The sequence below is a fragment of the Callorhinus ursinus genome, unplaced genomic scaffold, assembly GCF_003265705.2.
Source record: "Callorhinus ursinus isolate GAN/ISIS: 27379988/994484 unplaced genomic scaffold, GSC_fseal_2.0 scaffold56, whole genome shotgun sequence".
Classification (NCBI taxonomy): Eukaryota; Metazoa; Chordata; class Mammalia; order Carnivora; family Otariidae; genus Callorhinus; species Callorhinus ursinus.
In genome coordinates, this window is record NW_027397118.1 from 5,361,250 (window position 1) to 5,502,995 (window position 141,746).

The 141,746-nt window shown below is 49.0% G+C and overlaps 3 protein-coding genes across 14 annotated transcripts in view; 1 reads left to right on the forward strand and 2 right to left on the reverse strand.

Moving 5' to 3' along the window:
- The first annotated feature begins 16,365 nt into the window (after positions 1 to 16,365).
- Positions 16,366 to 58,700, forward strand: BRD7 (bromodomain containing 7). 4 transcript variants are annotated; one of them, XM_025852375.2, is made up of 17 exons: positions 16,366 to 16,622; positions 17,095 to 17,303; positions 29,028 to 29,157; positions 29,490 to 29,547; positions 32,564 to 32,708; positions 42,879 to 42,989; positions 47,367 to 47,551; positions 48,742 to 48,865; positions 49,495 to 49,570; positions 51,660 to 51,767; positions 52,142 to 52,277; positions 52,734 to 52,869; positions 54,627 to 54,683; positions 56,769 to 56,883; positions 57,145 to 57,288; positions 57,803 to 57,946; positions 58,277 to 58,700. In XM_025852375.2, the coding sequence occupies exons 1-17, from the start codon at positions 16,574 to 16,576 to the stop codon at positions 58,330 to 58,332; spliced, it is 1,983 nt and encodes a 660-aa protein (XP_025708160.1). In that variant the 5' UTR covers positions 16,366 to 16,573; the 3' UTR covers positions 58,333 to 58,700. The 4 variants fall into 4 exon arrangements, with proteins under 4 accessions (XP_025708160.1, XP_025708161.1, XP_025708162.1 ...); XM_025852376.2 differs by having other exon boundaries at positions 16,367 to 16,622; positions 56,772 to 56,883; XM_025852377.2 differs by having other exon boundaries at positions 16,368 to 16,622; positions 52,734 to 52,845.
- Positions 58,701 to 59,678: 978 nt separating this feature from the next.
- Positions 59,679 to 113,853, reverse strand: ADCY7 (adenylate cyclase 7). Of its 7 annotated transcripts, XM_025852406.2 has the most exons (27): positions 102,277 to 102,420; positions 101,761 to 101,907; positions 84,572 to 85,006; positions 83,195 to 83,398; positions 81,957 to 82,118; positions 81,052 to 81,201; positions 80,567 to 80,715; positions 79,659 to 79,770; positions 76,867 to 76,994; positions 76,517 to 76,675; positions 76,149 to 76,281; positions 72,821 to 73,012; positions 72,650 to 72,684; positions 72,072 to 72,155; positions 71,712 to 71,784; positions 70,371 to 70,468; positions 69,525 to 69,609; positions 69,082 to 69,207; positions 68,079 to 68,171; positions 66,822 to 67,015; positions 65,954 to 66,044; positions 65,422 to 65,577; positions 64,787 to 64,933; positions 63,437 to 63,541; positions 63,132 to 63,246; positions 62,409 to 62,533; positions 59,679 to 62,205 (listed from the first exon to the last, which is right to left on the reverse strand). In XM_025852406.2, the coding sequence occupies exons 3-27, from the start codon at positions 84,740 to 84,742 to the stop codon at positions 62,059 to 62,061; spliced, it is 3,234 nt and encodes a 1,077-aa protein (XP_025708191.1). In that variant the 5' UTR covers positions 84,743 to 85,006; positions 101,761 to 101,907; positions 102,277 to 102,420; the 3' UTR covers positions 59,679 to 62,058. The 7 variants fall into 7 exon arrangements, with proteins under 7 accessions (XP_025708191.1, XP_073740465.1, XP_025708189.1 ...); XM_073884364.1 differs by lacking the exons at positions 101,761 to 101,907; positions 102,277 to 102,420 and adding an exon at positions 113,766 to 113,853; XM_025852404.2 differs by lacking the exon at positions 101,761 to 101,907 and having other exon boundaries at positions 102,277 to 102,426.
- Positions 113,854 to 123,400: 9,547 nt separating this feature from the next.
- TENT4B (terminal nucleotidyltransferase 4B) overlaps positions 123,401 to 141,746 on the reverse strand; it is a 74,212-nt gene continuing 55,866 nt past the window's right edge. The window contains exons 3-13 of one of the 3 annotated variants that reach the window (XM_025852373.2): positions 141,649 to 141,695; positions 140,038 to 140,158; positions 137,983 to 138,090; positions 135,578 to 135,706; positions 134,634 to 134,847; positions 133,144 to 133,270; positions 132,939 to 133,042; positions 132,648 to 132,835; positions 130,689 to 130,853; positions 129,469 to 129,514; positions 123,401 to 123,792 (exon numbers count right to left, since the gene is read on the reverse strand). In XM_025852373.2, coding sequence (XP_025708158.1) covers positions 123,740 to 123,792; positions 129,469 to 129,514; positions 130,689 to 130,853; positions 132,648 to 132,835; positions 132,939 to 133,042; positions 133,144 to 133,270; positions 134,634 to 134,847; positions 135,578 to 135,706; positions 137,983 to 138,090; positions 140,038 to 140,158; positions 141,649 to 141,695 — 1,302 coding nt within the window. In that variant the 3' untranslated portion in view covers positions 123,401 to 123,739. Of the gene's footprint in view, positions 123,793 to 126,800; positions 129,515 to 130,688; positions 130,854 to 132,647; positions 132,836 to 132,938; positions 133,043 to 133,143; positions 133,271 to 134,633; positions 134,848 to 135,577; positions 135,707 to 137,982; positions 138,091 to 140,037; positions 140,159 to 141,648; positions 141,696 to 141,746 lie in introns of those variants that run through there. The other 2 variants (XM_025852374.2, XM_025852372.2) reach the window with 2 other exon arrangements.

Here is a 141,746-nt window from a genome sequence, read left to right on the forward strand (position 1 = left end):
GATGAGTGGCTATTTCCTCCTAATGAGGGCATCCAGAAAGGCTTTGAGGAGGGAACTTTACCCCAAGTGAAAGCTGAACAGGCAGGGATGAAGGAGAAGGCTGCATCCACCACTCTAAGCTTTTCCCTCCTGAAAAAAGGGGAAACTTTTGTTTTTCCTTCTTCTGCCTCAGGAACCAGAAAGAGATGGCCATTCATCAATCAGCGCCTTCCAAATCACCTACATGTCGCGTTAAACAATTACAACATAATATCAGCAGTTCCAAGTGTGAATAACCCAATGACATTGTAAAATTTGACATAAATAGATCTGGCTGAGCCTCACAAATTTTCCCCTGGGGCTAACAATGTCAGCATTTCCAAGTCTGATCCCTACTGGCCTCTGAAAGACAAGATCACAGCAGAGAAAGAAGCAGAAAGAGCTTCTCTGGTCGTATTTCCCCAAGCAAATGGGCACATTTGCCTCTTGGATGAGCAGGGCAAGAGTCAACCAGGCCAACCAGAATGTGATTAGTCAGAAAGAGTCTCTCTGCCAGCTCTTTATTGGTGACCAGTCTCATAAGGGGCAAGAGTTCACGTTTTGTGAAGCCTGTTCTGTTTGTTAAATACCATGTGTTTTTATTCAACCAGGTATTGCCTGCCGGCCAAGTTTACACAGCAGTGGGCCTCTGGGCTCCATCCATCTCACAACATTTACTAGTCCCCCCTTGTTGTACACATCCTTCTCTCATCAGCCCTCATAACTGAAGTCCCCTTAAGGCAGGTAGAGAGCTGAGTTTAAGAAACTGTTTTTTGTTTCTACTAAATTGCTTTGCCTACCCAGCATGCATTCTCCAATCCTGTGGTAACAGCATCTTACCATTTCTTGGGGAGCTTAACTTAGGCCACATGGTTTAGGTGGCACCAGCCCTCTACTCAAGCTCCAGGGCTAGATAAGAATTGGCCTGTCATTGAATTCTACCACTATCATAGCCAACCCCACCCCCACCCCACCCTTTCATGGTGATTGGTTCAGAGCGGGCATGAGATCTAAATTGGCTAGATCAAATAACCCCATGACTTTTTGCTAGAACACTGGGGAAAGAAACATTCTCTTTTCTCTGAAATAGATCTATGAGGATGTCAGCCTGGAGCTATCGGAGGCCATTAGAGCATGTCTCAAAATAGGACAAGTGCAGAGGAAGCAGAGCCTGAATCTTGTGACATCACTTGAGCTCCTGGATGTAGCATTTCCTGAAGCTCAGCCTCATCAGAGGTGGGTTTCAGATACTACCAAACAAAAGTATTCTGACTATCACATGGAGGCTGAACAATACAAGAGTGAGAACCAGGCATCCTGAATTCTAGTGCTGTGCTCTTACCCTGTATTGTATTCCAGATGACTTTATCCAACCGCACACCCAAACTTGACTAGTCTGTATAACTTTATATGGTTTACTAAGAGATAGATATTTTAAAAAAACATCCGATCACAACAGTATTTTATCTAACTGAATCACAGAGCCATGGAAGGGCCCCTGGAGATCATATCATTGAGTGGTTTTCAAAGATCTTTAGCAACTTCTCATTTCAAAAGAAGTCATAAGCAGAACTCCTGTATAAAAGAAACAAAAGCAGTACCTTGTTAGTGCAAATGTGTTTTATCTTTTCAGTTAAAAGTTTAACATTTACTTTTTTAAAATCAATGAAGACCCAAATTTTGATGTATTTGTTTCCAGGTATAAAAATTGGTTATATAGGAAATCAATAAAGAAAATCAATGAAAACAAAACTTCATTTGTTGAAAAGATCAATAAGATCAACAAACCTCTAGCTAGGCTAAGGAAAAAAGAGCAAGGACAGAAATTACTAATATCAGAAATGAAAGAGGACATCACTACAGATCCTCTGAACATAGATAAAAAATCCTCAACAAAATATTAGCAAATCAAATACAATTATGTATAAAAGAATTATACTCTATAATTTGGTGGAATTTATCCAAGGTTACAAGGCTAGTCTAACAATCAAAAATCACGAGGTGCCTGGGTGGCTCAGTTGTTAAGCAGGTGCCTTCAGCTCAGGTCATGATCTCAGGGTCCTGGGACTGAGCCCCGCATCGGGGGTCCCTGCTCTGAGAGGAGCCTGCTTCTCCCTCTCCCTCTGCCTGCCACTCCCCCTGCTTGTACTCTCCCTCTCTCACTCTCTCCCTCTCTCAGTCAAATAAATACATAAATAACCTTAATAAAAAAATTAAAAATAACTTAATGTAGTTCATTGCATCAGTGGGCTAAAGAACAAAAATAACATGACCATATCAGTAGAAGCAGAAAAGCACTTGACAAAATTCAACATCCATTCATGATAAAAAAAAAAAAAAAAGCTCTCAGGAAAGTAGGAATAGAGGAAAACTTCTTCATCTTGATAAAGAATACCTACCAAAACACCTACAGCTAGCTAACAGCATTCTTAGTGGTGAGAAACTCAAAGCATTCCCTCTAAGACCAGGTACAAGGCAAGGATGTCCCTTCACATCACTCCTTTTCAGCATCATGCTGGAAGTTCTACCAATGCAGTAAGACAAGAAAAGAAAATACAGATTGGGGGCGCCTGGTGGCTCAGTCGTTAAGTGTTTGCCTTCAGCTCAGGTCATGATTCGAGGGTCCTGGGATTGAGTCCCACATGGGGCTTCCCACTCAGTGGGGAGTCTGCTTCTCCCTCTCCCTCTGCCTGCCACTCCCCCTGCTTGTGCTCTCTCTCTCTCTCTCTCTCTCTCTGTCAAATAAATAAATAAAATCTTTTAAAAAATACAGATTTGGAAGAAAGAAATTGTCTTTGTTTGCAAATTACATGATCATCTATGTAGAAAATCTGAAAGAATCAACAACAACCCCCCCAAAAAAAGCCTGGAATAATAAGTGATTATAGCAAGGTTACAGTATACAAGGTTAATATACAAAAGCCAATTATTTTCCTATAAACCATCAATGAACAAGTGGAATTTGAAATTAAAAGCACAATACCATTTATATTAGCATCCCAAAAAATGAAATGCTTAGGTATAAATCTAACAAAATATGTACAAGATCTACATGAGGAGAACTACAAAACTCTGATGAAAGAACTCAAAGAACTAAATAAGCAGAGATGTTCCATGGTCACTGATAGGAATCAATATTGTCATGGTGTCAGTTCTTCCCAGTTTGATCTACAGATTCAATGCAATCCAAATCAAAATCGCAGAAAGTTATTTTGTGGATCTAGACAAACTGATTCTAAAGCTTATATGGAGAAGCAAAAGACCCAGAATAGCCAAAACAATACTGGAGGAGAAAAAATTTGGAGGACTGACACTAAACTTCAAAACTTACTATAAAGCTAGAGTAATTAAGACAGTGCGGTACTGGCCAAAAAAAATAGACAAATAGGTCAATGGAACAGAATAGACAGCCCAGAAATAGATTGACATAAATATAGTTAACAGATCTTTGACAAAGGAATAAAATAAATATAATGGAAAAAATATAATCTTTTCAACAAGTGGTATTGGAACAACTGAACATCTACATGTAAAAAAAATGAAGCAGAATACAGACCTTACACCCTTCTCAAAAATTAACTCACAGACATAAATGTAAAATGCAAAAGTATAAAACTCTTGGAAGATAACATGGGAAAAAAAAAAATCTAGACGACCTTGGGTATGGCAATGACTTTTTAGATACAATACAAAAGGCATACAAATTCATGAGAGAAATAATTGAAAAGCTGGACCTCATTAAAATTAAAAACTTCTGATCTGTGAATCACAGTAAAGAGAATGAGAAGATGAGCTACCAACTGGGAGAATATTTGCTAAAGACATATCTGATAAAGGACTGTTATTCAAAATATACCAAAAAACTCTTAAAATTCAACAATAAGAAAACAAACAAGCTGATTTTGAAATGGGCCAAAGACCTTAGCAGACACCTCATCAAAGAAGACACACGGATGGCAAATAAACATATGAAAAGAGGCTCCATATCATATGTCGTCAGGGAAATGCAAACTAAAACAATAGTCAAGTACCACTACACACCTATTTGAATGGTCAAAAAGCAGGACATGACACCACCAAATGCTGGTGAGGATGTGGAGCAACAGGAATTCTCATTCGTCACTGGTAAGAATGCAAAATAGTATGGCTACTTTGAAGATAGTTTGGCAGCTTCTTACAAAATTAAACATACTCTTGGGGCACCTAGGTGGCTCAGATGGTAAGCGTCTGCCTTCGGCTCAGGTCATGGTCCCAGGGTCCTGGGATCAAGCCCCACATCGGGCTCCTGACTCAGCAGGGAGCCTGCTTCTCCCTCTCCCTCTGCCTCTCCCCCCGCTCATGCTCTCTCTCTCTGTGTGTGTCTCAAATGAATAAATAAAATATTTTAATTAATTAATTAATTAATTAATAATAAATAAACATACTCTTGCCATCCAATCTAGCAATCGGGCTAGATATTGGTATTTATCTTGGTATTTATCCAAAGGAGTTGAAAACTTATGTCCACACAAAAACTTGCACACGGATGTTTATAGTAACTTTATACATGTTTATGCAAGCTTGGAAGCAACCAAGTTGTTCTTCAGGAGGGAAATGGATAAATATACTGTGGTGATCCTGACAACGGAGTATTATTCAGTGCTAAAAAGAAATTAGTTAGCAGGCCGTGAAAAAATGTGAAGGCATCTTAAATGCATGTTACTAAGTGAAAGGAGCCAATCTGAAAAAGCTATATCCTATATGACTCCAACCCTGACATCTTGGAAAAGGCAAAACTATGGAGACAGTAAAAAGACCAGTGGTTGCCAGGGGTCAGGGGGCTGGTTAGGGAGAGCAGAACAGATGGAGCACAGAAGTCGTTAGGGCAGTAAAAATACTCCATATGATAATGTAATAATTGGCACATGTTATTATACTTGTCTAAACCCACAGAATATAGAGTACCCAGAGTGAACCCTAATGTCAACTACAAACTTTGGGTAATTATGATGTATCAATGTAAGTTCATCAGTTGTAACAGATGTACACTTGGGTGGGGGATATTACTAATGGAGAAGACTATGTACGTGTCAGGGCATAGTGTATACGGGAAATCTCTGTACCTTACCCTCATCTTCTGTGATCTTACTAAAACTTCCCTTAAAAATTATCTTTTAAAAACTGGTTATATAAAATATATATAATTGCATATGGGGGGGTTTCATCACAGTTTTTTTTATAGTTAAAAAATTTTAATAATTGGGATAAGTTAAAAAGTCCCTTGAATCTGCAGATCTTTTCACACTATTGAACCGCCTTTATTTTTTAGATTTTATTTATTTATTTATTTAGAGAGAATGTGAGCAGGGGGCGGGGCAGAGGGAGAGGGAGAGAGATCCCAAGCAGACTTCCTACTGAGTGCCGAGCCTGATGTGGGGCTCCATCTCATGACCCTGAGATCATGACCTGAGAACAAAAGTCAGAGGCTCAACTGCCTGAGCCACCCAGGTGCCCCCCCTCATTGAGCTTTTGAGTCAAAACATTGACAGAGGTGTATATCTGACTTTATCAAAGCTCTCCTTTGGTGTCTAATTGTTCTAACCTAGAGGCTTCCTGTTTCTTGTCCAAGAAAATAAAGCCTAGGTATAAACCAATGTTCTCCAACAGTGTTTTTCAAAGTTTAATACATATATATGAATCACCACGGATCATGTTAAAAATGTAGGTTCTGGATGGACTCTGAAAAACAAACTGAGGGTTCTAGGGGGAGGGGGGTGGGGGGATGGGTTAGCCTGGTGATGGGTATTGAGGAGGGCACGTTCTGCATGGAGCACTGGGTGTTATGCACAAACAATGAATCATGGAAAAAAAAAAATGAATCATGGAACACTGCATCAAAAACTAATGTAATATATGGTGATTAACATAACAATAAAAAAAATTAAAACTAAAAATGTAGGTTCTGATTCCACAGTTCTGAGATGGAGCGAGAGATTCTGCATTTCTCCCAAGCTCTGGGGTACTGCCAATGCAGCCAGTCCGTGGACCACACTTTGAGGAGCGAGGCTCTAGAATATGCAGTAATGGAGCAGTGAATATGTCTCCCGAGGCAAGGAGATGAGAATCACTACCAAACTCCGGTTTGAAAAACGAGTTGGAAAATATCTGGGATGACATATTCCAAAACGTTACAGAAAATGGTGGGATTATAAGCAATTTAAAATTTCTTCCTTATGCCTATCTGTATTTTCAACTTTATCTATAACATATGAATACAAATTAAGAAATAAATAAGCATAAAATTAAATAGCTGAATCAAGAAAAGCCTAAAATATACACACACATTTAAAATAAAACTTGATCAGACACTGACAGAACATCAGAAGTGGTTCCCCAGAACCAACCAAGTTTAAAAGGAAGCAGCCTAGTCTTTCTGCGGCCGCGAATAGCAAGCAGAATGGATGTCCCAGGTCCCACGGCTGGTTTTTGCAGCGCCAGGAACTTAGAGATCTGGGTGGCACAGAGCCAACCCACAGCCACAGCACACAGCGACTCTCTGTTCTCAGAGCAGGGTTTCCAGGAGTGATAGTGGACCGTGTCCCAAGCCTACACGACCATTTCTGAGCTGCTGTCTCCCCCGGCATCCCCCCCTCAGCATTCTTGCCTGCATGATTCTTCTTGTTTGAGCCACGCTTTCCAGCCCTGAACAGACCCCTGCAGAGCTTGCAGACTCACTGCAGCCTGGCACCCCTCCCTCCTGCACACGCCCTGGGCCGGCTCTGATGCTGGCATCCTCCCGGCGCGTCCCACTCTCCGAGCCTTTCTCCTGCCCCGGGCTGCTGCTCTTCTATCTCCTTTCCTGCTTCCTCATCGTCCACTGACCTTGATATTCAAAGTCCTCAAGGCTCTATCTTCTCTGGTCATTCTGTTCTCTCTTTCTGGGTGGTCTGATTCACTCCTGGGGTTCCAAAGACATCTCTAGACCAAAAATCTCTTCTCAGACAGACCTAGCCTCTCCTCTGAGCCCCAGACACAGGCACCAGCTTCCTGCTCATTCACAGGCATCTTTCGATTCTTCCTCCTAAGTGACTCTCAAATTATCCCACTGCACCAGCCCCTTGCCTGCATATAATCCAAGCCACCACCACCCTCACCCCCACTGTGAAGTCCAACGTCAACTCCTAGCTGCTCTCCCTGCCCTGTCTCTTAAACCCACAATTCCTTCTCTATTCAGAAGCCCAAGCACTCTTGACAAAATGCAAACCCGGTCATGTGCCCACATCCACTGCCTTCCGTGGCACCCCGGAATAAAATCAAACACCTCTGCCATGCCTCCTGAGGTTCTGCCCAGCCCAGCCTTATCTCTGGGCACTGCCCCCAGTGTCCCCTCATTTTTCTTGCTCTAGAACTGGCCTTCTCCCTTCCTTGCCCTTGAATATGCTGATTCCCTCCGCCCCGCTAGTGGATGTTGCTGATGCCCCGCCCAGCTCACCTGTCCCCAGGACATGCCACCTCCTGCAGGTGTCAGTGTTGGCTGCTGAGGGCCCGCTGCCACCAACTTCTTCAGAGGATTGCCCTGCATAGACTAGAGTGGTTCTGTGGGGGTCAGGAAAACCACTAGGCTGACCTCTCCGCCTGACCCCGGCTACAAAAGGCTGGCCCCTCTCCTCCAGTGAACTATTCTGCAGAGCCCTTCCCGCCCCACACCCACCTCCCTGCACCTCCGTGTGACTGAGCTAGGCAGAGGCCCCCAACCTCCCTTGGCTTCTGCCCTGCCCTACCCTGCGACTCGCACTCCCTTCCTGCTGTTTCCTTTTGCCACAAACAGACTCCCATCAACAGATTGCCCCACCAGCTTCTAGGGCACCCAACCCTGGGTGGCTTCCTCAGCAGGGAGCCCTGAACCCCTAGGCTGTGTCAGAGTCTTACCATAACAGCATAACGTATCACCACTCTGTTGTGTTCCTTCCTAACACTTAGTACAACTGCAGTTAAATACATCTGACTCTTGAACCACTCTGGAATTAGGGGTGCTGACCCCCCATGCAGTCAAAAACCTGTGTACAACTTTTGGGTCCCCCCAAAACGTAACTACTAATGGCCTGCCGTTGACGAGAAGCATTAGCAATAACATAAACAACTGATTAGCACATATTTATAGGTGTATTTATATGTGTGCGTCAGACCAAAATAAGTTAGAAAAAAGAATGTTATTGAGAAAATCATAGTGAAAATACTTTTACAGTACTACACTGTATGGAAAAAAAATTGCGCGTGGTGGATCTGTGGACAAACCCAAGTTGCTCAAGGGTCAACTACATGTGTGTGTGCAATCACCCGTTAAGTGTGTGACTGTGATTTTCACGCGGACAGGACCAGGTCTATTTTGCCTTCACTGTGATCCAGCACTTGGCACAATAGTAGGCAGTCAAGAAAATAGGATGAAGAGAGGCAGGGGGGCAGGGAGGGAGGAAGGTGCTCGTGCTGTCTCTTTCCTATTTGATCAGGGGTTCCAAGTTTCTCCCCGTCCAAGGGGCGCCTGGGTGGCTCAGTCCTTAAGCGTCTGCCTTCGGCTCAGGTCATGATCTCAGGGTCCTGGGATCGAGCCCAGCATTGGACTCCCTGCTCGGTGAGAAGCCTGCTTCTCCCTCTCCCACTCCCCCTGCTTGTGTTCCTTCTCTCGCTGTGTCTCTCTCTGTCAAATAAATAAAATCTTAAAAAAAAAAAAAAAAAACTCTCTCCCTGTCCTGGCAAAATCTGAGTCCAAATAACTTTCGCAGTTGTCAGCAATGGGCACCATTGCTTGGACTCGCTGCCCTCCCGCAACCAGCTCCGAGGCCACGAGGGGAGGGGAGCACAAGCTCCCCACATGGACGGCTGCCATCCGCCGCCTGCCTTTTGTTCACTCAGAGGCAGACAGCTGGGGAAGCAGCACCTGTGATCATGAGCAGCCCTGCGAGCTGCCCTGTTGACAGCCTGTCACAGGGAATCACCTCAGGCCACTGCAGCCCCAAAGAGCTGCCCAGTGAGCCAGCCTCGCCCCCTCGGGGCCCTCCGCACCCACTAACCGGCTGCAGCTGTGGGGGCCTGGGCTCTGGGAAATGCCTCCTCGCTCCCCTTCCCCCCAGGACAAAGGGCAGGGCGCCCCCCAGAGTATCCAAGAGAAACAGCTCTTCCTGCCCCCCCCCCCCGACCCCCTCTCTGGTCTTCCACACTCAGGAAGGCCTTCATTGTGCCAGAAGCCTTTTCACCCCTCACTGCCCCTGATCCTCATGCCAACCACACAAGCGCCCAGGGCTGGTTCTGCCCATTCCCCAGAGGAGGCTGAGGTCCACACAAACGAAGCCGAGAGAAGTAAGGAGCATGTGGACAACTGGCCTCGGGAGTTCCTCGCCTGGCCTACAGCTGCACGAGGGGGATTTGAGGAACACAGCAGGGCCGTGGGCGGGGGAGGAGGGGTCTCGGAGGCCCCTGATACTCAGGGCTTTCAGCCTGACAGGATCATGGGGTCAGTGCCCAGTAAGCCGCTTTCTTCTGTCAGGCCTGTGAAGAGTCTCCTCGGGATCTCCCAGAGCTGCCCAACCAAGGGAGGCCACACTCTACTCCAGGGTCAGGCATCCAGGACATCAGCTGTGTCCCAGAGCTCCCTCTCCACAGGGGCACCAAGTTCCAAAGGTCTGGTTGGGCGGGGAGCTTGGCACACCTCAGAGCAAGGGGGCTGCTAAGGGCCTGGCTTGCCATGGCCTCACACCCGCTGGGCAACAAGTCCTCTGCAGACAGGCCTGGCCCCGAGAGAGCTGAGCAGAGGCCATTTCCTGGGAATGCCACCCCCCCCAGTGGCCAGCCTTCCTCACTGCCTCTCTCCTCCTCCTCAGACTCCCTGGGAGGCCACCAGTCACCTCCTGTCCTCAGCCAAAAGACCCTCAGGGGAGAACGTGGGAGGGAATCATCATCATAAAACAGCATAATTATTCATTCATTCGTCAGACAAATAGTTCGTGAGGGCCTGCGCTGAGCCCGGGCTCTATGGTAGGTACACGGGACACAACCGTGAGTGATGTGGGCCCCATTCCTGTCCTCAGGGAGCTGGGCGTCCTGAGGGGGAGACAGTTGACTAACATGCACACAGACATGTAGCAGATATGTAACATGATGTTGGTGGCCACGTGTGCCATGAAGAGAAGCTGAGCCACGTGGGGTGAGGAGTCAGGAGGTGCTGCTGTGGATCACTGGTCCAGAAGCTTCTCTGAGGCAGTCCACCTGCGTGACCAGGATGCCACGAGGGCAGGATTCAGGCCAAGAGCCGAGAGGAGGGTGCTCCAGGCACAGGGAAGAGCAGACGCTGAGGTCCTGAGGCAGAAGCGGGCTTGTGAGGCAGAAGCAGGTGAGGAGGACAGCGTGGCCAGCCTCAGGGACGGGGGAAGGACGCGGGGCTGGAGAGATAATGGGGGCCGGATCGGGCCTGCCAGCCAAGGTAAGGATTCGGCTTTGACTCTGAGTGAGATGAGGAGCCATGAAACACTTTTGATCAGGGAAATGACCTTACCTCGAGTATGTTTTTAAAGGATCGCAAAATATTTAAAAATTAATATTAGCAGCTAGCATTTATTAATACTTGGCATTTTGACCACATTATCTTTTCATCCTTACAACCACCTTATGAAGTGGTAGACCTGATTCTCTTGCCCTTGTTCCAAGACTGACAACTGAGCTTCAGAGGGGTGAAGCGATGTGCCCAACGTCACATAGCTGCCAACTGTGAGCTCAAGATGAGCCAGTCTGTCCCTCTCCAGAGCTATAGGGTTACTCTGGTCCAGGGGTTGGGAGGCCTGGCTTCCAATTCTGACTCCCACCCTCTGGCCGTTGTGGTTCCTGTCTGGTCCTGGCATTGCCACAGCTCCAGCCTCTGTGACAGGGACATAACCTATCCTCCTGTGGGGGCTGCAGGGAGGACACTGAGCCAGGGTCCGGGCTGGCAGTGTGTGCACGGCAGATGGTCAACAGGTGTTAGTGCTCTAACACTCATCCCCAGAGCTTTGTGTTCTAGGGACCTGGTGAAACACATAAGGTCAGTCCACCTTGGAAAGAGGAGGCACCCATTCTGCGTCCACAAAAGCTGCAGCAAAGTGGACGACGAGGGAAGTGGCAGAGGCCCCCAGATGTAGGCAGGGGCTGGGTGGGACTGAGCAAGGTACAGAGTCAACCTCAGCCTCTCCCGAGAGACTGTCCTGTTCCTCTTCAGCCAATAAGGATGCACGAGAGAGAGAAGACCTCATCGCCTTATGGGAAACAACCAGCTCCTGCCAAGAGGCGTCCCCTCACAGCCCAGGTCAGAAGCACCCTCCTGCTCAGGAGTCACGAAACCCGCAGCTCCACCAGGACAGTGGTCTTCCCTCATGTGCAGCAGTCGTCTGTCATTGCCCAGATTCTCTTTGTTCATTTAGCCTCCCGGGACCCCAGAAATCCATAAACAGCAAATGACGACTATTTCCATGCTTTGACTTATCTTCCGATCCTCTGCGTGCGCAAACATCCACTCCTACCTGTTTGTAGGAGCGTACGAGTCCTCTTGTGCAATTTGTTTCCATCTGACGCTATTCCAAACATGTAGGAAGAAACTTCGGAGGTTCCTGGCCCTCTTTTTGAAGAGCCGGGTGGCCTACTGGTGAGAATGTAGGGTTGAGGGGCGCCTGGGTGGCTCAGTCGTTAAGCGTCTGCCTTCAGCTCAGGTCATGATCCCGGGGTCCTGGGATCAAGTTCCGCATCGGGCTCCCTGCTCAGGAGGGGAGTCTGCTTCTCCCTCTCCCTCTCCCCCTGCTTGTGTTCCCTCTTTCGCTGTGTCTCTCTCTGTCAAATAAGTAAATAAAATCTTAAAAAAAAAAAAAGAATGTAGGGTTGGGAGGTAGGCAGACATGGATTCAGATCCCAGACAGGCAAGCTGTGTGAACCTGGAAAAGCCACTTGACTTCTTCAGGCTCCAGTTTCCTCCACCTGTGGGGCAGAGACAAGAGTGTTCCTCTCACCAGGCCAGGAAAAGGGTAAAAGAGGATAGGTAGTGTGTGCAACACTCCACCCAAGTACCCTGCACAGGCAATGGTTCATTTGCTGTCACCTTTGTCCTTATTGAGATATGCAGCAGGCTCAGAAACTTCCCTGTTTGAGATAATACTTGTATATGCTCTATCTATGGCTGTGTAACAAATTCCCCTAAAACGTAATGGTTTAAGTGAACACACATTTTATTATCTCACAGTCTCTGTGGATTAGGAGTGTGACCACAGCTTACCTAGGCCTTCTGCTTCAGGGTCCCTTGAACGCTGCCGTCAAGGTGTGAGGCAAGGTTGAGGTCTCATCTGAACACTCCACTGAGGAAGAATTCACTTTGAAGCTCAGGTGGCTGTTGGCAGGGTCAATGGCTCAGGGGCTGCTGGACTGACGGCCTCAGTTCTTGCCGGTTGCTGGCAGGAGGCTGCCCTCAGTTTCTTGCATGTGAACCTCTCCAATATAGCACCCTGCTTCCTCGAAGCATGTGAGCCAAGAAGGCAATGCAATTGGCTAGCAAGACAGAAGTCACCGTCTTTTTTTTTAATTCTTTTTTTTATTTTTTATTGTTATGTTAATCACCATACATTACATCATTAGTTTTTGATGTAGTGTTCCATGATTCATTGTTTGTGCATAACACCCAGTGCAGAAGTCACCGTCTTAAGTAACTGAATCACAGAAGTGACATCTCGTCACCCTCGCCATATCCTATTGGCTAGAAACAAGTCTCCAGGTCCTTCCACACTCAGTTGGAGAGCATAAATACCAGGAGGCAGGAGTCTCCAGGGGTCACTTTAGAGTCTGCACTAAGTTCCGTTCAGCTAGCATTTTCTGGTGCGTTTTATGTACCAGGCTCTGTCCTGGAGCCGGGAATTTAAAAAGTGGATAAGTCAGGGTTTCTATCTCCCAGGAACTTCTGTGAGGTGTTTTCTGCTTCAGGCTCTTACTCATTTTTCACTGTTGTGAACGCTTTGGGACCTGTGTAGTATCTCTGTTGAGGGGAGGAGGGCGGCTACTCACTCCATAATGTGAATGAGTTAACTAGACCCTTTTCCTCCATCCCAGGCTGGTCAGAGAAAAGACACACCACACACACACACACGCACACACACACACACACAGAGTGAGCTAGCTGTGCAGGGCATTTGCAGAGAGTAGTGGTCACTGTGCTGCTATGGGAATGAAGGGAATGAGACCAGCCCCTTCTCTGGGGAAGCACACCAGATGATGGGAAGCAAAGCGGTAAACTCAGATCACAGCAGAGGCCGGACCCACAGGGGAGAGTTGACATCGCAGTCCCCCTTAAAGAAAAAGATTATAGCCAATGATTGAGAAGCTGAACCAAGCTTTGCCCTATACTTAGGGGGCAATGGTGGCTTGATCTCAAAGCAACTGGAGTTTTCTTCCCCAACACAACACCTCTTCCCCCACTCTGACTCCACCTCGTGGATGCCAGAGAAGCTTGTTACAGGGAGGCAACAACTTCTAGCCTTCATGAAAAAGCAGCTCCTTTTGTTCGAGAAACTTTATCTTCCCTGGCTAGCCACGAGGGTCTGATGGGGCCTGGCCGTCACAGACTCTGACTCCTCTTGGCCATGGGGGTGGACTTGGTACCCAAGCTGGATCAATCTCCCATTCACCAGTCCATAAAATATGTGACCCAACCCAAGCCAATCAGCCCTTCTCTGGCATTTCTTCCTGGGTGAAGCTGACAGAGAAGAGACTGTTGTTCCAGTTAATCAGGAAGCAGCTATGGTAACCATGTTTTCAGCCATATAGAGGGGAAAAAGAAAAAGATGGAGCCCAATGTACACAGAGACAAAACAAAGAAAGAGAGAGAGAGATACCAGCCAGCATCAGATCTCTGGTTCCCGTCTTCAAGCTTGACTTGAAAATCTTCTTATTTTGGGATGCCTGGGTGGCTCAATCTGTTAAGCAGTTGCTTTCGGCTCAGGTCATGATCTCAGGGTCCTGGGATCGAGTCCTGCATCGGGCTCCCTGCCCAGTGGGGAGCCTGCTTCTCCCTCTCCCTCTGCTTGCGCTCCGTCAAATAAATACAATCTTTAAAAAAAAAAAAAAAAAGAAAATCTTCTCATTTAGAATCTTTTTATTTTTCTTGAAATAATTCCAATTGGGTTTCTGTCACACTCCAACCATAGGGTCCTGAACTACAAGTCTACAATTTATGGTTGGAATTCAAGCTAAAGCTACAAATCTTCCTGGGAGATGTGATCCAGAGGTCCAAATTTTTACTAAAGTATAAATGACTAAGATCCTTTCTTGAGAGAAGGCTGTGATTATGGGCTTATTTGAAAATACACAGGGCTTTATAAGGTTAAAAGTAGAGATGGTCAAGACATCTTCACCATATTCACATGTAAAAAGGGCTTGTGATTTAAATTCAGAAAACCTGCATTTGAGTCCAGCCTCTACCACTAACTGGAAACTTACTTCACTTCTCTGGGCATCAATTTCTCCATCTGCAAAATGGGAGTAAGAATGTTTCTGTGCCTGGGTGTTATACGAAAACAATGAATCGTGGATCACTATATCAAAAACTAATGATGTATTGTATGGTGACTAATATAACATAATTAAATTAAAAAAAAAAGAATGTTTCTGTTCTTCCTAGCTTAGGAAGTTGTCGTGGAAAATTATCAACATTATATTGTTTCCCTGTAGCCAACATCCCCGGATGTGTTATATTAAATACATCTTAATATTATATTTGGGTAAATGCCGATGAACAGGAATGTGAATAACATCTCTCCAGGGGCGCCTGGGTGGCTCAGTTGGTTAAGCGACTGCCTTCGGCTCAGGTCATGATCCTGGAGTCCCGGGATCGGGATCGAGTCCTGCATCGGGCTCCCTGCTCAGCGGGGAGTCTGCTTCTCCCTCTGACCCTCTCCCCTCTCATGCTCTCTCTCTATCTCATTCTCTCTCTCAAATAAATAAATAAAATCTTAAAAAAAAATAACATCTCCCCAGTAGGGCTCAGCACCTGAGGATAAGAGTGAATGAGAAAAGCTTAAAATAGCATCAAGGAGTAGATGTCCATCTAAGAGCAATGGTGTTAGTCCGGACTCTCAGTTGGTACAGCTCTAATAGATACATTTTCATCATTTCTTTTCAAGTTAATTTCTAAATTGTATCTCTCTTTTCATTTTTTTAAAAAATTAACATTGGGGCGCCTGGGTGTCTCAGTCAGTCAAGCATCTGGCTCTTGATTTCAGCTCAGATCATGATCTCAGGGTGGAGATGGAGCCCCAATTTGGGCTCTGCACTGAGCATGGAGCATGGAGCCTGCTTAAGATTCTCCCTCTCCCTCTCCCCCTGTTCCTACTCTCTAAATATAAGTAAATAAACAGAAGCTTTTGAAAAAACTTAACATGCACATGAAAAAAAATTTCAAACAATAGAGAGAAGCATAACACTAAAACAATCCGCTTCAGCTCTACTGCAGCCTTTTCATCCAGATGTCAACGTTTATTTCCATATATGGATCTTACCAAATAACACTCGGTTTCATATTTTTTGATGTTGTTTTAGTTACAGTTTAGTTACAGTTTTACATGTCAGCACATAAGGGTTTTTTGTTTTATTTTGTTTTTAAGATTAGAATCCTTCTAGTTACCAATGTGCTGGATTTGCTGGATCTGGCATCCAGTACAGGGTTCAATAAATAATGTCAAAGGGAAGACAGAAACAAGGGGGAGGGGGAGAGAAACAAGGAGTCAGGGAAGGGGGAGGATGATAGAAAGAAAAAGGAGAGTGGTAGGAAGAGAGAGGGAAGGGAGAAAGAGAGGAGGGAGGAAGGCAGGGAGGGAGGGAGGGAGGGAGGAAAGAGAAAGGAACAGAGAGGAAGGGAGGGAGGGACAGACGGAAAGACTGGCAGACAGAAACAGAGGAAGAGAGAGGGAGGGACAGACAGACAGAAACAGAGAGACAGACAATGAGGCAGAGACAGAGAGAGGAAGGGAAGGAGAGACAGAGACAGAGCGGGAGGGAAGGAGAGCCAGACAGACAATTAGACCAACAGAGAGAGAGAAAAGGAAAGAAAGGAAGGAGGGAAGAAAGAGAGGGAAGGGAGGAAGAGAGTGGAGAAGAGGGAAAGAAAGAGAAAAAGGAGAGCAAGGAAGAGAGAGAGGAGAGAGAGAGGCAAGAGAGATTCTGAGCAGTGGACCCCGCCCCCGGCTCGGACTCCGCCCCCGGCCCGCGGCCTGCAGCGCCACCTCCAGCCGCCAGGGGCCGCCACGGGCAGCCGGCCGCACCCTGCGCGCGCGGCGGGCCCTCTCTCCCGCCTCCGCGCCGGCCGCTCGCAGCCCCGCCGCTGCTCTCCGGCTACGGCCGGGTCTCGCGCGCCGTCTTCTCGTGAGGGGCCTCGCGCCGCCCGGCGCACGCCGCCCCCCTGCCTCGCGGCGCGGGGTCTCGCGGGCCCCGTTCCCGCCCTCCGCTTGCCTGGCCCGGACCGGAAGCGGCGCCGCACGGCCTGGGCCTGGCGCGGGGGGCGGGCACTGGGGCCCGGTCGGATATGGGCAAGAAGCACAAGAAGCATAAGTCGGACAAACACCTCTACGAGGGTGAGGAGTGGGCTGCGGTGGGGGGCGGCGAGGCCGCGGCGGCCCTGGGCTGGGGTGGGGGTGGGGTGGGGAGGGAGGAGGGTCCTCGCTCCTTCGAGACCACCCTCGAGCTCTCGAGGCGGGCCGGGGGCCGCGGCTCCCACGGGCAGGCCGGGACCCGCGAAGGGGGCGCGGCCCGCCGGAGGCCGCGCAGACCCCCCCCCAGGCGGGGGCCGCATTCGAACCCCAGACCCCTCGCTCCCGGCGGGGCTCTTGCCGGGAGGTTTGACACGGCCCTCAGAGGCCCGCCGCGTTCGGGGCACCCTCGGGGCGAGTGTCCGTCGGTCAACAGGTGCTTCGCGGGGCGCCCACTGCGTGCCCAAAGCCGCCGCGGCCGTGGCGCCGCCTTCTCCCTCTGGCCTCGCTACCTCTGCATGGTGGCCGCTGCCCGGCGCGTCCCGCCCGTAATCGAGGCTCTCTCCTTTTGTTTAAGAGTATGTAGAGAAGCCCTTGAAGCTGGTCCTCAAAGTGGGAGGGAACGAAGTCACCGAGCTCTCCACGGGCAGCTCGGGGCACGACTCAAGCCTCTTCGAAGACAAAAACGATCATGACAAACACAAGGACAGAAAGCGGAAAAAGCGAAAGAAAGGAGAGAAGCAGGTTCCAGGGGAAGAAAAGGGGAGAAAACGGAGACGAGTAAAGGTAAATGTCGTTGCGTGGCTTCAGCGTTGCTGGTGGCACCACTTTCAAGAGTTCCCGCCGCCCGCTGCCAGCCTAACTTTATTCTCTTTGTGTCTAGCGAGACGCTAAAACGCCTGTAAAATCTGCTTTGTTTTGAGGAGGAGCAGGGAAACATGAATCATCTGTGAGTTTCAGCAGCTCTCGATTGTAAATACTCTTAGTTAAACTCAACAGCAAGTGAGTGAGCAGCTAAGTCCTGAATTTCAGGAACTGTCAGAGTACTTTCTCCACCCGGGAAAGGTAAAAGTCGTGCTCAGAAAAGCCTCAGTGTTGGAGCTTTGTCAAAAATCGTCAGTTCAGAAGTGATAGGGATCTGTTGGGGTTCAAATTTTGTTCTGACGTAAATAAATACGGTAATGCCAGATATATAATGAGCAGCTTTGATCTTAAAGCTTGAGTCTGTTGAAGAGAAAATTCGATCAGAGACCTTTGAGGGATATGACACCAGTGACAAAAATAAGCAGTGTCTTAACCATTTGCAGTTAATAGGAAAAAGGGGGGAAAGTAGCTGCTGTCTTGGTTCACAGGCTGGTCAAAATAATAATAGTTAACTTTCATGGATGATCATAGACATATCTGGAATTGTCCTAGACTTCTGCACTTCTCAGATTTAACCTGTCACTGAGTGACTTACTAAATCAGTTACTGGGTCTTGAAAATAGAGTTCCATAAGTTAGCTTTGTAATTTTTCTTACATTTATATATAACAGCAATGTTCTGTTCCATGGGATTAAACACGTCGTAAGTCACTAAATCTTAAGAGACTCTTTAGAATTTCTTAAATCTGTTATTTTTTGCCTGTTTTTAATTGCCTTTGGCTAGACTGTGACAATACATAGAACTACTTAATGTTTTCTTTTCCTAAGTTATAAAAGCCTCTGTATAGGCTAAACCACAAAACCGAGATCTGCAAACACTGGTAACTGTGAATTTAGGGCTGGCATTTTGTAGACCCTGCAGAGGCAATATAAGTCTTTATATTTGTGAAACAATGAATAGTTTATTAAATTTTTGAATTAAGCGATATAAATTAAAAAAAAAAGCCTCTGTATGCGTACGATTTAAGAAATTCAAGCAATACAGAAGTGAACAAAAGGAGGGCAATAAATTTTCCTCACCCTAGTCCCTCACACAGTCTCTCTGTCTAGAAGTAACCAGTTGTTGTTGTTTTTTTTAATTATTTTTTGTTATTTGTAAAGTAGTTTAATGAACATAGTTTTTAAAAGTCAAGAGTACTTCAAGGCTTTTAACACAAAAGCAGTCTCCTGCCCCAGCCTAGAGTTTTACTTCCCAAACTTTTTAGTTTTTTCTTTGGATATTTGTCTCCTTTTTTAAATGTAGGTTTATGTTGGTATTTCCTGATTTATCAGTTTACATCTTTTACTGGTCTGTTAAAGAAGATGAGAATTTAAATTAGTGTTCTACTACTGCTTCCTGCCCCCCATTTCCCTTCATCCATTCTCCCAGTATAGATATATCATAGTTGTTGGTTAAATCAGTATTCACTATTCAATTACTGTTCACTGGTGATAATGTATAATAAATACAGATTTGGTCTTGATCCCTTGTTATTTGCTTTCATTGGTTTGATTATCATGTACCAGTTCTTCCCAAACTCTGACAGATATATAAAACCCATCTGATTCCTGTTTTTCACATGGCCAAACAGTTCCCCTTGTCTTGAGACATCCATCTTGTAGCCTTCCGTGTCCTCCTGCTCTAGTCTGTATTAGTTGTTCTCTAGGCCTTCTGGGACTTTCCTTTGCCTCTTTCCTGGATCCTGTGTCTTATTGATTTACTCTCTTTTTCTGGTGGAATCTTAACTCTAGGAACTTTCTAAGAAAGCATTCATAGAAGATAGTTTTCGTAAGTCCTTATGTGATTGAACATCTTTATTCTACCCTCATACCCACTCCTGTAGATTGATGGTTTCACTCAGTGTGGAATTCCGGATTGAAAATTACTGTCTCCTAGAATTTTGAAAGCATCTTCTCTCATTGTCCTTGTTTTAATAGCACCCTGTTCTTGTTTTTCTCTGAGGATATTAATTGGTGGGCTTTTTGCTTTTTTTTTCCCCCCCCCGTTTTCTTTTGCTCCCTGCTTTGTCTCTCTGTCCCCTCGAGTTCTTCCGTTTATTTTCTTGGTCTCCTCTTTTTACGTTAACAGCATCCCTTAGTTATCTGTTGAGCCTTTCTCGTCTGAATTTCAATGTGCAGCACAAAAGCCCGATGAAATACTGTGTCTAGACAGTTTGTCAGCTGTAGAGTCACTAAACAGAGACCTGATCATTTTGGTGGAACCCCCAGGTGTCTGTTCTCCAGGGAAAAATCCCTCCTGGAACAAGGATTTTACCTGACTGCTGGTATTTCAGGGGCCAATAGGGGTAGGAGACTGAAGGTCCTCCCACCCACTGCTCTGCTTTCAGTCCAGCATCTCTCTCCACTCCTGACTGGTATCCAGTCTGGAGACTCTCTGGTTCCTGGTGGCTCCAGGTTTGAGCTTTTCCAGGTTTCTGGGGTTGTGAACTCTTCTCGTAGGTGTCCGCTTCTGGATGGAGGCGGTAGCTTGCTGTCTGTGATCTGCACGCTCCTCCACTTGCCTCTCATCTCCCAGGTGTGTGGGCGGCTTTCATCCCTGTCGTCTCTTCTGTACTTTGTTCATCTCATTTAACTGGGAGTTGAGGTCACCCCTTTTAACCACTTCTGATTTTAGTCCTGGCACCATAATGCCAGCTGATATGCTTGTGCTATTCATTTCTTTTATCACTTACCTCATTCTTTCTATTAACTACATAGTATTTGGTTATATTGATGTACCATATTTTATTTTATACAATATTACGTCTAAATGTTACAAATAAAGCTGCAGCGAGTCTCATGGAGACAAATCTCTGTATACTTTTATAAGGATATCTTCAAGATAAGTTCCTGGAATTCTCCCCCTCCCATTCCAGCCACTCTGCTCTTTCTTGACTGTGGCTCTAAGTGTCATTAGACTTCATTATATTTTGATTCCATTGTAAATTAAGATGCTTTTGCATTCATAGTCTTACTTGGACAGAACACCCTGCAAATAGGACAGGTAGGTTAGTTTCCATTTTACCTTTCATAAAATGGAAACTCAGAGAAGTGAAGGGAATTTGTGCAAGGTCCCGTTTCCCCAGGACTCAGGACCAGGGACCAGGGGACATTCTCTGGGGTGTCATTGGTTCTGTAGAGGCTGTTTGGGTTATCCCTTTTTTGCAGGCCAGACTGGGGATGGGGAGAGGGCGTTCTTTTGCTAGTGTTGTCTAGGTAGGGAGGCTTCAGAAGGACACCCCACTGTGAGCTATGTTCTGGATCTCCAGGGAGTTTTAGGAACAGCAGTTGCCTCTGGTCTCTTGGGGAGAATCAGCTGTGTGACATCCTTGGGCCTGGGAGTGGCTGGGGGATGTGTGGTTCTAAGGGATGGGTGATGCTCTGTCAGTTCCATGTGGCGGGAAGGAAGAAGGATGCAGGGAAAAGATAAAGCATGCCCTTTCCCTTTTAAAGCGTTTTTCTGAAAGGCGTTTGTAACTTCTGCTTATATTTCATTACCCAGAACTTACTTAACCACATGGCCACCCTAGCTGCTAGGGAGGCTGGGAAATGTCTTTTAGTTGGGGAAGGGGGTGGAGGCCTCATACCCTAATAAAAATCAAGGATCTGTTACTTGCGGAAGATAAAGTTTTAGGGAAGCACACACACATGTAACATAAGACCCTATAAGTTTTCAAAAGTGTTTAAGTGATATTCTTCTCTTGAGTACGGAAGGCCTGGTTATATTAGTTTAAAATGCCCAAATAGATACATTAGTATCTGTTTGTATTTCTCTATGCAGAGTGGTGGCATTTAATACCAACCAGGGCATTACGAGTCCTATATATATCCCTTTGTTTTAATCAGGCCATAATTTAGACACCATCCCTATGAAAGTGTGTTGGCTTTTTTTTTTTCCCTCTGAGCATTCGAATGCTGAGTGGTTGGCAAAGAATTTGTGTGCTGGCATAATTCTTATTATGTATCACACTATCCTTTCCTAAAGATCCAGCTCTACATTTTCAAGTTATTTCCACATCACATAACAAAATAGCAGCTGATGAAAAATGCTCACATCATTTGGTCTAATAATATAGGCACAAGAGGACAGTGAAATAAAACTGAGGGGCAATAAGTAAAATTCTGTGTTGGCCATTACATTGATAACGTGGTGATTTATAAAAACTACAGAAGTGTTTACAAAATCATTTTAAGTGAAATAACCACGCACACACACACACACACGATTACTAAAAAAACTATAAACACTGCACAGAGAACACGTACATATTATATGCTGGGTTCTGCACTTACTGCTTTATGTATGTTATCTCCCCTTACTCTTTTTTTTTTATTAAGATTTTATTTATGTATTTGACAGAGAGAGACACAGCAAGGGAGGGAACACAAGCAGGGGGAGTGGGAGAGGGAGAAGCAGGCTTCCCGCAGAGCAGGGAGCCCGATGCGGGACTCGATCCCAGGACCCCGGGATCATGACCTGAGCGGAAGGCAGACGCTTAATGACTGAGCCACCCAGGCGCCCCTCTCCCCTTACTTTTTACCATAATCCTATGAAGCCGGTATTACTATCTCTCTTTTTTTTAATTGCGGTAAGATACATGTAGCATACACTTTACCATCTTAACTATTTTTAAGCGTCCAGTTCTGTAGTGTTGAGTATACTTACATTGTTGTACAATTTCCAGAACTTTTTCATGCCCATTAAACAACTCCCCATATCCCCCACCCTCCAGCTTCTGGTAACCACCATTCTGCTTTCTATCTCTATGAGTTTGACTATTCTAGGTGTCTCATAGAAGTGGAATCACACAGTATTTCTCTTTTTGTGACTGGCTTGTTTTACTTAGTATGCTCTCCTGGAGGTTCATCCATGTTGTGGCAGGTGTTAGAATTTCCCTCCTTTTTAAGGGGAGTATGTCAGAGGGGGAGACGAACCATGAGAGATGATGGACTCTGAAAAACAAACTGGGGGTTCTAGAGGGTAGGGGGGTGGGGAGGTGGGTTAGCCTGGTGATGGGTATTGAGGAGGGCACGTTCTGCATGGAGCACTGGGTGTTATGAACAAACAATGAATCATGGAACACTGCATCAGAAACTAATGATGTAATATATGGTGATTAACATAACAATAAAAAAATTTAAAAAAAAAGAATTTCCCTCCTTTTTAAAGCTGAATAATATTGTGTTGTATGAATATACCACGTATTGTTTATCCATTCATCATCAGTAGACATTTGGTTTGCTTCTACCTCTGGGCTATTATAAATAATGCTGCTGTTAGCATGAGTATAGAAGTATCTCTTCAGGAACCTGCTTTCGGTTCTTTTGGGTATATATCCAAAAGTAGAAGTGCCAGATCATACTATCTTCTCTTTTACAGATGAGAAAACTAAGGCTCAGAGAGGTTAGTAACTTGCTCAAAGTCACACAGTCAGTGCCAGGACAAAAACTCCAATCCTACCCTCAAGAGGTCATTAACATAAAAGAGTTGTTAGAGTGGACATTGCCCTCCACCCCCTTCGCAGTACGTGGGAGGTTAAAATCAGTGCCCTAACAGGCAAAGAGTTCTAGCTCGGAGGCTCTGGAGAGGCCCTGGGGCTGGGTGAGGGGGATCACAGAAGACTTTGCTCAGGAGGCTGCATTTGAGCCGGTCTTTAGAAGTCAGAACATAGTGATGTTATACTGCATGGTTCAAGCAACATGGGATCAACTGTATACGCTGAGCTATATTTGTAACATAGGTTCTTTTCATCTTGTATGATTAAATGTAAAGGATCCTGTGTCTACAACCATGCGTATTGTACTTTATTGGCTACTGCAGGGATTTTCAAAGGTAATCTGACGACCCAGTTTTCACCTGCGTACTGATTTAGACGCTGATGCCTGAAGAGAACACCACAGTGCCGCAGAGAGATTCGGAGGTTAGGCCGCTGCACAGCAGCAGAGGACTGAGAACGGGAGCGTGAAGCTGGGCAAGTTGAGGGTGTGTATAGGGGACAGAAAGGAGTTTTCTTTTTAAGCACAGAATAAAGGAAGGGGGGTGGTAAAGGATGAGACCTGAACGGCAGGTGAGATGTCAGAGGAAGAAGTTTGAACTTAAATATGTTGACCCTAAGCAGTCAGAGACTTTCTGAGTGGAAGAATGATAAAAGTTGAGCCTTAGTAATGTTAATCTGTTAGCAGCATCTAGCAGCTCTTGAAGAGCAGAGGCTGGGTGTAAGGAGAACTACCTAGAAGGTTTTCTAACGAAAGAGCTCAGATGAGAGCTCTAAATTCCTTTATTGAAACTCAGACCTGTACTCCTGAGAAACATAATCCTAACCCAAATTCTGTCTTACCAGCCTTGCAAGTCAGCTTCAGGTTTAGATGCTCAAAGAAGTTAGACTAGTTCCTTTGCTAGAGATCTTATCAGAAAAAATGAGAGACTTTTTAAAAATTTTAAATCATAAGCATTAATAACATAGGATGTTATTTATAAAGCTGAGGTTAAAACTTTTAATGAAAATTTTAAGCTATTATTCACATAGAATAAATTCCAATAAGCACCTATTTTATTAAAGCACTAAACTAGATTCCAAGGGGGATACATACTCAAAACTAACATTTGAGTGTTTATTGTATGCCAGTACGTTTACTGTCTTCTTACAAATAGCTCTATGGGATAGGTACTGTTAGTATCTCATTGTATTGCTGAGCTAACTGAGGCATAGAGGATGAGTTCCTCATAACTAGAGAGAAGAAATGAATGACTGTAATTAAGCAGAATGAAAATTCTGTCAAAACAGTTCATTGATTTGTTTGGTGTGACATCTGCCACACCCAGGATCTCATGGCAGAAAATCCTCCCACCCTGGTTTCCTCCTGAGGCCATCCTGGGACCCTGCCCATGAGGAACTCCAGTGAAAGAGGCAGATGTGCTTATAATACAGTGCAATGAGTGTTATAATCATATATGAACAGAGATTTGCTTCGAAAGTGTCATTCACAAATTAATAACTTGCCATTGAGCTGTGAAAAAATTAGAGTCTGAAATTAAGTCCAGTGTGTTTGTAGTTAACAGAAATAGCCATGGTTTGTCTCTGCTGCCTGGACCTTCATGCACAGAGGATACTTCCTCTGTCTGGAATGCTCTTTCCACCCCACCCCCCCACCCCCACCAAGCCTGGCTAAATTCTGTCCTTCAGATCTCAGCTCAGATGTTATTTCCTTAAAGAAGCCTTCCCACACTTGTCCAGTCTAAATTAGATTCACCCAACAGTTATTCTCCCTGTGAAATCTGTTTGGGTTTTTTTTAGTGAGTTGTTTAATGTGTGTCTCCCTTGTTACACTCTCAGCTGCCTAAGGGCAGGGCTGTGTGTGTTTTATCCACCAGTGTGTATCCACACAGTAGAACCTCATTTATTTGTTGAATACGTGAATGAATAAGTGGACACCGTGAGTAAGTACTTCACTGAAATTTCACATACACGATCTTATTTCGTCCTCAAAACAATCTTCTGAGGTACTATTGTGTATTTTTTTTTTTTTAAGATTTTATTTACTTGAGAGAGAGAGAGCACAAGCCAGGGAGAGGCAGAGGGAGAAGCAGACTTCCCGCCGAGCAGAGCCTGAAGCGAGGCTTGGCTCGATCCCAGGACCCTGAGATCATAACCTGAGCCAGAGGCAGACCACTTAACTGAGCCACCCATGCACCTCTGTTGTGTATTCTAAAGATAAGAAAATTAGTCCCCCCAAAATTATATAGTTTATCTATAATCTGATAGCTAATAAGTGGCAAAGCCAGAATCTGAGCCCATTTATAAACTGTAACTATAAACCCTTCTTCCTTGACTACCTGAGGTTAAATGGCTCTAGTATTTTTGTTTCCTTCTCTGTATGTAATTGGCAAAATACACTAACTATTGAGCATAACTGTGTTAACTTTTGGTTTTACGTATCTGTGTGACCTTTAGTAAGGGACATTCACAGTAAGATTCTATACTATATTCTGAATCATGAAGAAAATAAGGTTGAAATCAGAATTTTAAGTGGAAAGGGAACTGTAGAGATCAAAACCTCTTGTTTTGTAGGTGAAACTGAGTGAATTAAGTGGGGTAACTTGTTCAAGGTGACATTCTGGTAAACTAGACTCCAGGTCTCCTAATTCCTAATCTAGCAGTAACACATTATAGTATCTCCAGTTTAGGGTAGTTTCCAAGTATAGGTTTTTTATATTCTCTTTCTCTTTTGGACCCTAGCCCAGAAGGCTACATTATACTCTTGTCATACTGAAAATAAGGTGTTTACCGTAGACCAGGCTGACAAGATAAAAGTTTATCAGGGTAGTACCTTCCTTTGGTAATTTTGCAGCTTTTTTATTACTTGACCTCATTTCACCATCTCATTGACTTTCTAAGATAAATAAAATCAGCAGTTAAATCTCTATCTTGTGGATGACGAAGAGGCCTGATGATAAATGAGTTGCCTAAGAAGGTCACAGAGTGTGTTAAGGATGAAGCTGGGGCTAGAACTTGAGCCCATAGACCATCAGTAAACCATGGCCAGTGCCACCTGGTTTTATAAATAAACTTTTATTGGAACACAGCCACACCTTTCATTTATGTATTGTCTATGGCTGCTTTCATGCCACAACAGCAAAGGTTAGTAGTTGTGACAGACCTTGTGGACCACAAAACTAAATTATATACTATCTGACCATTTACCAGAAAAGTTTGCCAACCCCTGCTCTAGATGCCTGGCACTATGGCCCTAGTTCTTTCCACCTAGAAGAGTGCTTATTGCCTTCCAAGCTGTCCTCACTCCACAATTTACATTTAATAGGAAGGAATCTGTGTCTCTAGGGGGTCTTTTTCCATTGAACAGATGGAAACCTGCCAGCCTACAAAAAATTCATGCCAGGTTTTCTGGGCAAAAGATACAAAACTTTTCCAAAGTCAAAATTTGCTGCTCCAGAATCTGTCACGAAGCCATAAAAAACAGACACCAATCAGCTTGATGGTAACTGAGATCAAGTGCACGATGAGTACGGTTTATAGCATTTTTCTCTGGAGCTTTTAAGCCGGTCACATGTTCTGTATTAGATGCTTTGGACCCTTAGAAGGGAAGCTCTGTATCGGTGATACTCAAAGTGTGATTCCTGTAACAGCAACACCCTTATGGCCTGGAAACTTGTTGGTAATACTCATAGGCTCGACCTTAGGCGTAAGATGGGTAATTCTGGAGACAGGGCCAAGATATTAATGTTTCAGCAAACTCTTCAGGTAATTCTGATGCGCATTGAAGCTTGAAAACTATAATGGGAACTCGGAATTTACACTTCTAGCAATTTCCCAGCTGATGGTGCTAGTCCAGGAGCACACTTTGAGAACCACTGCTCTAGATACTAGGATAATAAATGAGGATGTAAGCCAAGAAAATAGTTTTGGAGTTGATAAGATCCTGTTGAGAATCTTGATTCTCAAAGGCATAAAATAGACATTTTTGGACAATTTTATTACAAATTTAATTTAAAAGAAAAGAAAACAGTGATAAAACTACCACCTGGATACCAACCACCCAGTTTTAGCAGATCTCAACATTGTACCTTTCGCTTGATTTTTTGGTTTTGGGTTTTTTTAATTTTTGTTGTTGTTTAAGAAATTAGAGTATAGATCAAGATGAAGCCTTTTGCGTGTTCTTCCAGAATCCCATTCCTCTCTCTCTTGCCCTAGAGTGAACCATTATCATGAGTTTCATGTGCGTCACTTGCATACTTGTTTTTGTAATTTTACTACTTCTACATAGATCTGTGAAGAATATACACTTATAGATTTTCAAACTACAAAACTGGTAACACTCATTCTCAACTTTTGTCTCTAGAAATTATGTTTCTTTTTTTTTTTTTTAAGATTTTATTTATTTATTTGAGAGGGAGAGAATGAGAGAGAGAGAGCACGAGAGGGAAGAGGGTCAGAGGGAGAAGCAGACTCCCTGCTGAGCAGGGAGCCCGATGCGGGACTCGATCCCGGGACTCCAGGATCATGACCTGAGCCGAAGGCAGTCGCTTAACCAACTGAGCCACCCAGGCGCCCAGAAATTATGTTTCTAAACATACATTTTGATATAGTGTAACTTTAGCTTATTAATTCTACCTGCTGTGTAAATATGCATAATTTATTAATCCATTTTCTTTTTGGTAGACATTAGATTGTTCATAATAATTTACTATTTCAGAGTATGGCAATAAATATTCTTACACCTGTCTTTCATGTATACTGTGTGAAAGAAAGTTTCTGTAGGGTGTATGCCCAGGAGTAGAAGAGCTGAGAAGTAGGGTAAAGGCATCGTCAGCCTTACTAGATATTGTTAATTGTTCTCCTAGTGGATATACCTATTTATTCACCCATCCATAAGGTATGAGAGCCCAATTTCTCTACATTTTCATCAGAATTTGACATTTTCAGGCATTTTAATTTCTGCCAATCAGAGAGATATGAAATGCCTTCTAGTTTTTAAATTTATAATACCCAGAGTTCTCAGGAGCTTGAGCTAATTTTCATGTTTTTTTGACATTTCAGGTTTCTTCTAGGAACTACCTGTGATATCCTTTACCCACTTCCCTTTTTACCAGAATTTTACCTGAATAAATGCTCTTTACGTAACTTTTGCTAATACTTTGTATGAGTTTTTTGTGTTTCAAGTACTTTATCTCAGTCCGTAGCTAGTCTTTTGGCTTTGCTTATGGGTAAGAAAGTCTTTCTCTACTCTTGGTTCATAAAGATTCTTTATATTTATCTGAAGTTTTAAAGCTTTGCTTTGTACATTTAAGTCTTTAATCTATCTGGAATTTCCTTTTGTGTATGATACGATGTAGAGATCTAATTTTATTTTCTTTTTCATGTAGATAACCAGTTATCCCAGCACTGCCCTTTTGTCATTGATTTATAATGCCACCCCTGATATAACAAGACTTTTCTATGTGCACAAGTCTGTTTCTGGACTCTATATGTTGGTCTGTTTGTCCCTGTGTCAGATCCACATTTTCTTAATTATTATCACTTTATACAAATACTATCTGACAAGACACATCTTACTGTGATTTTTTTCAAAACTGTGGATTATTCTTGATGATTCATTCTTCAAGATAAATTATGATTGGCTTGTCAGATTTCATGAAAGATTCTGTCTTATAATTTTCACTGAAATTACATTTTACTTATGGATTACTTGGGAGAGAATTGACTGTTTTTCAGTTCATGAACATGGTATATCTCCTTTATTCAGGTCTTCCACAATGACCTTTCAGTAATGTTTCAAGTTTTTCCCAAAGGGTATTGGGATCTTTTATTAGATTTATTCCTAGGTATGCTATTTTGCTTTTGTGAATAGTATTATTTTTCTATTTGGTTATTTCTGGGATACAGAAGCAATATTCCCTCACCCCTTTATGAACTGTTGTTCACTCCTTTTCCAGTAGATGGCAGTAAAATACATTAAGATTTCATTATTTAGAAACTTCAGAGTGATGTCTGGGTTTTTTGTTTTGGGGGTTTTTTCCAGTGAAATGAGTATTATTTGTTTTAAAGGTATTCTGAAGTATTTCTAAATTATTTCCCTTTGTTCCATTTAGGAGGATAAAAAGAAGCGAGATCGGGACCGTGTGGAGAATGAGGCAGAAAAAGACCTCCAGTGCCCGACCCCTGTAAGATTAGACTTGCCTCCTGAGAAGCCTCTCACAAGCTCTTTAGCCAAACAAGAAGGTTGGAATAACTCTGAATTAACGTCCCTGAATGAGGAGGCTGAAATTATTTTAAGGATTATAGCCAGGGAAAGTGGGTTTTTAGTTTTTAAGTTAAATTTTAAAAGCTGTTTAATTTTTTTTAAGTTTTCTTTTTTCTGTTACTGCATAAGACCTTGAAAGTAGCTTCAGTTTTGAATTGATATTTTCATACTTCAGTATATTTATAAGAGAAATGGAATTTTTGTATGATATTTAATGATGGGTATGAAGTAACTCAGAAAGAAAATAAGCTAAACAGTACTCTCTAGAATCTTCCTTTTGAGAACACTTTCCCTTTCTCCTTTGCTTTAGAAGTAGAACAGACACCTCTTCAAGAAGCTTTGAATCAACTGATGAGACAATTGCAGAGGTAAATGTTTTTTCCAACATTTTTATAACTTGGAAATTAAAACGGGAAATCTAGGATCCAAACCACTTCTCTATTTTTGATTATTTAAAGCCACATTTTGTGGCCTAAATCCAAATGTACTTGATTTTAAAGTGGATTATAAATATTTTGCCTGGCAGTAGAAAGTACTTTAAGAAGCTGACTTTTAAATGTTCTCCTTTGGTTTGTTTTAACTGGCAACTTGAAGAGTGTTACATAATACTCTTAATGGCAAATTTCTCTTTAACTTCTGATGTTAAAGCTTTAAACCAGAAATAAACAATACAGATATTTTCACTTTGCTAATAGATGAAAATACTTCTATATATTTGTTCAGTGCTTATTGTGCTGTGAATATTCAGTAATTGTTAAGTCTGGGAGAAGAAGTAAAGTGGATTTGTGACCCTTTCTTACATGCAAAAATTTGTTCTAGAATTACAGTATCTAGATTAAACCAATGTTAAGTTCATAAAGGGGAAAAGAGTAACTCCATCTTTATTAAAATACGTATTTTTGATACCTGTCTCTACTCAGAATTTGAATTTTCAGCTCAGAGACATTATTTGCAGAGGATTCATGGGTGGAGGGCATGCATTCTCATGGTGAACTTTCTTCTCACTGTGTTGTCCTTCTGTGTCAACCCCAGAACACATTACAAATCATTTTGTAAGTTAAAGCCTCTTGTGCTCTCTGTATTCAGCACCTGTCCAGCTTTGCAGTTAAGATGAGAAGTTAGTGGCCTCCCACCCTTTTTGGTGTTACAGGATAATTGGGAAAATTACATCTCAAGTCTTTGCCCTTGAATAAGTCATTCATTACATGTCCCCAAATATGAACAGGTAAGTAGTAGGTATTCTGACTCTATTAGAATGTATGATTATAAAGTGTTTTGGCTGCCTTTGAAGTTTTATTTTTTGTAACATAAGATCAGGATATAGCTTAATGATGTCAACTTAAAAGAAATCCACTTAACAAGGTCTCTCTTAGGGGAGCCTGGGTGGTTCATTCGGTTAAGCATCTGCCTTCAGCTCAGGTCATGATCTCAGAGTCCTGGGATCGAGCCCTACATCGGGCTCTCCGCTCAGCAGGGAGTGCTCCTTCTCCCTCTGCCTCTCCCTCTGCTCGTGCCATCTCTCTCTCTGTCTCTCTCTCTCAAATAAATAAAATCTTAAAAAAAAAAAGATCCTTTAGGCCAAGGATATTGACATTTCTCAGAATGTTTTGGGAATTGGAACCCAGAGCCACATTTTTTGAATGGTCTTTAGTGATTCATCATCCTTGAGGCTCACCCCAAATGCTGATGAGTGGTATAGTTGATTAGGGTTCTGTTAAAATGACTGATTCTGGGGGGGGGGGGGGTGTAGATAATTTGCTCTGAGGAGGTCCTCCAGAGATGATCAGTGCTGTTATTCATAGTAACTACTATGGACACACTGGGTATTTTTGCTTATTTGTTTTCTAGTCTCACCACCTAGGCATCCTGTAAGGAAGAACAAATAGCTGAGTTTAGATTCCAGCTCTTCTATCAGATTTATGACCTAGAACAAAAGATTTGACCTCTGAGCCCCAGTTCCCTCATCTCTCTAAGTGAGGCTGCCACCACCTTGATGGCTTTTATAAGAATTAGGTTTAAATTCATCAGGCACCTACCATAGGGCCTGCATGTGGTAAATACATTTTAAAAGTTGCTTCTACTAATACGTTTTAAACCATTTTTATTATTACGATTATTTGGAGTAAGAAAACTTTGGTTTGCCAAATTTCCACAGGAAAAAATCAGTCTAATGACTTAATCATATGCGATATTTTTCAACCCTTTCAGTACTAGAATTACCAATGCCAAATCCTGCAGTACCAGTACTCAACCCTACAAGTACCGGTGCCTGGACAAACCCTCCTTCCCAGGAGATTCTGATGTAGTGAATCTAGGGTGAGCCGCCTCCTCCCCACCGCCCACAACTGGAATTTTTTTTTAAAGCTCCTCTCTTGATTCTCATGCACAGCCAGAATTGAGGGCCTACAATAGAAAGCACTGGTTCTTAAGTTTGGCAGTAGTATGAGGACCTTTTTAATGTCAGTTTTTTTTAGTACTCCCCTATACACACTAAAGTCAGGTCCACTGATTAAGAAAATATAGATATGTGAATTCTGTGGCCCACCAAGAATCCAAGCTTACAGTTATAAATCAGTATGGAAGATTGCAGATGTGCATTTATAGTTATTCTTTCTGTCTTTTCCCCTATGGTTGATAAAAATACTTAGTGTTTATCTCCCAAAGGCCAAGACATTGGTCAGTTAGTCTTAGATCTTTTATTTTGTTTCATTTTTCCCTGTGTAGGAGGTGCTACCGATTAATTAGGTTGCATATTTTAAAAGATTCTCTGTCTTAAGGGTACGACTAGTATTAAAACATCTTAACCTTGTTATTATGAGTCTTTAAAATCATTCCTTCAGGGCGCCTGGGTGGCTCAGTCATTAAGTATCTGCCTTCAGCTCAGGTCATGATCCCAGGGTCCTGGGATCGAGGCCCGCATTGGGCTCCCTGCTCAGCAGGAAGCCTGCTTCTCCCTCTCCCCCTGCTTGTGTTCTCTCTCTCACTGTGTCTCTCTCTGTCAAATAAATCTTTAAAAATAACTAAATAAATAAAATCATTCCTTCAGGGCCACCTGGGTGGCTCAGTCAGTTAAGCGTCTCCCTTTGGCTCAGGTCGTGATCCCAGGGTCCTGGGATCGAGCCCCACATTGGGCTCCCTGCTCAGTGGGGAGCCTGCTTCTCCCTCTCCCACTCTTCTGGCATGTGCTCATGCTCTCTCTCTCTCTCTCTCTCTCTCTGTCAAATAAATAAAATCCTTAAAAAAAAATCATTCTTTCAATTTGCAGTGAGGAGCATGTTCGTATACTACAAATTCTTTCTACACTGAAATGTTTCCTCTGACTTCTCCTAGACCAGTAGATTTGTTTGTAGTAGAAATAAAATTGCCTTTTTCATATCTTCACAGAAAAGATCCAAGTGCTTTCTTTTCATTTCCTGTGACTGATTTTATTGCTCCCGGCTACTCCATGATCATTAAGCACCCAATGGATTTTAGTACCATGAAAGAAAAGATTAAGAACAATGATTACCAGTCCATAGAAGAACTAAAGGTAACTAGTTATTTATGTTGTGATTGGAAAATTGACCTATAATACAAAGTAACAAAATTACTCAGTTGAGAGTTGAACTCTTGGATTCTCTATATACACAATCTTGGTAGAAATCTGCATATCTGATAATAGGAAATTTTCTCATTGATATATTATTTTGTAGAGAAGTTTATTTTAATATCCAAAATTTTTGTATTTTTCTGTCTCAGAAAACATTTTTGAGCACCAATGGTGATAGAAAACTGGACAAACGAATCCATCTGCTGTCTTCTGTTATTTGGGGGTGTTTTAGAAGAAGTTGAATTTCATATGTTCTACACTATGTCTCATTTTTCATTTCAGATCAGTACAGATAAAATTGATACTTAAATGAAAGTTGCTACAGAGTAGTTTCCTTTTCTGTTTCTAGACCGCTAAGGTGTAGCATGTCTCTCCAATAGAGGATAAGTTGTCCAGAAATAGTAAACAAAAGTTTAATTACACTTCTATTTGATGAAAGTCAGTTGCTTCCTGAACTGAGTTCGGCTATATTTGTTGAGCATATTTTCTTCAAAAGAGAGGAATGAAATTAAAAACTTAAAAGTGAAGAACCCATAAGGCATGAGAGGGTGATGTGTGTGCCTGATGTTACAGTGGCAGTTTTTCCGTCTTTTAAGTAGTTGTGGTATATGTTGATTTCGGCAGTATACTTTTCATTTTGACCTTCAAGGAAAGGAACAACATGTTTTGTTTTTTTTTTGTTTTAATATTTCTCTGTATCAAACCACCCAAACTTAACTGGTTTAGATAATACCTATTTTGCCTTTATTTTTTCTACATGAACACTATAGTATTCACCTGACCTATCTAAGTACTAGACCCTAATCAGTTACAGATTATCTTTTTACCTTTTTTTTTAATCCATGTATCTATCAGTTGAGATTTATGAATAAAACCAGCATTTAATTCTATCTTTACTATCCATTTGAATGCATAGACAACATTATACTTACTCTGGAAACCTGAATTACATTCTCTTCTTTCAGAGAAATGGAAACTTTCCCAATTTCTCATCTGGTGAAAATTAGGCTAGAACGGTTTATTTCAGCATATTTCTGACCTTCTTATTGCTTAACGGAAAAAAATTTCACAGGGTATTTTTTTTTTCTTTTTGTGAACAGTTTTCCTCTGACCTTTCTCTTATGATGACAGGAGAAAGTAGAAATGTGCCCCCCTAAGTGTTTTGCCACAAATGATTATTAAGATCTGTTGATTGAGATAAACTAATACTTCCACTTTTTGGAGTTTTCTACATTACTATGTTTCCTTTGGGGAAAAATCAATAGCCTGATGTAATATTAATTAGCTTATTCAGCTCATTAGGCTGTTGAGGGTTTTTTTGTTTTTTTGTTGTTTTTTAATTTTTTATTGTTATGTTAATCACCATACATTACCATCTTTAGTTCTTCATGCAGTGTTCCATGATTCATTGTTTGTGCATAACACCCAGTGCTCCACGCAGAATGTGCCCTCTTTAATACCTATCACCGGGCTAACCCATCTTCCCACCCTCCTCCCCTTTAGAACCCTCAGTTTGTTTTTCAGAGTCCATCATCTCTCAGGGTTCGTCTCCCCCTCCGACTTACTCCCCTTCATTCTTCCCCTCCTAATATCTTCTTTTTCTTTCTTCTTAACATATGTTGCATTATTTGTTTCAGAAATACAGATCTGTGATTCAACAGTCTTGCACAATTCACAGCACTCACCATAGCACATACCCTACCCAATGTCTATCACCCAGCCACTCCATCCCTCCCACCCCCCACCACTCCAGCAACACTCAGTTTGTTTCCTGAGATTAAGAATTCCTCATATCAGTGAGGTCATATGGTAAGTCTCTGATTGACTTATTTCACTCAGCATAACACCCTCCAGTTCCATCCATGTCGTTGCAAATGGCAAGATCTCATTCCTTTTGATGGCTGCATAATATTCCATTGTGTATATATACCACATCTTCTTTATCCGTTTATCTTTTGATGGACATCTTGGCTCTTTCCACAGTTTGGCTATTGTGGATATTGCTGCTATAAACATTGGGGTGCACATACCCCTTCAGATCCCTACATTTGTATCTTTGGGGTAAATACCCAGTAGTGCAATTGCTGGATCGTATGGTAGCTCTATTTTCAACTGTTTGAGGAACCTCCATACTGTTTTCCAGAGGGGTTGCACCAGCTTGCATTCCCACCAACAGCATAGGAGGGTTCCCCTTTCTCCACATCCCCGCCAACATCTGTCGTCTCCTGACTTGTTAATTTTAGCCATTCTGACGGGTGTGAGGTGGTATCTCATGGAGGTTTTGATTTAGATTTCCCTGATGCCAAGTGATGTTGAGCACTTTTTCATGTGTCTGTTGGCCATTTGGATGTCTTCTTTGGAAAAATGTCTGTTCATGTCTTCTGCCCATTTCTTGATTGGATTATTTGTTCTTTGGGTGTTGAGTTTGATAAGTTCTTTATAGATTTTGGATACTAGCCCTTTATCTGATATGTCATTTGCAAATATTTTCTCCCATTCTGTCGGTTGTCTTTTGGTTTTGTGGACTGTTTCTTTTGCTGTGCAAAAGCTTTTTATCTTGATGAAATCCCAATAGTTTATTTTTGCCCTGGCTTCCCTTGCCTTTGGCGATGTTTCTAGGAAGAAGTTGCTGTGGCTGAGGTCGAAGAGGTTGCTGCCTGTGTTCTCCTTTAGGATTTTGATGGACCCCTGTCTCACGTTTAGGTCTTTCAACCATTTGGAGTCTATTTTTGTGTGTGGTGTAAGGAAATGGTCCAGTTTCATTCTTCTGCATGTGGCTGCCCAATTTTCCCAACACCATTTGTTTTGAAGAGACTGTCTTTTTGCCATTGGACATTCTTTCCTGCTTTGTCAAAGATGAGTTGACCATAGAGTTGAGGGTCCATTTCTGGGCTCTCGATTCTGTTCCATTGATCTATGTGTCTGTTTTTCTGCCAGTACCATACTGTCTTGATGACAGCTTTGTAATAGAGCTGGAAGTCCAGAATTGTGATGCCGCCAGCTTTGCTTTTCTTTTTCAATATTCCTCTGGCTATTCAGGGTCTCTTCTGGTTCCATACAAATTTTAGGATTATTTGTTCCATTTCTTTGAAAAAAGTGGATGGTATTTTGATGGGGATTCCATTGAATGTGTAGATTGCTCTAGGTAGCACTGACATCTTCATAATGTTTGTTCTTCCAATCCATGAGCATGGGACATTTTTCCATTTCTTTGTGTCTTCTTCAGTTTCTTTCCTGAGTATTTTATAGTTTTCTGAGTACAGATCCTTTGCCTCTTTGGTTAAATTTATTCCTAGGTATCTTACGGTTTTGGGTGCAATTGTAAATGGGATCGACTCCTTGATTTGTCTCTCTTCTGTCTTGTTGTTGGTGTATAGGAATGCCACTGATTTCTGTGCATTGATTTTATATCCTGCTACTTTACTGAATTCCTACATGAGTTCTAGCAGTTTTGGGGTGGAGTCTTTTGGGTTTTCCACAAACAGTATCATATCATCTGCAGAGTGAGAGTTTGACTTCCTCTTTGCCAATTTGAATGCCTTTGGTTTCTTTTTGTTGTCTGATTGCTGTGGCTAGGACTTCTAATACTATGTTGAATGGCAGTGGTGATAGTGGACATCCCTGCCGCGTTCCTGACCTTAGGGGAAAAGCTCTCAGCTTTTCCCCATTGAGAATGATATTCGCTGTAGGTTTTTCATAGATGGCTTATGATACTGAGGTATGTACCCTCTATCCCTATCCTCTGAAATTTTGATCAAGAAAGGATGCTGTACTTTGTCAAAGGCTTTTTCCGCATCTATTGAGAGGATCGTATGATTCTTGTTCTTTCTTTTGTTAATGTATTGTATCACGTTGATTGATTTGTGGATGTTGAACCAGCCTTGCAGCCCAGGGATAAATCCCACTTGGTCATGGTGAATAATCGGATGTACTGTTGGAGCCTATTGGCTAGTATTTTGGTGAGAATTTTTGCATCCATGTTCATCAGGGATATTGGTCTGTAATTCTCCTTTTTGATGGGGTCTTTGTCTGGTTTGGGGATCAAGGTAATGGTGGACTCATAAAATGAGTTTGGAAGTTTTCCTTCCATTTCTATTTTTTGGAACAGTTTCAGGAGAATAGGTATTAATTCTTCTTTAAATGTCTGCTAGAATTCCCCTGGGAAGCCATCTGGCCCTGGGCTTTTGTTTGTTGGGAGATTTTTGATGACTCCTTCAATTTCCTTAGTGGTTATAGGTCTGTTCAGGTTTTCTATTTCTTCCTGGTTCAATTTTGGTAGTTGATCCATCTCTAGGAATGCACCCATTTCTTCCAGGTTATCTAATTTGCTGGCATAGAGTTGCTCATAATATGTTCTTATAATTGTTTGTATTCCTTTGGTGTTGGTTGTGATCTCTCCTCTTTCATTCATGATTTTGTTGATTTGGGTCCTTTCTCTTTTCTTTTGGATAAGTCTGGCCATGGGTTTATCAATCTTGTTAATTCTTTCAAAGAACCAGCTCCTAGTTTCGTTGATCTGTTCTACTGTTCTTTTGGTTTCTAGTTCATTGATTTCTGCTCTGATCTTTATTATTTCTCTTCTCCTGCTGGGTTTAGGCTTTATTTGCTGTTCTTTCTCCAGTTCCTTTAGGTGTAGGGTTAGGTTGTGTATTTGAGACCTTTCTTGTTTCTTGAGAAAGGCTTGTATTGCTATATACTTTCCTCTCAGGACTGCCTTTGCTGTATCCCAAAGATTTTGAACAGTTGTGTTTTCATTTTCATTGGTTTCCATGAATTTTTTTAATTCTTCTTTAATTTCCTGGTTGACCCATTCATTCTTTAATAGGATGCTCTTTAGCCTCCATGTATTTGAGTTCTTTCCGACTTTCCTCTTGTAATTGAGTTCTAGTTTCAAAGCATTGTGGTCTGAAAACATGCAGGGAATAATCCCAGTCTTTTGGTACCGGTTGAGACCTGATTTGTGACCTAGGATGTGATCAATTCTGGAGAATGTTCTGTGGGCACTAGAGAAGAATGTGTATTCCGTTGCTTTGGGATGGAATGTTCTGAATATGTCTGTGAAGTCCATTTGGTCCAGTGTGTCATTTAAAGTCTTTATTTCCTTGTTGATCTTTTGCTTAGATGATCTGTCCATTTCAGTCAGGGGGGTGTTAAGGTTCCCCACTATTATTGTATTGTTGTCAATGTGTTTCTTCGCTTTTGTTATTAATTGCCTTATATAATTGGCTGGTCCCACGTTAGGGGCATAGATATTTACAATTGTTAGATCTTCTTGTTGGATAGACCCTTTTAAGTAGGATATAGTGTCCTTCCTCATCTCTTATTACAGTCTTTGTTTTAAAATCTAATTTGTCTGATATAAGGATAGCCACCCCAGCTTTCTTTTGGTGTCCATTAGCATGGTAAATGGTTTTCCACCCGCTTACTTTCAATATGGGGGTGTCTTTGGGTCTAAAATGAGTCTCTTGCAGACAGCATATGGATGGGTCTTGTTTTTTAATCCAGTCTGATAGCCTGTGTCTTTTGATTGGGGCATTTAGCCCATTTACATTCAGGGTAACTATTGAAAGGTATGAATTTAGTGCCATTGTATTGCCTGTAAGGTGACTGTTACTGTATATTGTCTGTGTTCCTCTCTGATCTATGCTGCTTTTAGGCTCTCTCTTTGCTTAGAGGACCCCTTTCAATATTTCTTGGAGGGCTGGTTTCGTGTTTGCAAATTCCCTTAGTTTTTGTTTGTCCTGGAAGCTTTTTATCTCTCCTTCAATTTTCAATGAGAGCCTAGCTGGATATAATATTCTTAGCTGCATATTTTTCTCGTTTAGTGCTCTGAAGATATCATGCCAGTCCTTTCTGGCCTGCCAGGTCTCTGTGGATAGGTCTGTTGCCAGTCTAGTATTTTTACCATTGTAGGTTACATATCTCTTCTCCCGAGCTGCTTTCAGGATTTTCTCTTTGTCTCTGAGACTCGTTAAGTTTTACTATTAGATGTCGGGGTGTTGACCTATTTTTATTGATTTTGAGAGGGGTTCTCTGTGCCTCCTGGATTTTGATGCCTGTTTCCTTCCTCACATTAGGGACGTTCTCTGCTATTATTTGCTTCAATATACTTTCTGCCCCTCTCTCTCTTTCTTCTTCTTCTGGGATCCCAATTATTCTAATGTTGTTTCGTCTTATCGTATCACTTCTCTCTCGAATTCTGCCCTCGTGATCCTGTAGTTGTTTCTCCCTCTTTTTCTCAGCCTCTTTATTTTCCATCATTTGGTCTTCTATATTGCTCATTCTCTCTTCTGCCTCATTTATCCTAGCAGTTAGTGCCCCCATTTTTGATTGCAGCTCATTAATAGCCTTTTTGATTTTGACTTGGTTAGATTTTAGTTCTTTTATTTCTACAGAAAGGGTTTCTCTAATAACTTCCACACTTTTTTCAAGCCCAGCTGGTATCTTTAAAGTCATGATTCTGAACTCTAGATCCAACATCGTACTAATGTCTGTATTGAGTAGGTCCCTGGCTGACGGTACTATCTCTTGTTCTTTTTGCTGAGGTGATTTTTTTCGCCTTGTCATTTTGTCCAGAGGAGAGTAGATGATTGAGAGAACCAAATGCTAACAGGTTAACAACGGCCTCAACAAATATACTCTGTACAAATCAGAAAAGACCTGAAACCAGGGGAAAAGAAAGGGAAAGAAAGAAAGAAGAAAAAAAAGATAAAAACAACAGAACAATACAAAAAAAACAATATGATCAAATATGATCAGGCTAGTGTATAGATCAGTGCCACACACTAGATTTTGGGCGTATTTTGGTCTGTTAGAAAAAAGTGCCTCCTAAAATTTTAAAGGAAGAAAGACTTATATATGTACAAAATAAGGGTTGATACAATGAAGGGAGGGAAGATGACTGTAAAGATGAAAATTATAAAAGATTTTATAAAAGGAGTTGATAAGTTGTTTGAAAAAAGAAAAGATTAAAAAAAAAAGGGAGAGAATGTGATCAGGCAGGAGACTAGAACAAAGCCATACACTAGTGATTTAGAGTATATTTTGATCTGTTAGAAGAAACTGTATCTCAAACTTTTAAAGAGAGAACAACTTATATATATATATATATATGCCAAAAATAAGGGTAACTCCTATGAAGGGATAAAATATGACTCTAAAAATGAAAAATAAAAAATTTTTTTTAAAAAAAGGGATTGATAAGATGGTTGAAAAGGGAAAAAGAAAAATTAAAAAAACAGTTGAAAAAAATTAACTTTGAAAAACTAATGAATCATGGTAAAAGAAAAGCCATGAATTCTATGTGCAGTATTCCCCTAGCGTTGGAGTTCTCCCGTTCTCCTTGATCAGGAAACTTGGTCTTGGCTTCCTGGCTATTCGTGGTGATCTTCTGGGGGAGGGGCCTGTTGCCGTGGTTCCCAAATGTCTTTGCTGGAGGCGGAATTGCCCCGCCCTTGTCCATCCGGGCTAAGCAAGCTGCTTGGGTTTGCTCTCAGGAGCTTTTGTTCCATGCAAGCTCTGGTACAGCTTTGGAGGACCAGGGTGAAAATGGTGGCCTGCCAATCTCCACTCGGAGGAGCTGAGAACTCGGGGCCCCGCTCCTCAGTGCGCCCCCAGAGAAAAGCAGTCACTCCCGTCTCCCTGGTCTCCCGCCGCACTGCGTGCACACCCGGCCTGTGACCTAGCATTTCTATCTCTGGCACTCGACCCCTTGTGGAGTCTTCAAACCCAGCAGATCCCTGCCGTGCACTCCCGCGCTGCTCCTCCCGGGGGAGGGAGGGGAGTCTCCCCGGATCTGCGGCTTGTTGGGTCCCTGCTGGAGGAGCAGTGGCCTGACTGGGCAGCGGATCACGGTTTATGGCAATCCCGAGCTGAGAGCCCGCGCCTCGGCTCCGTCTCTGCAGCCGGCTTCCCCGCTCCGATACCTGGGAGCTCTGCCGCACTCAGGCACCCCCGGTCTTTCTGTGACCCCGAGGGTCCTGAGACCACCCTGTCCCACGAGGGTTCCACCCCCTGCTTAGCCACTGGAGCGACGTCCCTCAGCGGAACCGACTTCTAAAAGTTCCGATTTTGTGCTCCGCGGCTCTAGCACTTGCCAGAAGCGGCCGATGGAGGCCCCCTGCCCCGCCGTCTATCCTCCCGAATATCGCCTGGGATTCATTTCTCCGCATGTCCTACCTCCCAGTAAGTGGTCGCTTCTCTGTTCAGAGAGTTGTTGCTATTCTCTTCTTCGGTCTCCTGTTGAGTTCGTAGGTGTTCAGAATGGTTTGATCCCTATTCAGCTGAATTCCTGAGACCATACAAAACCCAGGTCTCCTACTCCTCCACCATCTTGCTCCGCCGAGCTTCGAGGTTTTTTTTTTTTAATTACTTGAAAAGTATACAGAAAGTTCATTTAGCTTTTTGAGTCACCAAGTGCCATTACCCCCAAAGTCCAATAAAGCCTAGCACCTGACAGTTAAGATTCATGGAATCCAAAAATTGTCTTATCAGATCAGTGGAATAATCCAGTACTCTCTTGCCAACTAGAGGCCAGTGGTCCCTTGGTCCCTTGGTATAAGTAATAGTCATCTGATGTCCTTCCTCTCTTGCCTCTATTTCCCAAAATATATATTTAATAATTCCTAATGGAATGAAAGCTCTTCAGAAAATCTATAGCAAAGGCCCTTAACCTGGGGTCCTCTGGGTGGAAGCCACACATGAGCCTTAAAGGGGAACCTGCTAAAATGACATTTAAAAGTTTGTGTTCAACTTGGTGTGTGTATTTATGCTTGAGGAGTAGATGCATGGCTTTCATCATGTTTTGAAAGATCCAGGACCTAGCAAATTCTTACCGATTAGAGACTAGACCAGGGATAAGGATCCACATGTACTTCATCCACTTTAAGTTTAATACCAGACTTCTTGTGACCCCCGAGTCCGTCTTCTCGTATGCTTTCAGGTAATACTAAGTCTGCCTATTCCATTTAAGTGTCCTAAGCTGTCATCACTTTTTATTAAATAGTGGGGTTTGAATATTTGTTTTGGATATGGAGGAGGAATTTGTTTAGGGGGAATTTTTTTTTGTTGGATTTTTACCATTTTAACTCAGGCCTTGGCATAATCACTGCCACGTTTATACAGTGTAAAAAATTACTTAACCGTGGAACTATGCAGTGGAATTGAGCTCTCCAGCATACATAGGTACTTTGAAATTTAACCCAAAAGTACAGTTTTGATAATTTGGCTACTTTGGTTACATGTTCCAACTCTTTGAGGTTGTATAGTTTATTTCACATTGGCATGATTTTGTAGCATTCTGCAAATTACATTTAGCTTATGACAGTATCCAAACACTTAAAATTAATGTAAATATTTTAACTTTTTTGCTCAATTTGAATTTCCAAAAAATATTGTGATAATTTAGCCATGTCACAGTTTTCATCAAGATTTGAAATTATTTAATTCATAAATGGAAACTTAAAATGTTTGTTTTAAAACTAGGAGTAATATTTTTTAATTACATGAACTCAGTTAAGATTATTCTAGGGCCGCCTGGGTGGCTCAGTCAGTTAAAGGTCCAACTCTTGATTTTGACTCAGGTCATGATCTTGGGGTCATGAGATCAAGCCAGGCTCTGCGCTGGGTGAGGAGCCTGCTTCAGATTTTCTCTCCCTCTCCTCTGTCCATTCTCTTAATCTATCCCCTCACCCACTCTCGCTCGCTTTCTCGCTCTCTAAAAAAAAAAAAAAAAAAAAGTTTAAATATTATTCTGTTAAATAGAAGTATTTTCTTCCAGTTCTTTTTGTGTGCAGTAAGATTATGTGAAGAAACTCATTTAAAAATTTCATCCTGGGAGCTAAGGGTTTATGTTGTTCATTATAAAAAATGTAAGAATTTGGAAAGGAATGTAGTACAAAATTTAAATTAACTTAGTACTGCTTTTGTTAGTGAGTCTTAAAACATACTAAATTGCTTTAATGTTTAGTAAACAGTGAAATAAAAGGATAGGGTTTTTTGTTGGTTTTATCTTTTTTAATTTTTCAAGGACCTGTATGATTTCATCAAACAGGGACAAGAAGGTGCTTTGTTGTTTTAAATGCATTTTTCTCCTTAATATTCTCTCTGCAGGATAACTTCAAACTAATGTGTACTAATGCTATGATTTACAACAAACCCGAGACCATTTATTATAAAGCTGCAAAGAAGCTATTGCACTCAGGGATGAAAATTCTTAGCCAGGTAAAGGAAATTCTTTGTCATAAATAGTAACTATTATAAAATCTGTATACCTTTGTTTTTTGGTTAGAGTGATAGAGATCCAGTACAGTACTAGTTTTATAGGCAGATTATATTAAAGTAGGAAATATTAAATGAAAAAAGTTCTCATATAAAGAAAATTAAAACACGAAATTCTCATTTGGAATTGATACAATTAAGTATTGGCATTCGCTACTAATTATTTATTTAGAGGCTGTTGAATTGGTTAGTCACCAGATGGATTTATATTTGTTGTGAAAGAAACATCACCCTGATTTCCAGGATAAGATTGATGAGATGAATTATGAGGCCTGTTGGGGGGAAAGCTCTCTACTTCCCTTTGAAGGATGGACTCTGATGGTGAAGCACAGGAGCTCCTTCCAGGACAAAGAAAGAAAATGTCAGTGAGCAGTACCCTGCTCTTTGCCACCTCCCCACAGGAGCACTCCTCCTGGAAGGACCAGAACTGGTACCATAGTAATGTGGCTGAGGTGGGAGGGACACTTCATCATCAAGCTTCATGAGACAGCATAAACATGACAGTTTATTCAGAAGAGAGGTTAGTGGCAGAAAAGAACATGTGCCGTCTCAGAACAACCGCTGATGGCGCGGGGGGCGGAGCGGGAATTGAGGGGCTCACTGTGCACCTGCTGGGAGAAAAGGAGAGCTCACAAGATAAGTCGTGTCTTTTGAGGTTTTACTTATGGCTCTGAGTAGGATGGGAAATTAACTGAGGTGATCCTGGCAGGAAGTCGGAGTTCTGGTTTTAGCTCTTTGCTCTAACTTGTGGACCTCGGGCAGGACATGAACCATGCTGGGCCTCGGTGTTCTCATGTCTGGAGAAGACATGGTTTAAAGGGGTTTAAAGAAGGTTTAAAGTGCAGTCTCCCAAGATAATTGCCAGCATTAGGGTGCTGGCTCTCAGTAAGAGCTAAGCAGGCAGGAGACTACGAGAAAGGAGAGCAAGGCAGGAGAGGGATTTTGCGAAGAAGAGACAAGGGGGGTATAAGACAGGAAGAATGAGAAAGAAATCAGAATGAAGAGCTTGAGCCCAGACTCAGAGGAGTTATAGGAGAGTAGGAATGAGTCATGGGTAGATGCACATAGTTTCCCACTTGTTACAGTGACCATCTGTATCACAGTTTCACATTTAAAGAATTGTCTTGGTGTGCAGATGTCTTGAGTGTGTGCTTGGCTCTAAGAGATTCTCAGATCCATTTAACTGGGGAAAGAAAAACATTTGGATTGATGAGTATTCTTGCACTCCTAATATTCAGACAGCATCAGTTCCTACCCTTTCCTATAGACGTAAGAAACTGTAACATAAACCAGTTACCCATCTTTGGCAAAATCTACAAAGGAAAGGGGACTATAAAATGTTTTATTCCACTCTTTGCAGGAAGACTCAGAATCTAGACCCAAGCCATATTCCAGGTTTAAAAATCTGCAAATGCTTGTTATTACATTTGAAATAAAAGTAGTAAATGTAGTCCTTAGTCCTTAGTCCCCCTCAAATGTAGTCCTTAGTCACTCCAAAATATGTACATTAAGTTTTTGGGAGAAAGTTGAATTTTCAGTATCCCAAGTAAATTTATCAAGTTTGATTTACCATTATTTTCTTTTTTTCAAATAACATAGTTAATATAACATGCAAAAGATTCCAGTATCTCTTGAATTTTAATGGGGGTGGGTTGGCTGGAAGCACAGAAAATAAACTTTCTTCTCCACTTTCCCTTTTCTCTCTCTGTTGTCTTCCTTTTTTTCAGATCTCTTCCTGTTGAGGAGCCCTACCCATCCTGTGTTATAGCTTCCTGTTGACTGTTCTCTCCACCCTAAATGGGAGGGATCCTTAAAACAGTGATTTTTTAAATGTTTAAATTTAGATCATCTTGAGTTCACTCTTCTGATAGCGGTACTCCCAAGGGAGCCCAGCACACCCTTCCATGAATGGTGTCTTTTTAAAAGATCACTGGTTTTGAATGTTCAGTATAAAGATTGTAGAGCAGTCATTTATCATGTTTTTCATTTACACACAAATAGTGGCTATTAGTAGACATTTTTATAAAGAACGGACATAGTCGAATAACTTTTTTGATCTCCTAGATAAATACTAGAATGCTGCATTATACTACAAACAAAATAGTGCAAACTACTGTTTGTAGCATAGGGGCTTTAGAACCAAGGTCCGGGTCCTGGCTGCACCCTCGAGACGCCGAGTGACCTTGGCAGGCTGCGCAGCCTTGCTCAGCCGCGGTAGTCCTTACCTTGTGGAGTCCAGCAGCCGTGCCTGATGCGTGTGTAAGCACCTGAGTGTTAGCTGTGGCAGAGTCAAGCCCTTTAAGTCATTTAATGTTGTAAAATTGAGGACTGATAAATAGTATGCTGATTTGGAGACATCTTAATTATTTAAAAAAAAAAAAAACTTTCAAAGTAAAATGAAACTCAGCTTTTTCCAGTGATTTGTGTTGAAATTTAGAAGATTTCTCTAATTCTTTTAATTTTGTGTGTGTTTTTAAAAACTTCAAAATGTTTTTAATGTAGGTTCTACTTTATAAAATTCTAGAGTGGAAATAAAAAGATAACTGAGAACCTCATGATCTAAGCCCATTCATTTAACACCATTTATACTTGCAGTGTACAGCGAGCTTCTGATTTAGGTACTGGAGATAGAGCTGGCTAAGGAATTACCTAAGTGACGTACACAAGGGAAAACATAAATGGCCAATAAAAAGTTCCAGAGATAATCATACTCGTTAATATTTTTTAAGTATGTATTAAAATAAGACTTTTTTAAAAATCGGCAAATTTTTTTAAATACTGTTCAGTTTGATAAGGATTCAGAGAAACTTTCGAACACTGATATATACATTGATAAAACTTTTCTGGAGAGCAGTTTGGCAGTAAATATCAAAAGCCTGATGACCTAGTGTTTCCACTTCTAGGAATTTTTTTTTCTTTTTCAATATAGTTAACATACAGTATCGCTTTTGGGAATTTATCCTAAAGAGAGATTCTTAGATTTAGTTATAGTGATGTTCATGAGACTTTTATTTGTAATAGTGGAAACTTGGAAATAATGTAAATGTCCAATAGTGGAATGTTAATTAGACCATGGTACACAGGATAAAATACTATACACTTATTAAAAACATTTTAAAGAGTATTTAATGATATGGAGGGGAAATGATTGTAATTTATTAATGAAAAAAATTCATGTTACCAAATATTCAGTATAATTCTAATTAGCTAATATGTGCAGTGCTTAGATAAATACTGACATAATGATAAATTAACAAGGTTTGTATTTTCTCCTCTACCCAAATCTTTGTCTACAATGAAATATGTTACTTGGATAGTTTTAAGACTACCTTAAAATAAAAGATCAGTAAAAATAGCAGGTCCGCGTTCTGGAGGCTCTCATAGTCTGCATTGCTAATTCAGCAGTGTGATGAGACAGGGTGCCTCATGGGACCCCAGAGCCCTGGCCTTCATCACTGGTTCTATGACCTTAGGTGAGGCATTTAGCATTTCTGGGCTATGTTGTTCTTATTTGAATAACTTCTGGTCCTTTCCAGTTCTCAGTTTCTTTTATTCTGCAAAAGTCTTCCCTAGTGTTGCCATGCAGCCCTAAGGAGACTGCACTCCATATTTTATCCAGTGACAGTGCTCAGAGTTAAAAAGCAGAAGTCACTAGAAACAAATGTGCCTCCAGAAACCTCAAGCCCTTAACCACAAAGAAAATTTCACAGCATATCAATGCAGTGGAAAATTAAGTACATGTTTCACGAAATAGAAACAAGACTTCTTTGGTAAGAACATTATGCTTTCTGGGAAAGAAACTGTGCTAGCAACCTTTTATTCTCCTGGAAGCATGTTGTTTTCACACAGAGAAAAATGCCAGCGTCCTCAGTGGTTATCCTGGCATACCAGAGTATAAGGGTACTTCACATGTTCACATCCTCTAGCTTTTGAAACACCTGATAATTCTTAAATTTCAAAAGATAAGCCATTCTGTTAAATATAAAATTTAAACATGCTATTAAACTAAATTCTCCTTTTTAAAGTTAGTACTGCAAAGAATACTTAGTATTTATTCATTTTTTTCTCCTCTATGAATGTTTTGATGATGTAGTCAAGTTAAAAAGCATTCTCTTATGTTGGAAATTAAATGATCTGAATTGAAGGAATAGACTGTATTGCCCTGGTTCCCAAACATACTCTCTTGGTATAATTACATTTAATTGCTTTTCTTCCCTAGTTAATGACAGGGTAAGTGCAAACTCACATTGTGAGAAAGAAATGCATCACTTTAAAAAGTAATGACAAATATGCAATGAGACTATTCTTGAATATTTTTAGGAGAGGATTCAGAGCCTGAAGCAGAGCATAGAATTCATGGCAGACTTGCAAAAAAGTCGAAAGCAGAAAGATAGAACAGACACCTCGCAGAGTGGGGAGGACAGCGGCTGCTGGCCAAGAGAAAGGGAAGACTCTGGAGATACTGAAGCACAAGCCTTCAAGAGTCCCAATAAAGAAAACAAAAAGTAAAAAACTTTGGAATATTTAAGTTAAACTATCTTTTTCAGACCAGTAAAGGGGAAAAATCCTGGTTCAGTGCCTGCCTTGAGAAGAACAAGTCGAGGTCTACCCGTGGTTGGTTGGTTTTCCGCAGGAAAGTCCATTTCAGTGATATGATCCCCGTCTTCTCCTACAAAGCATTGTATGGAATTGTTTAAACATAGTTCAGAAAACAGTTCTGAATGTGTATTCTTATGAAAGTAGTTAAACCAATAAGTTATCTTTAGGGACTTATTAGTGAAATTTATTGAAATAGAACTCTGTAGTTGTTACCTCATTCCATAAAGGAGTTGAAACCGTAAATTCATAGGTGAAGCTACTTCCTAAACAGATGGGCTGTTGCTGAGGTGTTGCGTGTTTTCCACCAGACATCATGTGGTAGGAGCGATAACTCAGTACTGGTTTCCCCCTACCCGCCCCGGCAGCCCCGGGCATGGCCGGACACAGCTGTGGCCACCTGGTCACACCACTGACTCACTAAGCAGCCCTGAGCCCCCCCCGCATCTCACTGTCAACTCTGGAAGAGGGTTCTAGTGAATAGGCTGGGTTTCTGCTGGTGTAAGGCAAGGAGAGTAAATTTGTGATATTTTTATTGTATTTCTAATATTTGTATGATTCAAATGTATTTTTTTAAGATTTTATTTATTTGACAGGGAGACAGCAAGAGAGGGAACACACGCGGGGGGAGTGGGAGAGAGGGAAGCAGGCTTCTCGCGGAGCAGGGATCCCGATGTGGGGCTCGATCCCAGGACCCTGGGATCATGACCTGAGCCAAAGGCAGACATGTAACGACTGAGCCACCCAGGCGCCCCCATATATATTTCATTTTAAATTTAGAAACTGGACTTTAAAAAGAAAATGATCTGTCCCTCCCCCTTCAAAATATGTTTGAGGTAGAGTCCATTTGTGTGACTGTATCGAGAAAAATGCTCAAGACAAATAGCTCTGGACACACAAAGGCGAGAGCTAAGCAGGGTGTTGGGTTGGCCTGGCTATGAATGTGCTCCGGGCTCTGCTGGGCCCCCGAGGAACAAAGCTCTGCTTGGCGACCGTAGTGCAAATGCCTCCAAATTGAGTTGTGCTCCTGTTTGGAATTCATTTTAATGTTTTTATCTTATCTTTTTTTTTTTTACTTAGTATTAATGTATGTTTTCAGGAAAGACAAAGATATGCTTGAAGATAAATGTAAGAGCAATAATTTAGAAAGAGAGCAGGAACAGATTGACCGCATCGTTAAGGAATCTGGAGGAAAGCTGACCAGGCGGCTTGTTAATAGCCAGGTGACAGGGCTTTTTCTTTCTTTTCACTACCTATTGTCTGGTTGTCTGGGGCTTGCAGTTTTCAGATTGCTTGTGCACTTTTAACCCATACCATACCTGCCAAAGAGCGGTTCAGTACAACACCCGGAGAAGAAAATTGTAATAATAAATTTGTAAAGTACATAATGAATCTTTTCCTCTGTTACTAGATTTTAGTGACGTTAATGTGTTCTAAACTTGGAAAATGAACATTTATACTCTGGTCTCTTGAAATCATTGTTTAGCACATTGGTTTTAAAACCAAATGGATTAATACGTGACTTTCGACAGGTCACTCCCCTCCCCTGATCTCCAGTATCTTCCTTTTTTAATAGAGTGGGCAGAACGGAGGGGCCCGAAGGCCCCGCACAGCTCTTTACCAGCCTGAGGTTTCCCTAACCTTCATTTCTGCAGCCTGTTAGCCCTTGTGTGTATGGAGCGAGGTGGGAAAGTCAGTATCCAAGTGTAACAGTAGCAACTCATAATATTGGTTTGGCTAAATTTAAGGCTTTCTAGTATGAGAGAGATATATATATATGTACGTGTACTTGCATGTGAATGTGGTAAATATAAAACGGTTTACCACATTTGAATACTTTGGGTCATTGCAGTGTGAATTTGAAAGGAGAAAACCAGATGGAACAACAACGTTGGGGCTTCTCCATCCTGTGGATCCCATTGTAGGAGGTAAGTTCACAGATCAGAATGTGCATGAACTTGCTGTTTGGCAACGAGCAGTAGCCCGGGTGAACATTTTAAAACAGCAGGCTTGATACTGAGCAATCCAGCTGTATCGTCATCCCCAAAGAACTTGGCTAGACATTGTGTATTTTGTGCTAATAGCTAGCCCGGCTTTACCTCGTCTTAAAGCAGGTACTGTAGAGATCCACTGTTCTTTAAAATACAAAGTCCTTGGAATACCAGACCCACCATCAAAGCCAAAAAATGATGTAATTTCTAGCCCTGGCTCTAAGAGACTATGTATGGATGCTCCGTTATTTCAGGAGGTATCGCAAAACCCTCTTATTACAACATAATAAATTTGACTGGCTTTCTAAATTTCAGTGAATAGAGCAAATATATATGCCCTGTAGTACCTTAGTAGTCATGGAATAACATGCCTGATGACACCACGTCTTCCACTGTGGTTGGTAGAAAGTTGGTAAAGGTTCGGAGGCATGGCTTTAGAACCCCGATCGTATTTTTATTTTCTCAGATGGTACTTTAATGGCGATAGTATAGGGAATAGTTTGAAATTTGATGTAAGAAAAAGAACTTTTTGTCATTCATCTGAGGGGGAGGGAATCATGTGTCAGGATAAGCAAAGGTGAGAATGTTATTTTGTAAATACCCATTTTCCTGCCGCCGTTACGAGAGCAAGCATTGGGCATACGGAGACGAATGATGACGCTTCGGGGAACAGTCTCCAGGACTTAGCATTTTGCTGCGGGCAAGGCCTGGGAGCTGGAAGTGGAGCGCGGTGTGTCATAGGGGACAGACCAGGAGGCATGCGTCCCTTCCCCTTCTGTCTGTGGGTGGGCAGTGGAGGCACGAACACCAGTCACTGCGTGAAGAGCTGCCACTCGTCTGCCTTGAAGAGGGCAGCTGTGACAGGACACAACAGAAGGGACCCGTCTAGTGTCTGGGGGCCAGAGAAGGCTTCCTTATTCCTTAGCAAGGTGATGCTTAGGTTGGTCCCAAAAAAGTGAGTGAGGGTGAGGGCCTGGGGGTACGAGACATCGAAGCAGCCGGGAAGAGCCAGATGCATTTGAGGGCTAACCGGGGAGCCTCTTAGTGTCTTCGCACGTTGTACTCCGCTCTCAAAACGCCGGTGGAGTTCCTTCACTTAGAAGTGGAACTGGTGCTGTCTGGGGGGAGAAAAAAAAAAAAACTCACTTTTTGCTTTTATGTGAACTTTTCATAGTAGAAGTTTATATGGTCTTGGATCAAAGGAAGTGCTGCCAGACTGAGAACATGTGCTTTCTAGTATAGCTATGGTGGAAATTTGGTGGGAAGGAGATGCAACTAACAATTTAGGGGACACCTTAAGATCTGCCCCTTTCTTTGTGTCCAGCGGTCTGTCTGCCCTTGCTCTGCTGCCTTGCATTTCTGGCTCCTGGAGGCAGGGTCAATGTGGCCCAGGCCCAGCTGGCTCCGCACGTGGCAGCAGCCTCCGAAGAGCCAGCATCCTGGTGTAAGGTGCAGGCTTTGCCCCTGTTGTTTCTCAGCTTCTTCTTCCTGCCAAATTCCAGACTGCTTGCTGAGAGGGAGAGAAGACTCATTTTAGGTGTGCCACCTTCCTTACTAGTGCTTTCAGTTTATCACCATGGGCACCTGTGGCCGCAGCCTCTGTTCTGTTCCAGGGTGGAATAGCATGCCTCGTAGATACCAGTTTTTCCTGAATAGATTATGAGTTCTTGTCTTTAATCAGGTGTTTTTCCTTAGTCTTTTGCTAAACTTTTCTGCTGGTTTACTTCCATCAAAATAAAGTTTTCAACTTTTAAATCCTTAATTTTTTTTAAGCAAAATGCGACGTGATTATAAAGAATTATAAGAAACAGTAGAGCATAATGAAAAGGACCAGATTCAGGTCCTGGCTACATTCCTCCCTTGCTGAGATTTTCGTAGGTGAAAGATGGGTGTACGAAGGGCCACCCAGGCTCCTGGACAGAGTCACATAGACGCCATGAAGCAGTGTGCGTGCAGACAGCCCGCAGAGCGCCCCCAGGGCTCCTTATCACGTGCACCTCCCACACCAGGCCCACTCTTGTTTCAGAACCAGGTTACTGCCCTGTGAGACTGGGAATGACAACTGGAAGGCTTCAGTCTGGAGTGAATACTTTGCAGGGGTTCAAAGAAGACAAAAGGAACAAAGTCACTCCAGGTAAGGCTTCATGTTTCTCTCCTCACTCCAGCAGTTAGGGGGGTAGAAAAGCATAATTACCATTTCTTTAACTCTCTTGGTGGTAGTTTGGCAACATGAATCAGCTGTTTTATTAACTTCGGAAGAAACTGAAAAATCAGCTATTAATATTCAAAATGAGTTTTGTGCTTTCTTTCCTCTGTCTCCCCTTTGTGGGGAAAAAGTCACTTGAGTAGTGACTTCCCAAGGATCCGGGAGGGGAAGTAGCTACCTTGGATTTGTTACACCAGTCAGTGAGGTAATAAAATTAGAAGGGAATGATCTTTAATAAAACAGAAATTAGATTGACATGCAAGTGAAAGAACAGTACTGTAGTATTTGATTTCTGTCCACAGTGTTATACTTGAACTACGGACCCTACAGTTCTTATGCTCCACATTATGACTCCACATTTGCAAATATCAGCAAGGACGATTCGGATCTGATCTATTCAGCCTATGGGGAAGACTCTGATCTTCCCAGTGATTTCAGGTAAATGACCAGTTCTTCATATCCGGAATGCCACGTTCTTCTGAAACACTGATAGACCCGTGTATATCCAAGGGGTGTGGTCCGAACCGGAGGTGTAACCTTGAGACTCTTAGTCCACATGTAAGTCCTGAGGTGAATAAGGTCACCTTAGGGAAGAAGCAAAGAGCAGGAGTAAGTCCAGGACTGAGCCCTGGAGCCTCCGTCATTGAGAGAGTTTTATTTCTCTTGGAAGGTTTCCCCAGGAGCATTTCATGTCACTGTGTTCTTGATATTGTTTAGTTCGCTCAAGATGATAAAGGTAAATCTATAAATAGGGTGTTGTACCTAGACGGGAATTTTTACACCATGGCGTGTAAATTAAGGCGCGTCTGACAGAAACAGTTGGCTGGGATAGGAAGATTCAGCCGACGGAAGTGATTTATATGGAAGTGACATTCCCAACACTCTCTCTTTCAGCATCCATGAGTTTTTGGCCACGTGCCAGGATTATCCCTATGTGATGGCAGACAGTTTACTGGATGTTTTAACAAAAGGAGGCCATTCTAGAACCCTGCAAGAGTTGGAGATGGTAAGAAGGCTGCTAAAGAAACGGGTAATTCATTATTGGCTCTTAGTATTAGTCACTCAGTGTTATGAAACCATGGGAGTCACCAGGGTGACAGCTGAGCTGCATTCCCCTGAAAAGCCAGGCCGGCTTGGGTGGGGACCGTGGGTGGAGGACAATGAACGGAAACGGGTAAGTCAGCTACCAGGGTCTGTGAGGGCCAGGAGACTGTCATTATCTCCCAATCTTGGGAATGTAGGAATCAGAATGGGGTTGACGACTCAGAAGTCAGCTGGTGCTGTGTACCCTAACAAAAAAGGAAGTTCCACTGGCTTGGAACTGAATTGACTAAAATGATAGAGAATGTTCTTTTCTTTATTACTCAGTAAGAACACAGTGATGGGGCCACAAGGAAAAAAGCTTCCGCTTTGCTCTGTTATTAACACTTGTAACCTGTCTCCAGTCCAATCGGACATAGTTCATCTGGAATAATTCACACCCTCGGTTCCAAGATTAGAACCAGAAAATGTTCCTCCTGATAAGTAGAAGAGAGTCCAGCTCCAGAATGTCCTTGTCACCATAGTTAGAAGAACCCTGTGTCTCTGGGGGTCCTAGCTCTTCCCGAGGGCTGTGGCCGCCGCCACCTTGTCCTCTGCCGCATGTGGCTGCCAGTCCCTGGGTGACTCTCAGCAGTGCTGAGTCAGCACCTCACATTCAGTGAGAATTGCTGTACATGCAGGCTTTGCGCAGGAACGGCTTTCCTCATGTGACCTAAAAAACATGCCACTGCTCATCTGTTCAGAAATATTTTTCCTTTGACCGTCCCAACAATCTGAATTAATTGTCTTGAGCTAAAATTGAATAGCTTTCATTTGGTTGGTAGGGCAGTAGATTTCAGATCTAAAGTTTCTCTGTCCATTGATCCAGCAGTTCTCAGACTATATCTTAGAAAATTTAAAAAAGTTGTATATAAGGATACCTTGTTTATAATTTAAAAGAATTGGGAATTGGTTAAAAAATCATAATACAACCTTTCAAAAAAAAGATCACATCATCATTGATTTTGGAGCATGATACATTTGCCTGTTGTTTAGGTATACGTGATCTCTGACGGCTAGGATTATGGGAAGCTTTCACATTCTCCATAGCGTTTGAATATTTTACAGTAATCCTCTGCTATCCGAGAATATTGCTCTATTAATGCAAATTAGTCCCTAGAGTGCCTCCTATTTTCTCCTTGCCACAGATTTTCCTGTTGTTGAAAACCGACTCCATTTAGTAGGTATTTCTCTGCTATTTACCAGATACCTTCATATATATATATATATATATATATATATATACACACATATATAGCTTTTTGCTCAGGAACGGAAAGATCATTCTTGGAGTTACCAGTAATAGGTACTCTTGACTCTCAAACACTCTCAAAATGCCACTTATTGGGGCGCCTGGGTGGCTCAGTCATTAAGCGTCTGTCTTCGGCTCAGGTCATGATCCCAGGGTCCTGGGATGAAGCCCTGCATCGGGCTCCCCGCTCTGTGGGAAGCTTGCTTCTCTCTCTCCCACTCCCCCGCTTGTGTTCCTGCTCTCACCATCTCTCTCTTGCTGTCAAATGAATAAATAAAATCTTTTTTAAAAAAAAATGCCACTTATTATATCTAATTTGTTTTAGGTTTAAAAAAATTCCAGTAATCCATATTCTTATTCTTTGCCTTGAAGCTCCTAATATTTTTTTATTTTCCTTGATATTTACCTCTTTAATATATTTTTTAATAAAAAGCTGTCTGTCTTTATACTTCTAGCCGTCACCTGAAGATGAAGGCCAGACAAGGATCCTTGACCCAGCAAAAGAAATGGAGGTGATTATATTTTATTCTTCATAAAAAGTATTTAAATGGAGGATAAGCTAAAAGGCCTAAGTGATAAAGCTTTGTTTTAAAAGAGCATTATTTATTGCGTATCTCCGTAAATAAAGCAGTCTCTGCGTGTGGGGGGCGGGGCAGCAGCTAGGGCAGCACGCAAGCATGGGAGCCTGGAGGCCAGCCTTGGGACCGCACAGCGTAAATGCACACATTGTAGGAACACGGGTTGCAGAGGCCAGCTGCTCTGCATGGCCAAGGCGGCCCTCACAGAGTGCGTGCTGGGCCAGCTGGGCCGGGAAAGATAAAGAGACATTCTCCCAGCAGGCGGTGGGAAGTGGGCCGAAACTGTATGTATAGTCACAGAAGCAGACATGCATGGACGGGGCCCGTGTGCGGAGAGCACAGTCGACGTGTGAGCGTGGGGTGCCTGGGCGGAGGAGGGGAGGTGGGGAGGCCTGCATGGGTGAGGCCCTGATGACACAGAGGCTGCAGGATGTGCCAAGAAGCTGAGATTTTACCCCAGAAGACAGGAAGCTCTGAGGAAACGAGGGGAGAGGGGCTGGAGGAGGGGACCCAAAGAGCTCCGGGGCTTGTCTGAGCAAAACACTGACGAGCGTGGCAACACAGAGGAAGGGGCTAAAGATAGACAGTAAAGACGAGTACAGTAGAAGTCAGGTCCACAGGACCTGGTGCATGAGGTAGCTCGTGGCATCATGAGCTCCCATCACAGTGTGGGGAAAGGGGCTCCCCTCCAGCAGGAAGAGAAGCTGTACTTGGCGTCCCACACGGGGGTGACTGGGGACATTGTTGGGGCGGCGGGGGATTCCCAGATCTGGGTTGCAGGTGTGCAGGTCTGGAAGTTGTTGGTGTAAAGGGAGAGTTTCACTATAGTCATTCAAGTGAACGAGATTGTCCAGAGAGAACACTGGGTAAAGGCTGAAGGACAGAACCTTGGAGAAGCCCAGTAGGTGAGGTAGAAAAACCACGAAAAGAAGGACATGCAGGAAGGACCCCAGCGAGAGGAGAGTGGAGGCTGTCATTTGTAACCTTCATCAGAGCGGGGTCAGCAAAATGATGGCGACAGAGGTAGGCGGCAGAGAGCTAAATGAGTGGAGGAAGCAGGGACGTGAGGGCAGACAGATGTGAGCCCAGTAACTGAGGGGAAGGAGAACTTGAAGATGAGCTCAAGGAAGGATAGATGTAGGTGTGAATGGTACCCACAGAACCATGTTTGCAAGGAATGAGGCCCCAGCAAGGTCATGTGCTTAGTGAGGGGGCAGGAATGCAAGAAATCTTGAGAATGGGAAAGGAGGCTGGGTAAAAAGTAGGGTGGTGGGGGCTCCGCAGATGGCAAGCCATAAGTATATACTGAGAGTTTCTCCCCACACGCTCTTAGCCATAAGTAGGTAGAGAGATCGGGGGTTCACATAAACATCTATAATGTCATGCCCCAGCATCTAAATGAAACCATTGATTTCTGGTGGTTTGTTATCTGGGCTCATTTCTTCCTCAAAAGCAGTGTTGAGGTTATGGAAACTCTGAGTCTTGTCATTCCAAAAATACAACTCCACCCATTTTAGGATTTTGTTTCTCCCATGTAATACTGACAGCCTGGCTTTGGGGCCAGGAGGTGACCCAGGAAGTATCTCATGCTCGAACTCTACTGTGGGAGTGCAAGCATCCACACTGGGGGCCAAAGCATGGCCTGTGAGTCCCAGAGGAAACTTGATGAGACCACCAGATTGCTCTTGGAAACAGGAGGCATTGTCCCAACCAGAAGCTCTTCGTGGCATAGGCAGTACCAAGGCTCTCGTTCCTTTCATCTTTGGAGTAGCTGCCAGATGGAACAAAGGATGGGTGTTTCGTAAGACACATCATTTCAGGAACGGAAAGTATGCATTTGTGGATAGTGTTTGGCCCAGATTGGGGAATGGCACTTTGCAAGTATTCTGGGAAGACGGTTTTGTAGGTATCAAAATTGTAACTCCAAAGTAAATAGGTGGAATAACTTGGCCTGTAAACACAGACCATCTTAATAATTTCTCATTCTAGCAAGCCCAAATAATTGCTTTTTTTTTAAAGCAGATTACCGAAATAGAGCCAGCAGGCCGTTTAGATTCCAGTAATCAGGACCGGCTCACAGCACTGAAAGCAGTAACAAATTTTGGTGCTCCTGTTGAAGTTTTTGACTCTGAAGGTGAGTGTCACTTCATATCCCGGGCAGTCAACGATTTAATGTCACATTAGTCCAGTTTGACATAGCCATTCACCACAGGAAGATCTTGGCTGGCCGTGCTTCCGTGAAGAGTAAAGCATGTCTCTGGTATTAATTTCATTGAGGAGAGAAGACTAGCCAATAAATAGCAAAACCCCAGAGCATAGGACTCACTTTACTGCACAAGATCAAACATAAGTGTGTTCATGTTTTCTTTAGTGTGTTTTTGTTCGTACCACACAGAAGCTGAAATGTTCCAGAGGAAACTTGATGAGACCACCAGATTGCTCCGAGAGCTCCAGGAAGCCCAGAACGAGCGCCTGAGCACCAGACCCCCTCCCAACATGATCTGTCTCTTGGGTCCCTCTTACAGGGAAATGCATCTCGGTATGTTACGCCTCCGGTAAGAGGAGAATCAGGGGATACTTAAAGGGAGAACCTTCTGAGAAGTGGTACTACTGTCAGCAGAGCTGAAGTGAACCATGGATGGTTTCTTTTTTGAACAATGTGGGGGTTGGGGGTGCCGACTGACCTCCCTCCTCCCCCACCCCACGCAGTTGAAAATCCACGTGTAATTTTTGACTCCCCCCAAACTTTACTGTAATAGCCTTCTGTTGACTGGAAGCCTTACCTACAAACAACTAACATGTATTTTGTACATCACATGTATTACATACTGTTTCTTACAGTAAAGCTAAAGAAAATATTAAAAATGAAGAGAATAGGTTTACAGTCCTGTATTTATCCACAAAAAAAAAAAAAATCTGTGTATCTTCTGTGGACCAGTACAGCTCCAACCCCTGGTGTTCCAGGGTCAACTTCCTATTGCTCTTTTGGGTTTTGTTTATTATTATGTAAAGGAACCACGTTTTAACACCTAGAACTGTTTTCTTTTCCCTAGCTGAACAGGTAACCAACAATCTGAAAGAACTTGCGCAGCAAGTCACTCCAGGCGACATTGTCAGCACATACGGAGTTCGAAAAGCAATGGGGATTTCCATCCCCTCCCCCATCGTGGAAAACAACTTTGTAGATTTAACGGAAGGTACATGCCCTGTGTGTCTGGGAGGATGGAGGACTGTTGTGAGTTAAAGGAACATCAGTCCTCTCCCCTCAAGTAATATTGGAAAGATTTTTGTCTCTGCATGTTGATATTGTATAAACTTTTTATTAATTCTTTAGACAAGACGTAAAGGAAATAAAGATTTGACACATTTGCAAAAAAAACCCTACAATGATACCCTAGTAGTATATCTAGTCTTTAACCTTGAACATGGTAAAGAAGGGCTGTCAGCACTTATTCTTTTGGATGGTACCTTTACCTTTTAATTAAAAGGGAAAAAGTGCTGAATGAGGCCGTAACTTTTCCTTTCAGATTTTGAAGAACCGAGAAAGACTGATGTTGCCGAGTGTGGACCCAATGGGATTTGAAGCTCACTGGTATTTCATTATATATTCTGTACATATTTTTTTCATTCTTAACTTGGAAATGCTTTTCAGAAGATACTGAATATTTGTAAATTGTGTTTTTAATTAAACTTTGGAACAATTAATTTTAATGTTCCAGAGATTGGACTTGTATTAGGTAATAAAGCTGAGCCTGGGACTATGAGCTGTGTTGTGCTGTCAGCTGAGTTGCTCCCTGACCTTTCCCCAGCGCTGAAGTGATAGAGAAACACTTAGGAAATAAAACAGCCTTTTCAGGACCCTTCGTTAAAAGCAGCAAGTCCCCCAAATAATTGAACTCCCTCGTTTTACCACATTTGTCAGAACTCCTCATTAAAGAAATTATAACCAAAGAGTTCCGACTTAGATGATTTATTCAAAGAAGGGCCTCGTGAGGAAGGACTAGGAGGGACTCTGACCTGTTGCCATCCGGAGTGGGCCTGGGCACGGTGAAGTCGGAATGACAGGGCCACTTCCTTAGGGCACACACGGGACCGGAGCTCAGACTCTTCTCTAAAATCCCCATCCAGTGAGATTTTCCATCATTATACCATGAAAACAAATACTAGTAGATTCTAAAATTCTTAAGTGTATGTCCCCTGCATACCTGATGGGAATGATGTCCTATAGAAGGATGAGGACGAGGTACCTCCCCTATGCCACCCTCTCTCTCCCCCAACCCCCCAAAATCACACCAGGAGTTTCACAGTACTAACCTATCTGTGGTCCTGTTTGGTTTATTTTTTCCATTTTTGAGAGGGTCACTTAGAACTACAGTAAAAGGAGAAGCCAGATAAGAAAAGGAATCACAGAGCTTAAAGGAAAGTTTACGTTTCTGTTTACTGTTTCTCCCGAGCCACTTGTGCCTCAGCATGTCCCCTGAACTGAGAGTCCTCTAATTTTATCTGAACTACAAAGGTCGGCTGCTTGAGCAGGTAATGGAGTAGGAGACCAGGAGACATGAGGTCCTCTTCCATAACCAGGCACCACGCAGCAGCCTGCTTCAGGAAACCTTGCTTGGGTTATGCAGAGCCCTTGTAAGAGAGACCCCCTTTCCTCTCCCCCGCCCCACCCCCCCACCCCCCACCCCCGGCTGGGAGCCTTTTTATTTCCCTGACTTTGAAAACGAACATTTAGCAAGAACAAGTGGGGTGAAGGAAAACTGATTCTCCACGACGACCCATTCTTAAAAACCTACTAAAAATCACATGCCAAAAGAACTTCAAAATTGTTCAGTTATGTATTTCAAGTCTTTTTAGAGTTTAATCTTCCGATTATAATTCAGGCAGTGATTTTCTTAAATAGACCAAGAAAACTGAAATTCAAAACACTTTAGGACATTTTTTTCCAAATTGCTGATTTAATATATGAAAGGCTGAACAAAGTAGAAACACTGGTACTTTATAAAAATGAAGTATAACATTTTGAAACAAATGTTACAGATCTATAAATATTCAGCATACAGAGTAATTCCTAGTTATTCGGATGTACCCTCTCAAAACCTGTTTTTGGACATGACCTATTATATACACCATGTACACAGTGGTTAATGATCTTCTTTTCTTAATTTTAATGAGTAAACCAGAAAATGTCAGGTGTGACTTTCACTAGAGCCGGGGAGGCCCCCTTCACGCCAGCCCGTGACCCCTAGGAAAGGTCAGTGTTAGAAAAGATACTTGTCCTCTCATAAAACAGAATGACACCTGTGAGGAAGGGGCCTGGCCCCTGGAAAACACACTAAGCAAATGTGACTGCAGGTGCCTTTTAGGGTCCGTTCCACACAATAGTTGGCACATCAGAAACTCAAAACTTCCAAAAATGTGCTTATCGGAGCACCGTGCTTGAGTTGGAAATAAAAAGGACTGGATTTCTGTTGCGGGAGGAAAAAAGTAATTTAATATTGCGAGAGTAGAAGTAGGCCCACCTCAGAGAGACCCAGCATGCCAAGGTGTGTCCGGTATTGTATCCGTGACAGAACCTTCCTGACCTCCGAGGAGAGCCCTGCCAAGAGGCCCTGGTCGCTGCCGATTTACCTGTCCGGGTCGCAGTGTAGTACTCACCCGAAACCAGCCCTTTATATGAAAAGTTGGTGCAGAAAAGCAGTTTTTAAGTGAGGTTACCCCTTAACAGCATTTTTGCCGTAAAATTCCTTTGTACAGCAAGTTCCTGTGATTCATTCATCTCTCTCCCAGTGACACGCAAGCCTCAGCCGCTAGCACATCTGGCTTCACTGGGCAAACGAGATAAGCCCCTTCTCAGGCTGATAAGCCCCAGACGTGGCCTAAGCAGACAGCGGGTTCAGCTTCAGTCCTCCCTGCTCTTGGCTGCAACCCTGTGTCCGCTTTTGAAGCTTCCCATACGCAAGATTTCCTGTAATGGCTGGGGGCTCCCGGAGGACCCCGAGCTGGGAATCCTTGCTCTGCAGTGAAATGCAGCTGTGTGAGAAACCCCGGGCGCGCACTCTGGTGATGAGGCAGCAAAGCTGATCCAGAAAAAGGAATAGGCAGTTTGGTTCCTTCTCACCTGGAAATACAACTCAAGCTGACTTCTGAGTCTTTTGAGAACTGAAGCTCTGTGAGACGCATCTCGCGAACCTGGCATTTCGCACTTGCCTTGATTCATGCGGTTCAGAGCAAGACCAGCCCAGCATTTCCGAGCGGGCTGGCTTCCCACATACGGGAACCTCTTTGCGCGCTCATGTGGAGCAGAAGCTTTTCATTTTGAAGCTCAAGTTAGGTGTGAGGACTAAAGGAAGGAAGTGCTACAGGTTGTCTGTGTCCTGTCTGCACAGATTCCATTCCTTTCCACCACAGAAGCTAAGATTTAGCGGAAGACTGCAGGGGAGAGCCCCAGACATGGGGGAGCAGTCGGGGAGGGGCTAGGAGGTGGTGCCTCATTTCCTGAGCCACGCCACTGCCTGCCTTCTTGCCGTGAGCCACACTCCAGGCCCAACCACCCCCGGCTGGGCCGATACAGAAACGGACACCGGACGGCAGGTTCTCCTTCGGTGTCAGTGGTTAAAAAGACAGTACGCTGGAGGGAAGAGACTTTGTCTAGCATCTAAGAAGTCATTAAAAAGGATAAAACCTCCACCAATCGTATAGCCATTTAAAACATACGCTAGAGATGACAAGAGGTAGCAAATGTCCGCTGTGGTTTTTCCTCCCTACTGTGTGAAACCACAGTTGAAAACGGCCTTTTCACCTCTGTTTGCCAGAATGCCTGTGTGAGCAATGCAGAATCCTGTGGCTGATCCGCTGGGGCAAAAAGGAGTACCCAGCCCATCCCGGACAACTCGTCCTAGTTCCGTACCTAGAAAAGACCGGGCCCGCGTGTGCAGCTCACAGGCCAGGCAGGGTATGTACGGCTCATGCTCCGAGATCGCCACAGCAGCAAGGGGACTGAGCAGCTGAGCCTCATGAGGGAGCCTGTCCACGCTGTCTAGAGGCTGCGGTGCAGACTCAGATGGCACAGAGATCCTGGCTACCTGTGGGTGGCAAGGCTCCGTGGTCACCTCAGGCAAGGGTCTGATGCATGTTCCCAGAAATCCTGTAGCACAAATCCGAGGAAGCTACGCATAGCCATCTGCAGGGGTAGTGACAACCAAACCCTTGGAATGCCTTTGTGACTGGCGTGGGGCTGAGTGCTCCCCTTGGCTTGTCTCAGGGAAGGAAATCCGCTTCCAGCATGTTCTGCACCTACCAGAAGCCCTCAGTTGAGTCCCAACCCTTGGAACTTGGCAGTGTCTGTACAGACAAAGTAAGTCCTCAGCTCGCCTTTGCCTTTGACGTTGATCAGTCCCCGGCACTCGCAAGAATAACCTAGTCCCTGGAGGATGGTGCATGTCTCTTCAGTAACCTGAAAAGAAAAGGCCGACAGTCCTGGGAAGCAGGAAGAACACCCGCTGTGGGGGGTCAGGCAGAAACCAGCCCCAAGCAGCACACGTCTGGTGTCCCTGAAGCACGTCAGGGCTGGAGTCACATTGCTGACCGATGCCCGGGTCCCCGCGCCTCTGCGAAGTTCCTCCCCCTGTGGTCATAGTTTCCCCAGCTGGGTTGTACCTGGATCTTGCCAAGTTCTCCAGTGCTCTCCATCCGGCTGGCAACGTTGACCGTGTTTCCCCAGATGTCATACTGAGGCTTTCGTGCCCCGATCACTCCAGCAATCACGGGCCCGTGGTTTATGCCTGAAGGGGACATTTGCAGTTGGCGGGTCAGGGAGGCCAAGCCTGAGGCTCTGCCCTTAGCAGCAGCCACAGAAAACACTGACCAACACTGACCAACCTCTGAAATGGCTAGAGAGCGCTTCCCAAGCCCATGACAGGAGTGCTCATTTGGGGTGCGTGAGAGGCACTCCCCGGGTGGCCCTCTTCCGGCTGCTTGCTCCAGAAGTTGGGCTGCAGTTAGCACTTTTCTAGTATCTGCTCATCTCCCAACCAAGAACAAACAGGCTGTGAGCACCAGCCCTGTAGCTAACACGGAGTAGTTTGGTCAATAACTTGGCTTTGTTCTCAGGACGTTGTAAGGTTTAAAGAAAGTGATTTTGGGGTTCTCCATTTTCTGTAGGGTTCTGTTTCTATCTACTCAAAACTTCCAAAGCTAACTTTATAAACAATGCCAAGAAAGAGTAATTGCCCTGTCGCCAGCGTTGCAAGGCCAAGAAGGCATTCTCAAGGCTTTCCCGCTAGACGGGGAAGTGCACCGTCAGGCCTGAGCGTGCGCTTGCCAGGAGGCATGGGCCCCAGCCGCCCTCCCCGAGCCCGGCCCCGCTTTCTGGGCCCTCACCAACTCGGAGGCGGAAGGAGTTGAAAGAATGCCGGTTGATGCCGTCCAGCTTGCTCATCAGGGCGATGCTGAACTCCACCATGATGCCAATGTGCGCGTACTGCCGCTCCAGGTCCTGCGGGACAGAGCGCTGCGCACGGGAGCCGCAGGTCCCCTGCCCCGACTTCCCGCCTGCACCGCGTGTCAGGCCGGCAGGAGGCTGAACTGTGAGGGCCTCTGCCCCTCCCTCATAGGACAGGCCTGGGACCTGCTGAATCCCCCCTAGCGGGGGACTGGGACATGAGGCCACCAGCTCAGCTCAGTACCTGGTTCTCAGTCCCTGAGGGGCTGCTGAGCCCCGCGGCTGCCATGTACGTGCTGCCGATGGTCTTGATCTTCTCCACGCTGCTGAACTTGGGCTTTAGGAGCAGCTGCGGGACAAAAGGGACACCCCGAGGTCTGAGAAGGGGTGGGGTCCCTCCCACCACTGCTCCTAATGCCGACATTTCTCACGTTCGGCCTTCCCTTGTGAGTGGACAGCCGAGTCCATGCAGGGACGAGGTCTCTGGTTCTGTCCCTGCTGCCTGGTCCTCCTATTCGCGTCAGGACTCTCATTCTTAAGGAGCAAGCACAGCCCAACAGGATCTACCCAGGAATGTCGAATGTTCACAGCTAAGAATGAAATCCAAGGGGCGCCTGGGTGGCTCAGTCAGTTAAGCATCTGACCCATGGTTTCAGCTCAGGTCATGATCTCAGGGTCCTGGGATCGAGCCCCACATCGGGCTCCGCGCTGAGTGTAGAGTCTGCTTAAGATTCTTCCTCTCCCTCTCCCTCTGGCCCTGTGCCCCGCTTGTGTGCTCTAAGTAAATTCTTAAAAAAAAAAAAAAAAAAATTCAGGGGCACCTGGGTGGCTCAGTCATTGGCTTTCGGCTCAGGTCACGATCCCAGGGATCTAGCCCCGCATCGGGCTCCCTGCTCAGCGGGGAGCCTGCTTCTCCCTCTCCCACTCCCCCTGCCTTGTTTTCCCTCTCTCGCTGTCTCTATCAAATAAATCTTTATTAAAAAAAAAAAAAAAAATGAAGTCCAAGCCGACGGACTTCCTCAGAAAGAGGTGGCAGCATGGGCTTGGCTGGGACTCAAACTACAGCAGCCTCCCTTACCCACTCCCAGACCCCGGTGGCTGCCTGGCACCGCAGGGTCCCAAGCCCTCCAGAGCGTGTGCTCTCTGGCCCACGAACTCGCCTGTGATGAGGTTTAGTTGGAAATCAGGCATGGTGAAAGATTAACAACAGAACCACGCGCCCTGATAAGTTACGTGAAGGGTCCCTCTCTCAAAAACTCTTCCTGTACTGCATTCGTTCCTCCTCCTCCTCCTCCTGGTGATATGAAGTGAGGCACATGACGGGGACACTGTGACACGGCGTTCGGCCACTACTGACCTCCTGGCCGTGTGTCGGGAGGGGGGGTCATCTGCTGCCGGGGCGCAGCTCACACGGTCAGCAAACCACAGGTAAGGGCACCGCTGCCTTCTTCAAGGACCTACATCTGACCTGAGCTGGCTGCCCCTCGCAGAGAAGGTAACAAAGCGCTTACTGAGGGAAACATGGGAGAAAGGCGCACGCGTCCCTCTCCTGATCTGGGGGGGCCCGCACCGTGCCCTCCGCGCCAGGCCGAACCTCATCGAAGTCGGCGATGATCTCGTTCAGCAGGCGCAGACACTCCAGCCCCTCCTTGTTGACGTCGCACTCCGTGTAGAAGACTTTGAAGTCCGGCACGGACGCGAACATGACACACACGCAGTCGTAGGACTGATGGTACCAGTCCTGGATGGGGGCGGGCAGAAGACGACCTTGCGCCAGCCGGCCGGGGCGGGGGGACAAGCAAGCACAGGGACGCGGCCCCCTGGCCGTCCCACGAAACTTTCAGGGCCCGGGGGCGCAACGCGAGTGTCGCTCGGCCTGCCTTACGCCTGAGACTCCCATCTGAGTGCACTGGTTGGGGCGGGCTCGGGGTGGTTCTGGCTCTGCACTACCCTGGGTCCCGGGGCTGAGGCTGAGAGCCCCGGGGGGCGGGCCAAGGTCACAGTCGGGGGGCCTGGGTCCTCTTCCGTAAACCGCTGCGGCACGGAACCCGTGAGCCACAAACATTTTCATCCGCACGGACCGACCGGACCACAGAGGCCTGGACACGCAGCTGGTGCCCAAACCACCCGCCCCCGGGCGGCCCCACGTCCCAGGGGTGAAAACCGCGGGCCCCAGGTACCCTCCATCTCCCCCTACCCGGGGCCACCCAGCGCCCGCCGGCGCCACACCTCATTTAACTTGTCACCAATGAAGTGAGCGGCCACGTGGGCTGGCAAGACATTCTCCAGAAGAAGGCGGTTCACATTCTCCATGGTTTCAAACTCCTCGTGCTCCTTCTTGAACTTCTTCTTCCACAAACAGTCCAGGCGGCAGTAGTAGTCAATCTGCGGACAGCGGGCAACATCGGTGTCCTGGCCGCCGTGAGCCGGGACACGGGGACACCCGTGTAGCCCCGGGGCCCGCTGAGCCAGCCCCTCAGCGCTTCCACCCTGCGTCCCCGGCTAATGTCCCCAGCTCAACGGCCACTTCCCTGTGGCCCCAGAATGCCAGTCAGCTGGGACTCGGTTCTCAAGTGACCCACGTGACCAAATGTCACTGGCGTCCTGTGGGGAGGGGATGCAGGGAGGTGAGGACCCAGCGACCCCTGCCCCCGGGGGCCAGGGCTTCCGTACGGGGCTGGGCGCTGCCTCCCACGCAGCCCCAAATCTGCAGACGCCCCGGCCCGGTAGTGCTCCCCCCCCGCTGAGCACGAGGCCGTACCTGTCTGGAGAGCATGAGGAGGGTGACGTAGAACAGAACCAGGTAGAAATTGGTCATCGCCTTCGCGTCCTTCCACACACACAACGGGGAGCTGCTGGGCACGAAGGGGAAAGGCCAGAGTCGCTCGCACCCGGCCTTCAGATGCAGGCCCGGGACGACAGTTGCCGTCAGCTCACATCCTCAGGGCACAGACGCAAAACAAGCGACTTCGGGGTGGCAAGAGAAGACGGTCTGACTGGGAGGTGGGGGAGGCCTCACTGAAGTGATGGAGCCTGAAGGAAAAGCACTCCAGGCAGGTGAGGGGACAGCCAAGCACTCCTCCAAGTCAGGGATTGCAGCTGTCAGCAGACCCAGGGGAGCAGATTTGGTTCTGGGCCCCCAAATCCAAGGGGAGCCAGGCCCCTCTCCTCAACCCACCTGGGCTGAGAGCCCCCAGAAGCACACACACGCCATCCCTTCCCACGCCACAGGGCTCAGCCACCAGTCCAGGGACAGACCGGAGACAACTGTTCTTTCCAGAACTCTGGAGATCCGGGACACGGCTCAAGGAGGGGGACCAGGCTAGAGCTGAAGCCTCCCCGCCCCCGCACCCCAAGAATGGTGTAGAGACAGAAGGACCCAGGAAGCCTCCGTGGGACTCGGGACATCCCCCAGAGAACCTGCAGATGAGTGACACTCCAGCTCTGAGTGTACAGACCTGGGACCATCATGCCCCCTCCTGTAAAACAGAGACCATGCCACCTGCCAGCCCAGCCCCCAGGTGTCCAGGCCAATGGCACTGTGAAGGCCAACACAGCACGGTTTGACGTGGCACCCCATGGACCACACTCGAGACGGGCAGGGGGACACGGGGTGCTTCGGGCCCCACCTGAGGGTACCATTGGTCTCGGTGAGGTTGTCCACAACGTGGCCACAGCAGTCCGACTGCCAGCACGGGGAGATGTTGAAGAGCACCAGGTAGGCCACCAAGGCCACGGTCAACAGCACGACCTTCAGCTCCAGGCTCATCCGCAGGAAGACCGAGCAAGCGACAAAGGCGAGGATGCAGCTACAGGTATAATACTGGGGTGATGGGGGGGGGGACGTCGGTCATCATGAGGCAGCTCCTGGACCCAGGTCACCAGGACGGGGCACCTCTAGCGCCAGCACCCCGACTCCGAGCCCCTTTCCAGCCCCCGGGGGGGGTGGGCCGCGAAGGGCCAGCGCATCTGCAACACTGCCCTCTTGCCTTGATGACCTCCCTTCTTAGCAAAGAGCAGAAGACAGAATCTAGAACTTTCGAGCATCGCATTGTTTTTACTCTATTTTTACTTCTACTTATGGTAGGTGAACTCACTGAAGGGAGGGAAAAAAAGTAATTCCAACTGCAGTGGTCTGTGGATGTGACAAAGGTGAGGGCAACGGTACACACACGCCTGAACAGCCCCCCGCCTCCAGTTCTGCCCCGAGCTCGCCCTTCCCAAACAGCATCACTGCCCATGTTCCCCTCCCGCTCAAGATCATGCTGTGGCTCCCCACTGCCCCCAAAAGAGAGACCAAGCTCCCTATCCTGGCGCTCAGCCTCCCCCCGCCACCCCCGATCGAGATCGAACCTCCCTCCAGCTCCGTGTCCCAACTGTCCCTGTGCCTCCCCACGACCCCACGGCCTGAAGCCCTGCGGGCTCCCATTGCGTGCCTCAGCTCTTCTCCCTCCCTTTTCTCCCTGTCCCAGAACCTTTCTGCCCTTCAGAGACCAGCTCAAAATTCACCACGGCCTGCGGAAGTCCCCCCCCGGCCTCCGCTGCCCCCGTCAGGGCTCCCCAGACCTGGCTTCTGCTGTCGGCCTGCCTGACGCCAGTCATGGCTCCACCACCCATGGTTGGTGGAGGCCAACCAGTCAACCTCTCGGGGCCCCTCCTCGCGCCTTGGATGAAGCAGCACCGGCCCCGAAGCCCTTGTGTCCTCCAGGACCAGAGGCCACCTCGGCCCCGGCTGGGCCTTGCTCTGTCCATCTCCTGGGAGGGGCTGGACTCCGCTCCCCTGCACCCCGTGGCCTCAGGCACTCAGGCGGGGCGCTGCACAGGAGCAGGGCCCAGCGGGAGCACGCGGGGCGCAGCCGTCCGGACCAGGGCCCCGCAGCACTCACCGGGAGGAGCCCGCACGTGTTGCTCCCAGGCCTCGGGCTCAGGCTCGTCTGGTTGCCCGCAGGCAGCCCCGGGGCCGAGAAAGGCATCAGCGGCTACAGAGAAGACAGGTCACCGTGAGGGGTGGCCCAGGGACCTGGGACTCTAGGCCCTGCCAGGGCTGAGCGGGGCCGGGGGTCGGCAGGGGCCAGAGGCCTCCATGAGCAGCACCATCGTCTCCTGCCAGGCCCAGCTCCAGGCATGCCCAGAGCCGCGGTGCCCCGACTCCTGGCCACAGGCATCCACTTCCCAGAGGGGAGGGGTCTGGGGAGGAGGAGGGTGTAAAATGAAGCCCCATGTGCACCATCGCCAAAGCATCAGAGGCTGATTTGGGGCTGGGGGAGGCAGGGGAGAAGCTGGGATCAGCATAGTCAGTGAGCCCCCTTCTCCCCAGGCAACCCTGAGTGTGGTGGTCACAGGGTCTCAGGGACACGGAGAGCCCCTGGCTCTAGAGGTCAGAGCTGGGAGGACCAGCAGGGACACAGGCTGTCCGCAGCACTGAGCACGCGAGCCAGGCCTGAGAGGCAGGGGCTCAAGTGTCCTCCCCGGCCTGTGCCCAGGGCCACTCACCCTAGCGAGGAAACGGAGTCCCAGAGAGAGGAAGCCAGGGCCTCCCCAGGTAGAAGGATGAGGTTGAAGAGGGTCGAAGATGCCAAGAACACTGGTGGTTCAAGACATCCTGTCTTTGTGGGGCTGGCCACATACACTCTCTGGGGGCCCCAGGTCCTCGGGTGAAAAGCGAAGGGGAAGGAGTCCGGGCCCATGTCAGGGGCCTCGCGGAGCCCGCCCACAGGGGCCTGCAGAGAGCTACACCAGATGCACACCTGGGGCAGGAGACTGTGGGACTCAAGAACCTGAGGGTGCCCAGGGTCAAGGACTGGCTCCCCCCTCCCCGCAGGAAGCACGCACAGGGCAGGAGGGCTCCTCGCCAGGGCCCGCCGTCCCCACCCACCCCCCAGAACCCACCAGGTTGACGATGGCGATGCTGAGCAGGCTGCCAATAGTCAGGACGGCCAGGGACAGGCGCAGCAGGGGCTGGGTCTCCACACTCTCGGAGATGGCCTGCAACATCCCCCGGGCCGGGCAGCACCTCTGTGGAGGCACGGGGTCAGGGGGCCGGCGCCAGCACCAGGACAAGGACCCGTCGGTACAAAGGCCCAGCGGACGTGAGGGCTCCCGAGAGCTCCACCAGAGCTCAGGCCCAGAGCTCAGGACACACGGGGTGCACAGACAGAAGGGACGCTCCCACCCTCGGGGCCAGGGACAGCCACAGCCGCTTGGGGGGCCCCCCGGCAGCCTGGGAAGGTGGAATTACTGGGAGAAGCGCTCTGCAAACCGTCGCCGGCGCAGGAGGGGCGCAGAGGGCCGGCGGGGCAGGGCCAGGTGCCTGGTCAAGGGCTCCCACTCACCAAGAACTCGTGGGCAAAGCACAGGCCCAACACCAGCGCCAGCACACAGGCCACCAGCCCAAAGGACACACCCAGAGCCACCATCCTGGAGAGCACAAAACCCTAGTTCTGGGGGGACCGTCGGCCCAGGGCCAAGCCACAGGCATGCTCCCCAACCCCCAGCACCCCAATTCTCAGCCACCTCCTGCCTCCCCAAACCTCCATCTACACACAGCAAAGGGGATCTCTGAGCCCTGTGGTCCAGCTGCCCCACTCGTGCACGAGGCCTGGGCCACGCATCTAAGAAAGTGGTGGGCACGCAGCCTTCAGACCCACGGCCGCCACGGAAGTACCAGACGGAAGGGCTTCTTCCTAGTTTGCATTTAGGAAGCACATCCTAAACCCCAATCCTAGTGGATCCTTTGGCCTCACCACCCTTCCAGAAACCACCACGTAGCTGACCTCACTCCTTCCCTGTGACCTACCCCCCAACCCCGCCTGTCCCCCGCCAACAGGAGCCGTGCACCCGGATAGGGCAAGAAGCCCTCTGAGCCTCAGTTTCCCACATCTAAGAGGGAGCTGGAGGTGGCTACGGTTCTGGGAGTCTGCCTTCTGGGACGGCGGACGCCTCAGGCCACACGCCCACAGGGCCACACGGGTCTCAGGGGACTGGGAAGGCCTGCGTCTTGACAGGACGCGCACATTCGATGGAGACAAAAATAAGCACTGGCGAGCCCAAGTGTGGGCCACAGCTCCTGGTCCAGTTTCTGGGACTCCGGGCCCCTCCTGCCAGTCGGGCAGCGCACACAGGTTTTCTGGGGGCTCTGCCATCCCGCGGGCCCGCGCATCCCGCCCACCCCAACTGACCTGGGCATGAGCAGGGCCTGGACCAGCAGGATGCAGACGAAGACGAGACTGGCGCAGGCGAAGTAGTGGCGGGCCCGGGGGATGGGCGCCAGGCGGTACTGGGGGTGAGGGCGATGGTCAGGGCCGCTTGCTCCGCCCCTTCACGGCCCACCCCGGCTTAAGTTAATCAAAACTCACACCCACAACCCTGGGGGCGCCTGGGTGGCTCAGTCGGTTAAGCGTTCGACTCAGGTCATGATCTCGGGGTCCCACTCAGCGGGGAGCCCGCTTGTCCCTCCCCCTCTGCCCCTCCCCCTCTTGTGCACGTGTGCTCTCTCTCTAAAACAAATCTTTAAAACAAACCTCACATACTCCTTGAGTTCCAGGTGATGATGGGACATCATCATGACCAAATGACCTTCATTTTGTTCCCTGACGTTTAGAGCTGATCCCTTCCCCTCCCCCACCCCACCCAGGTCTCTATTTCCCAGGTCCCTGAGAAGCCTATGGCCCCAAGTTTGTGGACAGGAACCAAGTCTGAGCTCTGGGGCTGGTGGAGGGTCTGTCCTCCCCCCCCAAACTCAGGAGTAAGGCCGGGCCTGAGCCCCTAGCTAGTGGGCAGGGGGACCCCGTGCAGCTCATGCCCCTACACCAGGCACAATCTCATGATCTCGGGCCACAGGGACTCCTGCTGCAGGTGAGCAAACCGGGGCCCAGAGAGTCCGGCAGCCTGCCCAGGGTCCCACAGCTGCTGGAAGACTTGCCAGGCGGGTTTCCCTCAGACCCCAAGCTCCTCACCGAGGGAGCCCCGACTCAGGAAGCCCTAGCCAGAGAAAGACCCCACCACCACCACCAATCTTGAGGCTAAGGGGGGAAAGAAGCCCCAGCACCAGAGCCCCATGGCCTGGGGCCACCCTCGCAGGCCACACCAGAAGCCAGAAGTCTGTGAAATGGGTAACAATGGCCACCTTGTCCGGCCACGTGAGGTTTCAAGGACATACGTGTGTGCCAGGGACGTGGCCAGAACACAGTAGGCGCTCAATAAATAAGTAAACAGTTGTGGAACGGCATAAAAGCACGTAGTTATAGCAGCCAGAAGGGAGAACCAGACTAAGGCATGCACTGGCCCTTATCAGCTGAGGTTCTAGCATATGAGGGGAGCAAAGGTCTCCCAAACCCAAGTGGGAGAATCCCTAACAAGTCAGGTACAGGAGTGAGGCCAACAGGAAGAGAGGCCAAGCAAGGCGGGACGGGGCCCCCACCCACCCCCATAGCCCGCGGGGGTGATTCCCCACCACCCTCCCTGAACAGACGTCGGGGTGGTGGCCGCCCCACCCCAGGCCTGGAGCCCCAGTTCCTCACCTCTCGCTCGAAGTCCTTCTCCAGGAAGATGGACCCGAAGGTGTAGAAGTCATCGGACCTGGAGCAGCAGGGCCTGAGGGGTGGCAGGCACGGGCTGTGAGACACAGGGCCTGGGGGAATAGGGGGGCCCGCCCTCGGGAGGAGATGGGGGAGGGTATGGGGGAGGGGGTCCCACTCTGGGGAGCAGGGAGATGAGGGGGCAGAAGTCCACCCTCAGGAGGCAGCAGCAGGGAGGCAAAGGAACCACCACAGATGCAGCTGGAGCTGGGCCACCAGGCACGTGGGCACAAGGTGGGCCTGGCCGTATGGGGAACCCCCATCCGAGGGGGGACAGGGCGAACAGAGGCCTTGGGGTCCCACCTCGTGGAGCTCAGCCCCTCGATGGCCGACAGCATCTCCTCATCGTATGAGTCGTCCTCCGACCGCCCCTTGGGGGATGCGCTCCTGGATCAGAAACCGAAGCGCATCACCCCAGGACCACACCTGCTCACCCAAAGGCAGGAGTGTATGTGAGGCGGCTCCCCTGTCTGGATGCCCAGATGCCTGCAGGAGGCCCCAGAGCCTCGTGCGGGGTGGCCAAGGAACAGGAGGGTCCCCTTGAGGCCCAGAGAGGGCAAGTGGAGGCCCAGCATCAAGCAGCAGGCCCGGGTGGCCAGCAGCCCAGCCAGAAGCAGAGGATCTCTAAGGCCTCTCCCCCTCCACCCGCAGGCTTCCCTCCCGCCAACCACTGACCCGGCCCCAGGTGGGGACACCACAGGCTCTCCATTACTGTGAAGTTCTCATTCCAAGCCACAGCCCCTCCGAGCTGCCCTCCTGGACAGAGGATGGTCAGGGCAGGTTGCCTGGAGGGGGCGGACACTAAGGGGGTGACTGGGGGGGCAGGGCTTGGCCAGGAAGGCAGGCCACGGTTGACAGAGAGGAAGGGACAGGGCACGTACCTGTCAGGGGTCCGGTGGCGCCGCAGGGGAATGGTCTGGAAGGGAAAGGAGAGGGGACGGTTACTCTGCCATGAGGGGCCCCCGAAGTCTGTCCCTGGACTGTGTCTCTCATCTCCTGCACCCTCGGACACATGGGGCAGGTGCCGAGCAGTCTGGGAGGCGGGGTCCTACCTTGGGCCTCCGCCCGCTGGGGACGGGGGTCTCACCGCTGCTCACGCTCTCACGGTGGTTGAGGTGAGCAAAGGGCCGCGCAGCGCCCCAGGACTCGAGGTAGCGGGTCATGCGCACGGACGCCCGCATCTTCAGGGCCGCGTCCCCCTTGGGCTTGGGGAGGTGCTGGCTGGGCGGGGGTGGCTGCTGGCTCTGCAGGCAGACACAGACATGGCCTGTCCCCTCCCCTCTCAGCCCAGGAAGGGCCCCCGCCCCCATTCCACTCCCCCTGAAATGCCACGCTGCCCTGAGTGCTGGCCAGGCTGGGGAAAAAGAGAATTGCAGAAACGCTGCTGGGTCTGCAAGCCCCTCGGGGACCAGCTGTGGCCCGGTGCACTCCTTGGCTGGGCTGCACAGGAGGTCCCAGCTCGGGCCCTGTCCTTCCCAGGCGGCCAGGGATCACACACAACTGTGCATAGCCCCTCAAGACCCTTCTCCGCCTCCCCAGGGAAAGATCGGGCTGAAGTCCTAAGCCCTAAGACCCTGCCGGCCCCGTGAGGCTCTGTGGGACCAGACACTGTCCCCCTTGGGGCCTGAAAGCCCACTAGCCTCTCCCTGTGGGGACACCCCGGGGAGACAGTGCCCAGGAAAGCCACAAGCATCCTACCCAGCCCACCCACATGTGGCTGGCAGATGTCCTTCCAGAAGGGAGCAGCTGGAGGAAGAGGAGTACAGGCCAGGAACCCGGAGAGCCGGAGAGCCCGCCAACCGAGGGGCCAGCCCCACCCCCTGGGCGGCATTCCAGGCACTTCCACTTGTGTGGCCCCCACTCCACAGCAAGGGAGCGTTACGTGCCATGTGCCTGCTGTGGCCAGGTCAGGGAGAGGGTGTTAGCCCGGCCGGCCTCCTCCGTGGCCCCCTGCCCCCACCCCCCTAAGAGCTGGGGACCTTCCCCTGCTAGGGAAGACGGGCAGGACCGTAAAAGGGGAAGAGAAGAGAAACAGTGCCAAGGCCGCCGGAAACAAGCTTGAACCATCTCCAAATGCCCCAACTCCCTGTCCCCTTGGGTCTCTGCAAACACCCACAAGGACCAGCATCTACGGCCACAGACACTCGCTAAGCCACAGGCAGCAACTTTCCTGGAAACTTCTAGCCTCTTTTCGGGATAGAAACATTTTTAAGCCCTGAGATGCGCCTCTCTGCCTCGCCAGTGGGACCAGCTGGAATCCAGCCGTGCCGCACCGAGAGCCACCTGCCCTGGAGTCGGGGGAGGTCCCATTCTCCGTCTTCCCTTTACGGGTCGGCAACTCTGCCCCCACAGCCCCCAGCCGCTCAAGTTCGGGGTCGCTAGCACTTCTCGCACACCGGGGCTTCCTGAGAAATAAATGTGCACTAAAGATCCATCAGCTCTGAGTAAAAAGGCACCTGTTCCGAAGCGGGCCCCGGGAGGGCACCTGCGACTGTCACCAAACCGCAGGTGAACCCCACCGGCCACCTGCCACCTCTGGACAACCTGCAGAGGCCAAAGTTGGGGAAGGCCGGCCACATCGACAGCAGGAGGCACCCCTGAGCGTGCAGCGGCCTCTGTGCACACATAAGGGCGCGTCTCCCAGCTCCGTCATCAGGTGAAGAAAGCAAGGTACCAAGCAGGGGTTGGGGCACGCCACCCTCAGCTTGGCGAGGGCGCAGGACAGTCCCTCGGCTCCTCAGTGTGCATCAGCATCTCTGTGGAAGGGAGACTCGCCACCCTGTCCCCTTCAGCGGGAGCGCCGGCTACAGGCAAGTACGTGAGGGCAACGGCCCGCAACACACCCTTCGTGCTTTTTGAATGTTCAACTATGTGAATAAATGAAATTCAACAAAGATGGGGAAGATAGGGTTGCTGGAGAAACTGTAGGATGCCCAGTTAGATCCTGCACAAAAACACACACATGCTAAAAACTTCGTTGTTTATCCGACAGTGAAGCTCGCCTGCGCGTCCCGCAGCGGCCTTGCTGAGGCGAGGGCTTAGAGCCGTCCCTGCCACCGCCTTGCAGGACGGCGCTCTGCTTCTGGGCACACACTCTCTGAGCCCCGGCTCCACGGCCAGGCACTGCTCTAGGCGTGGGGACGGCAGCCTGGACAGGCCGCTCCCCCTGCCCCGAGCCTGCACATGTGGAGCTCCCAGTGACAGCAGACAAGCAAAGAGGATAAACCAACAGGACCATTTGCAAGCAAGCTGAGAGCACTGCAGGCAGAGACGGCAGCAGTGACAAGGGCCCTGTGGCACGAAGAGCATGGCAGTGGAGGGCAGGGGCTGGGGTGAAGGGCACTCAGGGGGCAAGGGGGGGCGGTCAGAGAAGAGGGCAGGGCCCAGAGCTGCGGGGTACAGGGTGAGGGGCTGGACTGTATTCCACGATTGTGGGGTGGAAGCAGCCCCGAGGTACCCAGGAAGGGTCTCCCCCGATGCTAACTCAGCATCCAGGGCCCGCGGCCAGGGAGGGGAGGTTGCTGAGCGGTTCCCGTCCCTGGGGAACATGACGGGGCCAGGGAAGCTCGCAGGCTGGCCCTCCGCTTCCCCCCCCCAACCCCGTGAGACTGGCAGTCGGGCCAGCTCTGAGGACAGCCAGGGCCAGAGAGAGGGAGCTGTAAAGAGCCCATCCTGTGGCCGACATTCTTGAGCAAGCCCCAAGGATGATTCACCGAGGCCGCCAGACGAGCCGGCCTCCCGCGGCAGGAAAGCAGGGCCTGTGTGGGCGCGGGGCAGGACCAGGGCCCACCGCCTTGGAGCAGCCCAACAGCTGCCTCCGCCTCGGGGTCCTGACGGAAGCGGGGCCTCCGAGCAGGTAGAGGCATCAGCCCGCGGGGTGGCCACCCACGGGGGCAGAACCCACGACACACCGAGGCTCCTGCCTGGTGGCCCCCCGGCCATTCCCTGCTGTCCTGAGTCTTATCCAAAGCGTGTCTTACAAATGTGTCCTCTCAAAATCCAGGAAACGAGTGACTACCCCCTGGAAAATAAACTAGCAGGGACTATCATTTCTAGAACGTTTATGAGGTGCCCAGTTTGTGGTGAGCGGCTCGCTCACACGAGCTCTTCCTCCTCCTGAGGTAGGCACTGTAGCTGTTGCAAGTTCACTGAGGCCCAGAGAAGCTGTGCAGAGCCTAGAACACACTCAGTGACAGGGAGCTCACTCCCACCCCAGGTGGGCCTCTCCCCCACCTCTCCACAGCCTGGAAGAGAAGAACACTCTGCCTCCACGGGGGTCTTCCCCCAGGGTGTGGACCCCACTCGCCAGCACAGTCCCGGCCCAGAGGGTCTCCTCAGCCAGCCCCGCCCACCCCGCCCACTGCTTCTGAGCCCTCGTACCCGGGGGTCGATGACCAGGTAGGTGCGGATGTTCATCTCTTTCAGGTAGGGGTCCCGCTGCTGCCCGTGCCCGTCCTCCACCTCATACGCCTTGTCCAGGTGGTTCAGCGTCGCCTCTGTGATGTGCACCCGGCTGGCGGAGACCAGCCCCGAGTCAGAGCTGCAGGCCCAGAGAAGGCCGGCACCCACCCAGAGGGTGCACAGCACGCAGGGCCGAGCAGGCCAGAGCCCAGCCTGGCTCCCCCAACGCGAGGTCATCGCTTCCATCTCTGACCCCACTCTGACCAACCCCCCCAACCCCCCCTGCCCCGCCCAGCCCAGAGCTGGCCCACGGCCTCTGACCCTGCCACGGTCCTGCTGAGCCTCACCCAGGGACTCCAGATGCCTCCATCCTGTTGGCCAGGGACACGTCGTGGGACCACACGTCGTACTGCCACTTGCGCAGCCCAATGACCCCACACAGCACGTTCCCTGAGTGTATGCCCACACGCATGCTGATGTCCACACCTGTGGCCTCTCGCACCTGCCTGGGCAGAGCAGTCCCGTCACCCCATCCCAGCCAGGGCTGTGGAGGGACCCAGGTGAGCCACTTGCACCCCGAGCCTCAGCTTCCTCATCTGCAAAGTGGGTACAATGCATTCCCTACCATGCCTTGGGAAGCAGGAGGAGTCCGTGATGGGGACAGGACCCAGTGCCCGGGCCTGCCCAGGATACCTACTTAATGGCCTCACACATGTCCAGCCCCATCTTCACGCAGTTCCGGGCATGGGTGGGCAGGGATACGGGCAGACCCGACACGCAGTAGTAGCAGTCCCCGAGGATCTTGATCCGCATACACTCATTGGCCTGCAGGGCAAGGCAAGCAGGGGCCTGGTCGGCAGGCGGCTAAAAGCCGGGGTCCACGCATGCCAGCCACCTCCCCACACCCTTCGGAGGGAGCCAGACTCCTTCCTGGCCAGAGCTTCCTCTGGGGGACCAGCCACCAGGAGCTGCTTCCAGGCCTGGCAAAAGCACTGGGGACACAGAGGACTCTCCAGGAGGACCCCCTAAGCAAACATCAGGGGTGAGAGCAAGTGTTACTAAGGATGGCCGCCGGAGTGTGCCTCTGGGGGAGACACTCTCTTCGCTTCATGCAGTCTTGCAATGTTGGAATGTGTACCGAGCCCCCGGCCGAGCCCCAGACACTGGCACACGGCAGTGAACAAAACAGACAAAACTCCCTACAACGTGTGGCTCACACGCCGGTGGCAGTTCGACACCAACCTAGACACAGAAAATCCACAGACACCCGGTAGTGATAAGTGCTAAGGAGGAAAATGAGGGGCGGGAGGGGAGAGGAAGCTCCAGGAGGCCGGAGAAGGCCTCCCAGAAAAGGTAACATTTGGGAAAGACCCAAAGGAACCGAGGGAACAAGCCACGACAGTATGTGAAGGAGAGCATTCCAGGCAGATGAAAGACGCGGCATGTGCAAAGGCCCTGCAGGCGGAAAGCTGTTTGAGTAGCCAGCAAAACAGCCCGTGCGGCTGAAGTGGAGGAAGTAGAGGACATGAAGACAGGTGGCAGGTGCCACAAGCCAAGGGGCCAGCAGGTGTCAAGGTAACCTGAGAGATGGCTAGGCGGCCAGGGATGCAAACCAGCTGGGTCCTGGGAGTGGGGAGAGGACAGAAAGATGGAAGTGAACGCTGAGGCTGGGGCCACATAGGAAAATGCCCCTGAGGAGATGGGGGGCCCAGCAGGCTGTCTGAGGTTCCATCTGAGGTACTACTGTGACCACTAGGCCCTCCGTCAGCTCTTGGCCAAGGTGGCCACACATACCAAGGCTTGGGGTGGGGATTTAGAGACTCTGAAGAAGGGGCTACATGCTGGCTCCAGGCCCACTCCCCAGGCTCCCCAGGCCCAGCTGCAGCCCTCACGGGGGCCTTAGCAGGCAGGTGGAAGGCCTCCCTCTCCCCATCGGTACAAAGGGCCTGCCTCCTGCACCCGCCACAGAGGGAGAGCTGCGTCCAAGAGGTAAAGGGCAGGTCCCTGGGCTGTGGCAGGGAAAGGGCCATGTGCGACCGGAAGCCCAGGCCCCTAGCCCACATATGGCCCAGCTACTGGGAACCCCCACCTGCTCGTTTAAGAGATGTCATGAAGGAAGGAGGCTCCTGAAGGAAGGCTCCAGACTAGACAGGCCCTCCGAATCACTCGGTCCACAATACCCTGAGGGACAGTGCTCCGGGGCACCCCTGGCCTGAAGTCTGGTCACCGCCCTGCGGTGGTCTTCCCCTAAGAGGGAGGCCACTCCTGGTGAGGCAGTCCCTCCTAGAACAGAGCGGCTCTGACCACGAGAAGGTCTTCCTCGTGTGGGGCCCAAACTTGCTTCCCACCAAGGCCCAGACCATTGATTCTCTGCACGAGGAGGCTCCCAGGGGATGCTTCGGAACTCGCCCAGGCGCGGGCACAGGTGTTGGCTTTTACGGACGCTCTCTACATGATTCGAATGTGCTGCCAGCACAGATAGCCACGGCCTTAAATCTTAACACTCGGGTCTCTGCTTAATGGCCACCACTAAGCCTGTCTTCCCCGGAAGCTGGGCCAGGTGCTCCCCAGGCCCCCCAGCCCCCTACACCCCCTCTTCAAAGCTCAGAGCATACAGGCCGGGAGCGATCGGAGGGCAGGCCCAAGGCCACAGGAGCTCAAGGCTGCCACGTGGCAGGTCTCAGGACCATTTGAGGAGTTAATGAATGAGTGCATGCATGCACACATGTACACACACACACACGCACACACGCCCACAACCCCCACCCCCACCCCCAGGCTCCATGCCACCCATGAAGACAAACAGTGAGATCAGCCCTGCCCGTGTCCAGACCTCTCCCTGCTCAGCTGTACCTGGGAGGCCCTCCTCACCCCATACCCTCCCCTGCTCAGCACCTGCCACGTTCCCCAGTGTCCTCACGTCAAGTCCTCCTCACCTCAGCCCTAAATCCTTACACATCTGCCTCTGGCAACTCGATCCCCTCATACTCCACCCAGTCACACCAGGCCACGTCCATTCCAAGGGCCCCCAGAGGCTTCTTTCTCCTCCAGCCTTTTGCACACGCTCTTCCCTCTGCCCAGAACTGCTCCTTTTCCTCTTCAGCGTCTCTTTCTAGGTTTCTCAAACTTTAATGTGCGCGCATGGTTCACCAGAGATATTGTCGGGAGGCAGACTGGGGGCGAGGCCCAGCACTGAGATGGAGGCATCTCCTCCTCCAGGCAGCCTTCCTGAGCACCCCCTGAGCGCCCGAGCCCCTGTGCGTGCCCCCGCACGTACTGGCAGTCTCCCCACCGGCCTCACTCTCTGGGGACAGGGTCCTGGCCGCCGCGGCCAGCCCACAACCCCACCGCCACCGTGGAACGCTCACAAGCGGTTGCTGACTGAGTGCTAAAGTTCAGCCGGGGCCTCTGCACGCCAATCTCGGCACAGCACTGGGCACAGGCCACCCCGGGGGGACAAGGGGCTGGCACAAAGGCCTGCGGGCTCACCTTGGCGATCTGGTCAAACTTGCCGAAGAGTTCGTTCAGCACCACCACCAACTCTTTGGGGGAGCAGTCGCTGGCCAGCCGCGTGAAGCCCACGATGTCGGCATAGAGGATGCTGGGGGGAGGGGCAGGGGGTGGAGGTCAGTGCCAGGCCCCTGGTAGTCCCTGAGCGCCCGCCGGCCCTGACCCCAGTCGCCCCGGCCACTCCTCAGCCTCCAGAGGGATGGGACAGAAGCTCCGGGCCATAAGGATGAATGAACGTTCCAGAGGCTTGGCATTATGGCCAAAGGCAGCAGCCCGGAGTTGCAGAGCCCTTGAGAGCTGCCACCCCCAGGCCCCCCATCACTGCTGACCGCGGCATGGTGGCACCGCAGAACGTCCTTCTCCCTCCTCACGCCTTCAGAACTAAACCCCGTGGTGAGATGTGATTCCACGCTCCCCTGGGCTGAGCTCCACGCCCGACACTTTACACGCACACTACCCTAGGAGGACTCCCATCCCACAGATGAGCAAACTGAGGCTCGGGCTGAGGCTGCTGGAAACCAGAGCAGCAGCGTGCCCAGATCTCCCAGCTCCAGAGTCCGTGAGCTCCAGACTAACCAGCTCACGGCACCCACACCTTCGGTTCACTGAGGCTGGTGCCTTCGGGTAAGATGTTGTTGCCCCGTCGAATCCCCCAGGGACTGGGAGATGTCACCTCTTTTGGGGGGCCTGTGCCCCCTTGAGAATCACCTGAAAGGACCCCTTTCTTCCCCGAAGTCCTACTTAGGCACAGAGTTTTACAACTGCAGGTGGCTACCGGATCTCCCCCGACACCAATCTGATCTGATCCCACCCCCCGGGGAAACAAACGGGGAGACTGAGGCCAGCCCCCCGGGGGACCCCGCGCACAGGCCCAGCCGGCCACCCACCTGACGTTCTGGTGCCGCTTGACGTACAGGCTGTGAAAGTTGTTGTCGGGCATGTAGCGGCGGTCCCCGCGCTCCTTGAGCCGCTCGATGATGGCGAGCTTCATGCCCATGGAGATGTGGGCCGGCAGCACCGACAGCAGCAGGTTCTCCTGGGCCCCGGGGAGGGGGGGGGCGGGGACAGGCAGGGGGACGTCAGGCCCCAGGCTCGGCGACCTGACCTCGGTTTTCCCTATGGCCCTGGCTGCTCTGCCCACGGCCCCCTCCACCTCCACTGGCCTGCGTCCTGGCCCCAAGCCAGCCTAGCCCCCAGCCTCCCGTGTCCCCCGCAGCCCCTGCGGTGAGGCCGGCACAGGTGTCCACCCTGCGCCCCAGGTACACACTGTTCAGTGAGCGTCTGAAGTGCAAAGAGAAAGGACGCAGGGCGTGGGGCCCAGGAGAGCCGGGCAGGGCCAGGCTCGGGCTCCGGGGGGAGGCGGCATCCACACCTGCTGGCGCTTTTCGATGCGCAGCTTACGCCGGATCTGGATGCACTTCACAGTGTAAGTGAAGAGCTCTCGGGAGGCGTCCTGCATCTGGTGCTTGTGGAAGGCGCCCGTGAGGTTCCCGCACAGGAAGATGACCGCATTGGCCAGCAGCTGGGGGCGAGGCGAGCGTGGGCTCAACATTCAGCCTGGCCTGCGCCCCGGGGTACCAGCGCCCTCGGCGGGCTGGTGGTGGCACCCCGTCCCCATTCTCTGACCTCCCGTCCGCTCGGGCTGGCACCCTTCGTAGGCAGGCAGGGAAACAGGAGCCCAGATGGGCGCTGGTCCCCTAGAGTCACCGTGACTCTAAGACCAGGTCTCAGGCCCTTCTCTGCAGCCAGAGAGCTGGGGCCCCAGAGACCAGGGAAGCAGAAGTGCATCACATCACAGAGCCCAGAGCCCAAGGCAGGGGGGTGCTCGAGGACAGTCACAGAAGGCATGGCACCCCGATGAGTGCCCAGAGCTCTGGGTTCTATTTTCCAGAACCGCTGCAAGGCCAGGTCGGAGGAAACCCCATCTGCAGACCACCACGAATTGTGCATGTCTCAGTCACTCAATGCAGAGACAAGACGGGGTGCCCAGGGATACTCCCAGCCATGTCGGGACGGGGTTCTGCAGGGCAGACGCACCCTCACAGCAGTGCGTTGGACCCGGGGAGGAGGGCCGGAGCATCTGGGGCACCACACACCAACCGAGAAAGGCTGCAGGGCATGTCCCCAGCCTGGGAGCCGGCTTCCCTACCCACTGGGAGGCGCTGAGGCCTCAGGACCAACTCACCTACACCCATCTCTGCCATCCTCAGGCCCAAACCACAGCCCCTGCCCAGGGGCCTTCGTTGCCCCGCCCCCAGACCCCTGTGCGCACCTCACCTGCAGTCCCACCTGGATGCAGGGCTTTGTGAAGGCCTCCTTCAGGGCTCCAAGCACCAGGAGGTGGGAGATGCTGGAGATTACCCCCGCCACGATGGCCCCCTGCATGCTGAAGGGCAGCAGTGTGTACACCACAAAGACGATGAACAGGAGGAAGGGCACCTGGGGGCAGGGCATTGGGGAGGCTCGGGGACTGGCCACGCTGCCCCCACCCCAGGACCCAGCCCCAGACGGAGCTGACATCGGGGCCCCCACAGCCGCTTGTCTTGTTGGGATAGCCCCAGAAACCTGAATCCTGAGCCCCCTGCCCCCAGGGCGGCCCCTTCCTTTCCCATGTTGGGGTGGGGGACAGTGACAAACACAGCAGAACAAGAAAAAGCCAAACTCCGCGTCTGGGTCAGACCCAGCCAACATTATCCATCATTTCCTACGAGCTGATTTATGATCTGGGGCCAAGGCCAGGCCTCCCCAGGAGCGAGACTCCAGGCCCTCATGACCTAGGGCGTGCCCGCCTGGCGCCCACTGCTGGGACTCTCCCTCTGCTGGAAGGCTGGGGCCGCCGGCTCACCTGCCGCCTCCAGCAGCGCAGCCCCGCCCACCGCCCCCAGTCCGGCTGGCTTCCCTGTGCCTCAGCCCACCCCAGCCCACCAGAGGCGACAGTGACCAGCCAGGCCAGTGTGACTCAAGCTGGTTAAGAAGGGGCTCTCTCTTTCAGCTGCAGGGAGGTGGGGGGGGAAGACAAGCTGGTGGGAGGGCAGCCTGGAGCCTGGGCAGCATCCGTGCCCGACCTGGGGACAGCCTGCTGGAATGACATGACACAGGAAAACAGAGCAGAGGGCAATCGGGACCTGGCCAACCTGCCAGAGCCCCAGGACTGGCCCCCCCAGCCACTCCTGGCACATGGGCCAATTTATGCCTTTTTGTCTCTGAGGTGGAGTTGTGTCATTTCCAACCAAATGAGGGTCCCCCTATGATGCTCCAGCCAGACATCCACAGGGACGCTCCTCCCAGTTCATCCAGCTCCTCAGCTCGGGCAGCGGAGGGGACAAAATCAGCCCAGGGCCCGCCCTCTGTCGCAGAACCACAGTCCATAGGAGGAAGAAGGCCCCAGGCCAGCACACCAGATGCAGGCCCTGTCTCCAGAAGGGACCTGATGCCCAGCGAGGGCAGGAGTTGCTGGGTGCACAGCTGGCTGGTGGCATCCAGCACCACCCCCCCCCGGGGACGCCAGGGTTTACCTGTGCCCAGATAGGGGCCGCCTTCATCCACGAGTCGAACACCAGCGTGTAGCCCAGCATCATTAGGCAGACCCAGATGAGCAGCGCCAAGGCCCTGAGCCACCGCCGGACGAGACACTCAACATACACCAGCACGTAGAGAGCCACAAACACAGCAAGCGTGAAGAAGGCCATCCCCAGGACAGTCTGGTGTCTGGAGGGGTCCTGGGCAGGGCACACATACACAGAAATGCCACAGCTTTCCCCAGGGAGATGCACCGTCCCCTCCAGGAAGCCTGCCACGCTCGCCTGTCCAGCCTGCCCTGAGCAATGTCACCTGTGCTCTCCTCCACGTGGCTGGTGTTTGTGCTCCCTCTGGACACCAAGCTCTGCCTTCCCTTCAGGCTGTGCGCTGTCTTGGCTAAGGCTGCCTTCACCACCACCTTCCCCCAGTCACCGCGCAGCCCTGAGATGCTACCACTCCGAGCCCTCCCCATCGGGCCTCCTCTGCTTGCAGGGTGCTCTGTGCGTGCCCAGAGGGGGACAGCACAGGAGCTCAGCTGGGGAAAGGAGGAGACGCTGACCCAAGGCATCCCACACAAGGGGACGAGCTGGAGCAAAGGTACAGAGGTGTGACACTGGGAGGTGGCAACCAGGAAAGGCGAGTCACAGCTGGGTCAGCAGGGTCTCCCCCTGTACCCCGAAGCTCCGTGGGCACAGAGGCTGATCTGGGGGCCGGCACATAGTAGGCACTCAGGAACCATTTGCTGGAACGAATGTCCTGCGCTTTACAGGCACGCAGATCCAGGCAGCACGGACAGAGCCCCTACTGAGTGCCGACCACTCTACACACCTCACCCTGCTAATTCCCGGGAGTCTCGGAGGTCTTCTAGAACTCTGCTCTTCCACAGAGTAGCTACTAGCCACGTGTGCCTATTCGAGATTAATCTTATGTTAATTAAAAATCCAGCTCCTCCGTCATACTCGCCATGTGTCCGGCACTCAGTAGCCACACCGAGGCAGTGGCCGTGGCGGGCCGAGGCCGAGGTCACGGATGACGTTAGTGGTACCCGCCTGGAGAGCGGAGGGTTGAGAAGGCCCCTGGGGCCACAGCCGGGCTCTAGGAGGAGCAGCACCGGGAACGGGAGCCATCCCTGCCCTCAGTCTTCAGCAGAATCCGAGTTTGTTTTGGAGAAAACGGAGGGTAGTTACCTGGGCCAAATTAATGTAATCTCTAAAACCACCCCAAGACTTGAAAATGAAATCCAGAAACCTGCCTCTTGGGGCCTAACTGCGCTCCAGAGGCCCCGACAGGCATGGACGGCGGGCAGAGAGCGGCCCCGTGAGCACCAAGCAGCAGAGCCGAGCACCCAGCCACCCGCGGGCCGCCCCACTCACCCCGCAGACGAAGGTGATGACAATGAGGGCGACGCAGGCAGTGATGGCCACCAGCAGGAGCGTGAGCAGCAGTGGCCCGTGCTGGCTGGTGAGGCGGTACTTCTCGTAGAGTGCTGTCTGGTCCGGGCCCTCTGCGCCCCCGTTGAGGAAATAGCGCCCCTTGGCCGGCATTGTCCCCCCGCGGCACCCCGGCCCGGCAGCCCACTCGGGAGAGCCCGTGGCCCGGGGCGCATCTGTTCACCGACAGCTGGCCGGCCTAGGCCTCTGGCCGCAGGGAGCCTGGCAGGCGGGGCTGGGGAGGGGCCCTGGGGGCCTGCAGCCCCATGGGCAGCGTGGGGCCCACGCCGCTCCTCCACGGCCAGGCCTGCTCACGGCACCACCAGACTCTTCCTCTGCGCCTGGGCCGGGCCGATCAGACGCACGGGGTCCTCAGCTCTGCAGAGACACAAAGCAGGTCCGGGTTTGACCTGGACAGGCCGAGCGAGGGAAGGATGGGCGGCAGGGGAGAGCAGGGCCAGGCCTTATCTGGGTCTCATCTACGAACCTGAACCCAAACCGAACTTTTAGGTCCTATCTGAAGCTTTGCCCGCAAAGCTCGTCCGCTGGGTTTCCTAGAACTGCACTGTCCCCAACAGCAGCCACTAGCCACACGTGACTGTGAAAAGTTACACTTAACTAGACTAAAAATAAAAATTAAAATTCAGACCAGCAGTCACACTGGTCCCATTCACTTCAAGGGCTCAGAAGCCACACGCGGCTCAAGGCTCTTGTACCAGGCAGCAGAGATAGCGAACATTTCTATCATCCAGAACCTTCTGCCGGACAGCACTGCTCTACAGGTTAGATGGTGTTGCTTTCACAAAGAGATCTCTGATCCATCCCAGGGAATCTGTGTATGGCGTGAGGCAGGGATCAGCCTTCATGCCTTCCTTCCACGTGGGTCTCTAACTACCCCAGCGGCCTCCAGTGAAGCCACCATTCCTTCCTCAAGAAGTTCAGTGAAGGGGCGCCTGGGTGGCTCAGTCGTTAAGCATCTGCCTTCGGCTCAGGTCATGATCCCAGAGTCCTGGGATCGAGCCCCGCATCGGGCTCCCTGCTCGGCGGAGAGCCTGCTTCTCCCTCCCCCTCTGCCTGCCACTCTGCCTGCTTGTGCTGTCTCTCTATCTGTCGAATAAATAAATAAAATCTTAAAAAAAAAAAAAAAGTTCAGTGAAGCCACCTCTGTGTAAAGTCAGGTGACCGTACGCATGGGCTCTGTTTGCAGGCTTTCTCCTGTTCTGACGGTCCTTGCGCAAAGGTCACACTCTCTAGTGACTGGGGCTCTCCGGTGAGTTTTGTACCTCAGACCCCCGTGCCCAGGACACCCAGAGTATCACCCTTGCATTTGTGTTATGTTAAGCTTCCTCGTAAGACTGCATTTTGGAAATGCGTTTTTTAAAATTTCCACTGACAAGAACGTAGGAAGTTTGCGAGCTCCACCTCGTAGAAATGGAACCCGAACCTCAGAGACGGAAGCAGAGTGGACCGCATGTGACAAGCTGGGCACGGGTGCCAGGCTTGCAGTGCTCAGCCCACATGCGCCTCCCCTTTCCCCAGCACCGTTCGTCCATCGGCTCATTCATTTATTCCAAAAGGCCTGTCATTGTGCCTGTGCGCCAGGCCAGCTCTGTCTCCCCACGGAGCTCCCGTCCCCCCAAAGAGAAAGTTACCGGAAAATGTACAATCCGTATGTGCAGCGATTGAGGCCTGGGGGCGGGAGTCCAGGCCCGCCTCAGAGCCTGGAACGGGGACAGGGCAGGTGGCAGAGGGCAGGGAGGCCGTAAGAGGTGGGAAGGCCCAGGGCAGTCACGACGGGCCTGAACGGCACCGGCAGAAGCTGTGAGGGAAGGCAGCCCGGAGCACCCAGCGGCAGAAGAGCAGGGCACCCAGAGTCCGAGTGAGGCCCCCCCAGTGAGCGCCCACCTTAGATCCACAAGCCACCTCAGGCACGGATCCCTCCGGGAGCATCTATTCCACAAATTCCAGGAACGAATTGGAAAAACCCCATATTGGGGGCTTGGCGGGGAGGCCGTTTGCTGGAGGTCCTGGACGCCTCCGCGGCTCTGGGCCCAGCAGGTGTCCGCAAGCCTTGGCACCCGTGGAAGGCAGGCAGCTCTGCGGGGGCTGGGCCCAGGGCTACCCAAGTGCCCGAAGCCTGGACAACCTGCAGAGCTGGTTTCGACGGGAAACACCAACTTATCCAATGCCGGCAGCCGATTCCAAAACATGAGTTGTGCGGCCACTCATTCGCAACCTCTAACTTTGAACTAACCAGTCTTGATTCCACAAGAAGCATGTTTCGCCTACTAACTACATACGCCTAGCCCTGGGTTGTAGGGTTTACAAAACAAGAGCGGCTCCCTGCCCTGAGAAGCCCCCAGCACAGGGGCGCCCCCAAAACCAGCTCTTTACCATCAACACCGGTCACGCCAGGCGCCCCCACACACATATCTGCTCTCATCTTCAGGACAGCCGTTTTACAGATGCAGAGCCGAGCCCAGAGAGGCCGCGTGGCTCGCCTAAGAGCACACAGCCGGAGCTGCTTGGGGGAAGCGCTGGGCTCCACACCCGGGTCTGCCAGCTCCCAAGCCCGGGCTCCTGGCCGGCCCCGCGGTCTCGCCGAACCGAGAGAGGCTTCCCGAGTGAGCTCCCGCTAGCAGGGGCAGCTCCCAGGGACGGAACCACTCGCCACAAGTACACACAGCACGCCCTGGCCCTCTGGCCTGCTGCCAAAGTCCGGTGCGACGGGACCCGACTGCCAGGCCCAGAAACCCCAAACACCAAGGGCCCGGGACGATAACAACTACCCGCCTAGGGGGTCTCTCCACCCCCCGCCCAGGCAAAGCCCGCAGACCAGAGCCGGGGGCGGCCAGGACACCCCAGAACTGACCTGCCCCTCCAGGCGCACGCAGCCAGGCTGAGGCAGGCGTGGAGAGAGAAGGAGCAGTTGGAAGGTTCCCGGGGGCCCGTGGGACCCAGGCCTGGTAAACACTGCTCTCGGGGCTCTAATTAGGCCACTTCCTGGGCAACAGCAGGTGGGAGAGAACGTGGACAATGGACAGCGCTGGGCGCAGGGCCCTCGGCCCGTGCAGGGACGTGGTCCCGCTGCTGGGTCAGCAGGGCGGGGCAGGGCCGGGAGGAAAGGTGCGTTTGTCGCTCCTGGAGAGGTGGTCGGCGAGCCCCCCGCAGCATCTCCACAGGCCCACGCCTCCCTCACAGCAACCCGCCCAAAACCAGACACGGAGCCCCCCCGTCAGGGAAGGCTTCGAGGCCCCTCTGCCCAATCACCGGTTCCTCGACTGGCCGCTGACACTGCTGGAGACTGGGAGGGCAGGGAGGCCATAGGTGAAGGCCCCGGATGAAGGAACTCCTTCGCCACATGTCCAACAAATGACCCCGCAGCCTCGGCTTGCCCACCTCGGTGACGGGGAGCTCATCAGCTCTCAGGGCAGTCTTCTCCACGAGCGGGCCCTCCTCCTGGCTGTAAGTCCCACCTCAGGGCAAGCGAAGCCCTACCTCCCTGTCACCCCCTCCCCCCCCCCCCCCACTGGTTCCGTCTGAAGTCCCAAGACAGCGACAGCAGAGACATGCACTTGGGACAGTCGAGGCCCCTTCACCTGGAGGAAGTGGAGCCCAGGGGTCACTCACTGGCGGCATTCACACCTCACGATCACTCTGGTGGGGGAGCGGGGCAAGCAGCCCCATTTTACAGTGGAGGGGAACCCCCAAGGGTCCAGGTGGGAGGGGGATGTTACTTCTACTTCTGCTGGGACTTTCTCTCCCACTGTCGGTCCCCTGGGTCAGGGGCCGCGTGACCCAGGCTGGCTCATCACCACTGTCCCTCTCAAGGCCCAGTGACTGGTTTAGGGACGGTCGTGTGACCAAAATCCTCTCAGTGAGAACCCTCTTTGGGACTTCTGCTGACCCACAGCAAAGAGACACTGTCTTCTGCTGCTGACCTACAGCAGCACGCAGCCGCTCAAAGCCACCATAAGAGACGGCCCACGGAGAACGAGCCAACACGGGAAACTGGAGAGACACAGGCTTGAAAATACCGCCCCCCCCCGAACGCCTGGATCCAGCTCTGCCTGAAGTTCAAGCAACCTCCAGATAACTTAATGGCACCGAACAATCATGCCTCTTCTGGCTGAAGCCAGTGTGAGTTTTGTCACTCGCAACCAAGAGCGCCAAGGGTCACCCCAGTTTACCGTATCCAGGAAGGTCAGGGGACAGAGTCCAGGGTCGGGGTCCAGGGGCAGGAGACAGAGTCCCACTTAGCTCAGAGGTGAGAGTAGGTCCCTGCAGACAAGGCTGGTCCTGGCTAAGGCCTCCTGGAAGGGGGCTGGGCCAAAGAGGGGAACCCCCCTCTCTCATACTTCTGTCATCTCGTCCCAAACTCCACAGCCCGGGGCCAGCCACCCTGCACAGGACCTGGGGCAGCAGAAGGCGGGGGCAAGGGGACTCCCCACATCTTCTCCAGTGGCCTCCAGAGATTCCCCCCTACAGGAGGAATTAGGGAGCCCAGCGGGGATCACTCCTGGTGGGCTCTGTACTCCGGCAACCCATGTCCCGTGCCAGCACGGGGCAGACGATGCCATGAACAGAATCTAGTGAGCGCTTACCGCGTGCCCAAGGGGCTCTGACTCTGCACACCGGCCCTGCAGGGGAGTAAGACTACGGTTTGCCTTTTATGGATGTGGGGACACAGAGAGGTTCAGCCATTTTCCTGAGGTCACACAGCTAGCAAAAGAGAGCCAGGATGTGAACACAGGTCACCCCCTCGCATCCTGCTCAACGCCCTCATGGTGCTAACATCTGCAGAGTCCATAACGTCTCCAAATGCCAACCCCTCTCTGCCCTCCCCCCTCAAGGCCTAGGATAGAAGGTGAGAAGCAAAGAGGACTCCTTCGAGGTACCTCCCTCTGCCTCCCAGAAGCAAGGTCACACAGCCATGTCGGGAAGCCTGCTCTGAGCCAGCAAGATCCAGAAGCACCACCTCCTCCAGGCAGCCCTCTGAGCTCTACACACATTCATTCTCTCTCTCTCTCTCTCTCTCTCTCTCTCTCTCTCTCTCTCTCTCTCCTCCCTTCCCTGCAACTCAGGACTGTGGTCTCCTTGCCAAACACTGACTGGCGGGGTCTGGGTTCCTCAGCCAGAGAGCTGCTGGAAATAGGGAGCTGGGACCTCAAATTATGAGGGCAGGACCAGGCCCTTAGGGGTGCTCAGGAAACCCTTCCCCAGCAGAAGTGGCTGATCCAGCAGCACCCCAGCACTACCACCCCCCGTGGGGAGTTTTAGACCACCCCCAGCTTTCCCAGACACAGAGAAGACACCCACTTCCTCACCCAAGCAGCACTGGCAGGAATCCCAGCCTGGCTTCCTCTGGCCCAGCCCGGCAGGCCCCAGAGCTGCACGGGGCCTGGTGGTGGCCTCAAAAAGAGGAAGTGGGGCTTTGGGGCGTGTGGGAGGGGCAGGCAGGCCTGAGGAGAGGCCCCCTCCCGAGCCCGCCTGGGGACCATGCTCCTGCAGCCCAGCACCCACCAGTCTCGGCCTCCTGGGCTGGCCCCGCACCCGGCTCCCTCCACGGGCTGGGTGGCAAGCAAGACCTTTGTTGGCTGACGGGGGTCTCGTGTTAAGGCGTCTCCTTGAGGAGACCCACAGTTTTGCGAGGGAGAGCCCGAGGCTGCTCTGCTCAGCCCAGTCCTGGCCCAAAGAAACCTCGTGGGACCCAGGGCTTTCAGTCTTACTGCCCTTCACACCAGCCTCTTGGGTCCCCAGAGCCCAGCGGCCTCGGGCCTCTCCACACCTCTGCTCGTGCAGGGCCCGACCTCCGTCCCCACGCTGGTCCCTCCCCAGCTGGGGAGGCCCGCCCACACCCTGGTCCATGGTCCCTTGTGTCATACATCCCAGCACCTGCCGCACCAAACAGCTGGGGAAGGATCTGTGTCTGTGTCCTGCAGCTGAGCCCTGGCAATTGCTTGTGGAACAGACGGAAGGATAGACGGATGGACGGATGGACACACAGATGAGCCAACCAGCTGGAATCCCGAACCAGGCAGAAGAGGCAGGGGAAAGCAAGCAGGGAGGCTCCGGAAGAAGGAGGGAGAGACCACCAGGGGCAGAAGGAGGTGCCAACGTGAGGGAAGGGTCTCCCTCCGAAGAACAGGATGCACCTGGGGCAGCGCACCGCCTCCCCCGGGGAGCCTGCCAGGCGGGAGGAGGTGCGGGTAAAAAAACCCGGCTCTGCTCCCGGCACTCACTCTCTGGGCCTCAGGCCTCCTCATCAGCAAACAGGGGTTGCTGCTACCCAAGTCCCAGGACGAGTGAGGTGCAGGTCATGCTGGCCAACAGGCCGTTTGCGGGACAAAATAGCAGATGAGCCCAGAAAGGAGGCGCGGTTTCCAGAGCTCAGGAAGCCCAACCATGGGGCCCAAACAGGAGAGACAGAAGCATGAAGCAGGCAGGACCCCCCCCACCACCCCGCCCAAGAATCCTCTACTTCATCTCGCCACCTCCTGGTGACAGCCCACAAAGGCCACTAGGCAGGGGCAAAGGTCAAAGTTCCCTAATGACGTGAGCTCCCCAGGCAGCCCCACTTCCCGCCATGCTCTCCCAGGACCCCAGGCTGACTCTACACTGGACCAGAGGCTCCCCAGCAGTCTTGGGGTCCAGCACCTATGTCCCAATCCCGACCTGCCACCAACCTGCTTGATAACCCTGGGCAAGTCCTTTGCCCCATCTGGGCCTCGGGTTTTCCCTCTTGCAAAGAAATGATTCTGTCAGAGATGCTGGGCTGGGCGTGGAGGGTGAACCATAAAATGAAAAGGACAACAAGCTGAAGGGGGCAGCCCGGGGTGTTGTCACCCGGCCCCAGAGGGCTGGCTCTAAGGGTGGGGTAGGGATTATTCTTTGTACCTGACATCTTCCCTTCCACTTCTCCTCTGGATTCAGCCTTAGCCTAGCCCATCTCTCTTTTAAAATGCAAATACCTCGTTTACCCCTTACCTCCAAGGCTCAGCTGCCAGGGATAATAAACCCACTTCTCTATCTCCTGTGCCAATTCTAATGATGGTTAGTGATTGCCTGGGGAAAATTTGTCCATTCATTCATTCATTCATGCATGCATGCATGCATTCATCTTGAGAGAGATCCATGCCTTCATTCCTTTAACGGCTGTGCGCTAGCACCTTCTATGTGCCAGGCACCAGGCCAGATGCCAAGAAGAAACTATGCTCCAGGCACAAGTTCCCAGAAGTCAGAGGCCTCCATCCCCCCCCCCCCACCTCTGCTGGGTGTCTGCACACAGTAGGTGTCCAGGCTTATTAACTAGCTAATTAACTGGCTCTTGTCTGAAATTCCACCATTAGTGATTCATTCCTTTAAGCATTCCCCTCACTACATTCCCCCTTTAAAATGAAAACACTTTCATGCCCACATTCAACACATTTCTGATCTCTCTCCCCTTGGTAAGGAAGGACAGAAAGGGGTAGTCTAGCTAGCCTTCAGGGACCTCACCTGCTGCTAGTCCCACCCAGGATGGCAGGACACTGGCCTTCCCACTGATTCCATGCTTTGCCCAGGGCCCCAGCCAGACAGTAGATCCAATGGTGAGGAGGCACGCATGGGGTTGGGAGGTGGGCGAAGAGATCTATTTCACACACCCACAGGCAGATATAACCCAGAGTAATCACTGACCTGGACGAGCAAGAAGGATGTAACTACTCTGCTAGCAATCTGTTTAAAGCAGCAGCAAAACCCAGAGGAGAGAGAGCAAGCAGGATTCATCATTTACACCAAGATGAGTGAGCAAGAAACCACGAAAGCATTCTTCTATCATGCTGCAGCGGCTAAGTCCTCGCTAACCTAACACAAAACCTAAAAGCCACAATGAAAAGACTGATCAACTCAATTACATCTTAAAGAATCTACTGCATCGGGGCGCCTGGGTGGCTCAGATAGTTAAGCGTCTGCCTTCGGCTCAGGTCATGATCCCAGGGTCCTGGGATCGAGTCCCGCATCAGGCTCCCTGCTCCTTGGGAGCCTGCTTCTCCCTCAGCCTCTCTCTCTCTCTCTCACTCTCTCTCTGTCTGTCTCTCATGAATAAATAAATAAAATCTTTAAAAAAAAAAATCTACTGCATCGTAAAAGCTATTAAGAACAAAATCAAAAGATAAAAAATAAGAAATGAGGGAAATAGGGGCGCGTGGGTGGCTCAGTCGTTAAGCAGCTGCCTTCGACTCAGGTCACGATCCCAGGGTCCTGGGATCGAGCCCCGCTTTGGGCTCCCTGCTCGGCGGGAAGCCTGCTTCTCCCTCTCCCACTCCCCCTGCTTGTGTTCCTTCTCTCACTGTGTCTCTCTCTCTGTCAAATAAATAAAATCTTAAAAAAAAAAAAAAGAAAGAAATGAGGGAAATATTTGCAACTCTTATCATATGGAGCTAATCTCCCCCATATGTAAAAAGCTCCCACAGATCAAAAAGAAAAAGACCAATAACCCAATAGAAAAATGGGAGAAGTTATGGACAGAAAGTGCACATAAAGGCAACACAAATGGCTATTAAACATTTAGAAGAAAGCTGACCTCACCTATAATAAGAGAAATGCAAATTAAAACTACTACGGAAAATCATTTTTACCTCTATGATTGGCAAAGATCAAAGTATTTATAGAGCATTTACAGGTGTTGGCAAAACAGGCATTCACACTTAGCCTTGGCAGGAGTATGATTCAGCATAACCTCTGGGGAGGGCAATTTAGTCAGATGTAACAGAATCACTCATGCACAACCCTCTGATGTAGCAAATCTCCTTCAAGTAATTTCTCTTACAAACACTTTCACATACGTAAAATGACACATGTACAAGATTATTCATTGCAGCATTACTTACAACAGCAAAAGAAGACAATGTATCTACCCATTAGGAGCTGGTGAAATAAATCACAATAGATCCTTACTATGGAATACTATGCAGGTGTCAAAAAGGGTGCGGCAGGTTGAACTCTGCTGTCCCAGGGTATTCTGTGAAAAATCCACATGGCAACAGTAATGCCTGGAATAGGTAATGCCTGAACCAGGACACGGGCTAACCAAAATGGCTTTGACGGAGTGAATGAATCTTCAGTTTGTTTCTGTTGCCATAATGTAGCTGGTACAATTAAAAAGTTCTTAATTGGGGCTCAGTTGGTTGAGTGTCCAACTGTTGATTTCAGCTCAGGTCATGATCTCAGCATTGTGGGATCGAGCTCCACATCGGGCTCTACACTCAGGGTCGTGGGATCAAACCCTGTGTTGGGCTCTGAGCTGAGCTTAGAGCTTCTCTCTCCCTCTCCCTCTGCCCCTCCCCGCTACACATGCATGCTCTATCTTTAATATGAATAAATAGGGGCGCCTGGTTGGCTCAGTTGTTAAGCTTCTGCCTTTGGCTCAGGTCATGGTCCCAGGGTCCTGGGATTGAGCCCGGCATCGGGCTCCCTGCTCAGCGGGAAGCCTGCTTCTCCCTCTTCCACTCCCCCTGCTTGTGTTCCCTCTCTCACTGTTTCTCTCTCTCTCTCTCTCTGTCAAATAAATAAATAAAATCTTTAAAAAATTTTTTTAATAAAATGAATAAACCTTTTTTAAAATAAATAAATAAATAAACTAAAAACTTGGGGTTTTTAGTTTAGTTTATTTAGTTGTGACTCTTGATCCTGGAGTCATGAGTTTGAGCCCCATGTTGGGGGTAGAGGTTACTAAAAGACATAAACTTTTAAAAAAATTAACTAAAAAATAAAGACTCTACTGGAAAAATTCAAGGGCAACAGAAGGTAATTGATAGTCAAGGTGACATATAACATATAACATGGAAAGACGTGTTCCTGGCATGTTTGGTGGTGTGGATATGTGTGTGTGAACATACATATGTGTATGTAAATACATAAAAAATAGAACCTGTTTTTAAAAACAAACACACCACACACACACACACACCATACATCTCAGGCCCATCCCGTCTCAGCTGCACAACCCTGAGAAAGTTACTTACCCTCTCTGCCTCAGTTCCCTCGTTTGAAAAAAGAGAGAATAACGTCCTGACCTCACAGGGCTTTGAGAGGATTCTAGGGGGTAACACAGGTGGGGTGCCGGGGCTGCGCCTGGCACAGTTGCATCCAAGTCGAGATGACAAGTAGCAAGCTGACAGAAAGGGCCGAGTGGTCTGGGAGGGAGTAGGCAGGGAACCTGCCCCTTCCCTGCCACCCCGACCCTGCAGTGAGCCTGACCCCCCACTCTGCCCTGGCAGTGGCCTGGCCTAAAAGTAGTCACACCTAACAATTGCTATCGGGGGCTCTGAGCAGCACCAGGGGCTGACACCCCCATGGGATGCCCAGCTGGGCCTCAAAGGAGAGGCCGTCTGCCCATCCTGGGCTCAGGGGGAGGTGGGGAGATGCTGGGCGCAGAGGGAACTGCCATCTGGCATCCCAGACAGTAACAGGACCTCACTCCAAGCCTTGCAGGCCTGTTCTGAGAAGAGAAAGCATAACGCCTGCCCTCAGGACAGGTTCTGCAAGCTCTGAACCCAACCGGAGGAAAGGGGTGGGGGCGGGTGGGCCCACTCTCCCACCTCCACCTAACCCTGAGTTGGGCTGGATGGACACACAGTGGAGGACAAGCCGGTGCACCTGTTTACAGGCCAGGGGAACAGCCCTAAGCTCAGCCTCCAGGGTAGGGATGAGGTGAGGATGGGAGGGAAGGCCTGGGTTACAATACAGCCCCTGCCCTCAGGCAGTTTTCAGTGGGGGGGGGGGGCAAAAGCCAAAGCTATCTGCCTTGGAAGTGAGAAAGCAGAAAGCGCTCTAAATACCAACCAGGAAAAGACCCTCCTGTTGCACTTCCTGCCTGTCTTGAGCAATGCACGGAAGTAGCCCACCCGCCTCAACTTCCCCACCTGCCAGAGACAAAGCAATGCAGGGGACACAGGCCTGGGCTGAATGTCAGGAGACCCAAGCTATAGTCTGAGCTCAGCCTCTCGCCCGCTCTGGTCCCTTCGAGCTCACAAGAGCAAAGGAGCCGGCCACGGAGAGGTCAGTGGGAAAACATGATGGGAAAACACCTCCGCCCAGATCTCAGCAGGCCATGCTGGGGGCCATGGCCGCCCCCGACCATCCATGAAGCCCAGCACGACATCACTGTCTGGTCTTGGCCCCCCGAAGTCACCGCCTAGTCCTACAGACCACCCCCCACAGGGCAGCCACTGGAGTGCCGAGCCCGGATCCAAGGTGCTGAGAGCCCACTTCCTCAAGGCTTCCTGAAAGCCTGAGTGAGGCCAGGAGGGCACGGGATGGGCAGGGGGACTGCCTGGTGAAGCCCAGCCCAGAGCCCAGAGCGCCCTTCTGCCAGGGAGGCAGTTCTAGCTGACCCCCCCACCCCAAACCACAGCCCGGCCTCTGGAGCTGCACCCATGCAGGGGCTCAGGAGGCCCTCCCTACAGCTAAGCCCCCTACTCCCGGTCACTTCCTCCTTCCTTCCACAAACTCCTGCCTTCCACAGCCAGGCTCCAGCGGGGCAGAGGAACCCACAGTGATAGGACCCCAAGCACCCCCAAACACAAGCCTCCCCGTGGGGTAGCCTGCCAGGGCTTCTCGCACCTGGCTGGGACCCTAAGAACACCAAGCCCAGCCCTGCTCACCCCCTGGCCAAAAGAACTCCTCCAGGGCTTCCAGAGGCTTCTTTGTGACTGCATGATTGGACTTATTTCGGTTCCCCAAACGAGCCCCACCCTTTTGACTCCAGGCTCTGGGGCCTAAAAGCACTGCCTACCTCCCCAGCCCCGAAACCCCCTCTGCCTAGCGAACTCCTGCCCAACCCTTCAGAGCCAGGCTCAGCGGCCACCTTCCCCCAGGAGGCCTGCCCAGTCCCCTCCTAATCAGGATTTGGTGCCTGCCTCTACCTCCCCAGTGCCTACATGGCCCATCAAGACGCAGGGCACCCAGCCTGTCACTGCTGGGCTACGTGACAGCACCATCCCACCCCCAAGGCTGACGTCTGGCTACACACTGCCCAGCTTCCAAAAGCCAACCGTTGGCTGCTGCAGAGGGGACACTTAAAACCCCATAGCTCCACGGACTGAGACAAATACAGCGGGCACCGAACGGGCATTCGGGGGCTGGGCACAACCCTGGTGTCCCTGCTCCCGTCTGCGTGAGCTCGGCAGGTCACCTGCCTCTCAGCCTCGGTTTCTCACCTGAGCAATGGGGAAAAAAATGTCCCTGCCCTCTGGCCTAGTCCAGCAGTCAAGTGACCTCATGGCTTATAAAACCTCCTTGTAAATCCAGAAGCTTCACACATTTCTGGGGGCCAACCGTGCTGTGTTGTTTCAACCACAGGAGAGCAGGCTCCCCCTTGGGGCCCATGCTCTCCACCCTACCTGTGCTCACACCCCGCACCGGGTGACATGCTGAGGCCACAGTTAGCAAGGTCCCCCCGAGAGGTCCCCTGGGGAGCTCATGTTGGTGGGGGAGAGAAGACACATGTGAAAAGTGAGCCCCATGAGGAAGAGAAACGCCAAGGTGGGCAAGGGAGCAGCCTCGGGCTGAGAGTCCGGAAGGCGGGAAAGCTTCAGGGACCAAACGGCGGAGGAGCTGTGTGACCATGGGCACATTACTTAGCCCCTCTGGGCCTGTTTCCTCACTCAAAGAATGGGCTGGTAATGGTGCCAGCGGCTTCACACAGAGGCCAAGACGCCGGGAGTGCCATCACGAGGGGTCACCCCAGCTGGCTCCAGACACAAGCGGTGGGCAGCCGGAGAAACCTTGATATCAACGGGCACTGGGGGACACCCTTTAACTCTGGCTTGGCTTCCCGACAGCCCCCCAAAGGCGGCCCCTCCCTTGCTCCCGGCCCAGAAAGCTGGGGGTACAGAAGTACTGGTCGCTGGCCCAGGCACCGCCTGACACTAAGGCTCTCCGTGCCCGGGGGCCTGGGCAGTGGCTCCAGGGAGTCTGGCTGTCTCCAAAGGGGATGCTTCCCCATTAGCCTGGGTCCCCCATTAAAGCAGCACCTCCAGCTGACTTCAAAGGGCTCCTCCTCCCCCGGCCAGATGAGGGGCCAAGGGAGACAGGTGTGGGAGGCCGGGAAGCTGTGCAGGAGTGGAGTCAGCCTGGCTATTGCAGAAGTGGGCAGACTGAGGCTCGGAGGCGGCAGCACGTGGCTCCCCATCCACATCCCCACCACTTAGTGAGACCAGGGGAGACTGTGCCTCCCACACAGCTCTAAGCAGGAAAACGCGCACTGTCCCAAAGCTGTGGAGCCCTGTGGGGCTCAGTTTCCCCATCTGTGCAGAGAGGGGCTGTGTCCCGAGCTCCCGGGCCTCGCCCTGCTCAGCCGGCCAATGACACCAGGAACCATCGACTCAAGTCAGCTGCACCGGAGGTAGTGACGCTGAGCTACTTCCGAGGGGCACCAAAGGCGCCTGGAGGGGATAACAAGGGCCTGGATCCTGGAAGACGAAGAAGTCCCCACCAGGGTATTATGGGTCCTGGGGGGGTGGTTGGCGGGGTGGCACCGCCTACTACGCGCACAGCCTCGCGTTCCCTGAAAGCCAAGCCTGCTGTGCTGCGGACCCCCCGCGGGCACGAGCTCCTCCCTGGGTCATGAGCTCTCCCGCCCCCATCACCTCCATCCTGGAGCAGGAGGAAGCGGGAGGAGGTAAGCCTTGGGGGCCACGTCCATGTCTGCCAATCAGGGTACCCGCAGCAAAGAGCTCAATCTGTTTCTTTTCCCTCGGGACACTCGCAGGTCATTCCCTCCAGTGGCCAATGTGGGGAGGGGTGCAGACAGGGGCATAGCAGGGAGGATGGAGAAAGGAGGGTGCCCCCGGTGTCCCCTGGCACCAGCACTGAGAAGGGGATCACCACAGAGCCTGGGGAAGGAGGGAGGCTGCCAAGGGACGGACTCTGGAGCAGACCACTCGAGCCCCCTTTTCTCCCGAGCTTGAGGACCCCTGGAGGAGGAGCCCTCAAATGGGTGACCCGAGCCAGGATGGGGTGTGAGCTAGGGAAGCAATAAGCAGAGGGGCTGCTTGAGCAAAGGGCAGGAGCGAGGCAGGCAGGGTGCTGACAGAGTCAGGGGGCTGGCCGAGTGCACAGGAAGCCCTGAGAGGTAGGACTGCACTGGGCGGGGGCGGGGGGCGGCCAGAGGCCCCCAGAAGCCAGAAGAAGGGGTTCAAACGTGACACTAGACAGGAGAACTGGTCCAGCTTGTGTGCCAGAGGAGCCCAGGCAGTCTGCCGGCCCCTTCTCCAGGGCCCCAGTCAGCCATCCCACCCCATGTGGACAGCAGGGCTTGGCTCGGGGTTCCTCCTTCCCGCCCAGCACTTGGCTGGTGCTCAGATGCTGCCTGAGAAATAGACCTACTGATGGGATCAGCAGGTGTCAGGAGAAGGGACGATCCAGTGTCGTGGGAGAAATGTCACAGAAGAGGATCCGAGCCCACCTCTGACCCAAGACTCGTCCCCACCCCAACACCTAGAGGGCTAACAGGGGAAAATCGGGAAAGGAAGGTGCTCCGGCCCAGGTCAGCACCCAGGATCGGGCAACACCCCAGGCCTGACATGGCTGTCTGTGAGATCGGGGGACAGCGGCAGGTCGAGCCAGATGCCCATGGCCGTCAGGTGGGTGCCCCGCCATCCTCCTTGGGGGCTGGGGGTGGAAGGAGCCCTAGTGGGTGGGTGGAGACTCTGGAAGCTGGGGTGGGGGCAGAGCTGGAGGGCCACCTGGCAGGGGAGCGGGGCTCCAGCCACCGCCAAGGAGACTCAAGACCTGGGTACGCTGGTCTCAGACACCTGGGAAGAGTTTTCCAGGCATACCTGGCTTTCCTGGCCACCTGCCTGGGCACGGCCACTTCACAGATATGAGCTAGCAGTCAGCCCTCCCTGAGCCCTGCCCATGCTGACCTCCCTGGTTCCCTCCCCCTCCATGTTCACCCTCCCACCCAAAGCAGGACAGGCAGCGATAACTCCTCCCCTCGAGTCGTGGCTCTGCGGCACCAGATGCAACATGTCACCCTGTTTAGGCCTTAACCATGAGCAACCCATTTTACAGATGCCAGAGACTGGCTTAAATAACCTAGCTCACCTCTCATGCTACTGGAAGCAGGCAGAGTGGGGCTGGGGGGCAGGACCCAACGACCTCCAGAAGACCCCTGCCTCTCGGGCAGTCTCATTCACTGAGCCGAACTAACTCCCAGCTCGTAGCTACGCAGGTCTGTTCAAACACATAACTGCCCGATGGGCCCACCCCCCCCTTCCCTCCCATCGCTGAGACCGGACCCCATGGAAGGCTAGAACCAGCCACTCGGATTCAGGCGTCCCGTGGGACCCACTCTGCCTGCTCCCTCGGCAGCCCCAGAAGGGTCCCAACTAGAGAAAGCTCTGGCCTCTCTCTGGGCGCTGGAGGATGGAAAGTGGCCGTCCGCTCAGTGCGAATGTGCCCCCCACCCTCTTTCTCCAGGACAGGAGACAGGTGAGGGACGCTGATGGATGGGCCACCGGCCACCTCTCAACGATCACCAGGAGGATAGGATGGCAAGTCAGGGAAAATCCGGGGGGTCAGATCATCCACGGCCCAGCTGAAGCAGGACTCTAGCACATGTCCCAGCCTCGGGACAGCCACAGGACAGCCCTGCCCCAGCCCCAGCGCCCCCTGCAGCGCGTGCAGACAAGGGTCAGGCCAGAACCACGGGGTGGGGGACCCACTCAGGGGAACCCGATTCCTCCCTCCACATGGTAAGGATCACCTCCTACTCACCCTTCAGAGCCACCCAGAGCCCCGGCTCAGCTTTGCCCCACCCAGCCTCTCCAAAGAGGAAGCACCACGTCCTGACCCCACTTGGGGCCTCAGACATGGCAGCTCTCCATGACAGGTAGCGTGTGCACCTGGACCACCCCGGGGGCGGACTCGCTGTGTGACCCAAGATGAGAAAGTGCCCTGCTGGGCCTCTGTCTTCTCCTCTGCAAACTGGTGGGGGGATGGGGAGGGTACCTACCACACAGGGTGGGGGTGAGGGGAGGAGGAAATGGGTTAAACCATGAGTTATAAACTGTAAAGGGGGGTACATGTCCCCAGAACAACAAGTCTGACCTTTATCTCCTCTTGAAAAAGCACCTTTGGCCTGTTTAGAGGCCTTCCTCCTGCTCCATCCCACCACTCACGGCCTCGCCCCTCCCTGCGCCGACGCCCATTCCTAGAGGACTCTCAGGAAGTCTCCTTCTCTGGAGATCCACTCCCAGCAAAGGGGCCCTTCGAGACCACCCCTTCCCCAACCCCCAGAACCGGCTGCCAGTAAACAGCCACTGCTTTGCACTCAGACTTTACAAGAGACTCTGCCCCCACAAAGTTCACACCTTCCTTTCTGAGCGCACCGAATCCAGAACAATCTGAGAGCCTCCCTTCCTCTGCACCCACACCTCACATCAAAAGCCACAGGAAAACCCCAGAAGGGCCCCCTCTGGAGGTGGGAAGACCCGCCGCTTGGTTAGAAACAGACCCTCCCAGAACAGACCCTCCCCGACTCGGTCCCCAGAGACGCCTGCACTTCCTGCGAGCTGGTCCCTCTACACTTCCTCTTGGGTCTGCTTACTTCTCGTTTCAGTTACCTTCGTTCGCCCCAACCCAGGCAAGGAGACATCATGAACTCACAGACCCAAGGTTCTAGTTACAGGTTCGTTTTTCTTGAATACATTAAAATAAACACCTAGCAAATTTTAAACATGCTCATCCACGTTATGAGCTAGAACACGCCCCCGCCCCGAGCCCCGTCTGAGAACGGCTGGCCTAGTCCCTCTCACGTGGGCCACCCTCAGGTTGCCCACCCGCACGTATGTGGCCGACAGCCCACGGCCACGCAGCCATCCAAGCAGAGCCAGCCTGGACTCCAGCCACCCAGACTCTGGCCGCCGGGCCGGGCCTCGGGGGCCGGGGGCCCTGCTGCACCGAGGCCCGGCCCAGCCCTCTGCTTTCCTCACCCCTGCCACTCCCCTCCCCCAAGGGCTGGCCAGAGAGGAAGCACCCAGGGCCAGCTGTCCTGAACCCCGGGTGGTGACACAGAAACGAGGCACCTGCTTCACCCTGTGTGCCTGGGTCTGGATGAGTCCATAGAATGTTCCAGAAGGACTTACTCCCACTGGTCCACGTTGGTCCCCGGGGGCCTCGGGTTGGGCGGGGCCGGAGGGAGAGGAAGACAATTCCATTTTCCTGAGGCATCTCGGTTCTGTCTCTTGGGCATGTGTCACTTTCAGAGTTTGTTTTTTGGTTTATTTTTCTTTCTAACGTAACAAACAAAGTTCGATTGCCCTTCCCTCGCTGATTGTTACCGTCACTGAGAAAGAGTGTACTCGTAAATGTAAAATTACAACCGTGAAAAGTGGACATCTGAGAGTCCAGGGCTGACGGAATTCCAGGTGGAACGTGCCCAGTGAGCACCCCGCCATGGAAATAACCTCACCCCCTCGTCAGGCTGGGCAAAGCCTGGGACCAGCTCTCCAGGTCCTCTGTCCAGGAGGCGCCCCGCCTCCCGCAGCCCCGACCCTGTCCACCCCTGGCCGGTGGGGAAGGCCCGGCCCGCGCCCCCCTCGGTCCAGGCCGCGAGGACACAGGGCGCCCTGGCCCCCCCCTCCCCACCCCCGGCCCTTTACCTGGCTCTCGTCCAGGCCCCCTCGGGGCAGCCCGGCCCACGCCTGCCCCTCCTCAGCCGGCGTCCGGGAGCACGCGTGGGAAGCCTCCTTCGCCGGCTACCTACCGAGAGCGAGTCACATCTGGGACCCACAACTTCCTGCTCCACGGCGGCGGCTGCACAAAAGCTAAGGCCGAGCCCTGAGCTAGGCGCCTCCGGGCTTGAGGGGGAGGGTGGGGGGACTCTCCCAGCTGCAGCGGGGCCCTCAACAGAAGTGGGAAGAGGCAACAGGCCAGGCTCCCGGCTCCAGTGACTTCATGGAAATTGGAAGCTTGAAGCTGGAGCAACTTTCAAAAAGTGAAAATAAAGCAAGCACCCAAACCTTCATTAGAAGCCCCGAGAAGACGGTTGGAGGCCAGGAGTAAATGCATCTTTGATGAGCACTGAAGGCGAGAGCAGCCCGGCACCGAGCCCCATCCTGGCTCCCCCACTGATAGGCAGGCCCTGAGCCTCGGTTTCCCCACCCACGTGGTCAGGGGGCTTCAGCCATCTCTGCGAGGTCAAAGGCCTCCAGCCTCATCTGCTGTCTCTCCATTTCGCAGCTGCCCCCAAGCCAAGGTCCATGCCTGGAGTTGCTATTCCAAGCAGCCCTGAGCCCCAGAAGGCCAGGAAGCAAGCCCCTTCTGCTTTGCCAGCCCTCAGTTTCCCCATTGGGATCATGTGGTGCTCAGTGGTGAGGCAGCAGGCTAGGAAGGGCCTGGAAGCAGGGAGCGGAGGCCTCCCAAGATAGAGGGGCAAGGCACTCCTGGTCCTCAGGGAGCCTGTTCAACATGTGACCTGGGGTCCTGCGATCGCTTTCTACCTTTTACCCTGACAGCAAAACCTACTGTTTGCTAACAAAGTGGAGAACCGAGCCCCGTTTTCCCAGCTGCCTCTCTTGCCTTTCCCAGGCCTATGTCTCAGCTCCGTCCTCAGAGGAGGCCGTGGCCAGGCTCTTCCCTCCTGACCTGCTGCACCCCCAGCCCTGGCCACTGGGCACCTGACCCCCCAGCCCTCACACAGACTTCAAGGTCCTGGCAGGGAAGGCCCGTGCACACAGGCTGACGACCCTTATGATCAGCATTTGGACACTGGGCTAGCATTGTGCACAGCCTCACACAACTGCCCATCGGCCCCATGAGGAAGGTCCTGCTATCCTGCCCCTTCTGAACAGGAAGCTGAGGCTCAGAGAGACCACTCACTTGCCCAAGCACACACAGCTAAGAAAAGGCAGAGCCAGGCAGGAGTCAAACTCGGGTCCGTCTGATTCTGCGGCCTGTGCTCGCAACCACTCACCCCATGACCATTGTAGGACCAAAGAAAGGCTTCCCTGAGGACAGGCTACTCCAAATCCCACTATATACTCCTCCCCGTGGCCAGGACCCCTCTCTGGTGCTGGGGACACAAACGGGACTTGGACACAACCCCCGGTGGCCAAGCTCCCAGGTTAAGATGTGCCCACCAAGGTCTGCACAAAGGTCTGGGAGAATCACCCACGGAGACGAGATACGTGGACCAGAGCTCCAGGCAGAGAGACCTCACCCACCTGGGAGCCACAGGCTGAGAAAACGGCAAGGCCCTGAAACAGTGGGCAAGAAGGAATAAAAGCACAGCAAGAACAAGGCAGACAGGGCTGTCAGGCGACCAAAGGACAAATAACGCCGAGCCCTGAGCCAACAGATGTCGAGCCTTTCCCCTCAGGAGGAAACCCCACAGCACAGGGCCTTTGGGAGCCCAGGCAGGTTTCCCAGAGGGGGTGTAAGTAGGGAAATACCATCTGTACCTCAGTCATCTCATCTTTTCCTTCCCCTAAACTCAAGGAGCTCATCACACCCCCAGGGGAGCCCTGAGAGGGGTCTGAGCAATCAGGCTGGTGATTTGCCAGCCCAGCCCCTCGTCCCATGGATGAGGAAGGAACAGGCTTACAAGCCCTAGAGTCAGAGCCCCACGGAGCAACCTTGGCCAAGCTGTGTGATCCTGGCAGCCCAGGAGCCCGTCTATAAAGTCACCCAGGTCCTTGCAAGGCGGGGAGGCTTAGGTGAGAAACATGTGTAAGGCACAGAGTAAGTGCTCAGTTAAAGCCAGAAGACAAGGGAGGCCAGACCAGGTGGGTTCTCTCAGTTCCGAACCCCAGATCCTGGCTCTACCGCATGCCTGCCCGGGTCAAAGGCCTTCTGTGGCTTTGCTGTGCCTCCTGAGTCAAGTCCTGACCCCCACAACTCATGTTTCCATGCTCTCTGATTAGGCGTCAGAGACCCTCGTTCCGTCCTATAACTCAGAACCAGTTGCATGACGTCAACCAGTCCCTTCTCCCTCTGGAAACCCAGTTTCCTGCCTGTTAAATGAAGGACTGGGCCCCAGCGTGTCCATATATTCCCAGCCCGGGAAAGAAAAGGGATCCCGGCCCATCCCTGAGTCCACATTCCACGCCTCACTCTTGCACACCTTGACTCAGACCCTTCTGCCACCAGGAATGGTCAAAACGCTGCCCATCCTGCCGAGACAAGTATAAAGGCCCCCTCCTCCAGGAAGCCTTCCCCAGTGTCCCATCACTACAGCCTCTGGGCCGCAGAGCGCCACAGGCCTCTCCACAGGGCGTTGACAGTGCTCTACCCTCCTTCTGCAGCAACCATCTCCACTCTCGGAACGGCTCCCTGTTCCTATGGGGAACCAGCCCTCCATGGGTGGACCTGTGACCGCTGTCCACTGAGGAGTGGGCGTGGGCCTCAAAGTGGTCCGGGGAGATCCAATTCCGGGACTTTGGTTGGAACTACGTCGGAAACAGCCCGGTGGGACGTGAGCTAGAAGCGACCGGCGCCACCTTTGCCATTGCAGGAGTCAGCCTGCAAATGACCTCCAGCTACCCTGGGTGTTCATGCCCCTCCCACGCGACTTGGGCGACCCAAAAATACGGCAGAAGGCACACTGCGTGGCGTGACCTGAGAGACACGTGGCTTCCACCTGGCCCGTACGCTGTGAGGACACTCAGGCAGCCCGGTGCCAGGGAGCCGCGGGCCGTGTGTCCCCGGCATCCTCAGGAGCAGCGCCCGCAGCCCCGGTCTCCGGCAGCTGGACTCCCTCTCGCCACCGCGGCCCTGGCCCGCTCCGGAGGGAGCCAGGATCGCCTCTTCTCTTCGGGAGACCCCCGCCCCGCACCAGGCCATCAAGGGGCCCTCGGTGACATTTCCGCGGCACGGACCTGCGCTCAGATTCTCGCCTCAGCACTGGCGTCCGGTTCGCTGGCCCCAGCTCTTCCAGGCTCGTCGTGGTCAGGACGGCTGCAGGGAGACCCCGGCCGAGGGGGCCCTGTCACTCACCTTCCTCCCGGGCTGATTTTTCACACGGGGTGCGGTGGGGGGGCGGTGTATTCCAACACACCAACTCACCTCCGGCCCCTCTGCCTCCATCTCTTCCTGGCTGTGGGCTCAGGGGTGTGCCGGGATCCCCTGCTTTCCCAGCCTGGGGACATACGGACACGCTCTGGCTCCCTCCTTCACGCCACAGGCAGAAAACCGGGATTCCAGAGGAGAAGGGGCTGGCTGAGGTCAGGCAACGGGTTACAAGTGACAGGTTGGAACGAGGACCTCCTAACTCCTAATCAGCGGTGGTCCTAAGGGGCGGCTTGGGGCGAGCCTCAAAGCCACTCCAAATAAACACATGTGCTAAGTAAACAGCATCTTAGCTATTAAACTCGGCTCCTCTGCACGGCGGCCCCAGCTCTGCAGAAATCCGCCGCCTGTCGCGGGTCCAAAGCCAGAACAAGGGGAGAGGGCCAGCCCTGCATCACATGGGTGGTACGCCGCCCCCCGGCCGGAGGGCAGGGGGCTGGCTCCCATGATCCAGATGGCCCCGGCCTCTGCCAGGCCCGGGAGACGGGACTTTGGAGGAAGAAGGGGGCAGCCAGGGTCACAGGGTGTTGAGTAACAGCAGAGAATCCTAAAAGAACAGATGTGAAAGCTACTGCCCTGCCAACCAAAAGTCTTCATTTCCTTTGAAAAACTTGGCAGCTGGGCTGCACCAGCAGCCGCCTGTCCTTCCCCACACCCAGCTGCCCTGTGAACGGTTGAGGGGCAGGGAGGAAGGCCACGCTCCGCCCCACAGAGCCAAGGAAGGGGGTCACCACCGTGAGGCCACGCCATGAAAATGGCAGCCACGGACCTGTATGCGGAGAGCCAGCTCTCTTTCATTTAACAATATCACAGAGGTGTGAAAATCTAGGGGCGCCTGGGTGGCTCAGTCGGTTAAGCATCTGCCTCTGGCTCAGGTCATGATCCCAGGGTCCTGGGATCGAGCCCCAGGACGGGCTCCACACCAAGCAGAGAGTCTGCTTCTCCCTCTCCCTCTGCCCCTCCCCCTGCTCGTGCGCTCTCTCTCCCACACTCTCAAATGAATAAAAAAATCTTAAAAAAAAAAAAATCTAGAAGGATGTGCCCAAATCTTAGGAGTTACCACTAAGTTGGCAGAATTTAACAGTTTTATTTTCATACCTATCTTTTTATTTATGACTATTTTCTAATTTTCTCTAAAAAAAAATTAACTACCCGTGTCATTAAGAGACACCAGGTAAAACTACCATGAAGAAAAAAACAAGAATCAGAAAAAACAATGTCCTGAGACCAAGTTCTCCCACAGTGCCAAACTCAGCACCGCTTGTAACCAGGTGAAAATGGAACGGTGTATAATTAAAAACGCGACGACGTTAAAGCCACTGAGCGTCGGCGGCCTCAGGCACCGCACAAGAGGTGCAAGCAGACAATGCCAACCTCCCAGTAGAAGCCCGCAAGCCTGTCTCTGTCTCCAGCATGCTCCCGTGCAAACGAAACTGAATGAGATCAAGCCTCCAGATACCCCTCCCGATTCATAGGAGGTTCATGGGGGTAAGGAACGTGTTACACATGATAGGAGGCTCTACTGTAGGAAAAGGGATCTGGCTTCCAAAAACCCCCAAACTGGGGCGCCTGGGTGGCTCAGCCAGTTAAGTGTCTGCTTTGGGCCCAGGTCATGATCCCAGGGTCCTGGGATCAAATCTCACATCAGGCTCCCTCTCCCTCTGCCATTCCCCCAACTTATGCTCTCTTGCTCTTTCAAATAAATAAAATCTCTAAAAAAAACAAAAACAAAAACATAAAAACCATGGCACCAGGGAGAGAGTGGATGACTATCGATCCTGTCATGCAATCTCATCATACAGGCCTTATTTGGACGCACATTTTTAAAAAAAACTAAAATAGAGGTATATCTGATGTGTATGGAACGATTGGAAATTGGAACTCTGAGTGGATAGCTACAATCAGAGGGAACATTGTTAGGTTTCAGGTGTGGTAATAATCCTGGGGGGGTTAGTCCTTATCTTGTAGCAATATATACTACAATTTGTCCAGACGAAGCGATCGGTCAGGAGGGGAAAGCGTGCGGGAGAAGGGAGGGCCCCGGGGTGGCTGCTAAGGGATGGGTACGCAGCTGCAGTCAAGTTCATCTGCCTTCCCTCATATCCCTATAATCCTTCCCTAGTGAAGCTGGGAGACCCGGTCCCTGGAAGAACTCTGGCACCTCATCTTGTTCGAGTCTCAGCAGTGAAGGGGTCGTGGTAAGCCCCTTCCCACTGATGGGAAATGTGCCTGCCGCCCTGGGAGGGAAGGCCACTCACCCCGGGTCCCAGAGCTAGAACCTAACGACAAAACCACAAAACCAGACTCGATCCTGCTCCCGGCCCAGCCCCCAGACCACATGGGATGAGCTCCCAACCTGAACCCCAGGCCCCCTGTGCTTTCTGCACAGGGGGCCTGCAGGGTCCCAGGCTCCCCCGTCACGCCCTCACTGGGCAGAGGCACTCCTCCTCCGTGGCCTCGGCCTCCACCCACCGCCCACACAGGAGATGCAAGGCTTCCAGGACCAGCCAGGGTGCAACAATTAACCCCTCTCCCTGCAAAGTCCTCGTGGGAGCCCCTCTCTGTCTCATCCACTGACCACAAAACAGTTTCCCCGGGAACGGAGCACCCTCCGCGGCCCCAGACACCGCCTACCGCAAACCTGCATCGGCGGGGGTGGGGGGGTGCACCCCTCCTAATTTACACTACAGAGAATCCCCAGCGTGTGCAAACTCTTCGCTGCCTGCTCCTCAGAGGAACGCTCCAACCACAAAAATACCAGCAACAACCTACATGTCCAGCAATAGGGGACCGAGAAATCTGCCAGGACTGCTCACGCCCCGGAGGCCGGGCCAGCCTGGGGTGTCTGAGATCCCCGACGACACACTCCCAAAGCGTGGGGGGCACGCTGGGCTGGGGGAACTTCCCTTAGAGGACAAGAAAGACATTTGTCGTGAGCAATTTGTTCTCTTATCCCTTAAAAAAAAAAAAAAAAAGCCCTCTGGAGGGATATACACCCATATATTAATGGGTTACTTCGAAGAGTACAGATTCTGACTTTTGTCCTCACTTTATTGCTTGAGTTTTCTGATTTTTCAATAATAAATGTGAATTTTTTTTCTGTAATTAACATAAAAAATTCAAGCCACTTAAAAGGAAGCTATGAACTGCCTTTGTCCTTCTCCTGGGAATGTAATGAGAGCCTTGGCCAAGGAAGCAGAAGCAGCCTCTAAAGTTCACATCGCTTCTCTGAGCCTCAGTTTCCCCATCTGTGGGGTAGACCCACCAAGTGCACTCCTCCCGCCATCCCCGTGGAGCCTGTTCCCTCCCCTGTGAGATGGGGACCGTAAGGCACACCTACAAAGCCATGGAAACAGTGTTTGCCCAGCCTTGCCCTCCCCCACCCCCCTGTGGACAACCAGGCCCATTTCTGATCTTTGCTCTCAGGAACCTCCTGACCCTGCACCCAGGCTGGTGGGGACCCAGGGGTATCCGATGCCAGACACTGGGGTGAACAGTCCTCATGGCCATACACCCTGAAGTCCACCCTGCTCAAGGCTGACATGCTGAGCCCTTGAGTCCTTCTGATCGCCCTTCAGGAAGGGGGTATAACCCCATTTTACAGAGGAAGACCCAGAGGCTCAGAGGGCATAACTGACTACCTTCCTGCACACACCAAAGCCAGATGAAGACTGCAGCCTGGAGACCCTTCAGTGAGCTACTCCAACACTCTAGTCACAGGGCCAGGGGTGGGGGGAGCCAGTCAGCCATTCTGCATCCCTTTGGAGGAGCCAGGTGCACTGCTTAGTGCTGCGGGCAGGACTGAGGGAGGACTAGGGTATGACAGGGCATATAGCTGGAAATCTGGGTTTTTGTGTAGAATCTCATAGTTTCAGATTCTGGCCATGAATCGAAAAGAAATTGTAAGCTGTTCTCCTATCAGTGCTCTGGACTTACTGCTGTGTGACCCAGAGCAAACCACTTAACCTCTCTGGACTTCAAGTGTGTCATCTATAAAGTGGAAAAAATAACACAAGTTACTGTGACAATAAGCTACACTTTGCCCCGACTAATGATAATAAAAAGCAACAGTGAACAGTGAATGCCAGGCACCATTCTAAGTAACGTGAATGAATGTCCTTTCATTCCGACCATTAGGCATTTTTTTTAACTTTGTATTTTGAAATAATTTCAAACTTCCAGAAAAGTTACAAGAAAAACACAAAGAATTCCCCTGCACTTTTTATGCAGATTTGCCTATTTGTGCTGTTTTGCCTCACTTTAAGATCCGCCTATGTATGGGTCTCTCTTCAATATTTGAAAGCAGATTGCTTACACCGTGCCCCTCTACCCCTAAATACTTCAGTGCGTGTTTCCTAAGAACAAGGACCTCTACAAATAGTTATCAGGTCATTTAACACTGATACAATGCTTTTATCTACAGTGCATATTCAATGTCATCAACTGGCCCAATAATGTCCTGTACACAATGGTTTTTTTTCCAGCCTGGGTTCACATACTGAGTTTGGTTTGTTCTGTCTGGAACAGACAGATCTGGAACCGTTCCTTGGCCTTTGAGATAAGTATTCTTACTGCCTCCATTTCGTAGATGAGAGACAAGCTCAGAGAGGTTGAAGCACTTGCCGTAAGTCACACAGCTAGGAAATGTTGAGCTGAGACTCAAGCCCAAGAGGCCCCCTGCAGAGGCTGTGTTCTTGTCTGCCAGGCATAAGACCTTGCAAATAACAGCCTTTGTTGTTAATAGCTGGAAACTGTGGCTCCCTCTGCAAACAGCCAGACTACTCCCAGCCACCTCACTCAGCAGGTGGTCATTAGCTGAAGGAGTGGCCTCCTGCTGCCAGCTCCGTACACCTGGCAATGGCCCTGGCCCAATGCCCACCACCCCAGCCTGCCGGGCTCCATTTAGCCCCCTCTATAATAACCTGGGAGACAGAGAGGGCAGTGGAGGGCTGAGGGTGGGAGGGAACCATGGCTCCTGCCTGCCTTTTTCCCCCCTCTTAAAGTGACAATTCAGGCTCAAACGTCCATGTCCAAAAGGCAGAGGAAGGCAAAGGCCCCAGAACCAAAGCCTGAGGTCAAAAGGGCCCCCCCAGGCCAGGTCCCTGACCCACAGTCCACCAGCACTGAACGCGACCTCTGAGGTCAGCTGTCCAAGAGGGGGACGGAGCACTTTCTAAGACACCTGATCCGGTTGCATGGGAGGGAAGGGTTTACAGGAAGAAGGAACAGCAAGCACCGGGGCTGGGAGGCAGGAATGGAGTTCTCTGTGAAGGGAGCAGAAAAGATGCAGGACTTGAGGGGTCGCGCAGCCTGTGCTACTCAGAGAGAGGAGAAGGAGCCTGTGGGTGGATCCCACGTACTTGGCTTCCTCAGTGAGGACCCTCCGGGATGTGGAGTCATCAACTGCTCTCTGGGCTGGGGGCCCCTCTCCCCAGTTCTAACCCAGGCCAAGCATCAGCTTAGGAAACCACCCTCTTCGGCTCCTAAATGGGTGTGGCTCAGGGCCTAGAGGCTACCGTCACCCCCGGCCCCCATCCACCTGCCAGCCAGCCCCCATGAGAAGACTCTCCAGCCACTGGGCTGGTCGTGAGCCACAGCTCCCCTCGGACTCACACCAGATAACAGGAAGGTCTGCAACAGACCAATTAGGATGTTGTCTTCTGCTTGAGTTCCAGACTGTTTTGTTGACTTTAAGGCTAATCTGTGCTGAAATATTTCAAAATCCTAGGACCTTCCCGTTGGCCACCCGATTAAATTCAGAAGTTTTCATCTGTCCCCAGACCAGACCCACAAATCACGGTCTGAGCTTCAGAGGCAGAAGTTCTCTTGAAAGTTTTCCAAAGTTTTGCTTTTCTTCCTTTGAGACAATTTTGAAAACACAACAAGCATGAATAAAGAAGAAAATGATCAATCACCAGACTCCCCCCAAAGATGTCCCAATGGAGACCTGCCCCTGTCGGTCCTTCTCCAGTGCCCCTGCGCAGGACTGGCCTGCCCTGCTGTGTGAGGCTCTCCCTACAGAGGCGTTTGGGGTCAAGGTGCACTTTGTCTCCCCAGTGGGCTACTGGGCTCAGGAGGGCAGGGAGCATGCCTAACTCGTCTCTTTGCCCCCTGCCTAGGCTGGCCACCCAAGGCTCCCCTGCTGGAGTCAGCCACAGAGTCAACATGAGCCACTATCCCCCATCAGCCGTGCCTGTGTGCCCAGGTACAGAGAAAAAGGGTCCAGGAGGTGGAGGTCAGCAGCAAAGCCCCAGCGCATCCTCAGGGAAAATGAAGAGCAGGAGGAAAGGAGGGGTGAGCAGGTAATGCGTTGTGCCCTTGGTGGAGGGTTTAAGGGGTCCACTTGACTCTGCCTGCTGGGGTGGGGTCAGGCTCCCGATGTGGACTCAAACCGACGTCACCAGAACCATGCCAGAGTAGGACGGGAAGACCAAGAGGCCAGGCCCTAGTCCCAGCTCCAGGCCTGCCTTGTCATGAGACCTTTGAAGACCTCAGCTTTCCCGCCTATAGATGCGGCTGGCCATTCCAGCCCTAACTCGCAGGATGAAACGATCCAAGGGATGTGCCACGGCTTTGTAAGCCATCTGGCCTCAGAAATCAGAGGGCTCCCACCTCTCCCTGCCCAAGAGCAACCTCTCTCCAAAGCCTAAGAGCATCAGGAGCTGAGGGAAGAGGACCCCTGCATGTGAAGATCCTGAACACTGAGCCCTGGGGGAGGCAGCTGCCCACCCCGGCTCCCCCTGGCACAGCAGGCCACTCCTGTGGGGCCTCCTCGCTACACCCGGGGTCTACACCAGACAAGCGCCCCACTACTATGAGGGCAGCTACCCATGTGTCAAAGCAGGGCCTGAATAACAGAGCCCCGAAGCCCTGCCTGCCGAGTCCCCCAGCCTCGTGCCCTGAGACCAGTGCAGGCCTGTGGCCATCCACTCACACCCCAGTTGAGCATCACTCTGGACCAGGTCCGAGTGCGCTTCAGCACACGGGGGGCTGGTCCGGATCCGGCCGTTCTGGGCACAGCCCCACCACCCAGGGCAACTGTGCTCCCCGCCTGAAAGTCTCCAATTCTAGTAGGGGCCTAAACTCTCATTTCCAGCTTTGACTCTGGGACTCAAAGAACCTGAGTTCTTGGCCTCTGAGGAAGGGGACCCAAGAAAGAAACCTTCAAACCCCACCGAGAAAGGCTCCAGCATCTCTCTGCCAACCAGAGTCAGCTACCACCACCATTACCCATTTCCTTCAGGTGTAAGGGTTAGGTTTCAGGTTTCACCCAGTGGGGATCTAAGTTAGGGGCCAGCGCCTTGCGCGCGCACGCGCTCTCTCTCTCTCTCTCTCTCTCTCCCTCTCCCTCTCCCCCATCCCCCCTCCCCCAACCGGGCAAGGGGTCCTGCTCAGCCCGGGCTGTGGCTGGATTGCCTCCAACCCCAACCCCTGGTCTGGCCCTCACTGAGCCTTCTCCCCCTGAGGTATTACTGTTACTTTCAATACACTCTACTAGCCCCCTTGTCCAAGTCTGGGAAACCGAACCAACCAGCCCCTCTGGACCATCACAGGCCAACAAGCTTGCCGGCGTTGGTCCGAAGGCCCTCGGCCCGGGGGCGGGGGGGGCAGGCGGGGGAGGGCACAGAGCCGCGTCCCTCCGGCTGGTCTCAGTCTTGCCCTCCGGAAAGTGGGGCTGGGCCGCAGCTCCTGCCGGCGGGGGCTCTGTCTGCGAGGCTTTCCCGCGGCCCCGGGGAAGGGAGGGGGCAGAGGACCAGGGAGGGAGCATCCCAGAAGACCCACCCCAAACCTCGCAGGAGGAGCAGAGCGCGGGGAGCAGGGGCGGCTCCGCGGGTCCGGGGGCCGCTCGGCCCGGCATCCCGCCTCCGCGTCCTTCCCGGGAGTCGGCCCCACACCCACCGGGTCTCCGCCTGGGTGGGGCCGGGCCGGCGCGCGGCGAGGAGCGCGCAGACACCCCGCGCGACAATCCCCCACGACGCGGGGATGGTGGGGGGAGCCGGGGACGCGAACGGCGGCGCGCGCTGCCACCCGGGGTCGCCGCGCCTCCCAGCACCGGGGCCCGGGCCGCCGCCGCCGTGCTCACCTGCCGCCGCCGCTCCGGCCGCCGCCGCCGCCGCCTCCGCCTCCGCCGCCCGAGTGGCCGCGCAGCCGGCCGCGGGCGTGATCCGCCAGTGCGGGCGGGGGCGGCGGAGCGGCCGCAGGCGCCCCCCGCTGGCCGCCCGAGCCCCGAACCCCGAGCCCCGAGCCTGGCCGCGGCGGGGACCCGACGCCCCGTCCGCTTTCAGGCGCCGCCCGCCACCGCCCTGCGCCATTTCCACCCGCAGTGCCGAGGACGACCACCGCCCGCTCCCCGGGCCCCCTGAGAACGGGAGCAGGAAACCAAACCTGTCCCCAAAATACCAAAATATTTTTTCTCAAAGCCACGCACGTGTGTGGACGCACCAGGTGCTGCTCCACCCCCAGAGGGAAACACTTTCTAGCAAACTCTTTCAGCTGTTTCTGCTCCAGTTCACCATCAGCCCCCCTTCCAGGAACGCCCCTTTCTAGAAGGAACTATAGACTTCGGGCTAATGCACTCCTGCCAAGATGAAGGAAGCTTAGGTGGAAAGTTTCTGCCTCTCCCCGGCCTTAAACTCCCGGGGCGCCCGGAGATGGGAGCCGCCCCCGAGCACCGTGGTCACAGACACCAGGAAGACAAAGCAGGCCTAAGAAAGTAGGTACTTTCTGAGGAAAGTAGGTGTCTAACCCCATCGTGACCCCGCTCACTGCTGCCTACAGCCCAGGGTGGGGCCCCAGTGTTGGCAGCAAAAACATCTGCCCTGTTTCCGAGGCACCCAGGCTGGGTGAGCAAGAAAGCACTCCTGAGTCACAGCTGGGAGGGACAAAGGAGGCGACCAGCAGAGTGTTTAACTGAGACCTTTATGAGTCCACTTGTCCAAACCGCACTTACGCCCATTATGGAATAATGGCTTTGCTGAGAGGGGTCACGTGGGAAGCTGTTAGGCCCATTTCTCCCGCCCGATCTCGGAGTCCCTAGCCCAAGTTCCGCAGGAAAGACTCCTGAGAACGTGCGGTTTAACAAGCACAGGTGATCCGATGACAAGCAGGTTGGAGAAACGCCGATCTACTTGGAGCCCTGTGAAGGCATCCCGGAGCCGGGTGCATTAGGTTACCCTCCAGAGAAGAGACACCCAAGGTCTGGGTCTTTCGCCTTGACCCTGCAGTAGGCCTCGAACCCAGCCCAGTGGACACCTACTTTGGAACTATGCTGAGGAATCAGATGGCGGAATGCTGGAAGGTGAAAATCTGATCTTCCATCCCAGATGGTGGGTGGGAGGGAGGTCCCAGCTGAGACTGCTAACCCTTTTGTGCAGCAAGCCGGCCCTGATTCCCCAAATCTAGTTCACACCGCCTCCCAGCATCCAGATGGTGGCACCTGGCCCTGTGGGCCGGAGCTGGGCGGCTACCCTGGTGAGGTCACTGCTGCACCCCGAGGGCTCACAGGGGAAGATCGGAGGGCCTGGGACTTCCCTGCGCAGGAAATGGGAATCCCAGCAGCGGGCAAGGTAGTGGGCACACCTAATCCTCATCAGCCGGCTTCTGCACCTCGCCCCGCCCACCCTGCAGCTCCGCCCCTGAGCAGAACCCAGGAAGTGAGTTTGCCCCAGGCCTCAAGACCAGTGAGCGTCTCAGCTCCAGGCTGGGGAGTCCTGGCTGCCAAGGTCAAGCCTGAAGAGAGTGAGAGGTGAGCCCTGGGCATGGGATGGACCTGCTGGGGCTCACACTCAGGCCTCTCCCTTCTGCCTCTTCAAGCACAGTGCTGGGAGCCCTCAGCCCCTTTGTGGTGTATTGGGGTGGGGGGGGGTTAGGGCGCAATTCTGTGACTTCCCACCCTGTGGTGTGTGTGTCATCTTTTCGTAATTCTATGACCAGCTCTCCTGACAGCAGACAGGAAAACAGAGCTGAGGAAAGTGAGTTCAACACGATGCTTGCATTAGTGCGAGCCATGAACTCACCACTAATGGCCAAGGCAGCCCCACATCTGTGCTGCGGCCAGCTAGCTCACGATGCCCCCCGCATGCGGCCCTCAGGGAGTGACTGGCAGACTGGAGCCAAAGTCAGAATCGCCCAGAGGCCTAGTGGAAACACACACTGCTGGGCCCCCCTTGGAGTCTGATTCAGCAGGTCTGTCTGGCTACCGAGAATTTTAACTTCCACCAAGCTCCCCAGAGGTGCCCGTCCTCCCGGCCCTGAGGCCAGCCCCAGTAGCAAGGCTCTAAAGCACTGATTTCCAGATACGGTTAGAGTCCCGCTCCCAGGGATTCTGATCCCGGGGACGGGGTCTGCAAATACGCATTGTTAAAAAAGCCAGGTGTGTTTAGTGACAAGGATGGCACTTCAAATCAGAAAGGAAAAGGAATGGTTTCTTCAGTATCTAAGTGTTGGATGAATTGACTACCATTTGAAGAAAAACTATCCAGTACCACCTCACACCCTACTAAAACAACAATAAGAAAAAAAGATTGAAGACCTTTGCATAAAATAAAACTTGTAAAAACCATTTTTTAGTAATTTTGGAGCAGAGAAGTCTGCATGGGAAATCAAATCCACACTGCAGAGCTGTAGTTAAAAGTTGAATGTCTCTGTCCAGGTGAGGCGGGAGTCTCCAAATGTCCACATCTAGTGGCCATGGACATGGAAAACTCCAGAGCACATTTGCCTTAAGAGTCCCTCATTAAGTGCCCCAGGGGCACCGTGCACCACGGCTCAAGAACCATCAGCATTTGTTGCCTGAATGATTTTCGGTGGCAGTCCAAGTTCAGGGGCCTTGTTGCACTTGTGCAGAGAGAAGATTTAAAAACCGAAAATAAATCACTAGAACAGAAGCTGTGAGTCACTCATTTCGGCAAACCCAGCCCTTCTCTCTAGCAGGCATCAGCCAAGCAGGACAGGGAACAACTTTCCCAAGATTGGTGCTTATCGTTTCAGTCCTGGTTCAACTTCTCACTCATCACTACATGGAGCAGTATGGGCCTTCCCCGCCAGCTGGTCCTTGTGGCTTACCCCTAAGAAAGGAGTTTCCTTCGGTAGTGCTCATCACAGACAGATGCTCAGTGAGGACCCATGGACCTATGCATCTAACAGTGTTTTAGAAGGGGATTATGAACATCACAGTGGACAATGAAACAATCCAAAGATAAGAATCGGGAATCCTCTTTTTCATTCCACTCCCTGAGATAACTGAGTCTTGGGGCTCAGTTGTACTTGGCTTGAAATGTACTCTTTCTCTACCCTTCTCCCTGGCAATCCAATTTTACGTTAGAAAACTAGCCAGGGGGCACCTGGGTGGCTCAGTCGGTTAAGCGTCTGCCTTGGGCTCAGGTCATGATCTCAGGGTCCTGGGATCGAGCCCCACGTTGGGCTCCCTGCTCAGCGGGGCCTGCCTCTCCCTCTCCCTCTGCAGCTCCCCCTGCTTGTGCTCTCTCATTCTGTCAAATAAATAAAATCTTAACAAAAAAGAAAGAAAGAAAACAAACTAGCTAGATCAGGGCGCCTGGGGGTTCAGTTGGTTGGGCGTCCGGCTCTTAGTTTTGGCTCAGGTCATGATCTCGGGGCCATAAGGTCGAGCCCCACGTCAGGCTCTGTGCTCAGTTTGGAATCTGCTTGAGATTCTGTCTCTCCCTCTGCCCCTCCCTCCCAAGCTCGCTCTCTCTCTCTCAAGTAAATAATCTTTTAAGAAAAAAACTAGCCAGATCAAGTTGTTATGATGTACACCTTGAACTTATACAGTGCTGTATGTCAATTATATCTCAATAAAACTGGGGAAAAAATTGGCTACAAAAGATGGTGGATGGAACCCATCATGTACACTTGCTGCCTCCATGAGTCCACTAGAACAGCGACCAAAGGATTTTAGGGCTCCTAAGAATGGAGAAAATAAGAGGAAGAAACAGCAAGATGAATGTGGAAGGTGGAAAGCAAGTGGATCAGTGGTACTGACTTGGGAGATACAAGAACCGGCCACCAGGAAAACTAAGAATCGATCCCGTTTTACACGGGTAAGCTGCAAGGGCTCGGAGGGTGGAGGGGCCAGCTCTCTCCAGCAGCAGGGGAGAGCTAAGTAAAAGGAGGGAGTTTGAACATCTAAGAAGGAGTTAAGAGTGCCCATCTCTCCCCACGCCTGACCACCACTGCCCAGCTGAGCAGCCACCCCTCCCCACCCAAGCAGAGTCTGCAGGGTTTTTTGTCTGGAAAAGCTAACATACAGAGTCTGGATTGGACCACACCAAGCCCAGCTGCAGGAAAAAAGAGAGAAATTGAAAAGGCAGATTTATCAGGGAAACAGAGACATGCCCTGTCCCCACCCCACCAAGCCAGCACTGTTCCCCCTCAGCTCCCAGGATGTGGGCAGCCAGGTCCTTACCCCTAGCCTGGGGGAATTCTCTGGGAAACCCCATGAGCCAAGTCCCAGAGATCCTCTCCTCCCCACCATCAAGCCTGACCACGCTGAGGGAGCCACGCTGCTGACTGCCACATTGAGTGGCAGAGCATCCCGAGAGCGTGGTGGGCCCCCCTCTTACACATGTGCAGGAACCAGAAAACAGGAATCTGAGGAAGGCCTCTAAACCCGAAGAGAGAGTCCAAGACAACAGAAAAATGAAGGTCACAGAGACTAGGCAGGCAGACAGAAACTTAACTATATCATTAACGTCTTCAAAGATTCAAAAAATATATTGCGACCACAAAACCAAATAGGATACTGTTTTTTTATAAAGTTTTTTTTAAAGATTTTATCTATTTATTTGACAGAACAAGAGAGCAGGAGAGCACAAGCAATGGGAGCGGCAGAGGGAGAGGGAGAAGCAGACTCCCTACTGAGCAGGGAGCCCAACGTGGGGCTTGATCCCAGGACCTTGAGATCATGACCTGAGCCGAAGGTTATCGCTTAACCAATTGAGCCACCCAGGTGCCCCAGGATGCTGTTTTTTAACAAGGAACATCTGAGGACAGAAAAGAACTCAACATGAAAAACGTGATAGCAGAAATGGAAAACCAACAGAAGGGCTGGAAGATCAAGGTGAATAGAAAGTCGGAGATGGAAAAGAGGGTAGAAGAGATAAGAAAACTAGAGAGTCAGTCCAAGAGACTCACTATCTGAGTCATTGTGGAGTCCAGAGAACAGAGAAGGGAGGAAAACAAAAATAAGGATTCCAGATTTCCCAGGAACACAGGACATGTGGTGCCAGATGGAAAGGGTCCATACCACCCAGGGCCCCGCACAATAGGCGAAAACAGACCCACCTAGTTTCCATAGCACTGACATTTCAGAACGTTGGGAACCAAAAAGAAGATCCGAAAAATTTCAAGAGGGAAAAAAAAAAAAAAGAAAGAAACACGTTACAACAAACTTTTCTCACAACATGAGGAGCAATGAAGCAATGATTTCAAATTCTGAAGGAAAAATGTTCTCCAACCCAGAATTCTGTGTCCAGCAAAACTATCATTTGAGCATAAATGAAGAACAGACCATTTCAGAGGTTTACAGCCTGCACCTCGTCTCCCAGGGAGCGCCTGGGACTGCTCCCTGAGGAGTTTATCAACAGGAGAGGAAAGCATGGGGATGGGGAAGGACAGGGGTGAGTGCGGGGGACCAGGCGGACGTGCAGGGAGAGCAGGGTGGCGCGTGAGCACCCAGCGTGGCTGGGCAGAAGCTGCAGGAGGGGTGCCCCTGACAAGATGGAAGTGATGGGTTACCTGAGCACCTGAGCGTTTGCAGAGTCTTAGAAGATGGCAGAGGTGAGGGTGAGTTACTAAAATACACGGCAGGGTGGGGGATGGGGTCACTGGGTGACGGGCATGAAGGAGGGCACACTGGGTGTTCTGTGCAACTGATGAGTCACTGACCTCTACCTTGGAAACTAATACACTATGTGTTAATTAATTGAATTTAAATAAAATTATAAAAAACAATAAAGTACATGAAAAACTAACAAAAAACCCTTCAGAAAACAAGCAAATGAAAAAAAAAAAAAAAACTTGTGCAGGAGCGCCTGGGTGGCTCAGTTGGTTAAGCGTCTGCCTTCGGCTCAGGTCATGATCTCAGGGTCCTGGGATCGAGTCCCGCATTGGGCAGGGAGTCGGCTCCTCCCTCTGCCGCTCCCCCTGCTTGTGCACGCACGCTCTCTCTCTCTGACAAATAAATAAAAATCTTTTTAAAAAATGCAGAAAAATAAAGGAATCTTTTTATTATACAGTTCAACTCATAAGAGCAGCATCTACAGTCATGATAATGTGAACGCTGAATATCGTGCTAAACAAAATTCCATATAATTCTATTGGGAGGCTGGGGCACAGAAGTTCAGGGGTGGTAAGAAGTTAAAACATAATTTTTTTTTCAAGTAGGCGCCACACCCAGCATGGAGACCAAAGCGGGGCCTGAACTCACGACCTTGGGATCGAGACCTGAGCCAAGATCAAGAGTCTGATTCCTAACCCACTGAGCCACCCAGGCACCCCTATTGTTTTACTTTAAGTTATCCCTGCGCCCAACCTAGGGCTCGAACTCACAACCCCGAGGTCAAGAGTGGCAGGCTCCGCCAACTAAGCCAGGCAGGCGCCCCCAAACACTGATTTTCAAGAGCTGAACATCAAAAAGTGGCATTAGAGGGGTGCCTGGCTGGCCCAGTTGGCGAAGCCTGTGACTCTTGACATTGGGGTTGTGAGTTCGAGCCCTACACTGGGCATAGAGATAACTTAAAAAAATGAAAAATCTTAAAAAAAGAAATGGCATTACAGGTATATTATTTAGAGACATCGGGGTAAACACTCCACCTGCCCCAAACCACCAAAAGTTGGAAGTGGCTGCCTCAGGACAGGGAGAAAGCAGGGGGAAGGGGTGGGGGACAGACTTTGAGAACTCTGACTTTATGACAAAACTGCGGCTCTGCCCCAACCCCCTGCTCGTCACTTCCTTGGCAGGACCCAGCCCAACTCCGCAGTGCCCCCCAGCCCAGCCCTGCCTGGCAGCTTTCATACCCCTGTCCCCACAGCCTGCTCCCATGTGCCCTCGCCCCTTACTTTCTGGGTTCATGTGCAGACGTCTTGCCTACTTATGTGAAAGCACCGTTTTCTTGAACTGGATTTTAAAAGACAAAGATGCATGATGTAATGCACCTTACAACTATTTTGAGTCCTTGTGCAAAGCCACATTCCTGAAGACACCTGCTGGGTGATTTAAGCACAAAAATGGTCTGCATTGGTACAGGGGTGAGCAATAGCTCTTTTGAAAACTGATACATTTAAACAGGCCACCTGATAATTTTAACCCTCTCCTGTTTCGTGTTAATGTTGGCATTAAACCTTGACGTTTTTATCTCTAACGGGTTTCTCTTCAACAACATTTTAATCCCATGTTTTCAAATAGGAGTCAGGTACTTGCTTTAGAAACACACACACACAGACACAAATTTATGCTTATTTCCTAAATGGATGATTTCATGGATGAGTTTGGGTCTTTTAAATGGTTTCTTAGACAAACAAAAAGTATAAAACATTTTACTTAAAAGGTGAAAAATGTTCCCAATTTAAAAGTCAAACCTAACCTGGTAAATATAGAACATCTCATAACAGAATTTTCTGGACACTCATGAATAGAAATTACAGCAGAAATTCTACAATCAAATGAGAGCCTAAGAAAGTGATTTCAAGGAAAATTATCTCCTACAAAAAAAAAAAAAACAACTCATCACTATGTTCCTAAGGTGTAGGGAGACACTCTGGAATTTCCCACAGCCACCTTTTCCTCCTCTTTTTCCAACAGAATTTTCCAGATTTCCCCCACAAAATTCAAGGCAGCTCTCCGCTCTCTCTGACCCAAATAACTGGCTCCTTCTTGTCGCCAAAGTTCCCTCTCTGCTCACCATCCAAGTCATCCTCCTTTCAGACAGAGAACGTTCTTAGAGTTTTAGTTGCTGCTTGCAGTTACGGAAGGATCGTAAAACTAAGGTATCAGGTTTTAGGGGGCAGGTGGTGGAGAATGATCAATAACTGTCTTTTTAAAATCACTCTTGTCAAGGGCCACGTTTTCTAAAAAGTTTCAGATGACCATGTTGCGTTTACATTTCAATTCTAGCAGAAGTATCAAAGATGAAACTTCTTAAAGCAACTCATGAAAATTCACCTAAAAGAAGATAAAACGGGGGGAAATTTTTTTTCCCTAGAAAACTCAGTTCAGGAGAAGTGCCATCAAATAGCAATACTTTAATAAAATCCATTTGAGGTAAGCTCAAGTACTGGATATTTCCACAGATGTATCAGCTTATAAGGGCCTTCGGGTGTCTGACATGTTAATTTACTAAAGCTACTTGCAAACAAAAGTCAGCATCATGAAAAGGAATGAAATAGACCAGTGTCTGTATTGACAAGTCACGAGCTCTCTAGAGGGGAAGGGAGTTGCAGAATACTACAATATACCATTTAGGTAAAAGGGCAAAAGACCCCCTGGCATTATGTATGGGCAGATATGTTTATGTATGTAAATGCATTAAAAAAACATCTAGGCAGCTACATCCCAAAATATGAAAGTGGTTAGCTCTGGGGAGCTAGGTGGGATCAGAGGGTAAAGGGCATGGGGCACCTGGGTGGTTCAGTCGGTTGGGAACCTGCCTTGGGCTCAGGTTATGATCGAGTCCTGGGATCAGCCCTGCATTGCATGGGGCTCCCTGCTCCGTGGGGAGCCTGCTTCTCCCTCTCCGTCTGTCCCTCCCCCTGCTTGTGCTGTCTCAGACAGGTAAATAAAATTAAAAAAAAAAAAAAAGAGGGTAAAGGGCAACCAGATCCCTTCATTTAGATATTTACATATTATTTACATTTCTTCACAATGGTATCTTCACATAGTTTGAGAAATTAAGTAAATTCATCATGTCTGGGTAGATGGACAAAATTGTCCTGTATATTCAGTTCATTCTCTAATTTACCATTTGAGAAACTTCTGGGATGCTAACAGGATATTTTGATCATACTTTTTTTTTTTTTTAAGAACATTTCCAATCCACATGCAAGAAGCGAGCAGAAGAGACCAGGCTGGAGGGGCAGGCTGGCTTTAACAGCCAGTTGTCTAGAAACTCTCAATCAGCTTGTGATGATCTTGAGGCAAACTATCCAGGATTTCCTTCACCGCCAATCAGCTGGGAGCCAGGCAAGCACCATCGGTCCAAGTCCCGGGACTGCCACTCCTCCCTCAGGAAAACATGCTCAGGTTGCGCTTGGTTATTAACCCTGCTTCTTTCTCTGTTCTTTGGAGAACCAGACATTTTCATTATTCTACTGTAACAGGCTGTGTAACGGGTTGCTCCACTAAACCTATGGTCAAGTATTTCAACTTCTTAGCACAGCAAGCATAACCCCTTGCATTAAAGCAAAGGAGAGAACTGGGTTGGCATTTGCGAATAACAGACTCCAAAGGGGGCTGGCTTCAGTCTGCAGTGCCTGTGGAGAGGCCCATCGCTGTCTTTGGGTAGGACCCGGGCAGGAGAAAAAAAAAGAGCATCTTAAAGCGCCTCCCACTCCGCAACTGGCATTAAAAAGGCTAAAAACGCACAGAAACACTATCTATGTACAGAAAAACCTCTCATCGGTCTAAACAGGGCTGCCTTTAGAATTACACGATAATTTTTTATAAAGCCATTCAACTTTTACATAAAGGCTCATACCAGAGGTTTTGGAAGATAAATGAAAGCACAAAGCCTTTATTGAATTGCAGATTATGAATAATAAGCCCAATGGTAAGCACTGGGGGCAGATGTGCGTAGAAATGCAATTTATAAAATTTTCGAGGCAAACAATTGACATCTTTGAAGAAATCGTCGTTAGCTTAAAAAAAAAAAAAAAGCTTCCAGGTGTGCAATTCATTCATAGTATTGATAACTGGTGCCCAGGATATGACCTCAGGAAATGTCGAGATTTCATAAATCATTTGAATCAAATCTCTTTTTCTGGTAAATTCCTTAGTGCCTCTGCAGCGGTAACTAGACAAGATTGGAAAGCTTTCAAGATGATTCAAACCTCCAGCACCTCACAGGAGTCCGCATTTCTTAACACAGAAGGCAATGCTAATCAAAGAAGGAAATAAATGAAAAGGTTATTAAAAACAAGCACTGGCTCGCCAAACTTCTAAATATATACATCTATATATAATCCACTAAACGAGGTTTCTCTCAATCACCCATTCACATTTTATATCCAGAAACTACACGTTCACCATTCACACTGTGCAGTAAGACAGTGCTTTTTAGTGATGAGTACAGTGAAGATTCTGATACTTGTCATTAAGTCTTTGGGTTATTTTAGGATTACAAAAAATCAAAAGATTTTTTTTTTTAAGTGACTCCTTCAAACTTAAATATATAAAAATCAGACAGGGATCTTAAATTCTGGAGATTTCAGTTTAGGGACAAAAAGACATACTATGAGAAACTGCAACCAAATATAAAGCGTAATAATGAAACGATTTAGGGCACAGCCATGGACTGCATAGAACCCAAGTTGAAAGGCGAGATAAATTTAAACTCAAAAAAATCTGGCTGATAACCAATAAATAACTGCACTCTCTTTAGAAGGTACGGCTGACTACAATCCGTAAGACAGGAAGGCTAAGTTAGCTTCACTAAGTTACTGGCTTTAGATAATGCTTCTCCTGGGCCTCTGTTTCCCCCGACCCACCCATCCCACGGGTCTGGTACCGGCCAGCTTGTGATACTTCATCATCTGTCATTACTCCAGCATCTTTAAGGTAAAACAACACTCCTAGCAAATTCATCCAGACTATTTCCTTAGTGGGGCCCTGGGCTTGTAGTCACATAGAAGCTGCCACAATGACAAGCACACAAGGCCGTCCAGAACCACAGGGACTTACGTTAAAATGCAAAGATGATGTGCAAATACTAATAAACACTTGCGCTGAAATACACAAATTAAGAGATTTCCTGTTATCGTCTGTTCTTAGTGATACGGCTGTTTCCTCTCAGTAAATCCAGGAGATACTTCAAGTTCACAACTACCAAAGGGGATGCGTTCTCTCTCTCTCTCTCTCTCTCTCTCTCTCTCGTTCAGTCTCTCCTACAGTGTGACCTCCTTCTGGCTAGCAGACTGTGGACTAGGTTAAATTTAATAGGGTGTATACTTAAGTAGAAAATGTAAAGGCCAAATACTTAAAAATCACAAAACCTGCATTAGAGTAAAACAAACATTAGCAGTGTATTAACGAAAAACTGCCCTTAAGTAAATATTTAATTCTGGATAGCAAGTAGATCAGCAGAGTTTATAAGCAATTCTCCTGGTGAATAATTCTGTCAACATTTGATTTCTACAGCTGGTTAGGTCGTTATCTTTGATGGAAAAAAAAAAAAGTTGCTCAAGGTGTCAAGTTAAAACAGCTCACAAGAAGATGGGAGAGAAACGGGCTTCTGGGTTATGTCCTTTACGAGCCACGCAAATAACTTCCATGGTAAAATCTGACTTGTTTCTTAGTTACGTTAAATCTCAAGTAGCGTACTGAAATTTGTTCTTTTAACGTGGATTCCACCCATAAATGTTTTGACAAGATAGTCTTGAGGTTCAGAAGCTGAGGCAAGATACAGACAGCACTTCCGAGGAACTGCTCTTAACGCATCTTTGTTCCCACGGTGATGCGACACCATTCTCTAAATATTTCACTAGATGAATTATGTCACTGATGAAACGTAGAATAAAGAGTGACTGTTAAATATAAGTTTCTACTCAATTAAGCTCAATAGAGCCATTTATGGAATGCTTTCCTCACAAAACAGTTGATGAGAATGTTGCTCCCCTCTAATCGAAGCCGTTGAACGAGCTCAGAGAGCAAGAACTGATGCGTGAGAATGAACTCTTCTGATCATTAACACTTCAGTATTTATCACAGCAAAATTGGGGATGTCTTTTTTATATGTTACCACTTAGTTTCTGAAAAGTTAATTGAGAAGCAACCAATCTCCTATCAACATTTCTAGTTAGTGACTGAAACACTAAGACATCAACAGCATGTTCTCATTGGAGGAACGGATGTTTCAAACTGTACGTCAACATTGAAGTAAAAGTGACATGCAACCATGAACAATAAGAATATCAACACAACTTAACAGTAATCCCCGATAATGGTGATTTCTAGGGATTTCTACAGAGCAACCTTGATAACTACATCCTAACCTAAATGGAAAGGTCTTTGCCGTGAGCACGTGGCAGCAAGAGGGTCCCGCAGTTCACCGTGGCCATCCTCTCTTCTGGCCCACCTACAGCTCTGGAAACCCCAAACACTAGTCCACAGGTTAAGACAAACACAACTCACACTTACCATGACACGGGGGAGGGAATGAGAAAACACTTGGGAGGTACGAGACTTCAGAGAAAAAAAAAAAGACTATTAGTCACACTGTCCCTAGCACGCAGGCTTTTACCCTGTGAAGACTTTACCCAGGAATATCTGGAGCCAAAGCAAATAACCCAAGTTTTAATGACCGGCACAAAATGCAAATAAAGGTAAAACACACTGAAGTTAGGACAAAAATATAGTATGATCAACTGTTGAAGCCTGGAGGGCAACTACATGTAAAGCCAGTAATCAAAGCGAGATTTGAAAACCGTGTGCAACATCTCCAAACAAGACAAAGACACTAAAAACCAGGCACCTTCAATGGACACCTTAAAACTGGAGGGAAAAAAAGCTTTTACCTTTGTCATCAACACATAACCACTCAGGGTTTGCGTGGACACGTCTACGAACTATCAGCACTTCTAAAACCAGTACTGAAATGTTTTTATTATGACTTTTCAAGGAGCTTCGACACCAACCAGGTACAAATAATACATGACTGCCAGAGAAATGCCACCACAGCGAGGCAGATTTGTAAGACCCCATTCTACAAGTACGAGCAAAGGAAGGTTATGACTCATGAATATGGATGGACTGTAATATTTAAATGACACATTTCTGATATAGTCACAAAATCTTTATAGAAAGTATTAGAACTCAAAAAAAGAAAAAAGACAGGAGTCAAGTACAGAGATGAAATGTACAAAAACAAATGAGCAGGCAAACTAAAAGTTCTTGAAAGTATTTTTACTTCAGATTGAAAAATGAACAGCTTTCCACACTGTTCATTGCAAGATACACAGTATTCACGAATACAATGCTGGTCATTTGAGGATATGTACACACCTCAATTTCTCCTTCATGCTTTTTCTTTTAGAAAGATACTGTTTACCAAAAAGAAACTTCAGCAGTACAGGAAAAACTATTTTCCCAATAAATTTACGAAAACCTAAGATTCCCAATGGAATCAAGATTATCTTCCCGCTACCACCACCTTAATATAATCACATGCTTATTGGAACGCTAATATCTGCACCCTAAGAGTACATTTACTTTCAACAATGAGGGTGATTCTTAAAACAAAACAAAACAACAAAAGAAAAAAACTTCAGTGTGGTAAATGTAACAATGGATCTCTGCAAGTATTAAGTGTCTGAAATAGGCAGCTAATACTGGATTTAATATTATTTTATAAATAATTGTTCCCTTAGCGGTAAACATCAGTCTACACGTTCGCAAGAGTCCTAGAAATAAATACTGTGATTATGCACAATATGTTATGACAAACTAGGTTCAAAGAACAAAAGCTCAACATCTTGATAAAAATTCTGATCAGAATAAAATGGGACTCGAAAATTTAAAACATTGTCAAAATAACATCACATTTAAAATTTTCCACAGTTTACACAAGTACTAGGAGTTTCCAGTTGTGGAACACATTTTTCTGTTGTGAATTAAAATACGAACATATTGAAAACTGTTAATTTCAGTGATGACATTAGTTTTGGTCTTACTTTAGCATTATTTTCTTTATAAAAAGTTGCACTGAGTGTCCATTAATGGTCTGATTGGTCTTCAGTATTTCATAAATGTATAGAAAAGAAATTCCTAAGAGCCAATAGTACTTTTTATGTATATATATATATATATATATATATATATGTATGTATATATACACACACATACGTATGTATGTATACATAAAAGAATCTCATTTCAGAAATGGCTATAATTAACAGAGCCACACACACTGATGCTAAACATAAGAGCTTTCACACTGAAAGAAAGCATTTTCAGAAATGTCACTTACACCCTATTATACTCAATATTCCCGAGTTTGAAACTCAACATGTGATGGATCACAGAATTATACATCTCATTGGTGCTCAAAGCTGACCACAACCAAAATTTACAGTAGGATTGAAACAAGCCAATGTTTTAAAAAGTTTTAATTAAAGATAACAATTCCATGGAAGGAGGGGATAAAGAATGGATGACAAGAAGTATTTGGTCTTAATGAGGCAATACAAAATAGATCCATTATCAAAGACCATTTAATTTCTAAAGATCAACAATACCAAAAGCATAAAGTGGAGTATAAGAAAATAGTTTTTTATAAGTATGATTTAATTAAAGCTGTTTACAGTTATTCTCTCCCACAGTAGTTAAGCATGGATTTAAAAAAGAATAAGAGATGAGAAAAACAAGCCCGCGCGGTACACAGGGTTAGAAGGGCCGGCATGCAAAGTCTGTGGAACTCGGGGAGTCACCGCAACAGCAACGGGACTGGACGCGGGTGGCCTTTTTTGTCCTATTAGGAAGAAAAACAAAACAAAAAAAGACTGCAAAGGAAACAAACACAAAGTCATGTAATTGCCCATTGCCCAAGACGACAGCACTATAGAAAACAGTTGCAAGGTAATTCTTAGAGATGACTAGAGATTTTTTCAGTGTTTACACAAAAGTACATAGTACATTTTTTTTTTTTTTTTTTTTTTTTTTACAAAATAAAACGTCATTTGCCACCATAAACCTTTTCTTTAGAGAGGAAAAATTTTTGCAGCAGGTCACAAGGGTTCTAGTAAGTCATTTCAATGCTGAGGAAAACAAATCGAGTAATAGAACTAATCACTTCCCTATATATGGATGTTAAGATGACAAGTCAGATTATTTTTCAAACTAATCCTGAGAAAAATCTGTTTACAATTTAAACAGTAATGTTATGTAAAAAGTATTAACAAATCCACTATTACAAATATCAATTTCCTATATGGTCATCTATATATACACACAATAAAATGGTAAATATATGCAAAAATATTAAAAAAAAAAAAAGAAAACATGCACAGATCACTTTCCCCTTTGGAATCTGGACTTCCTATGGGATACTGTTGTTCTCTTTCCCCACCCCCTGAAATCGGTTTTTGTTTCTATCACCCTACCCACACTGAATGCTATTCCCTATAACTCTGCATAAAGCCAATGAGAAATAGATTTATTTTACATTCAAGCTTTAAATCTTAAAATGACCCTGTTGTAGCATATGACTTATCAAATGAGCAGCCTTTTTTTTTTTCCCCCTTTTTTGCTTGCTTTTTGTTTTTGCAGTTGTCAGTCTTCATGATCCATTCCGTGGCGAGCTGGGAAAAAACGCAGTTGCTAAATCAGAGTCTGAACAGTGTAAGGCTCCCGAATGCCAGGAGTCCCCATCCAACTGTCCTGAGCATGAGATCATTGCACACAGAAGACAGTCCATCGTACAACGCCGACTATCTACAAAGGTCTGAGAGGGGGGCATCCCTCTTGTGTTTCCTCTTTTTGCCATGGTAATACTGATTATTTGATTTGCCTTGATGCTGTTTGTTTGTCATCAAGGAACCATGGCTTGTTTGAGTTGTACCTTGGAAACCTTTGCTGGAAGAACGAAAGAGCCTTGCTGATCCGTGCTGCAGAGAAAGAAAGTGGTCAAAGAGACATCAGTCCTGTGGATTCAACAGAGCACTCGCTAAGACCTGACTTGGGGCGCTTTTAAAACGAGGAATACACTGACTTATGTAGCAAGCAGAAAACGATGCTACAGGGGTTTCACTCTCTTGAGCTCTAACACTCTTCCATTCTTTTTTAATGGAAATATTGGAATACTGCCTTGACTTCTTAACAGAGTGCACGGAACGTGAAACTGTTCTCAAGGAACCTATCCACCAATGTACTACATAATAAATGGCATTACTGGAAGAAGCGCTTAGACACACAGGTACACTGCCAGGTCAGGGGTCATCACGACCGGCAGCCCCTTCCCTGCTCTCGGTCACTTTAACTGCCACTTGTGAATGGATCTGGGTGTGGTGCACATGATGAAGCTGAAAACTGGATTCTAGGAGTCAGGCCAGACATGAGGTGACCAACATTAAGAGTTCATCTCTACTGCCAAGAGGCCTTCCCCAGGGTCCCCAGAGTCCCCAGGGTACTGAGGGTCAGAGCCCAGTATGAAATGGCTCCTTTCCTCATGTTGATTCATTCATGATTAATAAAATTTCAGGCAAGTATAAAACTGAAAATAGAGTATTTTCTGTGGCCTTTTTAAGTCAAAGCTGATAGGAATTGACTGACCATAGTTGACCACTGCCCAATCATTTCAACACAAGCAACTAGGTACTGAATATTAAAATATAAAAAAAGGATATGTTACTCCCAGATATGCACAACACTGCTGTGAGGTCATGTACAAGCTTCATGTGAGCTTACTTCAAGTACAAGTCAATCTTTTTATAACTCTGCAATTTTTTTAATGCTCCATCTGTAATAAGGTGGGTTGGCTGGAACATCTTATAAGAACCAGTCTTAAATTCCCACAAAGGTTTACATTACAATGGTGTCTCATAACGATCTTCAGGACATCCTATTACTAGAAGCACTGCGCTTTGGAACCTCTTAGAAAAAAACAGGTTTGTTCTTTAAACCTAGAGTTTTCTTCAAATCCACGATGGATGGATGGATGGATGGATGGATGGATGGATGGATGGATAGATACACATACATACACGTGTATATATTCACGTGTAAGAAATTCCAAGTATGTTGTATCGAATACTAACCATCAAAAAAACACATTCCACACACCTGAGATTTGTTGGTGCTGTTGGAGGTGTTAGTGGTTTGGGTGCTCTGCATTTTCCCAACTGCCTGAGAGGACTCTAAGGACACATCTTGCGACCCTACTCGGTTCCCGGCGGATGGACGGCAGAGCAGCTGTTTCGGGGTTTTGCATGGTGTCGCGTCGGAATCCTAACACAAGTCATATGAGTTATAATGTGGCATATTAATAATTTAGAAATTCAGTATTAAGGAGGCTAAACAACTTCAGCTAAGTACTCTCCGGACTAAATTTAAACATCTGGGAGTTGAAGGAAGCACCCCAAGGAATTTATAAAATTAACTGCTTAAGCTTTCCTTCTTTCATAAATTTCCCTCCAAACATTCCAAGTGGCTTATTTTATCAGAGGGTCTCTGTTTGTTCCTAAAGCCATTGCCCACGCCTGACCTTGTTAATCGGCCTTGAAGGGGCTCACAGAGGTCCAGGTTTATCTGCACGTCTATTTACAGGAAATGAACCCTGGTACCATGGAAAGAACGTGGCCAAGACAAGGCCCTAGGTCCCTGACTCAACCAAAACCAAAATGATTGATTCAAAAGGCTCAATTTCTGCAAGTCTGCGATGACCAATCAGTGAGGCCTCCAACCAAACACCCCACGTGGTGAAGGGCTTCCTGGAGACAGTGGGCTGCACCCCAGCTGTTTCTAGGCTGCCTGGGCCAGGGCTGGGCCACTTCTCCCCTCAGAGCTACCCTTCACCTGCACACTCTACCCAGCGGCTCAGAGGCCCACACTCCTTGTCCCTAAGGCTCCCTCCTGAGGCCGGCTCTGTTCCCGCCCCACTGTGTCTGCGACATGCAGCTCGGCTGCGTCCTCCACATGGTAGATTGTGCCATAGGAGGCTTCGTGACTCCACTATGATACACGGTCAGCAACAACAACATAAAATTACGTCCCTTCCGTATTTAGATTACTCTTTCCTTCATACGCTTAATAAAGTCAAAACTCAAATAATTGGTAAGCCCATTTTATATTTCAATTAAGTAAACTCAACCTGATGAGGAAAAGTAACTGTAGGTATAAGTGCTCCTAAGAATTCAATCAGGGCTAGCGTCACACAGTAGAGGCAGGGCTGCCAGGGGCCTCGGGGAAGGAGGAATTGTGAGGGGCTGCTAACGGGTGTCTTTCCAGAGTGACGGTCACGTCCCAGACTTAGTGCTGCTGGCTGCACGGCAGCATGAACACACTGAAAACCACTGAACTGCACATTTTATGTGAATTATATCTCAATTGTTGAAACTTCAATCAAGAAGCTCAAAAACAGTATTGAGTGAAGGAGCCTTACGCAAAAGAGTATACACTCTCATCATTCCACTTATGTGAAATTCTGGAACAGGCAAAACTAACCTGTGGAGTCAGAAAATCCTAACAGCGGTTACCTCCAGGGTGGAATTCAGGACTGACGGGAAAGCATCATGAAGGACTTCTCTGGGCTGATGGTAATAGTCTGTATCTTGTTATAGGTGGGGTTACACACGTGTATACAGTTGTTAAGATTTAGTGAGGTACAATCCATTTTATATCAAAGGAAAAAACTAACCGAATGCTGAACTGTGGTTGGTGAGGAGCGCACTGCTGTACTTGGGGGAAGTGCCTGTAACTTACTTTGAAATGTATCGAAGAATAAGATGAATTAGTAGACAGAGGAATGAATGAATGGCTAGCTATGGGATAAGCAAGTGACATGTTAATGGTAGAATCTAATGGTAAAATATATGGACGCTCACTAAAATTCCTTCACTTTTGCTGTACGCTTGAAAATTTTAATTCAGTGTTGGGGACGTGTACAATCAGTGAACTTATTAAAATTTTCCAGTAACAAATAAGAAAAGGAGTTAGGCTTAGCCGTCTAGACAGAGTTACCACCCCCCCCCCAACAGAACTCCTAGGTCTCTAGGTGCAGAAAAGCCATGTCCTCATACTTACGACATCACTAGAGCTGGACTGTGTGGCAGAAGAGGAAGACACTGGACCTGATGAAGAGTTTGAAGAGTGTTTACTAAGAGATTCCGAGGTTTTACTTCTACATTTTCCAAGGGCTTCATTTTCTTCAGATAGATTATTATTACATTTATCTAACTGCTGAGTATCTACTATCAAGGTAACACCATTTCCTGAAAGAGTGGCAAAAGATTGGAAAACGTTTCTTCCCATTAAACACACACAACACAGAAAAGCCACTAATGCTCAGTCAATCAATCAGTGAAAAACTCTTACCATTGCATGCAGGCTCCGGCCTATTCTGCAAGCCCCACTGCTTTGATATCCAATCTCTGTACGTGGCAACTTCGTCCGTTACTCTAATTATTCTACCTAATATGCTGCATGTGTTTAAAGAAAAAAGAGGGGGGGTTCATTAATTTGGAGATAAGAAGCCACAACCAATTCTGACCCAATGGGCTGACTTTAGTTAAGCCTTTACCTCTCCGTTTCATTGTTGGGATAATACTTGGCTATTGGTGATACAGCGTGACTCAAAACAACATAGGCATAATCAAAGGCCTGTTTCACTTGCATGGCCCCATATGAACTCCTTCCAACGTCGTTACCTTTAAAAGAAATGTATATAGAAGATAGTAAGCATGACCATTGCTTAGTAAGAACTAAATGCTCATGGGCCCTCTTCCAGAAGAGCAAGGGCAATTGCTTTCCTGCTACAGTTGCACAAAGAATCTGGGCAGGCGGTTGTCCCAACTCCCCAGGCTCTGAGCCCGTGTATCATGCAGTAAGTACATTATGGCATATAAATTGCCTAAGTGCTTCTGGCCCAACAGGGACTATCCCATAATACAGTCATGCAAACAAAAGGAGTTAACTGCCTGCTCTCTCCTAAGAGTGAAACTAAGCTAAATGAGACATCCCTATTTTTTGTTTCTATTAGCTATCTAAATATCTCTGGCAGGAAACTATGAGCTCCCGAAGAACAAGGCCCACTTGCTGAAAATCTTTGTGTGCTTTGCGTCGACTAGCCTCCCGATAAACATTTCCTCAATGAATAAACACGCAGAACTATGTTTATAATATGGCACGATCAGCCAGAAAAGAGCCCCTAGGCAACTATTCTCCCTCTGACCTCCCCTTTCTTATCCATTTTCAAAGTTAACACAGTTAAGCAAATGACTAAAAGCATCTCCACTGAAGTCTGATAATGTAGAATCTAAATACTTTACAAGTATGGCAAGAAAAAAATATTGCCCAGAAAAACTAGGATACAAGCAAACAAACATAACCCCACGTAAGCAAGAAAAGGGTCTGCTGGTCCCTTTCAAGCCAACGTGAAGCTGGAGAAGGCACAGGGAGACCATGCAAAATTAAAAGAGGAAAGAAGGGGCCCAAAAGGAAAATAGACGGGTCTCTTTGAGCCCTTTCGCTCATTGTTTCTGAGGTATACTATGCTCACTGCCTCTGAGGACTTCAGAAACCTCACTTAAAGCCCTGACTGACAACAGGCTGGAACTGAGGGCAATGAGGACCCAACAAAGCAGAAAAATGGCCTTCACACTGTGCACAAATGCCCCCAATGGCTAGTACCTATACTCCTTGGCCTCGCAGGGTCAAATGGATTCTACTCCCAACACACTGGGAGTATGCGGTGTGCTTTTCTGGTGTATATGCACACACGCACGTGTGTGTTTTCGTATGTTTTCTTACAAGATATTTTTATGAAAAAGAATGAATACAATCAGAAGTTAATATTTCATTTTTCATTTAAAGAGAGATTTTATTTTAAAGATTTATTTATTTAAGTAATCTCTACCCCCAACGTGGGGCTCGAACTCACGACCCCAACATCAAGAGTCACATGCTCCAATGACTGAGCCAGCCAGGTGCCCCTCCTCTAAAGAGAGTTTAAAGTACAATACTGACAATGTCCTTTCTTTGAATGCCCACAAATTTACCTAATTTCAATACCTGGTTGTAAAGGATCTTCAATATAAAGCATCGATGGCCTGTAGCCATCGAGCATATTTTTCTGTACTTCATCTTTGGCCACATATGAACCACCATCCTTTATCCGGATGCCAGTCTTTAAATAATTGAAGTGTCGTCCATATAATTCAAAAAATTCTATTAAGAGAACACCATAGTTTGTATTGGGGATGCAAGCATCTTCCCTGGGATGTAACTAAAATCAGGAAGAAAAAAAAAAAGAAATTATATTGGCTTTTCTCTAAATTATCAAGGTGGGGAAAATAAGTGCCATCCTAACTTTGACAAGACACTACTATTTGAATTTTGGTTAGGACAGCAGCCAACAGGAAAACTGAGGCACAGAAGCTATGTTGCCGTTATAGACAACACGAAAGCCCAAGGGTGCCCAACTAGTGGGTGACAATCTGTTTATAAAATTCAAGGCTGAATTTTACAGCTGCCCCAGGATGCTGATGGGCTGACGTGGCCCAACACATCAGTGAAGCCATTCTGCCTCACGAGTGACACCATGCCTCACAAATACATTCAGACAATATTAAGACTTCAAACTTATTCTACCCAGATAGCAGATCTCAATTCCAGCTGAACTTCCAAGAGGCTTAGAAGATATTCTTGTTTTGGCATTTATACTACTATTTAAATTTATGAAAACCACGCCATACCTATGCATGTTAAAATCTGAGTGAAAATTCTCAAAACTACTAGAACATATGGGATTAAAAAGAAAAAAAGTTCTTTCCTGGGCTTTAAAAATACTTATTTGTGAAATTATAAAAAAGGTATCCAACCCAGTTTAAAGGAGTCATAAGTAATTAAGGGAAGCATTCCAATTAGAACTTGATCTAAATTTTTTCCCAAAATGATTCCGAATTGATTTATTTTATTTTGGTGTACACTAGGCATTGTATAATCAAACAACTTACCTGAAGGAAACTGACTGCCATTAAAAAGAGACTGTATGAACCAATTCCACCTGTAAATACTTCATTAAGGTCCCTCTGTAATAAGAATTGTTTCAATACTAAAACCAAGTATGGTAATACAGGATATTTCTGAAAAAGAAAATTATATTTTCAGTGAATTCCTATTTCAGTAATTGTGCTAAGCATTATCAGGAGCATAAACTGGTCCTTACATTACAAACTTTAGTGGAGATATCCAATACACTTAATTTTCTATTTTAAGAGCAAGCTAGAAAAAAGTAAGCTGTAAGTAATTAAGGATTTTCTTCTCACATCTAAAAATCTAAAACAGGTAGATGTAAATAATGGCATCCAAGTACTCACCATGGGACAGAAATACTAGCAATATATATTTGATGACACTCATTTATTTATTACCATATTGAATATTTATTTATTTTTCACCATATTAATTTATTTATTACCATATGCTACTGACTTGTAAACAGGTAACAGAAACAGTACAGGACCAGTTCTCAACGCTTAATGCACTAAGTCAGTGGGTTTGAAGGAATCGCTTTTCTCAGGGGACACTCCAGCAAACAGACCAGGGTCTTTCAGATGACTGTGCCCAGTGCCAGAGCAGGGGCAGGGGCAGTCCTGCCTGCTGTCTTCCATGTGGGCAGGTGACCACACACAGACCCACCTTGCATGCTTTACAGAGATGGGTGAGAACCCCTTAGCTGGCAAACACGGACAGCGAGTCCATCTTTTACTCAAGCACGGACTCCTTAAGTGCTCTCCACAAGCCAGGCGCTGGGCTAAGGATGTTGAGGGGAACACAGCAGACCCAAACATCTAGAAAGAAGTCTTAATGGCCACTATCTAGGAGTGATAGAATTACTAGTGATTTCTAGTTTGTTCTTGACACTTAGAATGAACACATACTGCTTCCAAAAGAAACAACAAAGTCTATGCTTTTGCAAATCATGTCAAAGAAAGCAAGCATGAGAAATAACAAAAAATCTTTGGAGAAATAATCGTTCTTAAACATTATGGTCAAAAACATAAATAGATGGGTCTCTTTAAAGCACAATCAGGCAAATTTCCAACAGAATTTGATCTGCATATACCCTTTGACCCCGAAACTCCACTTCCAGAATCTTCCTACAAACAATTTTATAAGTGTAAAGAAAGATGCAGGTATGGAAGGATGTTCAAGCACTTTCTGTGAAAGCGAAAAACCCTGGAAACATCACCAGGGGAGTACGACACAAAGCATGAGGTAGCCTGACAAAGGACCACTGTGTTGTCAATGAAAAGAATGAAGGAAACCTGTTTGTGCTGATATGAAAAACTCCAAAAAAATATGAGATGATGTGTATATAGCATATTATTCTTTTTGTTAAAAATTTCAAGAGGATAATCATAGGAAACAAACAGGGTTGCTGGGGGGAGGGTGGGAGGAAAAGATAATAGAGTTCGCATAAAATTTAAAAATTTCTTGGAAAAACAAAAATTTCAAGAGGATAAACAAGCCAAAAAGAAAGCTTGATGATGGTAAATCCCATGAAGTTGATTTAAGCATAAGGTATAAAATGACTCATTTTTCATTTTCCTCTGATATTGGTAAATTTTCTATCACGCATATTATTCTTAATTTAAAAAAAAGGTTTCTTTTCTGGGAAAAAGAAAATTTCCACACACCAAACACCTCCAAAAGAGTGGGATTATGGACAATCTTTTTCTTTCTCTGCTTTCCTGTACTCTGCACATTTATACAGGAATATAATGTTTACAACACGATAAGGTAGTTAAATTTTTTTTTCTCACAAAGAAACGAAAAAGGTGAATCTGTAGAATTGATTAAAAAAAAAGTATTCTGAATGGATAGAAAAGATATTCTAGGTGAACCAAAGCAGTTAACAGTTTTTAGCTTAAGGAGAAAAAGGCTGACATGTGTAAGCATGTGAATGTTCTGAAGATGTTGACAAATTCTTCCCTGTCTTGGAAGAACATCGAACAAATGAAAACAGACATTAAATCACCTCAAGACAAAGTACGGAAGCCTGCAGGAACTACCTTACAAGTGACTCGGGGGGGGCTCGGGAGGTTCTTCATCTACACTCTTAAGAGGTTAAAAGCAGACAAGAATGATTATTCAGCATCTTAGTCCTTATCTCCCCTAAAAGGAAGGATCGAGAGCAGAGAAATTCTTCAAAAGCTTTCCAAACCCTTGACTTGAGGTCCCATTATAAATTACTGATTATTACAAGCAGAGTCCAGGAGAAGTAGGGCCACTGCACAGGAAAGAAGTACTTGTCAGCAATACACACATAAAAACAGTTTCGCAAAGCGTATCAGAACCTCCAAACAAAAGTCCATTTCTCCGAGTCTCACTGAATCCACACTATGAATTCTCTGACCTTGGTAAAATCTTTGATGAGGTCGGCTGCTCTCACACCGTTCTGTACATTAAAGCTGATATCAACTTTCACTTCAGTAAAAGAATCTGTTAATTTAATAATAGGTACCTAGAAAGAGAAGAAAAGCAAAAGGCAAAATTAAAACACTTAAACAACATAATCAGGGGTTGGAAAAGTTACTAGACTTGAGGTCTCCACCTCCTCATGAGGACGGAAGAACTCCTGAGTGTCCTGAAAACTACACACCACACTTCCCTCGGCCTGTTAGATACTTTACATATTTAGCATTTAACCTCATACACTGTATTGCATCATTTGTATTGGCTGAGAATTTTGAAATCATGTAACAAAAACCTTTCTCAATATTTTGTACTTTGAATAACAGTTTCCAGCTCAGTATAACATCAAGAATTATGAATGTCAGGCCTTCAGCAAATTGTTCCTAATTAGAAAGCTGCTAGATTAGGTGAAACACAATAATCCACTGGTATTATTGGTCAATTTTGCAAATAGCCCGTAAAACAACCTACCAAGAGAAGTTAAGACATGAGAATTATTCTCAAATTTAAAAAATGATTGAATGATTTATATGAGATATTAGAAATTCTTAAAAAAAAAAAAGGCAAACCATAAGAGACTCTTGAGGAAATAAACTGAGGGTTGATGGAGGGGAGGGGGGTAGGGGAATGGGGTAATTGGGTGATGGGCATTAAGGAGGGCACTTGATGTAATGAGCACTGGGTGTTATATGCAACTGATGAATCACTGAACTCTACCCTTGAAACTAATAATAAAGTATATGTTAACTAAATTGAACTTAAATAAAAAATTATAAAAAAAAAAAAAAAAGGTTCTGGGGCACCTGGCTGGCTCAGTCAAGAGAGTATGTGATTCTTGATCTCAGGGTCGTGACTTCGAGCCCCATGTTGGGTACAGAGATTAAATAAATTTTTTTTTAAAGGCTCTATTTGTGCCATGTATTAGAAAACTCAGGCCAGCAAACTCTATCTGCAGAATTGGGTTTCCAAATTAATAGCTTTTTATAAGAAATAGTATAAGTTGTTTTTGTTCTAAGGAAAGCTAACATACAAAACTCCAAACTTCTAAAATAGATTCGATTTGTTTCTATAATGAGCATCCATGAACGTTCTTTAATGGCCTTTCTAGATAAAAGTATCAAGTTACTTGATCAACAAAATTTCAATCACAGTTGCCCCTTGAACAACACAAGTTTCAACTGTGCGCTTAACTTTTACACAATTTTACACAATACCGTAAATGTACTGTCCTTATGATTTTCCTAACATTTTCCTCCCTCTAGCTTGCTTTATTCTAAGAACGTAGTATATAAGACATATAACACACAAAATATGTGCTAACCAACTGTTTATGTTATCAGTAATCCTCCCAGTCAGCAGACGGCTCTTAGTAGTTTTGGGGGCATCCAAAGTCACATGTGGATTTTTTTTTTTAAGATTTATTTATTTGAGAGAGCAAGAATGAGAGAGAAAGAGAGCACATGAGAGGGGGGAGGGTCAGAGGAGAAGCAGGCTCCTCGCTGAGCAGGGAGCCCGATGCGGGACTCGATCCCGGGACTCCAGGATCATGACCTGAGCCGAAGGCAGTCGCTTAACCAACTGAGCCACCCAGGAGCCCCACATGTGGATTTTCAACCGTGTAGGGGACCCCCATGCTGTTCAAGAGTCAACTGTATATATAATTTTTCAAGGACAAACAGTAAGAGAGAAGAACAACATCATCTGTATAACTATAAGCTGTTTAATAGATCGCCATATTTTTATTTATACTTTTTTATATTTAAAAACTCTACAGTGGGTATTATATATAAGATCGAGTAATTTTTTAAAGAAATATATAACCACAAGTTCATTTGTTTCACAAACAAAATTTATATACAAGGACTGTGATCATTAATGAAAGGAAAGAATCATTTACTGAGAAGCCAACTATGCTCACCAAAATTAAATTTTTAATTTTTTAAGTTTCATGCATTAGTAACTAGAGATTTTTCGATGAAATGTCAGAAGAACTTACAGTTGCTTTGTCTAGAACTTTCACCGAATCCTCATCAGCAACTTTATGTTTCCGAAGGGCTTCTTCCAGGGTCCAGAGGGGAAGGTTCTCCCACTTCCCAAATACCACGAGATCAATGTCACTGAACACAGAACACAGAACACACACACAAAAGTTGTTTGAAGAAGAAACTGTACTTGTTTTCACTTAGGTTCAGGCTTCCAGACTTCAAATTAGTGCAGTGAAAACCTATTTCTCACACTGCCCAATGAAGACCAAATGTGTTGGTGGAGGCTGCTTTTTAGAGGGGAAGGGGAGGCTGGTGACTGTAACAACCATCTCCTCCTAGTCATTTCGCAGAAGTCAGGCCTCAGGAAACAGGGTGATTTTGAAAGAAGTAAAGCCTCAGAGAACACCAGTGAACATTTCCTGTTTGTGAAGGTTTCTGGGACTAAAAAACTTAAGACATGCCCATGTGGATGAGATTAACTGATTAACTCTGATTTAGATAATTAAGCGTAAAAAGTAAGTTGCAAACAGTGTATGTAGGATGCCACCACTTGGATGAAAAAGGAAGAAGACACACACCCATTTCCTTTTATATGTATAGAACGTTCCAGGGAGGATGTGTGAGAAACCAGTACCAGTGGCTCCTCCAGGAGCAGGGGACACAGGTGGGATCCAAGCTTTTCACTGTAATTATTGTGTGCCTTTTCAATCTGAACTATGGGAATGTACTACATATTCAGAAAATTCAATTAAAATTTTCACAGTGACTCAGGGTTTTGCTAAAACTCAGAATCTAAATAAGGAAAAATATTCATGAACGCCAAGTTGGATATTTTATGGCTTTTATGGGCCTACGATAGCAACGGGCAGAACAGAAATTGCTAGGATCTCTCCACATCAACACATTTTAAGTTTGCGTAAAGTAGATCAAATCAAGCTCAAATCCAAAAACATGATGGATGCCTACAGTTAAAATCATACTGTACTGTGCACCCAAAACTGTGTTAGGAGGGTAAATCTCACATGAAGTATTCTTACCACAATAAAAGCAAAAGCAAACACATGGTGAAATTTCAGTTTATAGAAAACAGGTTTTCACCCCTTGGGGAAGGCTCATCATCCCCCAAAAGGCCCCACCCTGCCCCAGGCCATGGGCCACGACTGGCCTCATTTAAGGAGACTGAAATTAGTAAGGGGCCTTCCTCAGAGAAGAGTCTGGAGCCTGAAGCTCCGGGTCCGGATGCTGGAACAACTGCTAATAGTCTTAGTTCTTAATAAGAAATGACAGGGCTGTCATTCCGGAGTGTAAAAGGCTGCATCATATAATACGACATCGATGGCTGAGTTAGTGGGTTCAGTTATGGAGGCGAACAGTTCTCTGCAGGCAGGTGGTCAACTGCCGAAATTGTTAACGGAGTCCACTTTCACATCTATCCCAGGTGACAGAGGTGTCAGTTTGAGAGGATCATCTCAAGTGATATCCTACCCTCAAGGTAATTCAAATAAAATACAGATAAAGTGAATTTTCATTTCATAAATCTCTTTTGTTTCTACTCTTCCACCATCAATAGCCAAAATCCAGAAAAAGGCACAATCCCCTGAAAGCTTCATAAATGTACTAACCTAGTAGGTAAATACAGGCCAGTTTTAAAACTTCCAAATATCTGGACCTGAAATAGAAAAAATTATTAACATTAAAGTATCCAATGAAAAGCCACCAT

Coding starts and splice junctions, on each gene's coding strand:
- BRD7 (XM_025852375.2), top strand. CDS start 16,574: ATGGGCAAGAAGCACAAGAAGCATAAGTCGGACAAACACCTCTACGAG. Junction 48,866..49,494: donor GGCGGCTTGTTAATAGCCAG/GTGACAGGGCTT, acceptor GGGTCATTGCAG/TGTGAATTTGAAAGGAGAAA. Junction 51,768..52,141: donor AAGGAACAAAGTCACTCCAG/GTAAGGCTTCAT, acceptor TTCTGTCCACAG/TGTTATACTTGAACTACGGA.
- ADCY7 (XM_073884364.1), bottom strand. CDS start 84,742: ATGCCGGCCAAGGGGCGCTATTTCCTCAACGGGGGCGCAGAGGGCCCG. Junction 65,578..65,953: donor TCCTCATGCTCTCCAGACAG/GTACGGCCTCGT, acceptor CGCTGTCCGCAG/ATTGACTACTACTGCCGCCT. Junction 63,542..64,786: donor TCATCGCCGACTTCGATGAG/GTTCGGCCTGGC, acceptor TTTGTCCCGCAG/CTGCTCCTAAAGCCCAAGTT.